A 144,179-nucleotide genomic window follows, 5' to 3' on the forward strand; every position below is an offset into this window, starting at 1 on the left:
GTCTTTGGCAGCAATTCAGCGGCGGCGGGTCCTTCCGCTCCAGGACCCGCCACCGAAGTGCCGCGTCTTCAGCGGCAATTCAGTGGCAGGGGCTCCCCTGCCGCCAAAAACCCCAGGCTGCCTGACTCCTCTGGGCGGCCCTGCTAGGAAGGACCTGAGTGTGCTAACATCTGTTGGAGCTGGCAATTTAGATATTAGCTCTATTCAACTGGTATCAGATTTCCTTCCGGCAGGGCCCAGTTGCACCCCTAAGTAGATTACTTGTTGTTGAACTAGCTGAGCTCTGGTTGAGTTTACTAGGAACCCTGCTGTTTTTAGAGTTCCTAGTATGTCATCTAGAGCTTTGATGTTGTCCTTTTTTATTTTGGTAGCTATCAGTATCTCATCTACAAAACTGACAATGTTGTCATTGTAGGAGGCGGTTTTCCATAATGCTGCTATGATGCGATGACACATAAACTTGGAGGATTGCGATTCCCTTGGAGAACTCTTGTAAAAGTGACTTCTTGTTCTTCATAGGAGAAGGCAAATTTATAGTAGCAGGAGGGATGGAATTGTATGGAGAAGAAGGCAGAAGAGATATCTAGGATGCTGTGTCAGCACGCACCTTCAATGATTAAATTCATCACCTCTGGAAATTTAGCATAAACAGGGGCCAACCAGGGTGTTACTTTGTTTAATCCTCTATCATCCACAATTAACCTCTAGGGGATTCCATTGGCCTTTCTGACTGGCTAAATAGAAGTGTTGCAGACACTTTGACAAAGCATTAGCACTTCTTGATTCAATAATGCCTCTGTTGTGGGTCAAATTCCCTCCTTCGCCTCTGCAGAATACCGGTATTGATGTATAGGCTTTGGATCAGGACCTTCTATCTTTATCAAGGCTTGAACCTTTCCACAGCTCAGTTTGTTAGGAGCAAACATCTCCTTATACTTGTTGGTAACTTGTTGGATTTCTGTCTCCCATACAGGAAGCTGCAATTCTTCTGGAGCCTTGACAGCACAGATGCGATGTTTTGCAGGGATTAGAATACTTGCTTCTCCACGTACTGCTCGAATTAACATTTTATTAGGTAAGTCAATAGTTATATTTAGCCATTGCAACAGATTTATTCCTAATATGCCTGTACCATCCGATTTTTGCAGTCCAAATGAGGCCTGTGTAGATAGAAATCCAATATGGCAAGTAACATCATAAGTAAAAGGAATGACGTTTCTTTACCATTATACGAGACCAAAGATTTCAGTTCCCTTACTGGCAAGTTCTTAGCTGTAGGACTTCCCTGGAGACATAACAATCTAGTGGAGGCCCCTGTATCCACCCAGCATTGTTTTTTCTATTTTTCCGAAGCTTCTCGTGATTTTAATTTTTACTGTAGGCCTACCCCACTCGTCATTAACTACAGGGGCTACCATACCAGGGACTTAGGAAGCTCGGCCTCCTCAGTAAGTACTGCTAGTGGAGACAGACTCTACAGTAGCGTCGGAACTTGGCCCTTCAGCTTTTTGCCCAGATTCATATTCAGCCAATTTTAGAAACATGTCCTCTGCTGACAGTCTCTTCTTATTTAGTTTGTCTGACACATGGCTCATACTGAGACAATCTTTTTAGCATAAGCTTTTTAAAAATCCTTATCTCATCTCCAGTTCCTCTGAACATAAAGTTCTTGTTGTCCTGGCATTTAGTATTGGGGGAACTTTGTCCTGTGTTGCTGCTTTTACCATTTGTTGTCTCCTTGCTGTTATATGCAGCTACCTTCCTTTCTACTGATATTCCTTGATGGGCCCTGTTGCTGGAGTTCAAAAATCTCCCGTGCTCTTGCTTCTAATATAGGTAGCTGAGTGTTGCGTATATCTATTGGACCCATAGCTAGCTGTATGCTGGGAGCTAAACCCTGCACATAAAGTTCTCTTAACTAGGGTGTATCGTAAGTGATTACCCCATTATGGTTCACCCTTAGTTTAGCCGGCCAGAATAACAATTTTTTCCTCAGAAAATATTTTTCTGGCCTTTCATCAACACTCCGCTTTTCTGAATATGCCTTGCCTATTACATTATCATGTGGATAAAGCAATCAAAATACACATGAATAGATAGTAGATGGTTCATTATTTGCATCCATTAATACATTATAAGGAAGAGCTGCAAAATCATCGTTAGGCATACATTCCCTTAGTATACATATCACATCATCTTGAGTCAAATGTGGTGTAACAGATAATTTTGCTAGCCAGTTAAGCACCATATCTCGGTTACAAGGCACCATGTGCTTTCCCATGGCTCAAGCCTGGTCTGGTGTGAGAACTTTACTTTCATGTTTTACCAAGGGGAGTTGCCCAGTGTTTTCAAATTGGGTAATTGTGGTCATCATAGGAGCCAATGGGCAGCCTTTCTGTGCAGCTTCCACCTCCTCCAGCTTGGAGGTGCAGAGGGTAGCTGCTCTTTCCCATACCAATTTTCTGGTGGATGTCCCTCACACCAATCCATTGTTAAGGCAGCCAGGGGGGTTATTATCAACTGCCTTCATTAACCCCTATGTTAGCTGCAATTGGTCTTGCAGTTGTTTGATGTGGCACTGACATGCCACATGGGAGGTGGGCCATTCCTGATTGTCAGCAGTCTCCTCAATTAGCTGTCTAACTGCTGCCTGAGATTACAGTAGCTCTTGTATTTTAACTTCTGCTTTTCTCTCAGCGGCTGCAGTTTTAGTGCTAAGGTCTCTTAGCTGCTGTTCAAGCTGAGCCACCTGTAACTTTACCGCAGGGATCGACAATCTTTGGCACGCGGCTTGCCAGGGTAAGGACCCTGGCGGGCCAGGCCAGTTTGTTTACCTGCCGCGTCCACAGGTTTGGCAGATAGTATCTCCCACTGGCCATGGTTTGCCGCTCCAGACCAATGGGGGCAGCGGGAAGCGGCGGCCAGCACATCTCTCTACCCGTGCCACTTCCTGCAGCCCCCATTGGCCTGGGACGGCAAACCATGGCCAGTGGGAGCCGCGATTGGCTGAACTTGTGGACACAGCTTTTACAGGGAAAGGCACTAATGGCACTGGATGAGGCAACCAGTAACTGATACCTGTTGGAGGGGCTCGGGCCTCCTCGAGACTCCTGGTCCACAATAACAGGATTTCAGTGGGGGTAAGATAAAATCCCACCCTTTGCCAAAGGAGGGGGAAAGGAGTCAACTGGTTCACTTGCCCTTCGGCGAAAACAATAATATCCCAGTAAGAACTCCCACCCCAAGTCTCAAGGACTGAAACTGCTGCTGTACCCAAATTAAAAATAAAATAGCCTAAGAAGACCCTAAGGAAATGGCTAATCCAGTCCCCAGAGCATCCTACTATGGGTCACCAGAAATGTTATCTCAAAGGGGAGCCAAGATAACTCTAATTGTGTAAGTGGGTGTAGGTAACAGAATATAAACAAGCCTCTTTTTCTCAGAAGAGCAGACTCACCCTCTGCCGTATCTGTCACTGGTGGACTGGTGCATATCTCCCTCCCTCTTCCCTTGTGTGGTGCACGAAAAATAAAGATTGACCAAAAATAAGGGTTAAAACAAACAAGTAAGTGTATTAGGGGATAAACTTACAGAAAAGGGAAGGGCCAAATGTAAATGAGCAGTAACTATATAACAAAAATGAACCAGTGACACAGCAGCTCTCCCTGTAAGCATGAAGCTCAGGCTGAAACTGAAACCGAACCCACCCTGGCATCCAAAAAAATATATAACCCCAATTAAGAAACCCTAATTATTTTGTCTCATTATAATCCTAGCACTTCAGTAGAGGTGGTGAAGTCCAGGACCTCTACTCCGTGGGTAATTGGAACCCATGAAGGAAGAGCACTAGAGAGCCCCTTGATGACTGTTGGGACTGAAGAAGCAGATCAAGAACCCTCTGGATGTTGATGTTCCCAGGAGCAGGACCGGTAAGGTGGAGTGCCTCTTCTTCTTTCTTCTCACCTCGGGAATGAATGGTATTCTGCAATGGTGCCATGAAGACCGGAACCATGTATACACAGTCACTGTGATGAACTGTTCCACCAGTCTGTGACTACAGTTCTTTTATAGAGGCTGTGGCAGGAAAACATGGTATGATCCTGGAAAAGGCAGAAAACAGTCGGAGGTGGTGTGGCCTTGGGATCACCCAGAGGCAGGAAAAACCAGTTCAATCCAATTACATCCAGGCCAGGCTGACAGTGCACAGAGGGGTCACAAGATCGAGTCACAAGATGACAGTTCAAACTCCATCTTGGATTGCAGCAATATCCTTAAAAACTGATTATTGGGTCTGATACATACATGTAACTCAATAAACCATGAACAATATAGCAGTTTATACTGGACAGGAGGGTCACACTCAGAGGCTTGCTATGTGAAAGGGGTCACCAGTAAAAAAGTTTGCGAACCACTGCTTTAGGAAGCTATCCAGTCTTTATTTAAAGACTTCAATTAATGGGTAATCTATCAAGTCCCTACGTGACATATTTCAATGGTTAATTATTCTCAGTGTAAAAAATGTGCACTTTATTTCTAATCTGAATTGGTCTAGCTTCACTTTCCAACCTCTGAATCTCCTCATTGTCTTCTGCTAGATTGTAGAGCCATCTACTAGATGAATCTCTTACCCATATAGATATTTGTATACCATGATGATTAAATGACCTCTTAAGCTTTTCTTGGATAAACTAAATATAACGAGTTTCTTAAGTCTCCCACTATAAGGTATGTTTTCCAGATCTAGAAACAGTCTGGTAGCTCTTTAGTGAACCCATTTTCAATCTAACTTTATCATTATGATACAGATTCTGGCTCCAACGTGCTGGGCATTGTACAAACATAGTAAAAGAAAGTCCCTGCCCTGAAGAACTTCCACTAATTAAAAGGATTAATAGGTGAATTTTGCATAAAATGGAAAGAAAGAATTTATTTAAAAATTCATTACAACACTCACCTTGGAATTCATCTGTTTATCAGTTTAACTGTTCTGCCTGTATGAAAGCACCATCCAAGTGCAGACACTATTTTATTGGATGGCAAATGTTGCTTGCTGCATGGGTGATTTTAGGTAAGCATAATATCTCAAATGATATAGTCTCTTGCCCAAAGAATTAAGAGCCTAAAATTAGCAATACAATTATATTTTTTTGTAGCTGTAAGGCTGGGGTGCACACAGTTCCTATGATTTCTAAATCCTAAATTTCACACACATAATCAAGAACGGGAGGAGTGGAAAGGTAAATTTTTACTATGCTGACTACGTTGAATTGGCCTGTGGACACACAAAACACAACTTTGAAAAGTTGAAAATCACATTAACAAAAAGTGATCTCATAAATAACACTTGAGATTATTGAAACTGAAATATTTTAAAATCTATTTTACATGTTATGATTCATGCTGTTTGTTTACTTTTTGCATCTCTCTCTACTCTCACAATGAAAAAAAAATCCAAAAAACCCATATAGTTATTTTAGGTCAGTGGTTCTCAAACTATTGTATTGGTGACCTCTTTCACATAGCAAGCCTCTGAATGCAACCTCCCCCCTTATAAACTAAAAACACTTTTTATATATTTAACACCACTATAAATGCTGGAGGCAAAGGGGGGTTTGGGGTGGAGGCTGACAGCTCATGACCCCCCCCCCATGAAATAACCTCGCGAAGAGGGGTCCCAACTCCCAGTTTGAGAACCTCTGTTTCAGATGGAGAAGAAGGAGATTGCTTTCAGTCAGTTTCACTTTCAGATGCTAATACCCCAAGCATGCTCCAGTGTTCAAGTTACAAACACTGCAAGAGAATATTTATTTATTTATTTATTGAATTTAAATAACTCTCTCTCCATTGGGATTTTTTTTTAAAAAAAAAAGGTGCTGTTAGTCTTTGGTTTGGAGACAAAGTTTGATCGGACCGTGTGCCTGGAAATATCTTCAGGCTGCTTACTTCCCTTATTTTTTTCCCCTCAAAGGAGAAGCTGGAAAAAAAATTAATTAAATTACTCCTGGATAAACTCGGGGCTGTACAAGATACATAATGAAGACTCTCCCTGTCACCGAGGGCTTTCATATTAAAAAAAGAAGAAGTAAGTATCGATCATTGTTACTAGTGTATTAATTATCATTATTAATATAAAGAAATAGAGGAAATAGAGGAACGTCCCTAAAACGAATGGCAGTAGCTTTAGCTCGGATCACTGCCCTTTAAACCATTGCAATAAGGCTAACAGTAGCACAGCACCCCCTCTAGCGCAGACCGCACCGCTTCGAGAAGAGCATGACACTGAGCAGCGGCTGCAGAGGCGCCCGAGAAAAATGATTCCAACGTGTGTTGGCAGGATGACGTTAAATTTCCGCGAAAATCCAGCATGCGTGTGCGGGCTGCAGCTGCACCGAGGGGCATCACTGCAGGGAGCGATTTCCACACGAGGCTGCACACAGAACCTTTCCAGAAACTGGTGTCATTTTTGCAAGGTGTTGGCATAAACATAATGCGTGTCTGTTTAAAAAAAAAAAAACCCTAACAGTGTTTGGTTTAATCATTTATGCTTTTTAACTGCCAAAACAGCTCATCAGAAGAAGAGAGAGTGTATGTGAAAAGTTTTTTGGGGAAGGGGGTGGTATTCAACATATGGCACTCGATTAATCTCTAAATTGAGACTGTTAAAACATCTGCTGTCTCCAAATGTTAAGCAGTTTTTTTTTTAAATAGGCTTATTAGGGAAGCGCCCCTGGGCATAAGGACAAAATTAAGAGACAACTTGTTTTTTGCTGCTTTATTCTGAAACTGCCCGATAACTCGCAAAGCAGTCGGGAAATGACAGGATTTTTCATGCAGCGCATAACTGCATCTACAACTCTCATCGCCACATACAGTCAACTCAAAAGCCTCTTTTATACCCTAATAGAGGAAAATGAGAACCTCGCCTGCTTTTTAACTGTAGCGTTTCAAAGAATAGAAGTCGGGAGTTGAAAACGATTACTTAAAAGAATAGTGCTTTTTAAGCGATTGTACTGGAATGAATTTGCACAACACCTCAGAAGGCAAAAACCACATCTCTGGTGCACGATTTGCATGGTTTTTATTTTTTAAAAAAATGAACAAAATGTTTACACAATTTTGAAATGCTCCATCATCACTTATTATTTAAAAATAAAAGTTGAATTAGCATACCTGGACTATAAACTGTGAGAGATGTATATACAATCGGGGAAATGATCACTTAGTTTATTCCCCTTGATGACTGGGGTTGTTGTAGGTGGAGATTCCTGCATATTGTCTCTCTGTTACAAGAATCCTGCTTTCTGACAACATAGTATTAATTTATATCCAATCCAACTAGAAATCTATCAACTTCTAAAGCTTAGAAACTTTTGTCCATTAGCTTTTGCCAATAGGATATTATATCACTCTCCCTTTTCCTTGAAAATAATAATAAATAATTACAATTACTGGCGTTTGGAGCTTATAAATTCACTAAGATTTGGGGGGAGTTCATTGACACAACGCACTCCCCATTTTACAGGAGCAGTCAGGCAATAGGAAGGGAAATGAATAGGGGAAGATAAAGTCTAAGAGCCTTTAATTGAGTAGCATAGATCTCAATTTATATGCATGGGTGAGGGATTCCCTCCTTCCTTTCCCCAAATGCCGTAATAAAATACAAAATTTGCAAAGTAGATACGTTTCCAGTGCTTTCTATTGCGGACTTTTACTGATAAGCTCCCAGACAATGACGTAATAAGACGCTAACAATGATTTACACCATAGTTCGTATGGCGCATGGATTTGAAATCACGTGTGATTTTTTGCTTTTTGGGAGGCAGGAGGTAGATGCCTTTTGATGAAAGATAATAGGAATAGTGTATACCTCATTATGATGGCTCCACTCATTAGCAAGTATCAAAGGTGCTGTAAAAAAGATTCAGATTGTCTTTTTGGTAGTTAAACAAACATTGCACATCACTGACTAAAATATCTACTCAGTTTGGGAAAGTTTTGTTTTTAAATGTGACTTTATTCCTCATGCAGCTAAACCGAGGCAGTTTCATCCTCAGTACATACTGTTTCGTTTTGAACTGCAATTTGAGGCTTGTGGGTGGGTGGGTTTTTTTGTTTGGTTTGGTTTTGGTTTTGGGGGTGATTGCTAATTTCCAATTAGCAATTTTGATCTTTGATTAATTTTTTTACAGTAGACCAGATACTGATTTTCCCCAGTTGATAAGGTCAGAAGGTTGTGTGTGTGTGTCTTCCCCCCTTCTTTCCCCCTCCTTGGTTTCTTTTGATGTAGTGAGGAATGCTTCTTCCTTAAAATATAATCTGCCCAGTAACAATCAGCGCGCAGCAGCAAAACCCCCAGAGCTATTGGCTATGCAAATAGAGGGAGGGGAAGCAGCTCCCCAAACTCTGAACTCACACTTAAAGTGATATTTTCTTTCCCTCCACTTCACCTTCATTTTACTGGCAGGACGGAAGGCGTGATTAGGAGGTATGCTAGCGACACACCCCTCTTTATTTTCTGCCTTGCCACCTTACTTTTCATGCAAACCCATCTTTAGGAACATAAAGTTCCTCTTCTCTGGTTCCAGCAAGGCTGCAACAGAGACTTAACAAACTTGACACACTTCACAAAATGCTGCCTTGCATAGGCTGGGAGGCACAGAGGAGAAACAATGAACTGAGGTGTGCTGTAAAAGGTTAAAAAACACCCAGAATAAAAGTTAAACTCCATGGTTCAAATAATAGATGCAAAAAAAGCAAGAGCATGAATGATCCTCATAGCAAATCAAGCATGATGGAAATCACATTTATGCCAAGTGCAATTTTTTAAAAATATACAGTATAAAGGGGAGCATTAAGAATAACTGATGCAGGAAAAAATGCAGCGCTGAAGGATGAAAGTCACAGAGCAAGTGTGGGACAAATCCGCCCTCCTGCTCCCCCACCCCCATTATATTTCCTAGAAAGCTATATCAGTGTGACCATGCGGTGCTAACACAGTTCTGGCTGTTAGTCAGAAATGCATCGACATATTCGAGGAAGTTGCATTGTGGCCACTGCTAGATCTCCCCAAACAGCAGCGTGAAAATACTGCAAAATATACAAGCATCAGAAAGCACACAGCCTTGGAATTTTCTTTTGTACGGTCTCTGTTTTGCCTTTAGTCTTTCTCTGGCAAGCAAAGTTTTCCTCCTGGTTGCAGGTCAGGGGCATTGGGGGCGGCGGGGGGTGGGGGGGTGGGGAGAAGAGGGGGACAGAATGTGTGTGTGGGGAAAGGGGTATCCGAAAGCTTCTGTTTAATCTGGAAGAAGCAGGAGGATCTCCAGTGAGCAAGGAAATATCATGGTCAACACACACAAAACTAGGCTCCTATTCGGTGAGCCACTCGGTTCTCTTCTTGCAATAAGCAATTAAAAAACTAAGAGAAAAAAAAAGGTATATGGATCCAGATTGCCCGGTGCAGCAGAAAGTCTGGAAAGATTTTGTTTGGTCGCTGTAACGAAGAAAAAGAGAAGCTGTCATTTTGTGTGTGCCCTATACAAGGGCCTCCTGGTTCCTTGTTAGCTTATAGAGGGGGAAAACAACGCGTTTGATGTTACATCTGACCAGCTGCTGTTCTCCATAATAACAAGCGAGAGAACTGCCTGCCCTAGTGAGTTGCGTCACTTTTGCTTCAACTTTAGGCTAGAAATCAAGAGAGCGAGAGAGAGGAGAGACAACTTTCAAGGAAGCAGGAGGGAGCTGGAAAGCCCTGCAGTCTGCCTCCCACCCACTCACCCCTCCTCCTTTGCCCCTTCCTTCCCCTCCTCCTCCCCCCAAAAAACTTTTCCATCCGAGAAAGAGGGAGATCTCTTTGGAAACATGGAGCTGCTCTGCTGCGAGGTGGATCCCATGCGGAGAGCTCTGCCCGACCCGAACTTGCTCTATGATGACCGCGTTTTGCACAATTTATTAACCATAGAAGAGAGGTATCTGCCCCAATGTTCCTATTTCAAATGCGTCCAGAAGGACATCCAGCCCTTTATGAGGAGGATGGTGGCGACCTGGATGTTGGAGGTTTGTATTAAATTGAGAGGCTGAGCTCCCCACCCCCCCGCCTCGGTCTGTCTCCCTTCTTTGCCCCTAGTTCTGGATTTTAGGGGGTTCCTTTGCACAGGGGTGGTGGCTGCAAGCTTTCCTGAGTTTGTTTTGTCCCTTCTGTTCTTGCAGCGTTTCCCCTCAGATCATGGTTTTTGCTAATTCATTCAGTGCTTTTCTTGTCGGGGTGGTGGGGAGGCAGAAGGGGATGTGAAATGATTGTGTCTCTGTCGTTTGAGTGTGAACCAGTGAAGAAAACTGCCCTTCCGGGGCTGCTGCTTTGCAAAGAGGGGTGCAAAATGGGGGCGAAGGAAAGTTGCAAAAGTCATTTGCAAAACAAGGACAAGAAAACCCTCCTCTTCCCCCAGGCTACTGGATCTGCTCGAAGTAGGCTTTTATGGCGAGAGGAGCTGCCCCAGAAGCCGTGCAAAAAACAAGGGGTGACCGACCCCCCCTGATTTTTGCCCAACAAGTATTTCTGTGCCCACGTATGCAGTGCTCAGGACGTGCCATTTTTCGCCATGTTGCTTTGCATGCAACTCTGCTTAGAAGCGCTGAGCCACCCCCACCCCAAAAAGAAGGGATCTGAAATGCACCCCCTTCTCACCACGGCTGGCCCCCAGCTTGAGGGGAGGCCGTTGGGGAGCCCGGTGAGCCAGGGAATCCCTCCCTCTCCCCAATACTTCCCCTGCAAGGGCGGCTGTGGGCCCTGAGCCCTCCAGGCTTTGCAGCCTTGCGCTGGCCCCCATCATTTCCCCTTAAGATCTCGCTTTGGGGGGACTCCTCCCCGCCCATGCCCCCCAGGCTGGGAAGCCCAGACCCTCCTCTTGGTTTTCATGTGAAATTTGCCCCTTTCCTCCCTGGGTTGGATTTTTGATCATTTTTTGAAACCATATTCTCCTGCTGAGGATCCAGGCTCTTCCCACCCCACCTCCCCCCCGTGCCGAATCGCGGGCCCAGGGCTGGGGGAACACCCCCCTGGGGAATTTTTACAATTGTCGGGAATGATAGGGGGGAGCCTGGGGATGCCATCGCTCCAAAAACAGGGGCCCACGGGGCGGTGTAGATATTTTTATTTATTTTTTGAAAATATGACGAAATCCAAAAAGAGCAAAAAAAAAAAAAAAAAAGAAGAAGAAAAAATTGGGTCGCAAAGTCTGAGGCGGCGGTTGCTGCTGCTGCTCGATGGGCTTTCGGCTCCCACACTGTGACTTAATTCATTTCTTACTGAATGAACCAAAGGAATGTGAAAGCCGATTGACAGCCTTCCCAGCCGCTCCAGAGATCGCTCCCTCCCCCCAATCTAGCTCCCCGCAAAAAAACAAAAACAAACAAAAATCATTTAGAACCATTGGTAAATTTCATGTGATCGCTCATTTTCTTGTCTCTCTCGCTTTCCTCCCCACCCCCATTCCTTGCCTGCAGGTCTGTGAAGAGCAGAAGTGCGAAGAAGAGGTTTTCCCCCTAGCCATGAATTATTTGGACAGATTTTTAGCTGTGGTGCCCACCAGAAAGTGCCATCTGCAGCTGCTGGGGGCAGTTTGCATGTTCTTGGCCTCCAAGCTGAAAGAGACAATCCCCCTCACTGCAGAGAAACTTTGCATATATACGGACAATTCCATCAAACCCCAAGAGCTGCTGGTAAGCAGCCCCACTCTACCTCCAGTGTGCCCCTCTCCCCCTCCACCATCAGTTCTTGTGCTGACAACCTCCCCCCTCCTTCCAGAGCCTAACAAATGATACATTTCCCTGCCCATTTGTATTTTTTTAAACAATATTTGAAAGTGTTAAAAGATTTTCATGCACTGATAGAAAGTGATCAAGATAAGTTTCCTGTATGAAAATAGCATGATTGTTTGAGGGGGAGATCTCCCCATTCATTTGGAATGTACTGTATATAATTGCCTAATATTTAATATTCTTGTCCTTTTCCTATTTATTTATTTAACACAAGGGTTAGCAAATGCCCTCAGAGATAATCTGAAGGTTTTGGTTACTGTTTTTGTTTTTTAAGCGATTTATACATAGTTAGCAGAAGGTCTCTTTTTGATAGCATGCACATACATATATGTACATGTGTTTAAATGGGCAAGAAACTTTCTGAGATGGGTTCTTTGTAAAGGTGCTTTCTTTCTGGAGCTCTGGTGCTGCACTGCCATCCAGTGTCAGACATGCACAATTGGAAATGACCTCATTTTTGAACCATTGCCAGAATCTCTTCTGTTTGTAGTTTCTTTTCTGCTTTCAGTTTTAAAGGAGCTGTCTGCAATATGAGGGACTTTTTAAAAAACCCATGTTATGTCACTCGGTTTTATTCAGGTTACGTGCCAAATAAAGTAAATATTCATGGAGGATTTTTATCACCCTTTGGAAAATTTGCTTTCAAACTTTTTTCACTATTGATGCAGTAAGTCTTGTTTCTAAATTTCTTTCATTTATGGTTGAATCCTGCTCTTGTTGAAGTCAATGGGAGTATTACCATTGACTCTAGTGAGAGTTGGATGAAGTGCTTCATACTGTGAAATTAACAAATTGCCGGTACAAGTGTTAAATTTATAACTTAGAAAATCATGGGTACCATTTGTGCCTTTTTTGTACATGTAGTTCCCAGTGTTAACTCCATAAGGTGAAATTTATCAAAATTCAGCTCTGTTAAGCGTAATTGTAAATAAGGGTCTCCTCAGTGAGGAGTTCAGGATCAGATCTTAAGGTGAGAGAGCTGACAAAAGTTACTTTTATTTAAATGATTTCTGATGAAATAATATTTGCAAAGCACTTTTAAGATATAAAGTATTATGTAAGTGCTAAGTATTATTAGTTTATAAGAGTGCAGATTTCAATCCAATAATTCTGTTCTCACAGATCCTAATTTGTAGAATCTGGCCCTGAATTCATACAAGTACTTCTTATGTGAAACACCCATTGAAGCCAGTGGACTTCCATCTGTGGAAAGGTTGCAAAATCAATCTAAAAGGAAGGGCCTTACCCCCAAAATGCTGCTGTGCTTAATATACTGTTAATAGTTCCATCAGTGGTACTACCTATGACAATAAACACTATGGCCTCAATTCAGGAAAGCGCTTAAGCACATGCTTAACTTGTTTTATTTCAGGGGGAGTTAAGCATGTGCTTAAAGTTAAACCCACATGCTTAAGTGCTTTGCTGAATAAAGATACTTTCCTGAATTGGGGCTTGTGTCTGGTAGTGTTAGAAAGATCATTCCTAATGAATATAATTGTCATTTTATTAAAATATTTTATGATTTTTCTTGAGAAATTATGCAGGCCTGGTTTCAGGTCATCATTATGGAAACATTTTAGTAGAAGATTTCCAGCTTTTGAAGGGTTCTATATTATTCTAATAGCAATGTTTCTGGTACAACTGTCATCTATTAAAGTAGGGTTCTACTCTGAAAAGTGACTGTAAAAATGCCATTGTGGGGTTCCATGTTTATTGTCTCTCACAGATGCCAGTTCAGATCTACTAAGTTCACAAGTAAAAAAGATATTTTTTTCCAGTTGCCAGCCCTGCAAACTCAACCTGGGCTCTGAGAGTGCTCCTGGCTTTCTGCAGGCTCATGCATCCTTGAGATTAAAGAGTCTATAAATGGAATGTAGTTAATAATTCTGATGATGCGTGAAGCGGAGTGGAATCCAGCTCCCTCTCTTTGATCTACGATGGCTCTGTAGGACTAATAGCAGTAAAATGTATGAAAAACTCATTTTAGAGACTAAAGGAAGGAAACATGGCTCTGACGGCACCCAAAGAGCAGATCTGTTGCATGAGAAGGTGCCATTTTTATATATAACTGCTTTTTGAAGTATAACCACACTTTAAGGGCCTGAACTGTCATTCCTTGTGCACCCAAAAGCTTCTTGTGACTTCTCGGGGAGTTCTGTGCGTGCAAAGAATGCAGGATTGGGTCCTATGTGGTACATTGTCAGATGTCTTACAGTCTTCTTCTTGGATGTGTCATATGCATTTCCCTTCTGCAAAACTTGCTGTGGCATACATGAAATACAGTTTGAAGCAAAGGACATCTCTAAAACAATTGGAGAGAAATACTGTGAAGGTAACTTTCCCAGTGGAAAAAGAATATGTATGTCTTACTTATTTTTTGTGCATAGTTATCCACTGGGCTTTAAATGGCTATAAATTAAGCACTCTAGCCATTTAAAATAAGTTACTAGGGAAGGACCACAGTGACCTTGGCAATATCTAATTGCAGGCTAAACTTTCTGGGTGGGCATTCAACACTGGATACAAAAAAAGTAAAATCTTGGCAGGAGCTGCCAGGCCTCATTATTTTCAGTATAGCTTGACATTTCCAGTGTTTAAAAAAAATGAAGGAAAAGCAAAGTCAACAACTTCAAAGCTTCAGAGGCATATTGAAAAAAGGTTTAAGCAAAACCAATTTAGCAGTGATATAATTACAATCAGTAAAATAAGTAAGCTTTTTGGTCTTTTTTGTCAATTTTGCCTATGATTTTTCTTTTTGTTTTCTTCCTTCAGGAGTGGGAGCTGGTGGTGCTGGGAAAGTTGAAGTGGAATCTTGCAGCAGTGACTCCACATGATTTCATTGAACACATTCTAAGAAAACTGCCTCTACCTACAGACAAGTTGCTTTTGATCCGGAAGCATGCACAGACATTTATTGCCCTTTGTGCCACAGGTAAGACAAGGTGTTTCGGGTCACTGCTTCCTGCTTTTAGTGGTCTTAGAAAGATAGATTGCAGCCTGTGATGATACAAAGGGCCCTGTCCTACATCCCTAGCTCACATAAGAAGGCCCATTGAAGCCGATGGGACTATTCACATAAGGGCTGCAGGATAAGGCTTTGAGATCGATCATATGTTTGCTAATGCAGAATTCTTGCACTGGAGAACAGCAATAATGAGTTAAATCATTGTGGCCTGATTGTAGCCATCTCTCATTGAAGTCAATGGAAATTTTGCCATTAACTTCAGTAGATGCTGGATCAGAACCTTTGATTGTTCTGCTTTATCTGTTCATTTTTTAATGGGTCATAAAGGTGGTTTCTGAGGACAGATATGGTACATCCAAAAATATCAGAAGCTGCGATGGAATGTTGACAGATTCTTTATGAAGTCTCGTGTTATCTGAATGTTTTCATATATTATAGGCACGTCATTCTTTAGTATCATAAGGAAAAAGATAAGTTGAGGAGAGCATTTTTTTGTTTTAAATTGCCAAATATGTATGTTACAATGACACTGCCAAGATAAAATATTATATGTAAACATATGTCTTATTTGTGATACCACTGGATTATGGAAGGAGAAGGAATGGAAACAACATCAAGTTTGCTTTGTGTCTGTGACACTTTTTAAAAAAAGCCAAACACTTTTTTTACTTTACTCCAAAGTTAACCAAGAAACTCAGCAGTCATTTTCACTTTGTGTTTAAGGACAGTCATATTTTCTGCTTCTTCTGTGTTTGGGTTTAACATACACCGTGGAAATGTTTAAATAATTAAATCTAATTTAGTCTTTACATTTATTTATTTAATTTTTCAACGTATTTTAATTTATGTAAAAATCCTTCTTTAAAAAATAAAACCTAGACATTGAGCCTTAAACTACTTAACAGTATCCCTATAAAATTCTGCATCATGCTGTTGTTGATTCACGTACAGTTGTTTACAATAGGTCTAATCATTAGTCCTTTGAGGAGGTGGCAGAATTACAGTTCACTGACAATCAGTCATGTTACAGGCAGAAATGTATGGCGCTTTTTGGAACAGGGACTATTTCTACCCATGAACTTGTGCAGCATGTAGCAGAGTAGAGTCTAGACTGGGGGGCTGAGGTGTTACCATAATATAAATAGTTATTATTATTTAATGGTATTTGAGAGTTGATAACTGTCTTTTATACAGTAGGCTAGTTTTCCTACTTGTGCAGATTTTAATCATAGAATATCAGGGTTGGAAGGGACCTCAGGAGGTCATCTAGTCCAACCCCCTGTTCAAAGCAGGACCAATGTCCAGACAGACTTTTACTCCTTTTAATCTTTAAATACTAATTTTATGGACTATATATATGCTTTAAATTTGATTAATTTTTTAACCATTGAGATTAACACACACATATCTAACGCGCGCGCACACACACACACGTGTGTCTACTCATATGTGACAGACCCATGGCTGACATTGTCAAATCTAGACTTCAGCTTTCCTTATGCTGTGTCTACATTGTGGGGACTATAGCAGCCTTGCTATATAGCAGTTATGCCGGTATATCCCCGTACTGTGGGTGCAGCCTACACTGGCAGAAGGGTTTTTCCATTGCTGTTGGAATGCCATCTCCCCAAGCGACAGTAGCTCGGTTGATGGAAGCATTCTTCCATTGATACCAGTGCATCTAAACCAGGGTCCGGTTGGCATTTTTCACACCCCTGAGCACTGTAGCTATGTCAGCTTCAGTTTTAAGTGTTCATGAGACCTAAGTCTCAACTAACAACTGCCCATCCCCTTTTTTTTTTTAAACACCTTTCTGACCTTCTTCCACGGCCATCAGACCCTTTTTTGGGGCAAGACTCCATTGAATTCAATGGGAGTATTGGTTTATGACTACAGGATCACTCTTGGTAATTTATCAGCCAGTTTTGGCCTAATGAACCCTTTCCTTCAGGATTTATCATTTGTAATGTATATACTGGCTTCACCTCTTCTAATGTAAGCATTAGGGGGTTAATCCTAACATCCCTGACTTCTTTTTTCTCCTGGAAGTTCTTGGTGTTTCACAGGCTCTCTTACCCATTCATCCAGACGTTACAACACCCTCGCTCTAGCTTTGATCTTGCTGTCAGAGATCAATCCTTTGACACTTCAAATTTTGGTCTTCTCAAACCAGCCTGTTCCTGCCTTTGCTTTGGTGCACTCATCCACCAAAGCAGAGGTTCTCCAGCTTTTTCATTCATCAGGCCACTTTGTGACAGAGAAATGACCCACCTCCCCTTCCAGGCTTCAGTCTCCAATTCTCTATTTCTCAAAATTATTCATACTGCAGATCTTTGGAGGGCCATCAACTGTAGTTTGTGAACCCGTGTCCCAAAGCATGGGTACCTCTCCATTCTCTCTCAATAATTTCTCTGTCTGTTGACTCCATTTCTATCAATATATATAACTCTATCCTTTACTCAGCCAGCGACCAGTTTGCACCTTCCTCCATCTTGTATCTCCTCCCACACTACCTGAGCTCTTTTGTACATGGATTCTGTTCATGAATTCAATTCCCTTGGCTTGAGGCTGAAGAGACAGCAGATCAGAGCTCCTTGTCCATGAGAAGATATGGAAAGCCCTGTGTATTGTATATAATCTAAGAGTCCGTGGATTGTCACTGATGGGGCTGGCTGTGGACAATGGAATATCTTCTTTTCTTCCCATCCCGTTCGCCACAATTTGTTTTGAGGAAATGATTGCATTCGCTTTTCAGGAATCAAAAAGGTGTATATAACCTCACTGCAGTTTCAAGATTGGGGGCCTCCTTCCCCCTTGATTTACTAGCAGTCTGGCATTGCTGTGTATATAATTATTTGTTTTACAGTAAATGCCACATTTTTGTTATAATTCCCCTTCTCCACTTCTCTCCTCAAAAGCATTATGGTTCTTGTCTGTGAAGAAAAGTCCCTTCTTGTTGGACTTCCTTCCAACTCCAGTCGTTGTCGCCTTTTCTTGCCCTTTCCTTCATAGCTATCATTAACCACTCCATCGTCACTTGATTTCTTTTCCCTTTCTCACACAAAACATCTTACTCAGTTCAGGTAAAATCTGCTCCTTTATATTGCCATTTGCCCTTTCTGAGCGCGGTGGCCTCCTCCAAGCTATGACCATTTCTCCCAGTACAACTTCCCTAGCCACTTTTTGCCTGGCTTTTGACTTTTTCCCACTACCAAAATTGACCCTCTGTGGGTGGTTAATGACCTTGCCATTGACCATGGATCTTTTCACTTCCTGTTTGACCCCAGTGCAGTTTTCTTTACTATCAATCACTTTCTCCTCTTGAGTGTCTCATGTAAGAAACTGGTGTCTCCTGCACTTTCTTCCTCTAATTTGAATCCTAGCTCTATAACTACTCCTTTTTCATTTCTGGTGAAACCTTTATATAAGAGGTTTTCAAGTTTTCTCCACCCGTGACCACCAAATGAGCTGTGATCTCTTGTCCTGTTCACAGTCCCATAATCCTTATTGTCAGCAAAGGGATTGGAATCACAGCAAGCAACCATTGCTAGTTTTGGATGGGAGTGCTGGGTGGACATCAGTAGAGTGTTAGATTGTGATAGGTGATTAGGGAATCACTTAGACATGATGGTCAGTGATGCAACACTATGCTCAGGGTGTCCCTAAGCCTCAGACTGCCGGATGCTGGGGTTGGACGACAAGGGATAGATCACTTGATAATTGCCCTGTTCTGTGCCTTCTCCTAAAAGCATCTGGCATTGGCCACTCTCAGAAGACAGGACACGGGGCTAGATCGATGGACAGCTGACCTGACCCAGTATAGCTGTTCTTATGGAGAGGAACTCTGCCCCCTTTGCTATCTAACTTTTCTCTCCTAGGGTTAAACAGTAATATTATAGATGACACCCATTTCTGTATTTCCCCTTAACTCAGTCCTTCATTTTCTTGACTCCCATCTATTTGTCTGTCTTGACTCTGGGGCCAGTTTCTGAAACCAGTTGCATGGACGTAAATCCAGAGTGTCTCCATGAAGTCTGTGTCATTATTCCTGATTTACGTGAGTGCAGCAGACATAAGAACACATCCCTCTGTTTGCTGCTAGCTGCCCCTTAACATCCTGCTACTGAATGATTTGAAAAACCAGAGCTCATCTTGAGCATAAAAAGCTCTCTTTGTTCCTCCTTTGTGACTCAGGTCACACCCTCTGTAACCTAGACCTTAGCCTGAAAATTGAGATAAGAAATCTCAGGGTCATCCCTGAGCCCAAACTTTCATTTCCCTTCCAAGTCTTTCTTGTCTTTAAATCTGCCTATCACCACCTCCTGAACACAGAGTTCATCTCTACCCTGACACTGCCTCTGCTTAAATCCTCTTCTGTCCCTTTATCACTTCCTGTCATGTCAATACTTTCCTTCTTCAGCGGTCCTTTACATTTTTATAGGTGCCAGATTGCTGTGTCCAGACACTCCCTCCACAGAGGGGAACCAGATCATTGCTTATCATTTCACCTTTGCGGGCTCCCTAGTTCAGTTTGGAATTGTTCTTTCACTTGCGTTGCCCTGCCTGCTTGGGGATGCCGCACTCCAAGCCACAGAATGACTCCTTGAGGAATAAGTAGATGCATTAGTTTTAGAGCTGTGTGCTGGACATCCCAGACTGCGGCTGGACAGAGGAACAGTCAGCATTTCGTTGACTTGAAATCTCCATTTGTTCCCCCTTCTTTCAGGTCTGTCAGAGTCCAGATTGCTGGCTCCCACCTTATGTTATGTTCGCCTATCAGAGGCAGGACATAACATTTATTCCAAGACCTCCAGGTAAACAGATATTTGGATGAAAGTGGAGGCGGCCAGACCAGGCTTTGGACATGCTGAATCATGAACCCCAGATCACAGTGAAGAGAACTTGGCTTGGTGGTTCTTTTGTGAGAGAGTAGTTTAAAGCTTGGAGGGCCACATCTGTGCCTCAGGATATGCCCTGGGCACCCCTGCTATGTTCAGTCTTCACCCATTCTTCCCTCTTTCTGCCTGTTTTGAGGGCCATTGTGCTCAACACTGTCCCTCCAAAAGAGAATACATGGTGCTATGCAGTAACTCTCAACAGCAGCCCGGATTTTCTAAAATCAGTGGAAAAAACAAAGATATAATAAATGCTTTGCTGCAGGTATTAATCTTTTGAAAAAAGCATACAGGGTGAAGTGGCCATGGTTACATGATTATTTCTGGTATAATGGGGCCTGAAAGAGGCATAGCCATACAGCGCTGTTGGGACACAAAAGAAGGGTTTTTGATAATTCAGGCGAAGGTGGCATATTGAGCAATATGTCAGGCTTCACAGCAAAACGAAGGCTCAATCCTGCTGCTGTAATGTTTTGCCACTGGCTTCACTGAGGCACAGGATCAGGCTCCAAATATGGTATAACTACATCTGAAGAATCAGATAAGAAGCAGCAGATAGAATATCACCACATATGGAATCCTTTCCCACTCCCCCCAACTGTAGCCAGCACTAACAGTGTTGCAATTGATTAAGAGTATACAGTAATGTTTTCATATCTTGGTCAATATAATTAATACAGAGGCATAGTGTGGCATTTAGGGGCAAATCCACTCCCTGCAGCCCCGAACCTGAGTTGCTGGACTTGTTACTGGGAAGATGCCTGGGGGGAAGTGAAGGACTGGATCCTTCTGCTGCAAACCCTTTGTACCAGACCCTCCACTGGCGTAAACTGGCATAATTCTGTTGACTTCAGTGAGTCTGCCGTGGCTTTCACCAATTACGGATCTGACTGTTAGATTTTTCATTTGTACGGGGTCCAACAGAAGGTCGGTCTCGATTCTTGATTCGGCTTCCTTACTGCTACCATAACACAATAAATAATATTAATCATCTGTATCACCTGGATCGATCAGTGTTCAGCTGTCATTAAGACTGCGCTGATCACAATACATCTGCCATTCTTCTCACATTAATAAGGAGAATAACTATCCACAAAACAGAGCTCATGCTCTCCTAAGCAGCACGTTCTATTAAGCTGCCATATAATACATGGTTATTTGGATCGTGTTAAACATACTTTTCCCCATTTATGTTCTATGAAAGGCGGTGCTACTAACTCCAAACATTAGTATTCAGGGTGCTTGAATATTCTGTCAGACTTTCCTTGGGGAGCGCTGATCAGAGCCATTATAGGGTCATATCTAATTTGTCTTATTCATGTGATCAGTGACTGAAGTCACTGGGACTCTTCAAGGCAAACAGAATTTGGTCTCTGTCCATCCTATCGACACATAGTATTGAAGCACTTAAATCAGTGTCATGTTTGCTTAATAGCCTTTTGTTTGGCCGTACCTGGTTCTAGTATGTTATTTCTAAAAAATGCTAAAAAATGGGCTGGTTTTGCTGTTTAAAAACAAAGCAGTTAACATGGAAAAAATAACTGCAATGTCTAGTAGAAACCAGAAAGCAAGAAATGTACTGACGAACACAGTAGAGTTCACAACATGTATGCATAATAAATAAAGCAATATACATACTATTCAGCTGAAGTTGGATCAGAACCTGGAACCATTAAACATACTATTTAGACTCCTCCTCTCGTTTCCTCCAAAATTCCTTTTTAAAATATTGGGCCACGTATGTCTCTGGGGTTACAGTATTGGCTGGGCAGAGTTTCATGATGGATTCATTTAGCCCATTTATGTTTTGGGGAGTAAATACAATTTTCAAAGTGTATAGATTGCTGACCTGATTCTGTAGTCCTGTTGTAGGTAAAACTTTCAGTGACTTCAGTGGGAATTCTGCCTACATCAAGACAGGAACTGCAGACTCTTCATTTGTAACACTGAGAAAAAATTCTTTATATGCTAGAAATGAACTCTACCTTATTAAAAAGCTGAAACCAGAACACTCACAAAAGGTAATTGTAAGTAGGTAGGGTTCCCACGTTGCTCCTGACACAATGTGCACGTATGTACTGGATATTGTTCAGACTTGCAGGATCTCTCTGTTCCAGCCCCTAGTTCCCTGTTGCTTCAGAGAAACTTTCAACCTTTCATTTTCCTAGGTTGGTAATGAGGTCCAAGGGGCCTGGATGGCAGTTGAGTCAGCAGAATAGCTCTGCATTCCTGATTCTGCAAGGTGCTGTGCTCTGATAGTTCCCACAAAAGTCAGTAGCATCTTGCAGGATCAGACTCATAGTTTTTAAAGGACTTGTGGAATAAGATGCTATATACATTGATTATAGATAGAATAGGACTCCATGTGGGTTTTGCCTGGGTGGGAATAGAAAGTGAAACCATTTCTGGTTTCTCATAATCTGCTGCTTTTCTTTGTACACCGCTACCTCGATATAACGCCACCCGATATAACACGAATTCAGATATAACGCCGTAAAGCAGTGCTCCGAGGGGGCAGGGCTGCATACTGCGCACTCCTGTGGAGCAAAGCAAGTTCCATATAACACAGTTTCACCTACAACGCGGTAAGATTTTTTGGCTCCCAAGGACAGCGTTATATCAAGGTAGAGGTGTACTTTTTTGCTATTCAGACATATTGTAGCGCTTCAAAATACTGCCCTTGCTGTCATTAAACCTCTTTTGTACTTTGCTTTGCAATCACATAAATCATTATGAAGATTTAGGGCCAAATTCTTCCCTTTGATGCATGTGCTAGATTCCCACTAGGTTCCATGAGAGCCACACCTACAGCTGACAGAAGAATTTGGCTCATAGCATTGACGTGGGTATCATACAGGGAGAGCTTTCATAGGATTCCCACTGCATGGCTATCGTCAGCATCTCGACCAAGCAATTAAAACATTACTGTATATTCTTCAGGCCAAATGTTGAAGTCCTTACTCCTTTTATTTTACCTTTTTTCCCCCAAGGAAGTACTATTGACTTGACCCCAATGGGCATTTTGCCTGGGTAAAAACTGAGTAAAGGATGTCAGGATTTGGCTCAGTATCATTTGTAGGAGGAGGAGGGAGGGGTGTAGTTGAAAATAACGTTGAACAAAAAGCTTGTTTTAAATCTCTTGATGGAACGTGAGGGGCTTGGAGGGCGGTCCTGCGTCCCTACAGATATGGTGCTTAATATTTATGTTTTGGTTGCACCTTGACAAACTTTTCACATAGTTATTGCTTTGCTTGAATATGGAAATATGTTAATTACAGCCTTTATTCTGCTGTCTGCTCCTTTCCTCAGCCTTTTCTATTCAACCCTCTAGGTGGCCCAGCACAATGTGGCTTCTTTTCTTTGAATGAGCTCTTTCCACACTAATAGGGTCCCGGTTGATGTGGAGAACCATGTGCACAAAATTGGTGCACCGCCCCCCATTCCTTTGTGGGCATGTCAGGTTAAATTCATATCAGCAGGAAGGTCACTGCCATGATTTTCAATAGCGCGAGATGAGGTGATGACTTCAGACAATGGCGCCACACTCTCCAGTTGGAGACACTTGCCTTACCAGTTGCAGTAGTTAATTAATATGCTAAAAATAGAAGCCAGTGATACAAATCGCTGCCTGCTGTACAACAAAGACTGGGCATGTGTAGCTTTGATAGCCAAGTTTATGGTGCTTGTTATGGAGGGAAGTTAGCGTAGAGCTAGAAGCAATGTAAGACTTTCTGGATGCTGAGCTTTAGTCGCTCTGGGCCTCTGGCCATTTGCGAGCTGTCTCATTTGCATTATGAATGACATTAAGGGAACTAACAAGGTTATTGGGCATAGAAATGTTCTCATGTGACCACACGTGGAAGCAGACCTACAGCAGTGCTAGTTGGCAGGGGCACTGTGGCTCTTTATTCAGCTTCCTAGGAGGAGAGTTTCTGGGAGTACATAACTCATAGATATAAAATAAACCATGAGAAGAATTACATTCAAATAACGTGACAGGCCTGATGTAAACCCCTAGGAGGCAAGGAAATTCAGAGTGAAAACTGGGATTCCACCCTTCACTTAGCCCATTGTACCTAAACATAGGGCACAGTATGTGTGATATCCCATGGTTGGAGGGCTCCTGCAATACCTACTATTGGCACTGCAGGGAGGGCGAGCGAAGGACAGAGTTTTGTTCTTAATTCTGAATCTCTGCTTCTCTGGGTACAAATCAGATGTCTAATGGTATTTAACTTGATTTTCAGGGAGAGGATTTGATTTCTTTGTTTATAGCAGTGTCTTCCTCAAAAAGGAGGAAAGGAGGGATACACTACATTATATACATCAGCTGCCTGCTATTTGTATAGGTAGTAATGACATAATTTGGTAATTTAAAAATTAGGACTAGATTCTTATCCTAGATTACACCAGTGTAAATCTAAGCTAACCCCACTGACTTCGGTGGAGTTACGCTGGATTTGCACTGATCTGCTTAATATCAGAATTTGTCCCGTGTTCTTTATCGTGTTTTAATATCCTCTTTCAGAGCCTGTTTAGGCTTAATTCTTCTCTCATTTACACTGGAATAAATCAGGAGCACCTCCAATGTACTCAATGGACTAGATCAGGGATCGGCAACTTTTCAGAAGTGGTGTGCCGAGTCTTCATTTATTCACTCTAATTTAAGGTTTCGCGTGCTGGTCATACATTTTAATGTTTTTTAGAAGGTCTCTCTCAACAAGTCTATATATTATATAACAAACTAGAGTTGTATTGTAAAATGAACAAGGTTTTCAAAATGTTTAAGAAGCTTCATTTAAAATTAAATTAAAATGTTGATCTTACGCCACCGACCCACCCAGCCCGCTGCTGGTCTGGGGTTCTGTTCACCTAGGCCGGCAGTGAGCTGAGTGGGGCCTGCAGCCGGGACGCCAGCTGGGAAGGGTCTGGCAGCCAGAACCCCAGACCGGCAGCGGGCTGTGCGGGGCCGGCAGCAGGGACCCCAGACCGGCTATGAGCTGAGCGGCTCAGCCCACTGCCACTCAGAGGTTCCATCCTCTGGAGTCCTGCCAGCCGGGATCCCGGCTGCCGGACCCGCTCAGCCCAGTGCCGGTCTGGGGTCCTGGCCCTGCCCACATACAGTGGGTACCGACCTTCTCCCTGGTTCTGGCCCATTCTCTTCCTCTCTCTGCACTAAGCTGAGAGTGGGAGTGGACCGAGCACGGGGCTGGGGGTGAAGAGTCTGGCCAGGAGCTAGAATGAAGGAGGGGGTTCAGGGTTGGGGCAGGAGGTTTGGGTGTGGGGGCACTTAACCTGGGCAGCTCCCATGTGGTGTGAGGGGTGCAGGTGAGAATGTGAGGAGGGGTGCAGGGGCTCCTGTTTGGTGCTCAGGGTGGGGGTGGGGATGTGCAGGGTGCATGGGATGTGGAGGGGCTGGGGATGTGGGAGGTGCAAGAGTAAGGGCAGAGGACTGTGGGCATGTGAGGGGGTTCAGGTGTCAAGGTAGGGGGCCTGGGTATGTGTGGGGGTGCCAGAGTCAGGTCTGGGGTCATGGCGGGGGTGAAGGAGTCAACAGAGGGCTGGGTGGTACAGGGCTCAGGGCAGGGGCCTGGGAGGGTGCGGGGGTGCAGGGCTCATGGCAGAGGGCTGGGTGTGTGTGTGGGGGGGGTCAGGGCTCAGGACAGAGGGCTGGGTGACTGCCCCTCCCAGAACTCCCAACCCACCCCGCTCCTTGTTCCAACTAACCCTGCTGGGACCCCACCCCCTATCTAAGCCTCCCTGCCCCTTATCCTCTGACTGTCCCCCTAGGGCCCTTCCCCCTACCTGTCCCCTGACTGCCCCAACCCTTATCCACACCTCTGCACCCAGACAGACCCCCTGGACTCCCATGCCTATCTAACCGCTCCTCGCCCCCTGACAGGATCCCCAGAACTCTGGACCCATCCAACCCCCCCGGCTCCCTGCCTGCCCTAACCCCTCTCCACACTCCTGCCTCCTGACAGGACCCCCAGAACTCCCGACTCATCTAACCTCCCCAGTTCCTTGTCTCCTGACCACTCCCTCCAGAGACCCCCCACACCCTAATTGCTCCCCCAGGACCCTCCTTGCTCCCTGTCCCCTGACTGCCCTGACCCCTATCCACCCTCACCCCCTAACAGACTCCGGGACTGCCATGCCCCATCCAACCCCCCCCGATCCCTGACTGCCCCCTCCAGAGACCACCCCCCCATCCAACCCACCCTGCTCCCTGTCCCTTGACTGCCCCCCCCCCCGGCCCCGGAGCCGGCCTCCTTACTATGAGGATCCTTGCTCATCTGGAGCCTTGCCGCAGCCACTGTCCCCTAGCGCGCAGCCCTGCTCCGCCCCGCCCCTCAGAGCGATGTGCGTGTGTGGCAGCAGGGCTCCGGATGAGCAGGGAGCGTCTTTCCCTCCCCACGGAGCCAAACGCTGCCCCGTGGGAGCGCCTAGCCCCGGCCCCCGGAGCGCTGCATGCGGGGCGGCTGGGCTCTAGGGGAAGGCGGGGGTGGGGGCAGCAGCTTGCTGCACTCAGCCCAGTGCTCCAGCCCGGGACTGCGGACCCGCTTGCCACGTCGGCAGGATTTTTAATGGCACGCAGAGTCCCAGCAGGCAGCCGCGTGCCATTAAAAATTGGCTTGCGTGCCATCTTTGGCACGCGTGCCATAGGTTGCCAACCCCTGGACTAGATCCTCAGCTGCTGTAAATCAGATCCATTGATTTCTGTGTTACACCACTGTAAATCCAGATTAAGCCACTGCAATCAGTGAGCATGCATCAGCTGGCCCCATGGAGCTTGATCAATGTAAAACCAGTACATATGAAAGGAGAATCAGGCCCATTGAGCCAGAGTCTGCCTTCACCTTTATAAATCCATTGAAGTCAATGGATGTACTGTAGATTTACACCTGTGTAAATGAGAGCAGACTTTCGGCACTAATTCTATCGTGTAAATATGGTTTTGCACACTTTTTTTTATTTTATAAACTTTTGTTATGTGCTCCCTGAACTGGGAGTGGGGCCTGGACAGTCACTCATGCACATAAATATTTACAATTTTTTTAAAACATCTGTTTACCTGATTTTTGGAGCCATTTCTGTTTTTAAATTGTATTTTGGGGCCCTGTAGCCCTTCTTTCACACACTTCTTCTTAGAAGATACCATATCTGCCCATAGTACAGCACTGTTATAGCATCAGTGGGCAAGTCCTGTGTTCCTGCAGTTGTGCCATCCATTTTTAAGCAGAACTCCCTGTTGAAGACAATAGGGAGTTCTGCTTGAAATTCAGTTGTATGTTACGGTCCTGAGGAAGGAGCTCAGGGTTAGATCCATTATGAATATGTGCATTTACAGTCCTTATAAGGAAGTAGCGTGCTAGACTCTGATCTCAGTTTCATTCGTATCATTCCATTTGCTTCAGTGGAGTCACTTCAGATATATGCTGGTACACCTAAGATATTGTGTCTAGCTCTGAAGACTTCAAGTCAGGAATCGGGTGCTATTCCTGGTCTCCAGTTGACTTACTGCATAACTGTGGGCAAATAATTTTATTTCTCAGTGCTTTAGCTTTGCCATCTGTAAAATGGGATAAAACAATAGTTACTTGCCACACAGGAGTTTTGTGAGACATAGGTCTCTAATGTTTGTAAAGTGTAAAGTGCACTGAGCTCCTAGGGGGAAAGTGCGGTGAGCTTTCTAGAACATACTTTGTGTGAAGTGGCTGGCCTTCAGATGACAGCTTCCCCTGCTCCGATGATCCTCTGTGTTCCAAATAGAGCCCTATGAGGAATCCATGTCATACCACCTCTCTTCCTCCTTCCTGAGGCCCCTCCTGTGTCACAGCCACCATCTTGCTGGCTGAGTATTCCAACCAGATTCCCAGTCCCTTCTGACCCAAGGGATTGCTGGTGAACAAATGATGCATTCCTCCCTGAGAAGAGCATGGTGTCACCACAGCTACTCCAGTCACAGCCAACTCAGTGTGTGAGGGACTGAGATAGGGAAACAAACCCAGAGGGCCAAATCCTCAGCTGATGTAAATGAGCATAGCTTCACTGAAGTCAATGGGGCCACACCCATTTACACAAGCTGAAGGTTTGGCCCAGAGCATGATATTTGCAGGGCTAGTCTATTTTTGTAAATAGGCTGACTATATTGACAAGGATCTGTTTCACACTGTGTACTAATTGGGTTTTGAGAGTACTCATGCTAAATAATAAAATAAAAGTTGATTGTAAACATGCAATACATTTTCTCCCCCCACCCACTTGTTTAAAAACTCTCCTCCAATCGCTGTGAATAAAAATCAGAAAAAAGAAGATTTTTGTTAAGTTACTGTTGAACTTGCAAACCAAGTTTCAGTTTGAGCGGCAGTTTGCAATCAAGATAAACTGGAAACAGGATTTTGTAAAGGCAATTTGGATATACCATTCACTCTATGAGTACTGAAAAAGCCTTAGAATGGTAACTTATAAAGGACAAAACAAATTGAGAGTGTGTTCTTTTGTTTCTTTCTGATATATAAAGAATTCTAAAAAGGATTTTAAAAAAATTTCTGCTTGTTTGTTAAAAGTATCAGGAATGTCAGTCTGGTCATCCCTGATTTTGTTAGATGGCTCATTGGAGATCTCAAATATGCATTATGGGCTTTCTCATTCCTTAATTTTAAAGGTGTGGCAGACTGGAGGGCAGAGAGGGAAGAGATATGATGAGTTTTAACAAAGACTTCTTTTCTCCAAAATGTTTACCACATGTTTGAGTTAAATATGTGTTAGTAGGGCTGTCGATTAATGGCAGTTAACTCACGTGATTAGCTCAAAAAATTAATCTCGATTTAAGAAATTAATTGCAATTAATTGCATTGTTAAACAATAGAATACCAATGGAAATGTATTAAATAGTTTGGATGTTTTTCTACATTTTCAATTATATCAATTTCAATTACAACACAGAATACAAGGTGATCAGTGCTCACTTTATATTATTTTTTATTACAAATATTTGCACCGTAAAAATGATAAACAAAAGAAATAGTATTTTTCAGTTCACCTCATACAAGTACTGTAGTGCAATCTCCTTATTATGAAATTGCAACTTACAAATGTAGTTTTTTTGTTACATAATTGTACTAAAAAACAAAACAATGTAAAACTTTAGAGCCTACAAGTCCAATCAGTCCTACTTCTTCTTCAGCCAATTGCTAAGAGAAACAAATTTGTTTACATTTACAGGAACTAATGCTGCCCACTTCTTAATTACAATGTCACCTGAAAGTGAGAACAGATGTTCGCATGGCACTGTTGTAGCTGGTGTTGCAAGATATTTACGTGCCAGATGCACTAAAGATTCATATGCCTCTTCATGTTTTAGTCATCATTCCAGAAGACATGTTTCCGTGCTGATGACGCTTGTTAAAAAAATAATGTGTTAATTAAATTTGTGGCTGAACTCCTAGGGGGAGAATTGTATGTCTCCTGCTGTTTTACCCGCATTCTGCCATATATTTCATGTTATAGCAGTCTCAGATGAAGACCCATCACATGTTGTTCATTTTAAGAACACTTTCACTGCAAATTTGACAGAATGAAAAGAGTATACCAATGTGAAATTTCTGAAGATAGCTCCAGCAGTTGACCCAAGGTTTAAGAATCTGAAGTGCCTTTCAAAATCTGAGCGGGATCAATTGTGGAGTATGCTTTCAGAAGTCTTAAAAAAACAACACTCTGATGTGGAAACTACAGAACCCAAACCACCAAAAAAGACTGACTCAAATGTTGAAAATGAACATGCATCGGGCTGCACTGCTTTGGATTGTTATTGAGCAGAACTCGTCATCAACATGGACACATGTCCTCTGGAATGGTGGTTGAAGCATGAAGAGACATATGAATCTTTAGTGCATCTGGCACGTAAATGTCTTGGGACGCCGGCTACAACAGTGCCATGCAAATGCTTGTTCTCACTTTCAGATGACATTGTAAACAAGAAGCAGGCAGCATTATTTTCCACAAATGTAAACAAACTTGTTTATCTGAGCGATTGGCTGAACAAGAAGTAGAACTGATTGGACTTGAAGGCGCTGAAGTTTTACTTTGTTTTATTTTTGAATGCAGTTTTTTTTTGTACATAATTCTACAAAATTAAGTTAAACTTTCATGATAAAGAGATTGCGCTACAGTACTTGTGTTAAGTGAATTGAAAAATACTATTTCTTTTTTTTACAGTGCAAATATTTGTAATAAAAATAAATCCAAAGTGAGCACTGTACAGTTCGTATTCTGTGTTGTAATTGAAATCAGTATGTTTTGAAAATGTAGAAAACATCAAATATATTTAAATAAATGGTATTTTATAATTGTTTAGCAGCACGATTCATCGCAATTAATCACAATTAATATTTTTGACAGCCCTATGTGTTAAATAAAACAAGCACAAATAGTCTTAACTAAAAACCTCTTCTCTCTCAACTGCTGAGGTTTCAGTTCCTTTTGATTTCATATTCCAACTAGCTCTTCAGTTATACATAGAATTCCAGGGTAGACGAGACCTGACTTGTTAATGTAAAAAACAAGCAGAAATCTCCCATTCCGTCTTTTTTAAAAAAGGGGGGAAGGAAGAACCATCTAAGCCTTCTTTTTCCATCATAAGTTCCTTTGGAAGATAGATTTTTTATTGGTAAATGTTGGGAAACGTCAGTTTCACCCCCCCCCCGAAAAATATTTCCATTGATAATAATCAAAATTTACAAATACGTATAGTAAAAAAAATGCTGCTTCCAAACTTTGATTTAAGGATCTTTATTTTGTATATTTGACCTGTGATGTTGACAGTTTGTGTTTTAATGGTTATAAAGCTTGAACTTTGCATGTCTATTGTCATTAAATAATTGTCTGACCTCCTCTCCCAAATAATTTCCTGCAACTGAAAATTTAAATAAATAGAAATTGGAGAAAAAATGAATAAAACTCATAATTGTGCATAACTGAAAATGTAACTTGATAAAAATAGAAGTGTTTAAAATACTGTTGAAATTATAAAAAAATAAAAATTGAATTCTGCCAAGCCTAATCACAAGGAAGGAAAAAAGGGCACAAATACAATTTCTTTTTCTTTTGCAGGTCACCTTTAAGCCTCATCTATCTGCATCTAGCTTCTCTGGCTCAGTCAGAGCAGAAAGGACTTCAGTATTTCTGGCTGGTAGTCTCTGTGTCTTACAGCTTTGCTGATCTGTGCTTGGAATAATTCTTGGGTCCGTTTCTGCAGATTTTAACTTCGCCATGTATCCACCATCAATGATAGCAACTGGAAGTGTGGGAGCAGCCATCTGTGGCCTTCAGCTTGATGATGGGGAAAGTTCACTGTCCGGTGACAGCCTAACAGAACTCCTGGCCAAGATCACAAACATAGATGTGGTAAGTGTCCTGAAAACATTGTTGTTTCTTTGCTGAGAAAGCTGTGGAAAATATGATCAACATAATTTGCTTGATCCTGCTAGCCCATGGGAGTTCCATAGGCAGAGGGCTTGCAGGACTGAGCTCATAGACACGGTTACAAAGCTTTGGAAATGGCCCCAAACTCTCATGGTCTGTGTACGCTGCAGTTAAAAACCTTCAGCTGGCCCATGCCAGGTGACTCGGACTAAGGGGCTGTTTAATTGTGGTGTTAGAGTCCTAGAGTTTAGGCTGCAGACCAAGCCCAAACATCTACATCGCAATTAAACGGTTCCTTATCCCAATCATAGAATCATAAACTTTAAGGTCAGAAGGGACCATTATGATCATCTAATCTGACCTCCTGCACAATGCAGGCCACAGAATCTCACCCACCCACTCCCATATCAAACCTGTGTCTGAGCCATTGAAGTCCTCAAATTATGGTTTAAAGACTTCAAGGTGCAGTGAATCCTCCAGCAAGTGACCTGTTCCCCACGCTGCAGAGGAAGGCGAAAAACCTCCAGGGCCTCTGTCAATCTTCCCTGGAAGAAAATTCCTTCCTGACCCCATATATGGCGATCAGCTAAACCCTGAGCATGTGGGCAAGACTCACCAGCCAGACACCCAGGAAAGAATTCTCTGTAGTAACTCAGAGAACATCCCATCACAGGCCATTGGGCATATTTACCGCTAATAGTCAGAGACCAATTTCTTGCCAAAATTAGGCTATCCCATCATACCATCCCCTCCATAAACTTATCAAGCTTAGTCTTTAAGCCAGATATGTCTTTTGCCCCCACTGCACCCCTTGGAAGGCTGTTCCAGAACTTCTCTCCTCTGGTGGTTAGAAACCTTCGTCTAATTTCAAGTCTAAACTTCCTGATGGCCAGTTTATATCCACTTTTTCTTGTGTCCACGTTGGTACTGAACTGAAATAATTCCTCTCCCTCCCTGATATTTATCCCTCTGATACATTTATTAAGAGCAATCATATCTCCCCTCAGCCTTCTTTTGGTTCAGCTAAACAAGCCCGAGTCATTTGGCATGGGCCAGCTACAGGTGTCTAACTGCAGTGTACACATACCCTAAGTCACACTCTACCTGGCTTTTCTGTGAATGCACAAGGGGTGTATTTATTGAAGAGAGGAAGTGGGTGCAACAAGGGGGCATCTGGCAGGCCCTGCTAGTGTCTTTTGGAATGCGTTGCCCCAAAGGGAGTAGGGGGAAGGCCTTGGACACGCCTCCCATCAACAATGGCCAGCAGAGCAGACCTGTCACAAAGGGGAGTGCACCCTACATCTTTATGAAGGGTGATGAAGTGAGCAGACAGAAGGCATTGGGTTTCCCTGAGATCCCCCCTGGAAATGAAAATTTCCATCTTCGACACCAGGGACCAATGCAAGACTGGTTAAATCTGGGCCTGTATTTGCAGTCCTTGGATGGTGCATCTGTTATTTTGACCCTTCATTGATGCACCTTTTTTAAAGGTCCCTGATTTAAAGTCTTCAGGCACTGTGTACAGTATATCCAGATAAAGAAATCAATTCTCTTTTTATTCCATTTACTATACATTCATTGAGGACACTTCTTAGGTTATGAGAAAGTTTTCTCAGAAATAACAGAGGAATCTGGCAGTTTTTTGATGGTCTATGTGAAATGAATTTGATGGTATCAGGTCAGTTTCCAAAACCCGACATTCTTGTTTGCAGTCTCAGCAGAGAGTTCAAACATTGTGAAGGGATCACTGAGAATGACCTACCCTGTTGCCCCTAGAGGTGGGTCTCACAAGTTCTTGGTTGAGTTATGCTGTGGGGGGGAGTTTCATTGCTGCTGTCCAAGGTGCACCCCGTCTGTGGATAAACATGGGACTTCCACCTCTAGGATTGTTAATCAATCGTGTTTCACCAGCACTCAAATGACAAGAAAATAGATGCTGGCTTCTGACAAGATGATGCTTTTCTACCATAAGCCCATCTGTTTACTGCATGCCATCCTAACATATTAACTATAAATTGTTGTGTTTCTTTTATCTTGCAAAAATAATATTCTGTGCATTTATTATATTTTTGGATGCATTACTGTCTAAGCCCTGCTATTTTTTCACCAGCAAATTTAAGTCTTTGCATTTCATTTCTGATTTCCAAGAATGGTCCAGTTTTGCAAAAAAAAAAGTTGGCAGAATTTTTTACATTTCCCCCCATGTCTCCTTGTTTTTAATGTGACATTCTGAATTTCTTTTAGTTGGAAACCACTTTGCACAGAAAAGAGGCAACATTTTGAATTTCACATGCTTTTAATGTGAAAGGAATCATGGTTGTGGAAATTTCACACACACTTTCTGGGTCTAGTAATGAAATGAAATGAAATTTTTTACAGAAAGTATTTGTTGCTTTTTGTACATCTCTGCTATGGACATGTGTAGGGCAAGAGACTGTGAGTGATATATAGCAATATGCAGCAGGATAATGCAGTAAGAGAAAATCACATTATTTAGGCTGCATGGCCTGGTAAAAGTGGAAGTTAATTATTGTATAGTGCTCCTTTAGCAATGGAGGACGCGTATAACCCTTATCATTTGTTGGAGGGACAAGGGGGGGATGAAGGGGCACACCGAGCCCTTGGCATGAGGGATGGGGTGCGGGAGTTGCAGGTGATGGTCTCTGAGGTAGAGGTGTATGGGAGGGTAGCACACAGGGAGCTTGTGGAGAGCGATGGAGGAACACAAGGAACCCCTGATATGTGCAGTGAGCTCAGCTTAAACAAGCTGCAACATGTGTACTGCTCTGGTAATAGTGCTGAAAAAAATAGTATCAGAAGGGAAATAAAACATCATGTTACCACAAACTGTAACTAATCGGGATTAGGATGACACCTTCATGGGGGATACATTATCCCATATCTACCTACTGTGGGGCTTTTTGTGGCTTCCCTCGAAGCATCTGGTAATGTTAGAGACAGGATATTGGACCATGGATCTGATCCCTGTTGCAATTCCTCCTGTGCTCTCTAAAAGGATTACAGTAATACTCTTCTACTTCTCCCAACTTTATTTGTAGTTGTATGCAGTGAGCATTTTTTAGGATTGGGATTAGGTCCTGTCTGTTTACATTTCCTGTCATGTCTTTGCTTATCTTTGCCATGGAGAAAGAAACATTTAAAAAGTTTAGGGGGAACTTGTCTAAGGAAGGCATCGGCTCCCATTGACATTCAATGGAAATTTGAGCACTTCACTGCTCTTTGTGCCTTTAAAAATTCCCCCAATCGTATTTTTGAAGTATTTTCTCTGGGAATAGAAACAAGTGCAGCTTAGTAGCCACCAAGCCCTATATCTTAGAACTGGAGTCTTCATTAGAGTTCAGAGCTTTTTCCCTGGTGACAGTCAGTGGAAGAGAGGCATCAGGCTGCAGCCTAAGCTGTCACAGGACTACATTTTCAGTATCACTGAACTCCATCTAGGCTCTGGATATTGTTTCCATAATAATGAGCATTCGTCAGAGAGGAGAAAGAGTCCCAGATATACTGCTGATGTGTCTGCAGGCCCTGGTAACGTTAGATGGGTTTGTTTTTGAGTGGCTCTGTTCTTTCTTCTCAATGAGTCCTGTGTTGGACAGTTGCTCATCTGCTGTACGGTTTCTCTAGCGCAGGATGCCATGGAAATCTTTCCATCATTCCTCTTGTTTAGCATGGATGGGAGGTTTGGGTTGCAGTGGAATCAGTATGCTGACAATATTCAGCTGTGTGTCTCCTTTTCATCTGTCCCAGACATTGCAGACCTAGCGTCTAGCCAAGATTGTGGCTTGGAGGATTGCTAGTTGGCTGAAGCTCATTCTGGATAGGACAGAAATGACACTAGTAGAATGGGAGAAATGTTGGTAGGAGAGTATAGAGGGGATATCTAGTCCGTAGATGGAGGAGCAATACTCACCATATAGAGGTTAGCAAGGTTTGCAGTTGTAGGGGTGCTGCAGAACCTTTAGCTGCTCCTGGATTCCTAGGTATTAGGAAAGAGCATGTTTTTCATTGTTGCAAGCAAAGAGATAGTGACCATTCCTCTATGATATAGCCCTTGCTACAGTAATCTATTCCTAGTCACCTCCAGATTGGTTATTGCAGTTCACTCTACCCTTGAAAAACAATCAGAGACCCCAACTAGTGCAGGCTACACTGTTGTATTATTTTTTATTTATTTCCAGATGCAATTCAAAGTATTGACATTTCACCTAGAACGCCCTGCTTGACTTGGGATCCTGGCTGCCTTAGAGAATGAATCTCCTCATGTGCTGTTTTGCTGGCTGGAGAAAGGGCACAGTGAAGTGTCTTTTTCTGTGGAGTTTCCTTTCCCCTTGTTCACACAGAGCCCAAATTAATTGATTTTCAGGGCATGTTGCAGGGTGTACCCAAGACCAAGCCTGAGAGGAAGGGGAAGGCTTCACTTTCTCTGGTGGCTTAGGGAGGTTCTATGCATCTTTTTCATTTGACATTGTCAATGTATGTTTTAATACATGTGGTTCCTACTGTAAATGGGGCTGGTAGGGCCACCTATTATTAAAGTTCCCTGACATTTCCTGTTATAAGACCCTATTTTTAATTGCTTGTAAAATTGCCAAACTTGAACTATTTGGGCTGAAATTTTCGATGCTCTGGACTGCTGCAGGCCAGGCCGGGTCCAAGTCCTGGCACCCGAACTGACAGCAGAGAGCTGTCTCTCCTGTGCTCTCAGTGACCACCCCCACTCCCCATTCTGGGCCCAGGCAGTATTATTGAAGAAGCTGCCTGATTCAAATGCAGAGGGGACAATAACCAGATTTGCAGAGGGTAGAGGAGTTTATTGGGACAAGGAGCCTGGTGGGGAGATTGGAACTGACTGGGACTGGGAGCTGGGGTAGGAGAAGACTGAAAATGGCTGGGCAGAGAGACTAGGACTATGAGCCAGGTGGGAAATTGGGACTGGGAACAGGGGGAGACTGAGACAAGGAGCTGGGGGTGGACTCCAAGATTGCATTGGGGGGGGACTGGAGGTCAGGGTGAGGGAGAGAGGATGAGGAGCCAGCAAGGAGGGAGCAGGGACTGATTGAGCAAGGAGACTGGGAACAAGGGGCTGGGAGATTGGTGGGTGGAACTGGGAATGGTTTTGATGGGAGACTGAGGGTGAGGGACAGACTGGGACTGAGAATCTGGAGGAGTGAGACTGGGACTTGGACGAGAAGCTCAAAGAGTGTCCAGGAGTGGAGAGTGGGACTGGTGAGGTGAGGAAAATGGGACTGGGATGAGAATCCATGGGTGAGGAAGAGATAGGATTGGGACATGTTGGAGGGGATGGGACAAAAGGAATCACACTTGCCTCTCCCCTGTCCATAAGGCCACTGACCCTGTCAAAGAAGGAAAGTAGGTTGATTTGGCATGATTTGTTCTTGACAAATCCATGCTGACTATTCCTTATATAACCCTGTTATCCCCTAGGCGTGTACAGATTGATTGATTGTTTAATAATTTCTTCTAATATCTTTCCAGGTATCAAACTTAGGCTGACTGGTCTATAGTTTTCTGGGTCCTCTTTATTCCCCTTTTTAAGATAGGTACTGTGTTTGCCCCTTCCCAGTCCTCTGAACTTCACCCATCCTCCATGTGTTCTCAAAGATAATTGCTAATGGTTCAGAGATTGCTTCAGCTAGTTCCTTAAGGACTCTAGAATGAATTTCATCAGGCTCTGACAATTTTGAGTATATTTAACTTATCTATTCCTCTTAACCCCTTCTTTCCTTATTCAGGCTTGCTTTCCTTCCCCCTTGATGTTAATATTTATTGTGTTAAATAACTGGTCACCATTAACCTTTTTAGTGAACACTGAAGCAAAATAAGCATTAAACACTTCAGCCTTCCTGATGTCATCAGTCACTAGCTTTCCTTCCTCACTAAGTAGAGGACCTACCATTTCCTTTATCTTTCTCTTGCTGCTAATGTATTTAAAGAACCTCTTATTGTTGCCTTCTATATCCCTTGCTAGGAGTAACTCATTTTGTGGCTTAGCCTTTCTGATTTTTCCCCTATATGCTTGTTGCTATTCTTTTGTACTCCTCCTTAGCAATTTATCCATGTTTCCACTTATTGTTGGATGCCTTTTTGATTTTCAGGTAAGTAAAGAGCTTCTAATGCAGCCATGTTGGCTTCTTCCTATTCATGTTTTTCCATTGCATTGGAATAATTGATGGTTGTGTCTTTAATAGTCTCTTTGAGAAACTTCTAACTTTCCTGCACTCCTTTATCCTTTAGATTTACTTCACATGGATCTTGCCTACTATTCTCTGAGTTTTTCTGCTTTTTTGAAGTCCCTTGTTCTTATTCTGCTTCTCCCACTTCTTCTTTTCCTTATAATCACGAAACTTATCATTTCATGATCACTTTCACCCAAATTGCTTTCCACCTTCAGATTTGCAACTAATTCCTCCCATTTTGTCAGAATCAAGTCCAAAATGGCTGTCTCTTTGATTACTTCCTCCACTTTATGAAACAAAAAGTTGTCCCCATACATTTCAGTAACTTGCTGGAAATGTTGTGTTTTACTGTATTACTTTTCCTGCAGATGTCTGATTGTTAAAGTCCCCCATTACTACCAGGTCTTGTGTTTTGGATATTTCTGTTATTTGTTATAGAAATGCCTCATCCATCTCTTCCTCTTTTGGTGATCTGTAGTAGGCCCCTACCAGGACCTCTTGCCTGTTTTTTCCCCTTTTATCTTTACTAAGAGACTTTCAACTGGTCTGTCTCTCACCTCCTTCTGGACCTCAGAACAAGTGTATATACTCTTGATGTATAATGCAATACTTTCTTTCTTTTTCCCAGGTGGGTATATTATGCAATATGATGGAATTTCTGGTGGTTTGTTTTTTTTTTTCAATTTGCTTTTTTACAACCCCAGCAACCTTAATTTGTGTCCCTTATGCATATGCATTATAATATAGACTTCAGTTACCAGTCCCAGCCTCTCCACCTTCCCTGACTCCTTTTCCCACTCTGCTCTTTCTCCCACCCACACTGCATGTAAATGTCAACTTCCTTCTGTGCACTGCCTGGATCCAGCAGGGGGCTCAGTAAGTGCATAGGACAGACAGGCTCACTGCTTTCACTTTAGATGAGGGGACCTGGACCCGGCACAGTTGCAGCAGCCCAGAGGTGCAGCTGCAGGGAAGGTCCTGTTCAGCCCCTGGCTGGAGCATGCTCAGTGTGGATGGACCCTGTGGGGAATTTAGCTGCTAAAAATCTAAGTCTCTACTGAGCATGTGCAAATGTTTTTGTTTCTTTTTTTACAAAAGGTTATAAATTGGCCTAATTTGGCTGGTCACACTCCTGACACAGAAGCCATCCTCTTACCAAATTGCCAGTCCCTATTCCAAAGCATCTGGTTGCTAAAGCTCTTCAAAGAAAACGTCCCTAGAGTTTTTGAATATGGGCAAAACAATGTATTTTTCCCTACCCTTATTCTCAGAAGTGCCTGAACTGTTTTGGCAGAAATTTTCCATACACCTAGCATGTCAATTTCAGACCAAACCATTAATGTCTGGCAAAGTTATAAGCAACTGAAAACAGAGTTTTATAATGGGAAGTGTCAGGCAACTGTAATAGGTGATTCTACCAGCTCTGCCTATAATGCGTATCTGTTACTGTAGAAAAAATATACTATCTCTGCATTGTTGAAGGGTTAGTATCAGGCTGCATTAGTAAAGGGTAAAGACTACTGTAATGTCCTGCAATGGGGCAGAGTTAAAATTGTACATACAACCATAGTTTGCTCTCCGTTCCAGATTTGTGATCACTTAAACCTGTAACTGTACTGTTACAATAACTTCAGCTTTTCTATGTGAACTGGCCTGTTTTTCAAGGGGGAGTGGAGAGAGGAGGGAAAAATTGAGGACTTTTAGGCTCCGGGAACATCATAGTATGGTAAAAGATCCTTCTTATATTGCAAGTTCTTTGAGGCAGAGATGGTCTTCCTGTTCTGTGTTTGTACAGCACCTAGCACAATGGGGTCCCGGTCCATGACTCTGGCTCCTAGGCACTACAATAATTTAAATATATAATAATAATTATTAATATCCTGGAGAGGTTACAGGCTCTGCAAATGAAAAGCTTCTCCCCTGCCAACCCAAGCAACAACCTTCAGAACCCTGAAGAGTACCTGAGGGGAGGGGAAGGAGGGAGCAGGCAGCAGAATTAGCACTAATCCCATTCATGTCCCCTGGGCAGCAGCTGCTGGGTTACGTTACCCTCTGAAAAGGTTAGCATGGGTCTCATCCTGGTGCAGTTAGCATCATTGCTGTGATGGTTAGTAAAATTGACTGTCTAATCCTCACTGAGGACTAGCAACCCTGAACATTTCAGACTTTAAAGTGCAGCCATTTCTGAGTTATGCATGAGTAGAGAAGCATCTTACAACGTTCTTAACAGGAAAAAAAGCATATTTTTTAACCCCTGCGTAACTCAGAAATTGCCGAAGGGATTTTGCTTTAGCTTTGAAAAAAAAAAAAGCACCATCTGAGATAAAGATGAAGAATTTCAGCTCCAGAGTTAGAAGTATGTGAAAACAGAAGGTTATAATGAGAGACTGATGTAGCCTTAACTATAACGAACTCTCCTAGGCTTCTGCTGAAGTATATGAGAATGCTTCCTGTTTACAAGGAAATAACTGTACCAGAGCTGCATAAACTCAAATGCCAAAATCAGTGGTCTTTACAATAACATAACTAAGAGCAGATTTTGGCATGTAGTGCTCTAATATTTTTTAATAGACGTTTCATTATGAATTAGGCCAAAATATGTTATTAATAAAGAGAATTTAGTTTAGACTCCTTCTATTTAAATAAATAAACCCTTCCTATGTGACTGTTTCTTTCTAAAACAGAGAGCCAGGTAGTGATGTACTGGTCTGCTGTAAATCTGGAGTAACTCCGTGGACTTGATGAGAGTTACTCTGGATTTTCACTGGCATAAGTGAGATCAGAACCTTGCCCAGTAGCTGTTACATTACATAGTGGTATATTATGCCAATATCATTCGATAACGATTGTTTGCTAAATAGTGGCTATACAAAATTTGGCAAAAAATAAAATGTGGTGTGAAGGAACTGTGACCCTCACACTCTATGAGGGAATAATTGAGCTGTGTGAGAGCTGGGCTTTATTACTCCTTCTGGCTACCAAAATAAATATTGGGACCTTATACTAATGAGAAGCTGAGAAGCCTGACAGTTTTATGGGTAGTGAAATTACCTTTGTGTGGTACATTTTAAGTGCTTTTTCCAAACAGAAGATAGTAGCTAGTGCCTAGTGCTTTCGCACAGCTGTATGTGATATTGTAAGGTTGTGGGCATCTACTGTGATCTCATTTTCTTCAATAGAGTAGGAATGTGTCTTCTGTTATTTGCTAAAGAGGTAACTGGTTGGGGAAAAGTTTAAAACCCCCCACCTCTATCGACATGAAGTTCACTGAGTGGTCTCTCTATCTCTCAATTGATCATTGCAGTGGAAGAATAAACAACTTGAAAAGATAGCGTTGCCAACTTTCCAATTTCTCAAAACCGGACAGTACAGCAAGAGTTGCAGGAACTTCTCCTCATCCTCTGTTCCTCCTCTTCCGCTAAGGCCCCACCCCTTGCGCCGCCTCATTCCCCAAGGCTCTGCCCCCACTCACTCCTTTCTCCCTTCTCCCCTGTCTCTTGCTGCTCTTCTCTCTTCCTCATCACTCGATCCTCTTCCCCACCCTCTCCATCCCTGAGCTGGGCTCCCTCTGCCCGTAAGGGGACTACTCACCTGCCGCCTGTGGAGCCAGGGCTAGGAGCTGCAAGCCTGATGTGGAGCCTGCCTGATTGCCCACAAGATGCAGGTAGAAGATGGCCCCAGCTGAGCAGGAGCTGGCGTGGGTTAATGACCTGGTGCTTTTCCCCTCCCTGCCCTGCTGCTCACCCTTAAGGCAGGTAATAAGTGGGAGGGCCATGGCCCTCTGGTCCCCCATGTCTGGTGAATCCTGCATTACATTGTGGTCAGAATTGCCTGGACCACTCATCTCCCCTCAGGGATCCTTCCCCCGCCCAGCGGTCAGCAAGGGGCCAGGCCCCACTCTCTTACGCCGGCAGCAGTTCCTCGAGGCCGACAGCAGCTGCCAAGCCAGCCCCACTCAGAGGCCAGGGTAAAGTGGAACCAAATGCACCTCCAGCTGAGGGACAAGCCAGCCCCTCCCCACATTCCCTGCTCCTGCCTGGCAGGTATTGCTCCGCCCTGGGCTCTGGCTCATCCCACCGGGCTGATCCTACTGGAGGTGGGGGAATTGACACTGCTGGGCCCGATCCTGTGGCACCCCTATTTGCACCCCTCCACCCCACTAGCTCCGTGCTGCCGCTCTCTCCCTGCCTTAGTTACGGCCTTGGAAAATTGCGGTAACAGGCATTTTGGTGTCTGGTGAATACTTCTGATCAGAGACTGTACAGGTCCCCTTAAAACCAGACTTTCTAGCCGAAAACCAGACACCTGGCAACCCTATGAAAAGATAGGAATTTTCATATTGGACCAGACCAACATTCCACCTACTGCAGCTTCCTGTCTCCAGCAGTACCAGATGCATCAGAGGAAAGGGCAAGAAACCCTATTGTGAACAGTTATGAACTATGAGAAAGGATGGCCCAGTGGTTAGGATGCTATACCTGGGATTCCCAAGTTCATTTCTTTGTTTCTGTGTGACGCTAGGCAAATCACTTAGGGTGGGATCTATGAAGGGACTTCGGTGTTGCAATGCTGAACATCACAGAGTTTAGAAAATCACAGGAACAATGCCGCGATCCGCAAAGCTGAGTTAAGCACCTCAGCTTCCAGTACAATGAATGGGGAGAGAGCTACAAAAGCCAGTATGCTACGTGGGAACTCACCTAAACTAGCCAACAGAAGATGTCAGCCAGAAGCAGGTGTGTCAAACCCCACCCCCTTGGGTATAGGGCCTATGTCTGGGCTGCAAAGAGTTGCCTAGCTCTGCTTAGCAATACTCGAATGGCAACCCCTGACTTGGAGTCAGGTGGCTTCAGCAACTAAACTGTGTTTCTTGTTGGAATGAGTTAGGCACCTGCCTTGCTCCACACAAAATGGCTGCCAGAGGAAGTAGTGCACACCTTACAACTTTTAGCCCAATGGTTAGAGAACTCCTCTGGGATGTGAGAGACGCAAGTTCAATTCTTCTTTCTCTGCTAGAGCAGGGGAAAGTATTTGAACAGAGGTCTGCCATTGCTCAGGCGAGTGCTCTGATCACTGAGCTATGGGATACTCTGGTATGGGTGTTTCTTCTGTCTGTCCTGTTGAAGCTATTTCATTGTGGCTAAATAACAAAAGAGTGATGGGAGGAGGGGGACTGTACCCAGGGTCTCTCACCTCCCAGCTGGGTGCTCTAACCACTAGGTTTCAGAATCATTCTCCCTTTCTGGTCCAATGACTTTTCCACAGTGGATAAATATTAAATAGCCATTAGGTGAGAGAGAGCGCATGAGAGAATAACTCTGTGGTCCAGTGGTTAGGGCACTCTCGTGAGAGGCATGGGTCCAGTTCCCCTGATCTTTCATTAGTTATACCCAATTGAAAGGCTTCCAACAGGAGAGACTGAGGGAGCCTCATATCAGAATATCCCATAGCTCAGTGGTTACAGCACTTTCCTGAGAGATGGGACACCTCGGTACAAATCATTTTTTCTCCCCCTCTGGTATTGAGGGGGGAATTGAATGTGAGCTAAAGATTATAAGGTGAGCATCTCTTCTTCTGGCCAGATTTTTGACTGGGATCTGATCTGGTATGCAGCCTCTGAGCATGCCTACAGGATCAGGCTCCACATGTGATGTAGGAAGACAAACACCTATCTTCACCTGATTTGTGAAGTACTCTGGGGCTTAGGTGGGGAGATGGGCATCTGGACTCTCAGAAGGCGTCAGCAGTGTACATGCCCAGAAGCTGAAACATAAGGGCTGAGGGAGCTTTACCCTGAAACGTAATCACCCAGTGAGTTTAGGTGACTGCAGGGTTTGGTGGGAGTTTTGTGGATAGCAGTGTAGCCAAAACTGGGACTTAGACACCTAAAACTGAGATTTAGGTGCCTAGGTACCTTTGTGGATCCCACCCTTACTATCTCTGTGCCTCAGTACCACCTATTGGGCAACCAGATTGTGGCCCCATTGTGGTTGGCTCTGTGCAGATATATAGGGCCAAATTTTCCATAGAGCTCAGCACTCAAAATTGGGCACTAGAATAAGTGGACCGATTTTCAGGAGCAATCAGCCTGTTGGGCGTAGGGTGGGTGCTGAGGACTTTTGAAAATCTGTCTATGAAGTGTCACTGTGGTAGTTGCTGGAAGCTGAGGACTTCTGAAACTCTAGCCTGATTGGTGGACTCTGAGCCCTTCAAAATATGGCTTTGATCTGTTTTGAAAATCTGGCCCATAGTAAATGACAACCTCTGCCGCAAATATTATAAATACTTTCTTCTTGCCCTTCCTAAAACATCCTATATTAAATCTGCTATGTATATTACTTTTCAGCCACAGAAATAATTCTGATATTATCTTCACACAGATCCTTTCAAATCTCTAGATCTAACTGAAGTTCAGAGTTGCCACATTCTAGAATTAAGTTTTTGTTGAACCACATTATAAAATCATGGAATATCCATTGGCAGTCTGTCTAGAATGGATAGCATTTGAGCACTGTTCCTAAGGCACACACATCATTTATTCCCTCTTTTGTAGAGTTTAGGGCCTGTGGTTTTGGAACCATGTAACAGGGCTTGCTGTGTCCTATCCTGCTTTATTTGTTGCAGGCTGCATTTTGTATGCAAGGAAACAACAGACAAAATAGCCTCAAAAGAAAGGAAGAATGAGATAGTTTCCTAAGTTGTCTTTGCCTGAGTTGGCAGCTGCTGTAGCTCATTCAGCTTTTTGTTCTCCAGTGAGTGCTGTGCGTGTGTAGTAACAATGGGGTGATGCAGTTACACTGTAGGCTAATAGTGGAGTTCCGTCAAGTCCATTCATAAATACAGAGAAGGATGCAGTGCTGTGAAAGCAAGCCAGCTTGCAGAGGAAGTAAGACCTCCAAGTAATGAGCTCTCCATCACAAACATAGCTGTCAGATCTCATGGACTGGTGATAGACTGCGATCATCTGGTTGGAGGCTTGCCCCGACCTGCACCACTGCAGATGTGTGACCTGTTCAAGTTGACAGAAGACACTGATAATGAGTAGCAAATTTTCCTCATTATATACACACATAGCCCTAGTTTAGCTTTGTAATGCAACACAAATATTGTAGGTTTTCTAGGAATCCCAATTATTATAGACTCTGACATTATTATTGCTATTGTTCTTGTTATGCACTTCTGTCATCTGAAGATCTCAAAGTATTTTACTACCATTAAAGGACCACTGCCAACTTGAAATCTCAATTCAGCTTTAAAAATGAGTTAATTTGAGGTGTGATATATGCCCCTGAATTCCTCCTGCCAATTTTTTTGGCTTTACATTTATGTTTTCCTAAAAAAATGTTTTCCCCTCGGTTGTGAAAGACCTCCCGAACAACAGGAGAAACAGCCTATCCTGGTATCAAAGGGTAGCCATGTTAGTCTGTATCCACAAAAACAACAAGGAATCCGGTGGCACCTTAAAGACTAACAATGCCTATCCTGGGGAAACATTTAACTAAATGTAAACACAGTGTTGTCAAATGAACTAAGAAAACTGAAAAATTAGAGGGGGAAAAAACTTGTTTTCCCTGATCCCTTTCAGTTACAGTCATCTTAGGCAGTCCTGGTAACACAGTAAGTAAACAAATTCTGACAGAAATGTGATTTTATTTACCATATTTAAGTATGATGATGTCCCTTAAATTAATTTACCTACACAACACCCCTGCGGGAGAGCAACATATTATTTTCCCTGTTTAGAGATGGGTAAACTGGGCTATACAAGCAAACTTTGTAGCCATAATTCATAACCAGTGAGAACAACAAAAGAAGCATTTTTCTATTTGTAAACTGAATCAATTTGGTCTGGAATCAATAAGACCCCAACAACATGAGACGTGGGATGGCATTTTCACATTGTCACTTTTCAGCTCTTGGTTCGTATAGACAGTAGTGTTGCAGAGTTAGGGGCCAGTGCACTGCAAATCAAGTCCCCAATTCAGGAAACCGTCCCTATGCTAATAGCACATGCACAAATTCCATACAGTTAATCATGTGCGTAAGTGCTTTCAGGAATTGGGGCCCAAATGGGACCAAGTGGGAATCCAGTGTCCTTTGTCCTTAGCAGTGTGGATCACAGGTTCTGTGCAGGAATTTATGCAAATCCTTATTCCTAAATGCATGAGTAGTTGCATTCCTGTGCTCTCAAAGCAAAATGTAAATAACAGGAGACCAGCACTGTTACAGCAATCACCCACTGCACCCCCTTACATTTGTTACATATCTCCTCTTACTTGAAAGAAGTACTTCTGTTTTCTTCTTCTGGTTTTTCTTTAAGTTTTTAAAAGAGGTCCTTTTCAGGAATGTTGCTTAAGAGAACCAGAGACGTTTGAATAGTCATCAGGTAGGCTAACAGTTCTCTTCTTTAAGTACCAGTAAACACTTAGGAAAAAAACACCTCTTTTTTTGCACAGAGATGTCCTGTGAATTTTTCAGTGTTTTCGGACTGCTGAATTTTATCACTCAGTAAAGCATCCAGACTTTGGATTTAAGCTTTTGAGCTTTGGCAGCAACTGTGAAGTAATGGTGTAAACAAAACGTGTGTAATTGTAGCTCAGTGGTGTCTTTTAGATCATTTAATTAAAAAAACTAAATAAAAAAACCCCACTCTAATATGTTGTTCTTCAGCTAGTTATCGTACAGGGCAAAAAATGTGGTTTGCTTACAGATGTGTGATTTGCAAGCAGCTCAAAAATAACATGGTTCATTTAATGCTAATGTAGATTCGCTACTAGCATCTTTGTTACTAGATTGTCTAAACCTGCTCTAAGCTCTAGATAAATTGTTTTATATTAGATTTCCAAAATATAGTGACACCTCTCTTAAGTGATCTCTCATAGTCCAAAATTATTTGCTTAGAAGAGGTTAAGTGGAGCAGAATTGTGTTCAAAGCATTTGCGGATATTTTGTGATGGTTTCTTGATGAAGAATGTTGCCTGGTGAGGATGGTGTTTAATAGGCTTTCAGTGTACCCAGATGAGAGTAAATAAAATGAGACTTTGTTACATCAATAGACGTACAGTTACTGGATTGTTTCTTAGACAGTGTTCCATAGCATGTCATCTACTTCCATTGAGCCTCTTTCATATTCCCAGATGTATTTACTTGCTTACTATTTGATGGGCAAACCTAAAAGGTTCTGAGTTTCAGATCAGTTTCCATAAGTTCAGATTCTTTTCTAAACCTCATCTTTGGTTAAAAAAAAACACAAAAAACAGGCTAGAAATCTTGCTGGACAAATGGCACAGAGGAGTTGGAAACAAACTGTAGATACTTTCATCAAGAGCTCAGTCCTGCAAAGTACTGAGATCCCTCAATTTGAAGTTAGTGGGCCCTAACGGCAGTAGGCATCTCCCAGAAGGTGCGCAGGACCTGGCAGAATTGGGTCCTAAGCTGCCAATAGAGATCCACGGTGGTTCAGTAGTGACTGAAAGTTCTTCTTCAAGTGCTTGCTTATGTCCATTCCATTGTAGGTGTATGTGCTTGCCACATGCACCGGTGCCGGAAGTTTTTCCTTCAGTGGTATCCATAGGGGACTGGCTCAGGTGCCCTCTGGAGTGGTGCACATATGTGCCGGTATAAGGGGCACTGCATCTCCCCCTTCCCTCAGTTCCTTCTTACCGCCAGTGACGGTGCTGGAACATCTCTTTGCTTCGGCAAGCTTTTCTATCTCTACTGTGTCTAGCAGTGAACTTGTTGTATATAGTTGTTTAAAGTTGTATAGATAATAGCTCCCTTAGTGTTAAGTTAGAAATAATTAGTTAGTCTCGTATGAGACTTAGCCTAGGGATGGGGCATGCCCTGGTCCCCAGGCTTCAAACCTTGTGACTCTTGCAGAAAACCTATACCAGTCAGTGATCCCCATAGAAGCTTCCTGAAGTGTTTAGGAGAAGCCCACATGAGCAACAAGTGTCACATTTGCATGAGCTTCAGGCCTCAGACCAAGAAGGAGCAGGACATTCATCTCTGAGAGCTCCTTATGGAGTCAGCCCTCCCTCTGGCCTCGGATCTGACGAGATCGGACTCTGCTCCAATGCACCGTGGCCTCTGACCGGCGCCGATCCCCATCCGCAATACTGGCTAAAAAGCAAAGAAAGGCCAGGAAGGGGCATTATCCTACGTCCTATAAAGGGAAGGAGAGAGACGGAGGAGAGCTAAGACCCACGTGGGGCAGGTCTTCACTCCAGACGGTGGCCAGGACCTGACTCCCATTGAGCAGTCAAGCCCACTTCAAGACCTGCCTGCCATGTGGGTAGCAGCAGAGGCACTCAGCACCTGGCATTTCTGTCCACACATGCATCCAACCTCGGTTGGGGAGCGTCTCTCGATATTCTGCAGACTCAGGGGTTATGGTCTCAAAAGGAGCTTGTGTTACAGATAAACATCAGAGAGCTCAGAGCCATCCGTCTGGCTTCCGTGTCTTCCTTCCCCAATTATCTGGTCGAGTGGTGCAGGTGTTGACGGACAGCACAGCCTCCATGTTCTATGTCAGCAGGCAGGGGCAGCTCAATCGTCGGCTCTGTGCCAGGAGGCCTCCATCTGTGAGACTTCTGCATTCAGCATGCAGTCCACCTGGAAGCCTCACACCTCCCCAGCGTATGGAACACGCTGGTGGATCGCCTCAGCAGGTCCTACTTCTCTCACCATGAGTGGTCCCTTCACTCTGAAGTTGTCAGAATGCTCCTCCAGAAGTGGGGAGCTCCTCGAGTGGACCTGTTTGCCACCAGAAAGAACAGGAAGTGCCATCAGTTCTGCTCGCTCCATAGCCTTGGCAGAGGCTCACTATCCGATGCCTTTTTCCTGTCTTGGTCAGGGGATGTACGCCTTCCTGCCAATTCCGTTCATCAGCAGAGTCCTCTCAGAAATCAAGAGGGACAAGGCACGGGTCATTATGATCACCCCAGCATGGCCTTGCCAGTATTGGTTTGGCATGCTCATGAACCCGGACATGGCAGCCCTGTGGCCACTTGCCAGCCACCCAGCCCTACTCTCGCAGGATCATGGTCAGCTCCTGCACCTAAACCTTACCTCTCTCCACCTCAGCTTGGATGCTGCGTGACTGAATCCAGAGGAACAAACCTGCTCTAGTCAGATACAGCAGGTTCTCTTAGGGAGCAGAAAACCCTTCACCAGAGCAACTTGCCTGGCAAAGTGGAAGCGTTTCTCTTGCTGGGTCGAAGCGGGATATCTCCCCGACCCAGTCATCTCTGCAGTCCATCCTGGATTACCTGCTTCACTTAAAGCACCAGGGCCTCGCCTCTCTTCGATCAAGGTGCACCTGGCAGCCATATTGGCCTTCCATCCTTGCATCCAGGATAGATCGATGTTCTCACATGAGATGTCTATCAGGTTCCTGAAAGGCCTTGAAAGACTCTTTCCACCGGTCTGGGACCCGGTTCCTCAATGGGACCTGAACCTGGTCGTCTCCAGGCTCACGGGTCTACCCTTTGAGCCTATGGCTTCTGGTTCCCTTTCCCACTTGTTGTGGAAGGTTGCATTCCTTGTAGCTGTTACTTCAGCGAGATGTGTCTCAGAGATTAAAGCCCTCACTTTGGAGCCTCCATACATGGCATTCTACAAGGACAAGGTCCGGCTGAGGTCCCATCCAGTCTTCCTGCCAAAGGTGGCGTCGCACTTCCATGACAACAAAGATATCTTCCTCATGGTGTTCTGTCCAAAGTCTCACATAACCAATGAGGAGAGGCGGCCGCACACTCTAGATGTTAGGTGCACCCTGGCTTTCTACCTGGAGCGCACAAAGCTCTTCCGCAGATCGACCCAGCTCTTTATCATGACAGCTAACAGGCTGAAGGGCCTTCCAGTGTCCTCTCAGAGGATATCAAATTGGATCACTACCTGCATCTGTACTTATTATGAGTTGATGCAGGCTGTGCCTCCACTGATTAGGGCTCAGGCATCTTTGGCTGCCTTCCTGGCATATGTCCCTATCCAGAACATGTGCAGGGTCAGACATGGACTTCGGTACACATGTTTACAATGCATTACACTATCACCCAGCAAGCTAGAGATGACACTGGATTTGGAAGAGCTGTGTTGCAATCAACACATCCATGAACTTCTACCCGCCTCTAGTGTTGTTGCTTGGGAGTCACCTACAATGGAATGGACATGAACAAGCACTTGAAGAAGAAAAGAAGGTTGTGATGGGTTGGATCGTGGAAACCCTCTTGGGGCTGCCAACTGATGTGCCAAGACTACTTCTGCCCCTGCTTTTCCTCCCAGCCTGGGACTCCAGCACCCTGTCTTGTTGAGCCAGACACACCAGTCTGCTCCAGCACAGACACAGGGCCTAAACCACATGCCCCAAAGCTGCAGACTTAACTGAAAGCAGCTTACAGAAGTGTTCCTGTCTTTAACACTCAGATACCCAACTCCCAATGGGGTCCAAACCCCAAATAAATCCATTTTACCCTTTATAAAGCTTATACAAGGTAAACTCATAAATTGTTCGCCCTCTATAACAATGATAGAGAGATATGCTCAGTTGTTTGCCCCCCTCAGGTATTAATACCTACTCTGGGTTAATTAATAAGTAAAAAGTGATTTTATTAAATACAGAAAGTAGGATTTCAGTGATTCTAAGTAGTAACAGACAGAACAAAGTGAATTACCAAGTAAAATAATATAAAACACGCAAATCTAAGTCTAATACAGTAATAAAATTGAATACAGATAAAATCTCACCCTCAGAGATGTTTCAATAAGTTTCTTTCACAGACTGGACACCTTCCTAGTCTGGGCACAATCCTTTCCCCTGGTACAGCCCTTGTTCTAGCTCAGGTAGTAGCTAGACGATTTCTCATGATGGCTGCCCCCTTTTCTCTGTTCCACCCATTTATATATCTTTTGCATAAAGCAGAAATCCTTTGTCCCTCTGGGTTCCCATCCCCCCTTTCTCAATGGAAAAGCACCAGGTTAAAGATGGATTCCAGTTCAAGTGACATGATCACATGTCACTGTAAGACTTCATTACTCACTTGCCAGCACACACATTTATAGGAAGGCTCACAAGTAAAACAGAGCCATCTAAACAATTCTCTTGGTTAATGGGAGCCATCAAGATTCCAAACCACCATTAATGGCCCACACTTCGCATAATTACAATAGGCCCTCAGAGTTATATTTTATATTTCTGGTTTCAGATACAAGACTGATACATTTGTACAAATAGGATGACCACACTCAGTAGATTATAAACTTTATAATGATACCTTACAAGAGACCTTTTGCATGAAGCATATTCCAGTTACATTATATTCATACTCATCAGCATACTTTCATAAAATCATATAGAGTGTAACGTCACAACAGTTACCTTTTGTAACTGTTGTTCTTCGAGATCTGTTGCTCATGTCCATTCCATGACTCACTCTCCTTCCTCTCTGTTGGCATTCCGGCAAGAGGGAACTGAGGGAGGTGGGAGCTGATGGCACCCCTTATACTGGCACATATGTGTGCTGCACCAGAGCTGGTCCTCTACAGTTACCACTGAGGGAAAAACTTCCGGCACCGGAGGATGTGGCAAGCACACACACCTACAATGGAATGGACATGAGCAACACATCTCAAAGAACACTGGTTACCAAAAGTAAGCATCTTTTCTTGCCACTGGCTGTTTGGTGGCCTATGTAAAAGGAATCTGGTGATCCCAGTCTAGTTCTTACTGAAGAACCCTGTCCCCAGAGGCAGTTGGTGCAGTATGTTAACATACTCACAGTAAGTGAGGCAAGAAGTAAGCGAGAAGATTTAAGGATAAAACTGTTTTCCTTATTCCCATAATGTTCCTTGTTCAGCATTAGACGAAAGTGTCTCTTGTGATTCTTTAAGGGCTAAGATGGTATTACTGCTTCCCATTCTGTTCTGTGGATAGAAGGCTGCAGCAAAAGGCCAGTGAAGTCAGTTGAAAGACTCCATCCACTGACTTCAATGGGCTTAGGATGAGGCCCAAAGAGAATCCCTAGGCGGGTGTATCATAACCTTAGTCCCAGATTTGGACCTTAGCGTCCAAAATATGGGGGTTAGCATGAAAACCTCCAAGCTTAGCTACCAGCTTGGACCTGGTACTTGCTGCCACCACCCAAAAAATTAGAGTGTTTTGGGGCACTCTGGTCCCCCTGAACAACCTTCCCTGGGGACCCCAAGACCCAAATCCCTTGAGTCTCACAACAAAGGGAAATAATCCTTTTTCCCTTCCCCCCTCCAGGTGCTCCTGGAGAGATACACAGACACAAGCTCTGTGAATCCAAACAGAGTGACTCCCCCTCTCCGTTCCCAGTCCTGGAAACAAAAGCACTTTCCTCTTCACCCAGAGGGAATGCAAAATCAGGCTAGCAAATCCAACACACACAGATCTCCCCCTGATTTCTTCCTCCCACCAATTCCCTGGTGAGTACAGACTCAATTTCCCTGAAGTAAAGAAAAACTCCAACAGGTTTTAAAAGAAAGCTTTATATAAAAAGAAAGAAAAATACATACAAATGGTCTCTCTGTATTAAGGTGACAAAATACAGGGTCAATTGCTTAAAAGAATATTGAATAAACAGCCTTATTCAAAAAGAATACAAATCAAAGCACTCCAGCACTTATATTCATGCAAATACCAAGAAAAGAAACCATATAACTTACTATCTGATCTCTTTGTCCTTACACTTAGAAACAGAAGATTAGAAAGCAAAAACTACTTCTCCAAAGCTCAGAGAAAGCAGGCAGACAGAAAACAAAGACTCAGACACAAAATTCCCTCCACCCAAAGTTGAAAAATCCGGTTTCCTGATTGGTCCTCTGGTCAGGTGCTTCAGGTGAAAGAGACATTAACCCTTAGCTATCTGTTTATGACAGGGTGGCTTGAGAGAGGACTTCAGGATCAGCCCTATATAAACTAGCTGCTAAAACAATAAAATTTTATTTGTGTTTTTCCTTTTTCAGCTTTTATTTTTCACTTTGGGCCTAACCTTGCAAGGTGCTGAGTACTTCCTGCACCTCCTTACCTCAGTGAAATCAATGAGAGTTGAGGGCACTCAATATCATGCAAGTTCAGGTCTGTACCAGCCTGTTCTAAAGCCCACTGAAATCAATCGCAAAATTCCATTGACTTCAGTGGTGCAAAGTTGGACCCTGTTTGCAGAGATGGATGGGAGGCTCACATACCAGATTGCCAGATGCAAACATCTTCATAACAGTCGTAGAAACATATTTAAGTTTAAAAAAGGAGAATATGGAAAAATCAGCAAGAACATGCATTAACTTGGTGCTGAAAAGTTAAAGAAATGAATCGCGTATAGTACCAGGTCTTTCCAAATGCTTAAACCCTATTTCTAGGTTATCATGCCTGGAAATTCAGAACCTGGACTTTCTATGTTAAATAACCCAAACTTGACATAGTGCAATATATTTCTCCTCCGGTTTGTTTTCTCCATGTGACTTTCTATCACTGTGCAAAGGTTATTTGCTGCTAAGCACAAAAGTTTATCTTTTTTTCCAAACATCAAAAAAAACCAAAACTGAAATAAGCTGCCCAAGAACTGTGACGTTTCACACAAAAAATTAAGTGTTCTTTTCTTCTGCACATGCTACGATGACAATAAAATTGTGGAATGGAAACTACCTGAACTATTTTAATAGTTTAAACTACTAGACCAGAAAGAAAAATGAGGAAGTTGATCCATGTGACACATGGCTTAACAACCCTTCTGAAAAAAACCAACCAAAACAAACGATAGAGTATTTGTCAGTAATGGTCACAATCACTACATCTTACAGTATAATTATTATACTATTCTGGACTATTCTGTAGTACGCTATAGTGTTGTTTTTAAAGGAAATTTCCCAACTTCTATTTTTTTATTTCTTTTTAATTTATAGAGCAGCGTTCCCTACCTCTGGGTTCTGTACATGGTAAAACTGCAACAGTAAAAAATAAAATCTAGAAATAAATTACATACAAACACAGCAAAGCAACACCAGACTTTGAGAAATGACACTCTGCATCATTGGAAGCCTGATTATTGACTCTGCTGAGTTGTTTTTAATTCTGTAGCCTGTAACTTTGGATAGGAGCAAAGTCCAAATTAAAGGGAGAAAGAAGTGGTAGTTCCACCCACAAACCAAGTCCACTTCCTTGATACACCAAGTATCAGTAAATTGTTGCAGATCTTCATAATATGTTCATTCTTTTCCTTTCTCCCATAATAGTTAACATCCCATCGCCATGAACAGTGGCAATTCACACTTCTCAGAGCTATTATTTCAGGCTCTGTGCACAGTCAGGCAGACAGTCCTTGCAGCGGTTAGCCTTCAGATTATGAACTTGAGTGTATCTTCTCAACCATAAGTGCCAGTGATTTAGAATGAGTTTCATTGGTATGCTCCAGTCAATTTTGCTGCCATAGCAATGCTAAGCAGCTGGATTCCAGTGGTGAATCTGGCCCTATTTTTTTTTTTTTAAGTAGACACTTTGTTTCTGCAACACAAGATGACAGCCTCCAAAATGAAGTCCCAGCTTGGTAAATTGCCGCTAGCCAGCCAGGTTCAACCCCAGGATATGTGCTTTATACATATGAATAAATAAAAATTACTGGTTTGATTAGTAAATTATATTGAAGTTGTTAGAACTTGACAGACAATATATTGATAGTTGTATCATACTATAGGTATTGTCTTACAGATTTCATTGATGAATTATTGTTAAAACCAATCTTCAATCTGAACACCATATCCAGAAACACAAACATCCACCTTATTGTGAGCCCCAGTAGAATATAAAAAGCCATGCACACACATAATAGTCCAGATTCTGACCTGAAATACCTTGTAGGCTTCAGCTATAAAATGAGGACTGAGGTACTGACCCACTTTTGTATTAAGTGCTTTGAGATTCTCAGGCCATGCCTACACTATAAAATTAAGTTGATGCACAGCCACCACAGTAATTACGTCAATTTTGCATGTCAACGCTATGCTCCCGGTGTTGGTGGTATACATCCTCACTAACAGCACTTGCATCAATGCTGAGAGCAGTGCACCAGGGGTAGCTATTCCACTGTGCATCTCATCACCATGTAGCACAGGGTGTTTTAGTGCATCATGGGAGCAAGTGAGTGGTGTGGGGGTGACTAGGAACATGGGTTCAACGTCCCATGATGCAGTTTTCTCCATCCCATTATTCCATGGCCATCTCTCTTAAAAAGCCCTGCAAACACGCACATCTGCCATCTTTGTGAGAAGCATGGATCCTGCACTGCTCTGCTCTTCAGTATTGTGATGAGCGTTACAACCACAACATGCCTGATCCTGAAGTATTTCCAGAGCCATGAGGCGGATTCCTTGCAAGCTGCCTTGCTGTGCTCCATGGAAAGAAACAATTCAAGGCTGTTGTTGGCAGTCACGGAGAAACTTCACACAGTGGACTGCCGGTTCTGGGCCCAAGAATCAAGTACTGACTGGTGGGATTGCATCATTATACAGTGGCTGTGGAACTTTTGGATGCCTAAGGCCATATTCCTGGAACTGTGTGTGGAGCTTGCCCCTACCTTGCAGTGCTGTGACACCAAATTGAGAGCTACACTCACAGTAGAGAAGCAAGTAGTGATTGGTGTGTGGAAGCTTTCAACACCAGATTGCTATTCATCAATCAGGAATCAATTTGGAGTTGAAAAATCCACCGTGGGGATTGTTCTGTTGCAAGTGTGCAGGGTCATTAATTGTGTCCTGTTACGAAGGACTGTGACTATAGGCAACGTGCAGGACATAGTGGATGGTTTTGCAATAATGGAGTTCCCTAACTGCAGTGGGGCAAGAGATGGCACGCATATCCCTATTTTTGCACCAGACCACCTTGCCATGGAGTACATCAACAGAAAGGGGTACTTTTCTATGGTATTGCAAGCACTGGTGGATCACTGGGGTCGTTTCACTGTCATCAACACGGACTGGTCAGGGAAGGTGCATGATGCACGCATCTTAAAGAACACAGGACTGTAGAGAAAGCTGTTAGCAGGGACTTTCTTTCCAAACCAGACAATTACCATTGGCATGTTGAAATGCCAATAGTAATCTTGGGACACCCAGCCTGCTCCCTACTCCCATGGCGTACATTAGTCAGCACGACCCCAACAGGGAGTGCTTCAGGCACAGACTCAGCAGGTGCAGAATGACAGTTGGATGTGCCTTTGGCCATTTGAATGGCTGCTGGCATTGTCTACTCAAAAGATTAGACCTCAGAGGAGAAAATATCCCTATGGTGTCTGCCTGCTGTCTGCTTCATAATATCTGTGAAGCAAAAAGGGGGGAGTGGTTTCTGCAGGAGTGGAGGTGGAATGGCTGTCTGCTGCTTTTGAGCAGCTAGATACGAGTGCTGTAAGAAGAGATCAGCAGAGGTCTATACAGCTCAGGGAGGCTTTGAAGGACCATTTTAACAATGAGCCACAGTAACATATGTTGCTGTAGTCTTCTGTGCCTTTTTTTCTGGCAACCCAGTATGACCATTGTAATGAGTGTTCTGTGTGTGGTAATACAACATTGCAAATGCACCTATTGCTATTATCTGTGGATGATGTCAGCCCCAGTCAGCATATCTTATGAACTAATAAAGATGGATTAAGTTTCCATAAATAGACTTTTATTCAGAACCCATACAAAGATAAGAACGGCCATACTGGGTCAGACCAATGGTCCATCCTGTCCAGTATCCTGTCTTCCGACAGTGGCCAATACCAGATACTTCAGAGGGAATGAACAGAACAAATCATCAAGTGATCCATCCCCTGACATCCATTCCCAGCTTCTGGCAACAGAGGCTCTGGACACTTCAAAGATGATTACATCCCTGCCATCCTGGCTAATAGCCGTTGATGGACCTATCATCCATGAACTTATCTAGCTCTTTTATTAACCCTGTTATCGTCTTGGCCTTCACAACATCCTCTGGCAAAGAGTTCCACAGGTTGATTGTGTGTTGTGTGAAGAAATACTTCCTTTAGTTTGTTTTAAACCTGTTGCTTATTAATTTAATTTGGTGATCCTTAGTTCTTGTGTTATGAGGAGTAAATAACACTTCCTTATTTACTTCCTCTACACCAGTCATGATTTTATAGATCTCTATCATATCTCTCCTTAGTCATCTCTTTTCCAAGCTGAAAAGTCTCAGTCTTATTAATCTCTCCTCATATGGAAGCTGTTCCATACCCGTAGACATTTTTGTTGACCTTTTCCAATTCCAATATATCTTTTTTGAGATGGGGCAACCAGATCTGCATACAATATTCAAGATGTGGTCGTACCATGGATTTATATAGAGGCAATATGATATTTTCTGTCGTCTCATCGGTCCCTTTCCTAATGAGTCCCAACGTTCAGTTTGCTTTTTTGACTGCTGCTGCACATTGAGTGAATGTTTTCAGAGAACTATTCACAGAGATTCCAAGATCCCTTTCTTGAGTGGTAACAGCTAATTTAGACCCCATCACTGTATATGTCTAGTTGGGATTATGTTTTCCAATGTGAATTACTTTGCATTTATCGGCATTGAATTTCATTTGCCATTTTGTTGCCCAGTCACCTAGTTTTATGAGACAAACATATTTAAAACTGAATGAAACTTTATAAATACATGGGAAAGAACCTCTGAAAGGGAGAGAAAAGTAATTTCCATTTCACAAACACACATACACTGACCTGTGAGAGACACAGTTGGTGTATGTGCCGCTGTGATTGTCTGTATTCTCCCTCAGGGTGGAGTGGTAGGAGTATTGCACTGGTCCCAGATGCAGGGTGGTCCCAGAATGCAGTTCTCTGTGGGCTGCAGGGGAAGGCTAGAATGGATCCATTGAGCCTGAAGGTCAGTCAGAGACTGCAGCATGTCTGTTTGCTCCCTGAGAAGTGTTATCATCTCTTGCTGCCTGTTTCTCCTGTCCTCACTGTCCCTGTCCATCGTGTCCTCGAACTTCATCCTCCAATATAAGAAGATAAAATAAAAAAAGAACAAGGTAAAAATCATTTAGAAAAGTTAGATGCCTGCAAGTCACCAGGACCTGATGAAATGCATCCTAGAATACTCAAGGAGCTAATAGAGGAGGTATCTGAGCCTCTAGCTATTATCTTTGGAAAATCATGGGAGATCGGAGAGATTCCAGAAGACTGGAAAAGGGCAAATATAGTCCCCATCTGTAAAAAGGGAAATAAAAACAACCCAGGAAACTACGGACCAGTTAGTTTAACTTCTGTGCCAGGGAAGATAATGGAGCAAGTAATTAAGGAAATCATCTGCAAACATTTGGAAGGTGGTAAGGGAATAGGGAATAGCTAGCATGGATTTTTAAAGAACAAATCATGTCAAACAAATCTGATAGTTTTCTTTGATAGGATAATGAGTCTTGTGGATAAGGGAGAAGCAGTGGATGTAGTATACCTAGACTTTAATAAGGCATTTGATACAGTCTCGCATGATATTCTTATCGATAAACTAGGCAAATACAATTTAGGTGGGGCTACTATAAGGTGGGTGCATAACTGGCTGGATAACCGTACTCAGAGAGTAGTTATTAATAGTTCCCAATCCTGCTGGAAAGATATAACAAGTGGGGTTCCGCAGGGGTCTGTTTTGGGACCAGCTCTGTTCGATATCTTCATCAATGACTTAGATATTGGCAGAGAAAGTATGCTTATTAAGTTTGCAGATGATACCAAACTGGGAGGGATTGCAACTGCTTTGGAGGACAGGGTCATAATTCAAAATGACCTGGACAAATTGGAGAAATGATCTGAGGTAAACAGAATGAAGTTTAACAAAGACAAATGCAAAGTGCTCTACCTAGGAAGGAACAATCAGTTTCACACATACAGACTGGGAAGAGACTGTCTAGGAAGGAGAACAGCAGAAGGGGATCTAGGGGTTATAGTGGACCACAAGCAAAATATGAGTCAACAATGTGATGCTGTTGCAAAAAAAGCAAACATGATTCTGGGATGCATTAACAGGTGTGTTGTAAACAAGACACGAGAAGTCATTCTTCCGCTTTACTCTGTGCTGGTTAGGCCTCAGCTGGAGTATTGTGTCCAGTTCTGGGCACCGCATTTCAAGAAGGATGTGGAGAAATTGGAGAGGGTCCAGAGAAGAGCAACAAGAATGATTAAAGGTCTAGAGAACACTACCTATGAAGGAAGGCTGAAAGAATTGGGTTTGTTTAGTTTGGAAAAGAAAAGACTGAGAGGGGACATGATAGCAGTTTTCAGGTATCTAAAAGGGTGTCATCAGGAGGAGGGAGAAAACTTGTTCACCTTAGCCTCTAAGGATAGAACAAGAAGCAATGGGCTTAAACTGCAGCAAGGGAGGTTTAGGTTGGACATTAGGAATAAGTTCCTAACTATCAGGGTGGTTGAACACTGGAATAAATTGCCTAGGGAGATTGTGGAATCTCCATCTCTGGAGATATTTAAGAGTAGGTTAGATAAATGTCTATCAGGGATGGTCTAGACAGTATTTGGTCCTGCCATGAGGGCAGGGGACTGGACTCAATGACCTCTTGAGATCCCTTTCAGTCCTAGAATCTATGAATCTATAAATAATCCAAGCCCTCTGCTCAGTATCTGAAGCTCCGAGGCTCTCAGGATCTCCTGGAACATGTCTCCCCTTCCTCCTCTTTCTCCTGTTCTGGCTGAGCCGCTCCACTGGTGTGGATGGAAAGACCCTCAAGGCCACTTTTGCAGCTGCAAAAGAAACAGTAGACAGAGATACTATTGTGAGTGCATTCACTCCTCTTGATCACACAAGTTACAAGCACTACATTCTCACTTCTGCTTGTGACTTTAGCTGATATCTCACTCCTGAGGATAACAGAGGCTGGAAGGGAACAACTGCACACATCCGGCTGCAGACCGAGTCTGTATGGTGCTAGCCTGTGTACTGCAGTGGTGCCTGCTGAAGTAATTGCTGAGTGTTGTGGGAAAGCATCCTACTGTGGCAGAAGTAATAATGCAGCCCTCCCCAGAAACCTTTGGCAGAGGATTGCATACTGCCTCCAGGAAAGCTTCCTTGAGATCTCTGTGGAGGATTCACAGGCCTTCAGTACACATAAACAAACTGTTCTGCAGGGCTCCCTCTGCCCAACTGTTGAGAAGCAGACAGCAACTCTACCTCTTGGTTATTTCACTACCTCTTGCGGTGTGACTAAAAAAGAGTAAATGACCAGATGTGTCCCTGCAATGTCAAAATAAACCACATACTTACCAGTGGTTCCTTCCCCTGCATCAGACTCACCAGCCTTGGACTGCTGGGACTTGCTCAACTGCTCAGGAGTCAAAATGAGGTCCTGACTTGCAGTGCCACTGGATCCCCTGGTCACCTGTCCCCCATTCTCCTCTTCACATAATACCAGGGTTGGAAGGGACCTCAGGAGGTCATCTAGTCCAACCCCTTCCTTGAAGCAGGACCAGTCCCCAGACCCCTAAATGGCCCCCTCAAGGACTGAACTCCAACCCTGTGTTTAGCAGGCCAATGCTCAAACCACTGAGCTATCCCTCCCCCCCTCTTCCTTGTCCAACATCTCATTCTCAGGGTTCACTGTGGTGGCCTGTGACTCCAACTCCCCTGAAGTATCCATGGGGCTCTTGGAGATGGTGGTTGGGTCACTTCCGAGAATGGCATGCAGCTCCTTGGAGAAGCGGTATGTCTGCAACTCTGCACCAGAGTGGCTGTTTGCCTCCCTTGCCTTCTGGTATGCCTGCCACAGCTCCTTGATTTTCACACGGCACTGCTGCGTGTCCCTTTTGTAGCTCTTCTCCCCCATGTTCATAGATGTTGACGTTTCTACGGCTGGATCGAAATTGTGCCTGCACAGCCTCTTCTCACCACAGACCCAGGAGATCCACCACCTCCTGTGTACGCCAGGCAGGAGCATGTTTGCTCTGTGGAGCTGGCATGGTCAGCTGGGCAGTTACTATGTGAGTTCTCCATGCCAAGCAAACAGAAAATGGATTTTAAAATTCACAAGGCTTTAAAAGGGGAGGAGCATGTACCTGTATACATGGCTGCTGAGCAGTGGAGTTCAAAACAGTGGCCAGTAAAGTCAACGTAAGTTATGCAGTGTCTACCTAAATGATACACCTCTTGTGGAGGTGGAGTTATTAGGTTGACGTAGTGGGTGAGTTACGTCGGGGGGAGCAACATTGTAGTGTGGACACTTACAGAGTAAAGCAGCTTATGTCAACCTAACTCTGTAGTGTAGACCAGGCCTCAAATGTAATTGTTACCTAGGAACCTCTTGATGCCAACTGGCAGAGGGCATAACAGGTGCATATGGGTTACAGGGATCCCAGAGTCTGGTATTTTTAGTTCACCCAAGAGTGTCTCATAGACTCATAGAGTTTAGGGTCAGAAGGGACCAATATGATCATGTAGTCTGACCTTCTGCACAAAGCAGGCCACAGAACCCTACCCATCCACTTCTATAACAATCCCCTAACCTATGTCTGAGTTATTGAAATCTTCAAATTGTGGTTTGAAGACCTCCGGCTGCAGAGAATCCACCAGCAAGTGACCCATGCCCCACACTGCAGAGGAAGGCGAAAAACCTCCAGGGCCTTTTCCAGTCTGCCCTGCAGGAAAATTCCTTCCCGACCCCAAATATGGCGATCAGCTAAACCCTGAGCATGTGGGCAAGACTCACCAGCCAGCACTCAGGAAAGAATTCTCTGCAGTAACTCAGATGCCATCCCATCTAACATCCCATCACAGACCACTGGGCATACTTACCTGCTGATGATCAAAGATCAGTTGCCAAAATTAAGCTATCCCATCATACCATCCCTTCCATAAACTTATCAAGCTTAGTCTTAAAGCCAGATATGTCTTTTCCCCACTACTCCCCTTGGAAGGCTGTTCCAGAACTTCACTCCTCTAATGGTTAGAAACCTTCGTCTAATTTCAAGTCTAAACTTCCTAGTGTCCAGATTATACCCATTTGTTCTTGTGTCTACATTGGTACTAAGCTTAAATAATTCCTCTCCCTCCCTAATATTAATCCCTCTGATATATTTATAAAGAGCAAGCATATCCCCCCTCAGCCTTCTTTTGGTTAGGCTAAACAAGCCAAGCTCTTTGAGTCTCCTTTCATAAGGCAGGTTTTCCATTCCTCGGGTCATCCTAGTAGCCCGTCTCTGAACCTGTTCCAGTTTGAATTCATCCTTCTTTAACATGGGAGACCAGAACTGCACACAATATTCCAGATGAGGTCTCACCAGCGCCTTATATAACGGTACTAACACCTCCTTATCTTTGCTGGAAATACCTCGCCTGATGCATCCTAAAACCGCATTAGCTTTTTTAACTGCCATATCACATTGGCGGCTCATAGTCATCCTGTGATCTACCAATACTCCAAGGTTCTTCTCCTCCTCTGTTGCTTCCAACTGATGTGTCCCCAATGTATAACTAAAATTCTTATTATTAATCCCTAAGTGCATGACCTTGCACTTTTCACTATTAAATTTCATCCTATTACTATTAGTTCAGTTTACAAGGTCATCCAGATCTTCCTGTATCATATCCCAGTCCTTCTCTGTGTTAGCAATACCTCCCAGCTTTGTGTCATCCGCAAACTTTATTAGCACATTCCCGCTTTTTGTGCCAAGGTCAGTAATAAAAAGATTAAATAAGATTGGTCCCAAAACTGATCCTTGAGGAACTCCACTAGTAACCTCCTTCCAGCCTGACAATTCACCCTTCAGTATGACCCGTTGGAGTCTCCCCTTTAACCAGTTCCTTATCCACTTTTCAATTTTCATATTGATCCCCATCTTTTCCAGTTTAACTAATAATTCCCCATGTGGAACCGTGTCAAATGCCTTACTAAAATTGAGGTAAATTAGATCTACTGCATTTCCTTTGTCTAAATAATCTGTCACCTTCTCAAAGAAGAAGATCAGATTGGTTTGGCATGATCTACCTTTAGTAAAACCATGTTGTAAATTGTCCCAATTACCACTGACCTCTATGTCCTTAACTACTTTCTCCTTCAAATTTTTTTCCAAGACCTTACATACTACAGATGTCAAACTAACAGGCCTATAGTTACTCAGATCACGTTTTTTCCCTTTCTTAAAGATAGGAACTATGTTAGCAATTCTCCAGTCATACGGTACAACCCCTGAGTTTACCAATTCATTAAAAATTCTTGCTAATCGGCTTGCAATTTCGTGTGCCAGTTCCTTTAATATTCTTGGATGAAGATTGTCCGGGCCCTCCGATTTTGTCCCATTAAGCTGTTCAAGTTTGGCTTCTACCTCAGATGTGGTAATATCCACCTCCATATCCTCATTCCCATTTGTCATCCTTCCATTATCCCTAAGCTCCTCATTAGCCTTATTAAAGACCGAGGCAAAGTATTTATTTAGATATTGGGCCATGCCTAGGTTATCCTTAACCTCCATTCCATCCTCAGTGTTTAGCGGTCTCACTTCTTCCTTCTTTGTTTTCTCCTCGTTTATATGGCTATAGAACCTTTTACTATTGGTTTTAATTCCCTTTGCAAGGTCCAACTCTACATGGCTTTTAGCCTTTCTCACTTTATCCCTACATGTTCTGACCTCACTAAGGTAGCTTTCCTTGCTAATCCCACCCTTCTTCCACTCCTTGTAGGCTTTCTGCTTTTTCTTAATCACCTCTCTGAGATGCTTGCTCACCCAGCTTGGTTTACAACTCCTGCCTATGGTTTTTTCCCTTTTCTTGGGATGCAGGCTTCTGATAGTTTCTGCAGCTGCGACTTAAAGTAATTCCAGGCCTCCTCCGCATTTAGATCTACAAGTTCTTCAGTCCAGTCCACTTCCCTAACTAATTTCCTTAATTCTTTAAAGTTAGCCCTTGAGAAGTCAAAAGCCCTAGTCCCAGATCTATTTTTGTTTATCCTTCCATCTAGTTTGAACTGAATTAGCTCATGATCACTCGAACCAAGGTTGTCCTCTACAACCATTTCTTCTATGAGGTCCTCACTACTCACCAAAACCAAATCTAAAATGGCATCCCCTCTTGTTGGTTCTTCAACTACTTGGTGAAGAAATCCATCAGCTATCACATCCAGAAAAATCTGAGCCCTATTATTCTTACTAGCACTTGTCTTCCAGTCTATGTCTGGGAAGTTAAAGTCTCCCATGATCACACAATTCCCATTAGTGTTTACTTCATTAAAAGCATTGAAGAGGTCTCTATCCATATCCAAATTAGATCCCGGCGGTCTGTAGCACACCCCAAGCACTATCTCAGGGGAGGCTCTAGTAGCTTTCTTTCCCAGTGTGAGTTTTGCCCAGACAGACTCTGTCTTATCCGTTCCATCACTTCTTATTTCTTTACAGTTTACCTCATCACTGATATACAGTGCTACTCCACCACCTTTGCCTTTATTTCTGTCTTTCCTAAACAGCACATAGCCTTCAATACCTGTTCTCCAGTCATGACTACTACTCCATTATATTTCTGTTATCCCTATAATATCCAGTTTCACTTCCTGCACCAGTAGCTCTAGTTCCTCCATTTTGTTACCTAGGCTCCTCGCATTAGTGTACAGACATCTTAATTTTTGCCATTTGTCATGTGAGACTCAAAGCCTGTGTCACCCTGGTCATCAGTATCACTGCGAAATGCACGTACAGAGGTTGTGTAAGGAGTTACGTATATACACTGAAAATTATTTCTTAAGGTCTGCATTAAGAGAGCGGTCACCAGCAACAGTGAAAAGCAGGTTTTCTTTCAGACAAGGACCATTTATCTGTCTGGTTGTTTACCTGTAAATTAAGTATTGTATGGTTCACAATAGGCCTCTACTCAAAAGTCTGAGCTGCGTGCTAATGAAGGATTGTGAAATCTTCAGAAAGGAAATTAACAAGAAGAGGGAAATAGCAGAAGTCAACTTGTTTAGGGGTAATACAATGAACTTTTGAAACTGTACCCAAAGTACAGATGAACCCCTAGATATTTGTTCAGTCTATAAGGACAAGCTGTCAGTGGGCATGATTTTAAGAGAAGGGATCTCCGCCAAACTGGTTGAAAATACTGGGGAAAGAACTTGGGGTATGATTTCTTGCAGGAGATAGACATTCCTTGTTAGTTAAAGTTTAGTTTTCAAAAAATGTGTTATGATTTTGTTTTATATGTAACCATTTGTTTCCAGTATTCTTACTCACTATCACTTGAATCCCTGTCCTTTGATAATAAACTTATTCTTGTTTTCACTATAAACACATCTAAATGCTGTGTGTTCAGCAGAGCTGTTTTCTAAGGTGTAACTAGTGAGCTGGGGTGTACAGTTTCTTTGGGAACGGTGAGCCTGGTAATTCTGGGAGAGTTCAGTGGATGAGGGGCTGGACACTACAGGGAATGCTCGGAGAACTTGGGGTTGGTGTGTGCCTGTTGCTAACCTGTACAGAGAGAGCAAGGCCTGTGGAGGCCTGGAGGGCAGTACTTCTGCTACCAGAAACTGGTGGCTACAGGGAGCTGATACACCGCAAGCACAAACAAAATTTCCTCACGCTAAGGGCAGGGTGTGGTGAGGTGCCACACAGCCCTGGGAAGTGTCATTTTAGGGCTCTGCATAAATTAAATGGATCATTATTTGTTTTTGCTATGAATTATTAAAAGATGTATAATATTATAAGAGTGGTTCTGAAACTGACTTAACTGGGTGAGGATTTTCAGGATTTATGTTAGATGCAAAACCCTGCAGTTATGTAGAGAATTGGGTTGTAAAGCACTGAGATTGGTACTTGGCTGTGCAAATGCCTGGTTTGTTTTCGAAAGACATTCTGGTTTGCAATTTTAGCCTTTAATGTTTTAAAAGCATACTGAGATCGTTGTATGAAATGTGCTTTATAAATGCATAGTTTCATGATATTATGCAAATGGATATCCGCACTCTTCCAGTTTTTTATTTCTGAGCCTGATCTGCACCATTTTGCCATAACTTCAATGGGAGCAGCAAAGAATCCTGTGGCACCTTATAGACTAACAGACGTTTTGGAGCATGAGCTTTCGTGAGTGAATACCCACTTGGTCAGATGCATGTAGTGGAAATTTCCAGGGGTAGGTATATATATGCAAGAAGCTAGAGATAACGAGGTTAGTTCAATCAGAGAGGATGAGGCCCTGTGTCAGGCCCTGTTTGAAGGAAGGTTAGCGTGGCTGGAAACTTTTATTTGGTGATAGGGAGATGTATACACTCAATGAAATCCTTCTGATGTAGGGGGTTCATCTGTGCTGGTAAACTCCTGTGTGATCGTGGGGCTCATCCCTTGATTACCTTGCACTTCTGTCAATCTAGCTGCAAAAACTGTTTGAAAACGAGATATTGTGTCTGATGATAGATTATATGCATTTGCTTAGGTCTTCTCCAGTGAACACAAGCACATCAGCAGCAGTTTATGGGAAAGGAAAACAGACCACAAACAGAAAACCAATTATGTTGCAACAAGCAGTTGCCAGAATATGCTATAATGGACTCACTGGACATTTTAACATAAGCCCAATCATTTTACTAAACAGTGGAACATGATATTACAGTTACTACTTCTTAAATACGTGAATATTGGTAATGGACCTAGAATGCACATGTGTTCTTGAGCATGGGATTTATTTGAATTTTTGAGGGTTTTTGGCAGCAATATATTTGGGACAAGAGGCCAAGTCCTCACCATTAAATGTTCAGTTCCCTGACTATAGAAAGCGTCCAACCATTTCCCAGCAAGATGAATAAAAGCAAAAGTTCTCACCTTAAAATAACTAGACAGATTTGTCATCACCAGCAGAACCATTAAAAACAAAACAATCAGTCCTCCTACACACCTCTTGCAAAAAAACCCAACAGAAATACCCCAACATCTAATGGCTGCAGCACTGGAAAAATCCAGATTTTTTGCTTCACCTCCCATCACCAATAAATCCAGGGTATTTAGTTACTTTTTCTCAGTGACATGTACAGTACTCCTTCACTTCAATCTTCCTGCTCCATGCTTAGCAAGCTAGGTATTCAAACTTCACATCTCTCCAAGAGCAGGAATCCAGTAGATTTCAGTCCCTTCCTTTCTGATATGAATGTAGCATGTATGCAGAGCATAAAGAGGGATAGACAGCACAATGCACCTCATACCAAAGAAGTTGGTAGGAGGTCTAATTTTAGGCCTGGCATAGGGTCACCAGTTTCGGTTGGACGTATTCCTGGAAGATTCATCACATGACACAATCTTTAATGATTAATCTTTAATTCCTGAAAACTCCAGGACAATCCTGGAGGCTTGGCAACCCTAGCCTTCCATCCTCAACAGGTCACCTTTTACAATAAGGCAGCAAAGTCTTTTGTAGATTTATGAAAACCAGAGAAAACGTTGTTTTGGTAATTAAGTGTCTTAATATGAGTAACTCCTGCTGGCATGGTTGCTACTTGACTTCTTAATACAGGGCTATGGGCAAGCCTTCTTGCTCTGGTATGGTGCACAGACAATGTGTACAAATACCTGTTGTTGGAGTGCAGTTAGCATTTTGAAACATGTCCATTCAATGACTGATCCAGTGTGCTGACAGTACATGTAGTCCAGTGGATAGGATACTAGACCATGAGTCAAGAGAGCAGCATTCTGTTCCTGGCATTGCCACTGACTCACTGTGTGGCCTAGTGCAGGTTGTATAGGCCAGCATCTTTAGACATGACTTCCCACTTTAGGCACTGCATTTTGGGAGCAGGAGAGGATGTCCAACTTGAGACTCTATCTTGAATTTCTAAGGTGCTGAGCACCCTCTGCTCCCATTGACTTAACTGGAGTTGTGGTTGCTCAGTGCATCTGAGTATTAGCTTAAATTGTTACTCATTGTTTGTGCCCACAATATACCTCTAATCTCCAGAGGACAACAGGTCTATACACTGAGTGTGGGTATGAATGCAGAGAGACAGAAATAAGGGTGTTTCATGAAAAGCACAGATGAAGACTTACATTCTGGTTAGTTGTTCTAAGGAAAACGGCCCCCAGGAAATTAAAAGGAGTATGCTGTGGAATGAATACACGATATACACTCTCCTTCTGAGGCTAAGGTACATCTTACAGGGCTGTCTCATAATCAGCACAATACAGAATGAATATATCTGTCATTAGGGGCATGTTACTATTTCAGACAAATTGCCATAAACTAGAGCAGCCTCTGGGGTTCCTCTAATTTATGATAAGGGCTACGCCAGGGGTAGGCAACCTATGGCACGTGTGCTGATTTTCAGTGGCACTCACACTGCCTGGGTCCTGGCCACCGGTTTGGGGGGCTCTGCATTTTAATGTAATTTTAAATGAAGCTTCTTAAACATTTTAAAAACCTTATTTACTTTACATACAACAAAAGTTTAGTTATATATTATAGACTTATAGAAAGAGACCTTCTAAAAATGTTAAAATGTATTACTGGCACGTGAAACCTTAAATGAGAGTGAATAAATGAATACGCGGCACACCACTTCTGAAAGGTTCCTGACCCTTGGGCTACAGTGATGCCGAAGAGCAGGCCAGATTCTGCATAGTGCAAAGGTGACTTAAAAGACATCGTTGTCCCCACTGCACTTCATGCAACATACAGCCTAGAATCTGGTCACTGAATTCTGTGCTAAGCTTTTCCAAAGTGACCTTGTGTAAACTCTTAGTTCCTCTTCTGTAAAATGGGGAGAATGGTAGTTGCCTGCCTCCTTAAGGTAGGGGTATGAGGCCTTGCTCAGTAATGACTGTGAAGTGCACAGGCTTATTAACACAAACAAGTGAAAGAGATGACACTAGAACTCATGGTTTCTCCCTTATGCCCAGCACACCTTCCCCCCAACGGAGCAAGTATTTTGAAACAGGAGGAAGAGTATTGGCACCTCAAGCCAAGGAGTATGTCATTTCCCCTCACTTTAATCTCTGCCTTCTCCTAGATTAAGGGCCTGCAGCAGCTGCTACTCCATCTGTTACATCTATAGTACATCCAGAGCTCTAGCTCTGTTCCTGAGGCATGTTTCAATGTAGTTGGTATATTAGGGGGCTCTCTGGGGCTTTTAGCAGCAAGGCTCTTATGGGCTGTACTGAGTATATATAAATGACAATTTTCAGAGGCTTATAACTTGGTTAAGCCTGGGTCTATGTTCATGGGGAGAGCATACAGCACCTGAACCCACACTTCTCCTAATCCAAATTGGAAGGTCCTACTCCAAATCCTGAAGGTGCTAGAGCTCTTCAGAGAAACCGCTGGGATTTTTTAAAATTAACTTATGTCAAACTACCTGCTTTCACTAGCCTCATTCTTGAAAATGGCTGAGCTGGTTTTGATTAAATTTTTCCAGATCAGGTCAGCCTGAGACAGAGAGTAAGCATGGAAAATTTCAGCCCGAGGGATAGAAGTTTGGCAAAGTTACAAGCAACTGAAACCAGTGGCTTATAATGGAAACTATTAGGCAACTTGAACTATGGGAATTGCCACTTTCTTCACCTATAGTTAAGTGTTTAATATCAGTCTCATCAATCTTTGTTGGGGCTTCCATCTCTGGAGCACAGAGCCATGGGTTAAAGAGGCACATAGCTATGCCAAACACAGAGAGGTAACAATCCACTCACTGCACATCACATGGGCATGACACTGCAGCACAGATTTCAAGTATTGAGTTGCTGTCTGCTAGTCATCTGACAATGGTATTGACCAACGTTATTCTTGATAAGGGAACAAACAGTTGATTCTGACTGTTAAGCTGGAAAATATGAAACCATCTTGGTCCAGTTATGCCTAGGCAATAGTGATGAACTAGCCTCTTGTTACTGATGCTCTAATGGTACCACCACGATCTGTACTTAGCTGACTGATGTTAGAACTGAGTAGTGACCTCCACGTCCTTAGTAAGTTTCTTGTTCATAATAGGACCAATGTCTCATCCAGTCCACTCTTCCTTGTATCTGATCAGCATAACAAACCATCCCCTTGTACTCTTTTGCCAGTATAGCTACATGTACAAATAATGTTTGGGAATGGTGCTCCACCATATAGACATGGTAGTTTCTTTGCAGAGAGAGGGTGTGACTTTACTGCTAGCACTGAGTCTCCAGGGTCCAACACAAAGTGGTATTCCTGACAGAGCATGAATTTTATCACCTGGAATAATCACACCAGCACAGATTGTATCAAACACATAAATGTCACCTATGGAGCGGACATGCTCAGACATGACTTATGTTTTCCCAGTCAGGCTGGGACAACAGATGTACATTGCAGGTCTGGGACGAAGCATACCTGTGCGCAGACTTCAAACTCCACTGGTTGCCACTATGTGTGTGAGAGTGAGGGGGCTTGCCAGATAGGCCCCTGTTTTGATCCGTTGTACTGCAGTACTTTGTTCTGTACCCGACTCGACCACTGACTCCATGTGTGACCTTATACAAATCACTTCACCTCTTTACCTCAGTTTCCAAGTCTGTGAAATGAGAATAATGATACTAATCCTCTGTATAAAGTGCTTTGAAGTCTATGGCAGAAGTAGTTTTCTAATAATACTACAGTATTACAAACACTTTGGGGATGGAGGTTTGTAACTCTGAAATGTTCAAATGAACAAAATGTTATGGTTGTACTTTCAAAAGTTTACAACTGAACACAAGCTGTACTCTTAAGACAGCTTTGAAAATTTACTGTGCAGTAGAAAAATGCTACTTTTAACCATCTTAATTTAAATGAAACAAGAACAGAAACAGTTTCCTTACTTTTTAAAATCTTTTTTTAAAACTTTCCCTTTATTTTTTAGTAGTTTACGTTTAACACAATACTGTACTGTATTTGTTTATTATGGGGATGGTGGTGGGGGTGTTTTTGTTTTTGTCTCTGCTGCGGCCTGATTGTGTACTTCCACTTCCAAACGAGGTGTGTGGTTGACTCGTCAGTTTGTAACTCTAGTGTTCGTAACTCTGAGGTTCTACTGTATTGTTAATTGTTGCTATTTTAATTTTGCCTGCACCCTAAATGCCTGTGCCATTTTCAGTGAGACATAAGTGTCCTAGCTTTGGCCTGCTCTTTCCCCTGTTGTTGGAATAATTTTGGTTGTTTGAATTTGAATTTGCTCCGTAAGTGGAAGATGGTCCTTGCAAACCGCTGACAATGGTCTTCGTGCTCTGTGTCTTGGATTGTCTGGTGGGTTGCTTCCCAGCTGTGTTTGTACTGTTTCTACCAGGGTTGTCTTTCATGAGGCCCAACTGTCAAGCAGTGTTTGGAGGCAGGATTACATTTTTGGGAGTCTGGGTACAGATTCTCTGAGCTTAGGGACATCTCCTTTTTACCCCTTCGTTGCTGACCCTTCTAAAGAAAATACTTCAGTGTTCTATAGTAACAGCCCACTTCATGGCAGTGCTGTAAGATGTAGTACCTTGGACAATTACAAAAACATTAGTTTTATTAAAGGCATGTTTCTTCTTGCACAGAGGGAATGCAGCAGCTACTACATAGCTACTACATGGCTAGGTATAGTCCTGCCTTTGGATTTATATCTGTCCTGCAGGAGATTGCCAATGAATATCATTGAGTTCCCGTTCCAAAAGGCACTTCTTTCTTGCAGGAAAGTTAGAATTTTAAGTTGCCAAGATTGTAACAAATGTGGTATTTGCTTTACTCCACCGAAAGGGCTGCATACGTGGGCTGCTTCTAGTGACATGCAGCCCGTTTCTCTTCATAGCACAATTCTAGGTTGAATGCATGATTTCCATTCATGTAGCCTCTGAACATCTTGGTTTTCCTCATATCTGCTTGTCTTGATGCTTTGATTGGCACAGTGGGAAAAGATTCACTAACAGATCATTTTGCTTCCTATTCTCTAGGACTTCCTTAAAGCCTGCCAAGAACAGATAGAGTCGGTGCTAGTAAGCAACCTTAGGCAAGTCCAGCAGCAGCAACAGCAAGGAAATCCTTCTAAGATGGTGGATGAACTGGACCAGGCCAGCACTCCCACAGATGTGAGAGACATCAACCTGTGAGGACGTCAGCCCAGACAGTCGTGCTTGCTCCCTCTGCTCCTCCCCTCCCCTTTTTTTTAGAATGAAATCTTTTTTTTTAATCTGCTCCCACATAAAATGTATTTAAAGCTCTTTTAGATACAAAACAAAACAAAAAAAGAAGTAATTTAAAAAAGCATTTGGTGCCTGTGATGTTCTACAGAAGGGAATCCCACGATATATTTGATAATTGCTGTTTGATTATGTATTGGTGATATTAAATGCTTATAAAAGCATAAAAAGTAGCTAGATAAATGTAAGCCTGCATTTGTGGGAACAAAGTAGAATATACTTTTCTGTGCGTGCATTATGACCTAGTGCATACACACCCTTTTTTAAACTTAAGAAAGGAATTGTGTGTGTTATGTTATGGCTTGACTAGATTGCAAAGCAATAGAATTAAGGGGTTAGGGCAAAGTGGGAAAAAATCCCTGAAGTGATTGAACCATTTTGGATGCAGAAGAGATTTGCTGATCTATCACCTCTGTTATTAGTCAGAACAGTTTGTTGGATTTCTGTATGTTAGTTTTGTTTACTCTTGCTGTCTGTGGTAGCTGCTACCTAAGAAAGAAGATGCTTTATTTTGCCAGCCGGAAGAGCAGGTGTTCCTTTCCCCCCACCACCACTGCTTCCTACTTTTCCTCCAGAAATGGTTCATTCTAAACACAGCAGCATCTTTGGCATAAAGCTGATCCTGCTACCCAGCAGTGGTCCAAGCCAAAGTATAGAATGCTTGCATTAAATGGCAGAAACATACAGATTAAAAATGACTTGCCAACAAATCAGACACCTCTGAACTTTGGATTCCTAGATGCAGTGGATCATCTGTGAAAAAGCATTATATTCATTCACAATGCTAATGCTACACATCAATGTTAACTTTTGGCAGCTCTTTAGTTTGGTGTAAAGGCAATTAAATGATGCTCTGCCCATCTTCCTTTTTAACATCCTCACTGTGTTAAAGAAGATGTGATTTCCTTTGATCCCCCCTCTCCCTCCAAAAAATACATTTTCCAGATGTTTATAACTTTACTGGTCCACAGTTAGCATTATTATAAACCATTTCATTCGAAAAGCACTTTGAAAATTGTTCCTAAGGGATAAATGAAATGGTTTATGACAATTGTGCTGAGCAAAAAAAAAAAAAAAAAAAAAAAGCAGCAATGCATATAGCTATTAATAGTCAATATTTTCCAATATCTGATGTACTTTGCTAGTTCTGGTGTTGCTGGAAATTCCAACACCTGCTTCGGATGACATTCCTGTCACAACATTCCGGATGAAAGTCTGACAATTCTGTGTATTGTTCAGTGTCAGAAGGATCTTAACACCACCTGCATGCTTATCTATGGACAATGAAAGAAAATTGCTGGTGCAAAAGATACAAATGGTAAACATCAAGGTGCGTGACTTTGATTTTTATTACAAAGGTGTATTCAGTGTACTTGAATTTATTTTTCCTGCTCCATCTGTAAAGAAGAGGCATTTAGATGGCAAAGGAGATGGGGCAATTTTTTTTTTTTTTTTGCACAATTGTATTAACAGATTGCAAATATACAGTTTGAAGCTGTTGGATGAAATGTTAATGTTTGCATTTTTTAAAGATGAAAATCCAGAAAGAACATGCTACTTTGAAGAATATTTTATGAATGGACTCTGCCATATTTGGCTAGATGAGGGTAGAAAATGGAGTAAGAATCTAAGGGGTTTATTTTGGTTTTTTTTGGTTTTTTTTTTTTTGCGCTGCTAAGAAGCTATGATTTGTTTCATTCTTATTCACATTAACAGTACTTAGCTGTATTGTTTCACTGAGTGTGCTGCTATTTTATAAACATTTTTATAATATATTATTTTACTGCTTAAATTTCAAATCCTGAAGTAGACGGTTAAGTGGAGATGAGTTCTTAGATTTACTGGAAATGCCCTGTACAGTTGTTTTCTAATAGCGTACTCATGATTTTTTTTTTATTTTATTTTATTTTATTTTTTCTGATCACATCCTGCAAAGACAGTATATTTACCTCAGGTTTACTGGACAAAAAAGGTTCCCATTTTCACAATACCTCACAACTTTACAGTTCTTTCCGCTGGGAGCCTCATGGAATGGTCAATGCAAAAGGCAGCCAAAGCCTGTGTTTTGGTGAGCAAAGCACAGTTGCTTCAGTTGTGTAGGGGAACAGTTGTAGACTGCAGGGACATTGGGCTCCCGTTTGGTCTTAGGTATCCGTTTCATAGTGGAAAAAATACATTAAACATGAGGATCTGTTCAGCAAAGATTTCTGCACAAATAGGTCTCGATCCTAGAAGCACTTAAGACCTGATTCTCCACTGTATGTCACCTTATGCAGTCATTTGTATTTGTGCAAAATGAGTGTCTTGTGGATATTAAAATGTTACCTCCAACATAAGTAGAAAATTCTGGTTTGAGAGCATTTTACACTTACTTTGCCCCAATGCAAATGATTACTTAAGGTGCTGGACAGTGAATATTGTACCTTTGCTACCTAGTGTAATGCTTTACTACCATAAGTAATCCCATAGGGCTAGATCGTGACTTTGTGGTTGTCTGCATTGTTACACTGCCCCTAGAGCAGTCCAGAAAACAGATTATGACCCCAGGTGTCACAGTCCCCTCCTGGTCTCCTCTCTACTTCAAAAAGGGAATAAACTGCACCAGGTCTATACTCAGTGCAGCGTATGCATCACAGTGCACCAGTGCAGCCACATGGCTGGCCACACTGAGGGTGGGTGAGCCAAGGCTCTACCCCTTTCCACCAACCTGTGTAGAGAGGGGGCTGTCCAGCAGTGTGGTGCCTGCTTCCTTGCCCACGATGCTGCCTGTCATACTGCTAGTTAGTCATGCCATGATTTGGCATAGAGAAATCAATGGTCCTACTTGTGGTAGTAAGCACTCTGCTCAGTAGTGTTAGTGGAATCAGGCCCTTAATTTGCAGTGGATTTAGAAATAATCAGCCCATTACTTTTGTAATCCTCAAAGGGAGTTTTCCCTGAGTATGGACTACAGGATTAGGCCCAACAGTCTTCTTTCAGTGGCTGGGTATCAAAAGACAAAACAAATGGTCTTAAAGTAATACTGCCAGGCTTTTTGAGCCCCAGATTTTACATGCTTGTAACACTGCATATTATAACAAAAACCACCTTTTTGTTAGGGCTATGTTAAGTATTCTCAGTGAGAACCGAAAACATAGGTCCAATTCCCACAAATTCCTTTGGATGGCACTCCATGCAGTTTCAGCTGTCTCTGTCCATGCAAAGGTGTTTGCAGCATCAGGCCCTGAGATACAGTAGTTGAGATTTTGTATTTTGTTTCAGTTTTCTGAAATCAGTCCAATTTTGCAAAACAGCCAAAGTCCTGCAAAATGTTAGGTATTTTTCTTAAAAAGATAGAGCAAGTGACAACAGTAAAATTTACACTCTAAAATGGCCATATAATTAAACGGAAACCTTGACATTTTCCAAATTGTGGAATTTTGTTCTTACAAAAATAAACATTTTCACATTAAAAACATGACATTTAGCAGTTCTGGTACAAAAAACTTGTATTATGAAAAAAAACATGGAAAGTGAGATTATGGAGCCACAAAATAACTTCTTTTTCGTGGCAAAATTATGCCCCCCCCCCCCAAACTCTGCACAGCCCTCCTCCTTGTAAGATCTTACTGTGACATATGGTACCTTTCATATAGGTGTATACCAAAGTGATTTATGGACTGGACAAAATTCTGTGCTAACTTGTGCCCCTGAAAACACCCTTTAGTGGAGCTGTACATGTATAAGTTGGTGTAGTATTTGGCCACTGTGTTTATGGAGATCACTTCACCTACTTCTGGTCTGGAACACAGCGGTCATGTGCCATCAGCACTAAACAACTGTTTGTAGAATTGAAACTGCAAGGAGAATGTAGGCCAGGAGAATGGAAGGTAATTACCCACACTGAAATTTGGCCAGGACAGCAGGGTTAAGAATTGTGAAAAATACCATAGGACTTTTAACAACCACAATGGTCAGGACTTTGGTTTTCATTTCATTCAAAAAACAGCACTTTCCCAAGCACAGTTCCTTCTACCACCGTGCTAGGCATTGACTCGCTATGGCCTCAGAAGGAAGAGTGTGCTGTCTGCTGAATCACTAGCACCATTTCCTGCAGTACATACATTTTCCTTGGAAAGTTCATCATTAAGGTCTCTCTCCTGCAATCAGATCTCTGCAGGCAGTCTCTTGCACCCGTGTGGAGCCTTATAGACTTCTGTGGAACTCAGTGCAGGCATAGTGAAATTCACCATGTCCTGAAGAGCTAACTGCCATTCGGTACCCCTGTGTACGGCAGAGGGGGGTCTTCACATTATCTTGAAACAGGCCAGCTTGGAGAGAGTTCTGGGGATGGGAAAGTGAATACACAGATTCGTTTCCAAAAAGGGATGTGGAGAAGCTACATAGGAGCTTTTGATCTGTCAGTAGATCAGAGATGAATTTAATTCCCCTCACTCCATGTGTGCGCCCTGCATATAGCACGATTACTCAGGCATTATGCAGTAATGGGTGAATTTCACCCTAAAGAACCTGGTAGATTGTAATCAGAGCCTTATCCTGCAAACACCGATGCATGTGAGAACTTCATCCATATGAGTACTCTCATTGACAAAGGGACTACTATAAAATTAGTCAAGTGTATATGTGTTTGTTGAATCAAGTCCTCGTATTACGACCTAAGGTTTGGTTTTTGTTTGTACCTTAGTATACCTTTTAAAACTGGCTCTGAGCATGATATAGTTAAATAATGTAGTTCTTTATTTTGTATAAAGCCGACACATAAAAAGAACAGTTGGAGCCCGCATGCACAATTTATTTCATAGGGTCTACACTGTGTGCAGTCATTTTTAACAAATACATTTGATGCTGCAGGGGTGTAGTAAAAAATAAACAATTACTATATGGTTAGAATCAAGAGGGCATTTACTATTATAATACACAGCACTCAAAGTATGTAAAATCTGGGTCCTAACAACTTGACAATATCACTTAAAATGAAAACTATTGTATGTTTTGCACAATTTTCATTTCAAACTGAGGACAAGAAAGACAAAATTGGTTTTTTTGGGTTTGGTTGGTTTTTTTTGGTCTGGCATCAAAAAGTGCTATCTCAAAGCACCAGTGTGTAATTTTTTTCAAACAACCCACTTTGAAAAAAGTGCCTTGCAGATTGTACCTTCCCAGATCTTTGATATAGTATGGCAAATATTTGTCATTTTTAGTGGAATATTTGGTTTATCTATCCATTTTCTACCTTAGGTACTTATATGGTCCCCATCACTATAGTATCTGAGTGCCTCACAATCTTTGATGTATACATGCTCCTAATATCCCGGTGAGGTAGGGAAGTGCTGTTATCCCAACCTAATGCTGCTGGTCTTTGCTTGAATAATTGGACAGCTCAAAAGTTCCCAGCAACTCACCCAGCCACTGGATTTTTTCCACTATGTGTATTACCATGTTATCATGTACCTCAGAAATCACTCTCAGTTGCACAGTATCTGTTCTCAAACTTTTTTTTTTTTTTGCTTTAATGAGTGTGATGCCATATCAAGTCAAAGTTATCCTCTCACAATGTGCTCTTTAAGAGGTGTGGATGTTTATATGGTCAGGGGATGCTAGAGAGTGCGGTAGTAGACATGATCAGTGTAAACAAAAAGTATTTAGAAAGTATGTGAGATTGTTTTTTGATGGATAAGATTCTGATAAAGTGTAGTCTCGATTACCTTTTAAAAGGTCGTCTCTGTTCAGTGTTAAGTCATTTTTATTAATAACCTGCTGTTTTGACTAGTTTAAAGATGGTTTTAAGAAATGTGTTTTGACGGGATTAGGTATGCTGTATGGACAATAAACTCACCTTGACCTGAACTGCCTGTCCTGTTTTTAGTCATTCAGCATGAAAATCCTGTAAAAAGAGGTGCATTTCTAGAGCCCAGTACTCTTTTCATAAATTGTTCTCCACAGCAAAGCAACTTATGTAGGTAAGCTGTACATGTAAAATGCCTCCCCATATTCAACCGAGTGTCCTGATAAAATAGACGTACTTTAAAAGTTAGCTTGTTGATTAAGATTTACAGCCACATTCTGGTATGTTTCTTTCATGGAAAGCTCCTGTAGTATTTGGTAGAGGTAAAAACAGTTAAAAAAAAGTGGGTTTTAAGAGTTCTTTGGGGTCTACAGAAATGTGTCTAAAAATGTATGTAATTTATTGGAGAAAGAAATCCTTTCTGTATGTTTTCCAAACCAGCCTATAGAATTCTATCTATAGCAGTTTATTTAATTCTCTATTCATTTCTATAGGATGTTTTTAAAAAACCAAAAAACCTACAGAAAAATTAAGTTTTATTGGACTTTGCCATAAGTGTTGTGCAAAACTTGGAAGAAAAAAAAGACTTTGTGTTGGACAAAGACATGGAGAGTTTGAGGAGAAATGGGCTTCCATGCAACAAATCTATTTCAGACTTCGGGCAGGAGAAGCGATCACAACCTTCTGAGGTTCCACCACCTCCTTCACACATGTACAGGGTTTTAAGCTCATGGATACATACTGTAAGCTGACCATTCCTTCCCATTCACTTGCGTGGCGTGACCGCAGTGCCCCTTCTCCCCCACTCCACAGTGCCGTATAAAGAGACACTGCAAAGACTTCATGATCTCTGTGTGGCCTTTACAATGCCTGTTCAGTAAAAACAGCAGGCCAAATCATCTGCTGGCATACCTTCATTGACTTCACTAGAGTTACACCTACTAATAGCAGGAGTGAATTCCGCTCAGCATTTCAGGTCTTGTGTGCCCATGAGGAGGACCAAGATTCACTACTAAATGAGGAACCACTTGTGATGGGATCCCTGGGGTACAGCCTGGAACTGTGGGCCCCCTTAACTCTCCAACTTGGGCTATATCACACAGTGCTTTGCCAGTGACAAGCAGCAAACCCTTCCAGGTGCTGTTATCACTCAGCCACCAGCATTCAGAGGCATGCCCAGCTAAATTGAATGAATGCTCTCCAAGCCACTCATGAACTATACACAGGGAAACAAATCTCCCAAGCTCCCAGTCTCGCACCCCAGAAATATACCATCTTACATTGCTCAAGATGTTCCTTGAACAATGCAAGCTCATTAATTAGCTTGCGACTTTGTCTAAGGAAAGTTGACATGCACCAGCCTTTGTAATCTGAGCAGATTCCCCAAGCACTTTAGACAAACTCACTGGTAAAGATAAAACATTAAATTAATTTTATTAACTACAGAAAGATAGATTTTAAGTGATTATAAGTGGTAGGCAGATCAGAGGTAGTTACCTTAGGAAAATAAAAAGTAAACACGCATTCTAAATCCTAACCTTTTAGACTAAGCAAGAGTTGAATCAAACAGCTTTTTTCACCCCACTGGATGTTGCAGGTAGGTTACAGTTCTTAATACACAGGCAGAATTTCCTTCTCAGCCTGGGACCCGTCTCAGTTCAAAGACTTTGTCTTCCCAGTGTTCTTGTTGCCTTCAGCATAGGTGTGGGAGGAGAAAGATAATCTCATGATGTCACTGCACCTTATTTTATACTCTCAATCCATGTCCCTGGAAAGATTCATGTCCTGGTGGGCCTTGCTGAGTCACAGAGTGGAGCAATCCTCATTGTGTAGTGCACAACTGTCGCTTAGGCCTTGTCTACACTACAAAGATTTGTCTGCAAAAGTTATGCCACTTTAATTAAAGCACTTTAATTAAAACCGCTCTTGCATGTCTACACTATGCTCCTCATGTCGGTGGAGTGCATCCACACTAGCAGCTCTTGCATCAACACAGAGCAGTGCACTGTGGGTAACTATTCCACAATGCAAATAGCTTCAGGGTGCTTTGGGAAGGGTTTGCAATGCCTCATGGGGAATGTATAGTGTCACATGATGCAAGTTTCTCGAGAGTGGGAGGGGGGGATGGGACACCAGGCTGACCGACCTATCCTGAGACATCAGCCCCTGGCTCTGCTCTGCACAGCAGAGGCATCTGCAGAGGCGTCTTTTACTGACAAAACTTTTTAGTATAGAGAAGGCCTTACTAAATTGTAGATCTCTTGTTTACAATTTCCCTGCTGGTCATGGATTTTTTAACATCTGCCTGGGTGTGAGTCACCTCCTTTGTTGTCACCAGAGAACTAGTAGTGGGGGACTTCCAAATTCACAACATATTTCCACAACCATATAGCAACATCTCATAATTTCATATTACACAAATGATATACACATTTTGACAGGACAATGAGTTTCAGCAGATCATGACCTTTCATATGGTATCTTACGTGGCATGCTTTGTTAGAAATATCACAACTATATACGAATGATGAATATGGGGGTTACAGGGTGCTTCTTTGAGGTACAGTGTGGGAGAAAAGAAAAACATGGGCCTGATCATACCCCACCTATAGGGAGCTGTTAAGTCCATAGTCTTCTCCCTTACCTCCCACGTCCCCAGTGAGTTTCCTCTGCATTCTTCCACTCCGTGTGGAAATACCAATGCAGAGAAAAAGTGAAGTGTGGCTCATAAACAGTGTGGATACTCAAAGATCTATCTATATCTGTGATCCCACTCCTTCGCAGAATTGCCCTACCGGATTTAACACTTCCAGGGGCTTCCTTGGCTGTGTCTGCTCCAAGGACCTCACTTAAAGGACTGCATGGAGGAGGACTGCAGAAGTGTGACAGAGCCTCTGGCTGTATCACATTTCTAGGGGCGTCTGCTGGGCATGGAAGGATTGGGGAAGAAAGGACATGCATTCACTTGCCTTGCTCCCTAATCCTCCAACTCTTCTCTTGCTTGTTCCATTCCTTTCTTGGAGTGCCCACTGCCTTCCTCAATCCACAGTATGGATACTGAGGGGAAGGGATAATCAGAGGCAGCTGAACCACCACTTCCATGCTGGAAGTGGGAGGTCCACACAGATCAGAGACAATCTGGTCCTTACAGTTGTGAAGAAAACCTTCCAAGAATGAGCCAATTTTAAGCTGATGTATTGATATCTTAGAAACAATAGCTCTGAGACAAGTGTGAATTCCCCCATTATTCTTGGTAGGATGTTAAACCTACAGCATAACAATGACAGATAAAGCCCTTCTTTATATTTATTCGTATTATAATAGTGCCTAGAGGTGCCAACCAAAATCAGGACCTCACTGTGTTGGACATTGTAGAGCTCCCTAGTTGAATGCACCAATTGTGCAAAGATTTACGCACAGGCTTAACTTTACATATGTGAGTAATCGCACTCTGTCAGTGGGACTTCTCACATGTAAAGCACTTATGTAAATCACTGTGGGATTGGAGCCTAAACAGACAACACAGACAGAAGGGGGAAAAGGAAGTATTTTTAGTTCCTCTGCTGTTAAATGGGGATGAGACATGGAGAGATTTAGGCCCTGATCATGGTGTTGGGTCTAAACTTTTGGTGAACTTTGGGGAGCCAAAACACACCCAGACTGACTGTCTCTGCATAATCCTTCCTGAGCCCTTTTGAACAAAGCACTGACCTGCAAACTACTCATGACACCCCCTTTCCCTAGTAGCCATTAGCCTTTATCTCTATGCATTTACTTGTTAACTTGCTTTTCCTGTAAAATCTTGATTAATTATGCATGACCATTATCTTTTGTTAATCACTTTGTTTACTTCTGTGTATAAATATTGATGCTCACCCCTAATAAAGGGGCCACACTTAATCTAAAGCTTTTTAGAGCTAAGGATAGTGTGAGCCCGTTGATCAACGCATTGGTGTCTGGTCTCTGACAGAATTGTGTGCCCCATACCAACTCCGCACGAACTCGGGTGCTGGAGAGGTGAGTGAGGACTTGCTTTATTACCTAACAATTTGGGGGCTCGTCCGGGATTCCTTCTGGTGCGGTACCTCTGTCCAGTGGTCAGACCACTCATATATGAATTGGCAAGGCGCCACAGGAGATTTCTCCCAGCCAATTCAATATTGAGGGGTCGTGTATTGGACAGCAGGGTAAACGCCAGTTGGAGGGCTCCTGTCAGACACCATGGGTCAAGGGACTAGCGTGCCTCTTGAGAGTCCGTTGGGGATTGTAAATAAGTTATGGAACGAAGGAAAACTCCCAGTACAGACAGGAATGTCTAGGAAGAAGTTGTACACACTATGTGTAAGGAATTGGACTGGGTATACCGCGGTATTGGCCGACCCGAAGATGAGGTGGCCTTCGTATGGCTCTTTCGAACAGGCTGCCTTAAGAGGAGTAAAGAGCCAGATCGAAAAAGACCATCCGGGACAGTTATGTTACTGGTTTTGTTGGGACACAGCAGCAGAGCTGTGGAAATCTTTAAAAATTATGGCAGTCAGGTACTCTCCCGAGAGTGAACCCCCTCCAGGTTATTTCAATGAAGGGTGTAAACCACGGCGTGTTTTGACTCGTCAGCTGGTCCCCTCTGCACCTGCCCCTATTCCTCCGCAGGGGGACTCTCTCCATGTAGCAGAGGGGAATCTGCAGAATCCCAGATTGGAATTTCTGCAGAAGGATGAGGAGGAAATGGAGGGGCAAACCTCGGGAGGAGTAGTTACTAGGCTAATGTCCAAACAGATACAGCAGGGTGCATGCCCCCCCCCCCCCGAGGATAGCCCAGAGGATGTCCCCGTCAAATCTCTTGCGAGTAATAAAAGTATAGTTAGAGAGATGCCTTTACAGCTGCACCACCAGCTCAGCCCATTCCCCAGGCCTGGATCAACTACGGGAAACAGCAGCAGCCGCAGCAAACTCAGCCTCCTCAATGACGGTACCCCGGGGCGAAGACAAACAATGTGATGGTCTTATTTCCTTAATGTCTTTAGCCGGCTCCTTTCTCACTTTCTCCCCTCCCAGCAAAGAGCCTCGTTTAACCCTTTCAGTCCAGGGACTGCCTGTCTCTTTCCTCATTGATACTGGGGCTACTTTCTCTCTTTTAAATCATGCCCCCTCTCCCTGGCTATCCTCTGAGGTTAAAATTGCGACTGGGGTGGAGGGCAACCCACAGTCTCTGGGACTCACTTTGCCTTTGAATGATTATTTATGCTGATAAATGTTTTCCTCACCGTTTTCTTTTTTCCCCAGCTTGTCCGATCCCTTTGATGGGCCGGGATTTACTCTGTAAGCTTGAGGCTACTTTAACCTGCACTCCTGAAGGGGTAGGATTATTGATGACAGTGTTAGGAGATTCGGCCCCTACTCAGGGTAATTGGGAAACACCCCCCTCTCTCTCCCCTGACCTCACTGACTTGCCTTCAACCCTCTGGGGAATTTCTGACACTGATGTTGGCCTGCTCCTTTCGGCAGAGCCCGTAAGGATTCAGGTGAAGCCTTCCTTAACCCCCCCGTCAGTCCCTCAATACCCCCTGTCGCTGGAAGCCCGGGAGGGCATCCGCCCCATTATCGAGGGATTCATTGCACAAAAGCTAGTCCGCCCTCAGTGCACTCCCTGTAACACCCCTATACTGCCTGTCAAAAAGCCTCCTAAAAAGGACGGAGACCCTGTTCGTTGGCGCTTTGTACAGGATCTACAAGTTGTTAATCAGTATGTGGTCCCTCTTCATGCAGTAGTTCCTGACCCAGCTACTATCATCAGCCAAATCCCCTGGGATGCTGAGTGGTTCACTGTTATTGACTTAAAATCAGCTTTTTTCAGCATTCCTGTGCACCCAGACTCTCAGTATCTCTTTGGTTTCACCTGGGAGGGACAAAGTTATGTCTGGCAACGACTTCCTCAAGGCTACAGAGACAGCCCCACGATTTTCAGCCAGTGCCTCCGCCACGACTTGGAAGGTTTCACCAGTCCGCAGGGATCCACATTGGTCCTATACGTAGATGACATCCTATTAGGTAATCGCGAAGAAGCTGCCCTCCGCATCGATGGTAAGGCACTTTTATTATACCTACACACCAGAGGCCACAAGGTAGACCCTAAAAAGATTCAGTGGGTCTCACAAAAGGTCCGATATCTGGGCTTCCTGTTAACCCCAGAGGGAAGACAGATGGACCCAGCCCGCATAAAGACTATTCAAAACTGCCCTCTACCGAACACCAAGAAACAACTTCGAGGTTTCTTAGGATTAATTGGCTTCTGTTGCCCCTGGTTGCCGTCCTGCGGGGAGTTAAGCAAACCGCTCCACCGACTCACTGCTAACCTTGCTCCTGACCCTTTGCAGTGGTCCCCGGACACTATTCAAGCCTTTCAGTTACTCAAGGACAGTGTGGCCTCCTCCATGTCTCTCCGCCCCCCCAATTACAGCAAACCCTTTCACCTTTTTGTCCACGAGGGGCGGAATTGCTAGTGGTGTCCTTACCCAGCTGAGCGGGCCCCACCATTTCCCGCTTGCTTTTTACTCTCAGCAAATCGACCCTGTCGCTCAGGGAACCCCATCCTGCACCCGGACTCTGGCAGCAGCTGCCCTGCTGATCACAAAGGCAAAGAGCCTAACCCTGGGTCATTTTACCACGGTTTGGACCTCTCATGCCTTGTCAGCCCTTCTGCGTAGGGGCACAACCCAAGTCTTTTCGGCCCATCATCAGCAACAGCTAGAGGCCGAACTCTTAGAAGACACTAACCTAATTTTTGAAAGGTGTGGACCCCTTAATCCAGCTACCTTGCTTCCTGACCTGCCAGTCCTCCAGAATCAGCACGACTGTGTGGAAGTAGTTTACAGCATCTTACAGATAAGAGACAACCTGTTTGACGTGCCACTGGACAACCCCGATTGCATCCTCTTCTCGGACGGAAGCTCCTTCTATGTTGATGGCAAGCGTTTCACTGGTTATGCTGTCACCTCTGAATGGGACATTCAAGAGGCCGCCTCACTGCCAGGCAACTGGGGAGCCCAAGCCGCTGAACTCTATGCCCTGGCCCGAGCTTGCCAGTTGGCCGCTGGTAAGACCGTTACCATTTTTACTGATAGCAAATATGCTTTTGGAGTTGTGCATTGTCATATCCACCTCTGGAAGTTTCGAGGTTTCCAGACAGCTGCCGGTAAACCCATTCAGCACCTCCCCCTCATCCACAAGCTTTTGGACGCCCTCCAAAAACCCTCTGTCCTGGCTGTAGTTCACTGCCGGGCCCATACTAAAGATAGTAGCCCCGTTACCCGTGGGAATGCCCTGGCTGACGCCTCCGCTAAGAAGGCTGCCACCTTACCTTTAGCCATGCCCACATTGGCTATTGCAGCCTCCTCCTTTACTCCACCGCACCCCGTACCAGTATCCGCTGCTGAACTACAATCGTGGGAGAGCCTCGGGGCCACTCTGGTCAAAGGGACCTGGCTTATGCCAGATGGCCGAGCCTGCCTCCCTCGCTCCACATACCCCGTGGCAGTTCGCTGGCACCATGATAAAGGGGGTCACTACGGCACGCACGCCCTCGTGAACACCATCGCTCGCTTTTGGTATGCTCCAGGCATTCAACCCTATTGCCTATCAATAGTGAAAGCATGCAGCACATGTCAGCGTAATGGACCTGCTCCACCTCTTAACAAAATTAAGGGTGGAAAACCTCCGCCTGCTGCTCCATTTCAACATCTTCAAATTGACTTTGCAGATATGCCAAAGGCTTTTGGGAAAAAGCACCTCCTTGTTTTGGTTTGCCCTCTGACTTCCTGGGTCGAAGCTTTTCCTACTGCTAATTGTACTGCTGCCACAGTGGCGAAGATTCTCCTTAGAGACATTGTACCCCGTTTTGGCATCCCTCTTGTGCTCGACTCAGATCGCGGACCTCACTTTACTGGTCATGTCCTTGGCCGTTTAGAACAAGGACTGGGCATTTCACACTCCTTTCATACACCCTACCACCCCCAGTCTAGCGGGAAAGTTAAGCGTATAAATAGGGAACTTAAGTTTACATTGGCTAAATACTGTCAGGAAACAGGATTAAAGTGGCCTCAGGTACTTCCCTTGGTCCTGTTTCACCTTCGTACTCGCCCAACCCGCGCATTGGGATTATCCCCCTTTGAACTGCTCTATGGACAACCCCCTTTCAAAGGCGGGGCGCTACCACGTGCTGATGTTTCACTATTGGGAGGGGATCATTTAACCGCGTGTCAGTTTCTCTCCCTACAGGCTTGCCTCCGTACCCTTTGGAAAGCCTCGCAGTTTTCCCAGACCGTGCCGCTGGAGGAACAGATCCACCCGTTCCAACCAGGGGACTTCGTCTGGGCCAAACAGTTCGTTCGTGACGACACCCTCCAGCCAAGGTTTACTGGACCCCACCAGGTTCTTTTAACAACCCAGACTGCAGTGTTCCTGGAAGGACGCAAATCTTGGATCCACCACTCCCATGTCAAGCCAGCCGTAGTGGACCACAGTGACGGACCAGCAGCTCTTGTCACCACTGAGGACACTGCCTTCGACCAGTGGACCAGCTTACCTCTCTCAGACATTAGACTTAAATTGACTCGAAAAAAATGAGAGGACCCTTTATTCTCACAACTGTATGTTTTTTTATGCTTTTTTAGTTTATTTTCTGCTTATGAAGAATGCTGTGTTTTTGTAAATGACACCTACTCTGACACTTTTCAACGTACCAAACACCTAAGGGAAATGGCTAAAAACTACTCCTCTGGCCAGCCACCTTATGATTGGTGGGGAGCCTTATGAAATTGGCTGCCCGGATTTGGGTGGGTTAAAAAAACTCTTGGTGGGTGTTGTTGGGGCCATAGTAGTCCTTATAATACTGTGTTGCTGTATTCAGTGTGTCCCCTCCCTCATAAACTCATGTAAGTCAGTTTATTCTTTTCCCACTTCAGCTAAAAGCCTTACTCTCTTCGAATTGGGCGGCCCTTGAGATCTTGAAATAGGGTGTAGCTTTTTGATTAATAGTTATCTCAAAGCTACAAATGGAGGAATGTTGGGTCTAAACTTTTGGTGAACTTTGGGGAGCCAAAACACACCCAGACTGACTGTCTCTGCATAATCCTTCCTGAGCCCTTTTGAACAAAGCACTGACCTGCAAACTACTCATGACACCCCCTTTCCCTAGTAGCCATTAGCCTTTATCTCTATGCATTTACTTGTTAACTTGCTTTTCCTGTAAAATCTTGATTAATTATGCATGACCATTATCTTTTGTTAATCACTTTGTTTACTTCTGTGTATAAATATTGATGCTCACCCCTAATAAAGGGGCCACACTTAATCTAAAGCTTTTTAGAGCTAAGGATAGTGTGAGCCCGTTGATCAACGCATTGGTGTCTGGTCTCTGACAGAATTGTGTGCCCCATACCAACTCCGCACGAACTCGGGTGCTGGAGAGGTGAGTGAGGACTTGCTTTATTACCTAACAATGGAGAGGCAATTCTGCACCCATGTGAAGTCACCTGCAGGACTGCTCCTTAAATTATTAACTGGAGCACATTGGTACTACAGCTGTACAAGGTTATACCAGTTTGCTCTGCTCTGTTTCACAAATCAAAGCAGGCCACCTGGCATCAAGGAAGTGGGGAAATAGGCTATGCTCCAATTCCCTAGCCCCAGAATACAGAAGCTACTGAACCAATTGCCCTAGTTAAGAGAAACTAACTCAAGGATTTGGGTGTCCCTTGAGACCTAGAGAAGCCTGGATGTATTGTATTTATCTTATATTGCCATAATATGTTTCTAAAAATGATTTCCTCGCTTTTCTTTACATCATATTGAGTTTATGGAGGGACAGATGAGGGTTCTTCAAATATAGCTCACATTTTAGCTGTATGTAGCTCAAGACACTCAGAATCAGAAATGTAGGACTGGAAGGGACCACAGTAGGACATCTAGTTCAGACTCCTGCACTCAAATAGGACTAAATATTATCTAGACCATCCCTGACAGATGTTTGTCTAACATGTTCTTTAAAACCTTAAACAACAGAAATTCCAACAGAAATCCTCCCTACGTAATTTGTTCTAGTGCTCACCTACCCTCACAAATAGGAAATTTTTTGTAATGTTTAACCTAAATTTCCCTTTCTTCAATTTAAGCCCATTATCACCCTCCTTTTTATAACAATCTTGTACTTACTTGAAGACTGTAATCATGTCCCCCTCAGTCTTCTCTTTTATAGACTAAAAAAACTGAATGTTTTCAATCTTTCCTCGTAGGTCACGTTTTCTAGACCTATACTCATTTTTGTTGTTCTCCTGTAGACCATCTCCAATTTGTCCACATCTTTCCTAAACTGTGGTGCCCAGAAATGGGCACAATACTCCACTTGAGGTCTTATCAGTGCTGAGTAGAGTGGAAGAATTACTTCTTGTGTCTAGTGTACAACACTCCTGATATACAATCCAGAATGATGTTTGCTTTTTTTTGCAAGTGTTATATTGTTGACTCATATTTAGTTTGTGATCCACTGTAACCCCTAGATCCTTTTCTACAGTACTTCTTCCTTGGCAGTCATTTCCCATTTTGTATTTGTGCAATTGGTTATTCCTTCCTAAGTTTAGTACTTTGCATTTGTCTTGTTGAATTTCATGCTTTTTATTTCAGATTGTTTCTCCAGTTTGTCAAGATCATTTGAATTCTCATTCTGTCCTTGAAAGCACAGCAACCCCTCCCATCTTGGTGTCGTCTGCAAACTTTATAAGTGTACTCTCTATGTCATTATCCAAATCATTTATGAAGATATTGAGTAGAATTGGACCCAGGACAGATCCCTGTGGGACCCTACTCCATATGCCCTTCCATCTTGACTGAAGCATTGATAACTATTCTCTGAGTATGGTTTTCCAATTAGTTGGATCCACTTTACAATGTGTTGGTTTAGGCTACATGTCCATAGTTTGCTTAATTAAGGCATGATATAGCCCATCTCCTGCTCCCCCGATCCACAAGCTTGTTACCCTATCAAAGGATATTAGGTTGGTTCTTGACAAATCCATGTTAACTGTTACTTATAACCTTATTTTCTTCCAGGTGTTTACAGACTTGACTGATTATTTGCTTCATTCTTTCCAGGTACCAAAGTTAAGCTGACTGGTCTATAATTCCTTGAGTTGTCCTTATTCCCCTTTTTCTAGCTAGCTACTATATTTGCCCTTTTCCAGTCTTCTGGGATCTCCTGTCCTCCACAAGTTCTCAAAGATAATAGCTAAGAGCTCAGAGATCTCTTCAGCAAGTTCCTTATGTATTCGAGGATTTATTTTGTTAGGCCCTGCCGACTTGAACACATCTAACTTGTCTAAGGCCTTGTCTACACTGCCACTTTACAGCACTGAAACTTTCTCGCTCAGGGCTGTGAAAGTGTGATGTTTCAGTGCTCTAAAGTGACAGTGTAGATAATGCACCAGTGCTGGGAGCCGCAATCCCAGCACTGGTAGCTACTCCCCTCGTGGGGGTGGCTTTTTTACAGTGCTAGGAGACCTCACTTTCTCCATCTTCTGTAATAAAAAGTGGTCTCCAATGGATTCCAAGAACTTGCTGGATAATCTGTGCCCTGCTGTATTATTTTCCTAATGGATGTCTGGGTAATTGAAGTGCCCTATCACCACCAAGTCCTGTGCTTTGGATGATTTTGTTATTTAAAAGAAGTTTCATCCACCTTTCTGGTTAGGTGGTCGATAGTAGAACTGTACCATGACATCACCCTTGTTTTTTAACCCTTTTATCCTTACCCAGAAAACGACGAAGAGTCCTGTGGCACCTTATAGACTAACAGATGTATTGGAGCATGAGCGTTCGTGGGTGAATACCCACTTTGTCAGACGCATGCAGACTAACACAGCTACCCCTCTGATCCTTATCCAGAGACTTTCAACTGGTCTGCCTCCCACTTCTATCTTGACATCAGGGCAAGTGTATACATCTTGATATGCTAGAAAACGCTGCATCCTTTCCCCTCTGCCTGTTCTTCCTTAAGAACCTGTATCCTTCTATACCAGCACTCCAGTCATGTGAATTATCCTACCAAGTCTCTGTGATGCCAGTTATACCATAATTGTGATTATTCATTAGTATATCCAGTTCTTCCTGTTTGTTCCCCAGACTGCTGGCATTAGTATACAAACATCTAAGATGTTCATTAAATGTCCATATTCCCTCTTGTCTCTTTTTGTCCATGATGCGATTGCCTATCTTCCCCCCTGATTCTGATCCTTCATCCAGATCTCCATGTTCTGAACTTATCCGTGGGCTTTTGTCTCCTTCCCCATCCAGCCTATTTTAAAACCCACCTCACCAGGTTAGCCAGTCTCTATCTGAAGATATTCTTTCCCTTCTTTCAGAAGTAGACCCCATCTCTGTTCAGCAGGCCTTCTCAGAACAGCATCCCATAGTTGATGGTATTTTTCTAAACAGAATAGAATTGTAATTCATATTGGTTAGTTTTAACACTGGTGACTTTTTACAGGAAACAGAAAAAAATAACCCTCCAGTGTCATACTGATGATAGACTGACGTTGAAGAAACCTAAATTTTCATGGGCTAAAACCCACTTCATCAGATTTTAGCCCACAAAAGCATATGCCCAAATACATTTATTAGTCTATAAGGTGCCACAAGGACTCCTCATTGTTTTTGCTGATACAGACTAACAGAGCTACCACTGTGAAACCTGAAGTTGAAAAGATTCTGTGCATATTTCATTGTAAGCCACTAGGTGGTAGTAGTAGACTCAGTCACAGCTACTACCTAATTCAGATTGTGAGGAAGAGAAAAGAGAAAAAACCTAAATCCGCTGTAGTAGTAAATATTGTAATTATAATGTGTGGAAAAGTGACACACCAAGTTGTGACGCTTTGGGGTTTAACCTAGACCAGCAAGGGGTTGTGTCACTCCCTGCCCTGCAACTCTGGATGCCTTCAATGTTGTGCTGCTCTGGCTCACAGCCTGGACACCAACAGCCAGCCTTACAAGCATGCAGGTATCATCACCCTGACTTCCACTGCCCAGTTACTTTTTACAGAGGGACTCCAACATACTCCCAGTCCTGAATTTCCCCAGAAATTTCTGCCAGTGTGACAATCTGCGCGGGTTCCCAGAACTGTGAATTACTTTGTTCTTCCTTGCAACCTCAGCAAGCAATTGTTTTTGCTACTGCTAAACTGTGTGACAACTCACTGACACACCAGCTTGTCTGCTTTGCCAGCCAACTCTTCAGGGCTCTACAAGTCCAAACCTTGCTTTGCAGGTAACAAATAGTGAACCCAAACTCACAAGTTCCCAAGAGGCACCCCTGCAGTGCCCAGCCCTCTCCACGAGCACTCGCAGAAGTTAGTAATTTCATTGCTCCTGTAATTTCATTGCAAATTGACGAACTCTTATTTCAATCACAGCATTGAATTAGTTTGTAGTAAAAGTAAAACAAGTTTATTAAACAAAAAGTCATAGTTTTAAGTGATTAGAGGCACAGGGAATAAAGTCAGAAAGGGTTACAAGCAAAAAAAAAGTAAAAATACACTTCTAAAACTAAAGCCTAATTTTAGCAAGCTACAATCTCGACTAGGCAGGTTTCTCACCTATATTCAGTTCCAAGAGATTTCTACCCCCTTAGTTGAAGAACCATTCTGTGATTTAAAGCGCTCTGATCCCTTGAATCCCTCAAATGATAGACAACTATGGGGTTCTCTTCCATTCTTTTTATAGTCCAGCAAACCTCTAAAATGTATTCCTTGACAAGTACGCCCAGACAAAGCATCTCTCTCCTGCTGGAGTGGAGACCCCATGATGTTTTCTCCACTGCTGATTAGTTTGATATCTTTGTTTATCTTATATGTAAATTTACTTTCATTGTCTCCGTCTAATGACCAGGCTAGTCAGACAAGCAAATACACATTCCTTTATCTAGGGCAGACTGGGCTTATGCTTTGCTTACCAAACACATTTTAAGAACATAATTCAAGCAAATACTTATAACTCTTTGTATACATCCTGTACATAAAATCTCACAAGAATATTACTGATCAGTGAGTAGTTAGTTTTCCAATAGTCCAGGCCAGCTTTTGGGTGTATCATGATAACAGTGTTAGGTGTAGTGATTTTGTCAGGCCCTACAAGAGTTGCTGACACAGGGTAGCAAACTACCAATGGGTTTCTGTGTCACGCAAGCTAATAAGGAAAGTTGTTGAGTTTTTTTAACATAAGATACTAAATCAAACTAATTAAAAAATTAGGAGGTGTCCCTTGTTCACTTAGAATATTTTTTCAAGCTCTTAATATGTAGATGGCCTTTGTTCCCACACTTTCATAAAATCCTTGGGGAAATACTGCCCTTTGCTTCTAAGCATAAACCGTTCCCAGCTGAATAAAGAATAAGAAAAAAGAATAATTTTCATTACTAAATGAATCACAGACATTATAAAAGACTTACAAAATCTCATGATCCAGCCATTAAGGAAAATGAAGGACTGTTCCCTATCATAGTTTCCAATGCTCTGTCCAGTTACCAGTGGTTTTAAATAGCAATGGGGTTTCAACTACCTTCCTACATGTCTAATCGATTTCACATTTACAAAATGTTTCAGATATTTGTCTTAAATATCATTTTCTCAGTTGCATCCCATTATTCCTAACTAAAGCTCCATGGATTACCATAAACAATTTCCCCCCCTTCTTTGTTTTATACACCCTTCAGATACATATCAGCTGTTATCATATTCTACCCCATAGTTATCATTTGGCTAAAATCCCATATTTAGTTTACTCAGAAGTCAATTATTCCAGCCTCTTCATAATTTTTGTTGGCAGAGCTTTCTCTTTGCTGAGTGAACGTTTTATGCTCTAGGAATTATTTTGGGGAAGTCCTATAGTCTGTGCAATACAGGTCAAACTAGATGATCACAGTGTTCCCTTTTGGCCTTAGAATCTGTGAATCAATACATGCAATCAGCATTTATTTTGTCTCTTTGTGTTGGTTTTTTTGCAGTTCATTAATAAAAGGTGATGCCCTGACAATATTGGAGAAAAAATCCCTCTGTTTATCCACAGAACAGGTTCAGCATAAGCAACAACAGTGCAAGCTTCAATATACGCTGTCCTCCCACCTATGTGCCTCAACTGGGACCCAAAGAGACAACCTCTTGGCAAGAAAATAGAGTTTGCGGTTTATTTAGCTCTTGTCCTTGGCTGCTAGTTTGTTTGTCATCTTTACTACAAATAAATGACCTGGCCCTGCAAGCTTCAGTGTATGGAGCATCAATTGACATGCATGGGAACTGTGCAAATAGAGGTATGCACCCTTTGTTACATCTAATGGATTTTGCCTTCTAAGCCCCACTCCTCCTGTTTCACAAAAATGATAATAGTTATTGAGCAAAGGTGGCCCAAAGAGTTCTACAAATTGGCCAGTAACCTACCTCACCTTCAGTACAGAGAAGACAGCCCCCAAAGGCAATGGATGCTGAAACATAATATCCCATCTAGATCCAAGCAGCCAAGCTGCACTGAATAATAACATTTATATTCTCCACAGGCCTATTGAAGTGGAGAGTGGAAACAATCTGCCCCATTTTATGGATAATAGGCACAGCCATTGGGCTTCTGTCACACAATGCTAATGTGACACCATTGGTTAGTTCTTTGTAATTTCTGTTCACTTTCACTTAAATACAATTTGTCTGTCACAGCTATTGACCTGGCCAAGGCTCTCTCCCCTCCAAGGTTTCCAGTGTCACTTCTGAGCATAATATTGTTGACTCACAATTTTATCTTGAGTTTTATGTAATTTGGCATATTCATGAAAGACTCATGTCCTGAAGACGTCTGATTACCTGAAAATCTCCGTTTTCATTTAAGAAAATGGTTGTGAAGAAAAGTTTGAAAACATGAACCCTGAAGTCTCAAAAAGCATTGGACAAATAAAAAGAAATCAGAATGTATTATTTTTAAACCCTTAATTTTTGAGCCAATTTCATAATTTCTGGATTCTGATTTATATTTTTTAATACTAAGGGTAGACAATATTAGGCATGTAATTATTTTACACACACCCTAAGCTAAATATTCAGAAAGTAAAGATCTCTTGCAGTCTCAAAAACATACTTGTACGTCTGATAACTAAAGCATCAGTGATGGTGTGATGACCCGTGATGCAGCTGTGGTCAACTTCAGACTATGTCACATATCCTTGACAAGTGCCCACTGACATATTTCAATGGCAGGCTACCGGCTCTCCATCTGACTGATGATGCCATCAAATGGCTGAGCACTCTGTGCATATGCTAATATAGGGGTAGGCAACCTATGGCACGCGTACTGATTTTCAGTGGCACTCACACTGCCTGGGTCTTGGCCACCGGTTCGGGGGGGCTCTGCATTTTAATGTAATTTTAAATGAAGCTTCTTAAACATTTTAAAAACCTTATTTACTTTACATACAACAATAGTTTAGTTATATATTATAGACTTGTAGAAAGAGCCCTTCTAAAACCATTAAAATGTATTACTGGCACACGAAACCTTCTATTAGAGTGAATAAATGAAGACTCGGCACAGCACTTCTGAAAGGTTGCCGACGCCTGGGCTAATATACACGCCTGAGAAATGGTCACTTGGGAAAGCCGTGTGTGCAACTGTGCTCCTAGGCACCTGCTTGTGACTGTTTTTTGAGTTTTCGCACATGCAACAATTCGTTGTCCAATGAGCGTTCGTTCATGCACCACCAAGTGTTTATGCACATTCAAATGAGTTTTGCATTAAGCATACACAAGTTGGGGGTGATTCACTTGCATACGAAAACTAAACGTGTTTCCATGGTCAAACGGGTTTCCACAAATATTAGTGAGCTCGTTTTCCATGGGGTAAATGAGTAGGTGGGTGGTTTTTTTCATACACCAAGGAGTGCTTGCTACACACAGGGTCGTTTTGACAGTTGGCAACAGGTGTGTGACGCCTAAGGCTGGGCTCGAGCCTGCGGCCTTTGATAACCACCGAGCTGCCACGCGTGACACAGACCAGCAGCAGGGACGGTTTGACCCCGCCCCCGCCGTGGCGAACGACAGTTTCCAGGCTCACAGGCACCGCCTACTGCGGCAGCAGCGTCAACGTCCACCTGCCCGCGCCCGCGCCCTCACTCCCACCCCCGGCAGTGCACGCGCGCACGCGCTCGTCCTCCTGGGGGCTCTACGCCTGCTCGGAAACTCATCAAACCGGCGCGCGAGCGGCACGGAGAAGGAGACGTTTTATTGGTGGAGCCGTTTAAAGGGAACTGTGACGTCAGTCAGCGTGAGCGCCAGTAGGCGAGCGAGGGGTGGGCGTTGCAGTGTAAGGAGGCGGGGGCAAGAAGCCGGCTGGAGGAGGCGCGCGGAGGCTGTTTCCTCACCGCATCATGGTTCGGTTCGCCTTGACCATCGTCCGGCAGTGAGTGGAGGGGGGCGGGGTGAGAGCCCGGAGGTGAATCCCCCCCCCCCGGGCGGTGCGAGGCTGGCATCCTGCTGGGGCCGCTGCCGCCCGCAGGTCCCAGGGCTCCGGCTCGGACCCTGGAGGCGCCGCGCCCCTCCCCTTGGCAGGGCGGCTGCACCTCCCCCCACCCCCGCGCTGGGGCCCGGGGGACACGCTGCGGTGGGGGGAGAAGAGGCCCGGGCCCGTAGCGGGGGTTGAGGGCCTCAGGCCCCGAGTCTGGCCATGAACCGGCTCCGCCCCTCACCGCTGCGTCCTGCTGGCCGGCGTCTGGCGGAGCTCACGGCCGGGCTGCCTGCAGCGCCCTGCCAGAAGGGAGCTTCCGGCCTCTTCCCTCCGTCCCTCGCCAACGCTGCGCTGCGGCCTCCCGGCAGGAGGCGACCGAGCATTTGAGTCGGCAGAGCGGAGCTGGGAGTCCCGGGGATGCCCCAGTGTGTGTGACTGGCTGTGGGGATGGAAACGGAGTCTTGTTCAGCACCTAAAACTTAGATCGTTCCAGCCGCTTCTCTCGGCAGGGCTGTGAAAGCCCTTTGGTGTGACCAGACAGCAAGTGTGAAAAATCAGGACGGGAGTGGGGGGTAATAGGAGCCTATATAAGAAAAAGACCCCAAAATCGGGACAACCGGACCCCTAGTATAGGTGCAGCTGGGTCAGTGGAAGAATTCATCTGTTAACCTACCTACAGAAAATCCCCTTCCCATGCTCCTGGGGGAATTCTGTGCTGAAAAATTAAGAATTCTGTGCAGAATATTTTAAAATTCTGCAAATTTTGTCAAAATAACACTATATAATCACATGGGTTTCCATTATTTGGTAATTTGTTTCAAAATGTCTGCAACAATACAGACACACACAAAGTTTCCTCTGGGAGTAGAGAGTTGAAGAAACCCCTATGATAACCCAGTTCCTGTTTCTCAGCCCTCTTCCTCACAGAGCCCAACCCTAGGGCCTTCCGGGGCCCAGACTCTCCCCAGCCATGGCCCCTCCCAGCCCAGATACTCTCAACCCACCAGGTGCCAGCTGTGCCCTCCACCCCAAGACATTCATACACCCTCCTCTACAGAGCCCAAATATCCAGAGGAAGAAACTGCTTGATGCTGGGTCTCAGGCTTGCACTGGGTTTCCTGTGGACCGCTGCCTCCTTCCTTCAGGGTGTGCTGGGAACCCTCCAGGCTCCCCTCCCCCCACATATTCTGTTTGCGTGCTGTGCTCTGCCAGGTATAGGGAGAGACATCCGACATCTCTGCAGCCCTTTTTTTTTTTTTTTTTGGGGTCGGGGTGAGAGGAAATTCTGCATGCACAACCTTAATTTCTGCAAAATTATGTAGTGGTGCAGAATTTCCTCAGGAATTCACACCTGTGCCACTGTAGCAATTGTTGTGTAGATGTATCCTGAGTCGCACCTTGTTTAGGTATTAGCTTTGCCTCACTAGTGTGAGTGGATGTTCCCTCATCCATTAGTTTCTGCAGTAGTCATTGTTAGCATCGTAGTTACCCGTTACAAAGATTCCCAGACATAATAGCTTTGGATGCATGCACACTTTTTAAGATACCATTGGGTTTACCCATTCTTTACCCCTTTCCTCCCTTTATTTACAGGAAATAAACATTTGATAACGTTCAGTGACAATTTTGTACCATCTCAGTGGACTCCTGGAAAGTGCCAGAAACCCCAAGTCCATGCTTCTGTGCCCTAAGGATACTTGACCCTGAATCTGGCAGTCTGCTCGTATCTTTAGATTTCAGCTAATGTCCAAACACTTTGCCTCTTTCTTTCTCCACCACTCTCTGAGGAGGGAATTCAAAATGATTAATTTCTTCAGAGGAGACTATACAGAATTTCTTTTCTGGCTGGGGATCAAGATACCTTTGAAGTCTCCTTTTGTACTATAAAGTGGTACTTTATTTAATTTCTGTCCTCAAATGATTTCTCTATATTTAATAAACACTGTTTGGAGCTGCTTCTTTTGAGGATAAGCAAAATTTTGGAATCTTGATTCTTGCTGTTTCTGTAGTGTCACATCCATTCTTCAATGGAATGCTCCCAAGAACATATTACTACTTTCAGTAACTTTGTGCTGAAGGGTGGGCAGAAGATCCTTCATGCTGACCTAAATGTGAGTGAGCTAGTAAGGATGTTAGGCCAACTACCTCTGCCTATCAAAAACTAAAACTTGTTAGTTACTTATTTTAGGGACTTTTTGAATCACTTGATATTCTTATCTTAATATTGTTTGGAGGCAATTTCTATTTCTGGCCTTAATAGTTACAGTGCTATTTCTGTCTTTGGTAGGGACAACTATTAAGGAATTGAAAGTGTGGTATTTCTTGTACTGTTGCTTGTTACACTTTTTGCAAAGCTCAAATATGGACACGTGCAATACTGAGGTATTCGGGTGGATTCTTACCTTCCCACTGTTAGAGGTGGGATGTGAAAAATTACAGCTTCTGGTAGTTGTCATATAGTTATTAGGGAGCTTTTTACATCCTATTCACCAGTGAACTGAGGGGAATGTTTTCAAATAGGAATTAATTCAGGGAAGTCCTTTGGCCTTGTTATACAGGAGGTGAGACTTGATGATCACAGTGATCCCTTCTGGCTTTATAATCTCTGACTTTGAAGATAATGACGTTTCATCTGTTCATGAGATATAACTATTAATCCCCATAAAGTCTAAACATGTTTGAGTGCTAGGGAAGTTTCCAGCTGTCTTGTGCTTCAAGGGTAGGATTCTCAGTAAACTATATCTTTAGAGAAGTGCATAGGTAATTCCCTTCTCCATCTTTTTTCCTTTCTAAATACCTGAGAAAGTGCATTATTTAAGAAATGTGAAGCTTACACTGAGAGGCACTTAAATCAGAAAATGAACATTTTTCAAACCCCAATAGAGAGCTTTTATTCTCCAACTATAAGGTAACAGTATAGCAACATAGCAGTGAAACAATTATCATTGTCTCTCTCTTTCTTAAACTGTATTCTGAGAGATGCCTTTTATGTCCTAGTTGAGACTTCTTTGTTCTTAAAATTAATTTATGGCTAGAGCCCCTGTGCCCAAACTTTGCCCAGTTGAAGATGGCATTGGTGACTTGCTGGGGTCTGAGAGCTATGTCTAATTACCATAAAATTGAACATATTGTATATATGTCCCTAACTCTTTCATTAAGTCTTGAACTTTAACAAATATAGTAGGCATTTGCAGTATAAGTCTATAATAATAGACCCTTCCATCTACACAAACTTAGGTGCGGTTATTAGCTAACCCCTAAACTCCAGGCCAAAAGTAAGAAAAAATACATGCATTAAGGACAGAATGCCTGTTTAAAGATGTTACCTTCTCTAGCACTTTGCTAAAGTTTTCATAAGTTTTAGCAATTTTGACATCCTTTTTTTCGGGGTGGGGGGGTTCTTTCCTTTACAAACTACTCTGATTGAATCAAATGTACATTATTTTATAATTCTAAAGAGTTATGTTTTTGAGTTTTTCCTGATAACTTCTGTTTTATTCCGGACTTAAAACTTAACAAAAGTTGCTACAGAAGGGACTGAAATGCAGATGTCTGCCTTTCTGTATTTACAACATATCAAGAATAAAATGTTGTGATACAGAAAGATGATGTGCAGTGGTTTCATATAACATTCACATAACCATTTTGGAATTAAACCTAACATAATTATTTGTTATAATACATTTTGTGACACCTCTGTGGTAACATTCTAGGAAATACTTGTTGATAATTTTGCATCTGAAAAATATTGTTAGAACTAAACATTTGAAATTATTCTTCTGTGTTTTGGTAACCCATTAAGATAAAGACTGATTATATCAGTGATTTTTGATGTTGCATAATGGGCACTGTTGCATGTGAGGCTAGTTAAGGCTATTTATAGACCAGCTTGGTTGGTCATAAGACCTACCTCTTGCCAAAAATACTCTGACTTGGCAGTGATGGAGAGTTCATTTAGTAATAAGATAGTACTGTGGAATGTTAAAACAAGCACTGACATCATTGACTTCTTCAAAACATATAGCTTTAGCTTTTTCTTTCAGTCACAGTGGATCTCTGTGAACAGACTTCTGTATAATATGAATAGTGTACTGTCTAGTAGGCATGTTTGTGGAGAAATCAAAATCAAATTTCAGCTCCATACCCCTGATTCAGATGTTAAAAGGCTATTGTCAAACAAAATATTTGTAAATACTGGGGGGAAAGTAATTTTTGTTTACTTTGCATAATATGCTTGCACAGTGCAACCCAAATGTGGATTTTAATTATTTTCCTCTGGTTTGAATTATTCCTGTTTTTCCTTTAAAAATCTAAATCCACTGATTTGGTGATCCAGCTGTTGTCTTCCCTTTTTGGTCAGTAGGAAAATACACCAGATTGAAACCACTGTTCTCTTTAGAAAATCTGAAATATTATGGTGGAATTTTCAAAAGTACTCTGCATTGGTCTGACTTTGCTCCCATGGACTTCGGTGGGAACAGATTTAGGTTGATTTTGAGCATGTTTGAAAATCCCATCCTCGCTGTCTACTTGGCAGTCTTATTGTATGTGCTGTTGTGGGGGATTCTCACTGTCTTGTAGTATTGACTATATTTTATTAGAATGATTGTCTTGTGAATCAGATGCCCTCCTTTTTAGAATCGCATACACTCTGTGGCAATTTCAACAGTTTTTTTATGTGGAAAGTATTTATGTGCAATTTATTGAGGAGAAATAGCCAACCTTATGTGACCAGCCATCTGTCTAGATCATTTTGAGAATCTGTTATAGCATTGACAATAGTTCTTTGTTTGGAAAGTCAGCATTTTCTTTGGCCTTAATCCTGCAAATGATGAGGCATGTGTCATTTTACTCATGTGATGGACCCATTGAAGTCAATATGCTTAAGTGGTGTTGTCTGGAGGGGGAGCTTTTTTTGTACCTATCTCTTTATTTTAAAAAATGTCCAGTGATCTAAGTAAAAATATAGAATTAGGAGAATGGAAAGACTTAATCTGTCCCTCTGCCAAAACAAGATTACCCATAAAATACTCAAAAGCATTTTCCAGTATATATTTAAGTGGTCAAAGCAGGATTCCTTCTGCTCCACTTATCGGGAAAGTGTTGTTGTTGATGTTTTAGGACTTGGAATAAGAGCATCCACACACTTGCTTCAAATTCACAACCTACCTTATTCTGGATTAATTTTCATGTGTAGACAAGTCCTTTTATTTTCCTTTCTTTAATCCTATTTATGTCCCTCCACTTTTTGTACCCCTAAATTATTTTCCTTCTTTGCTTTTCATACTTTTAAATTTATTGTTATGTTTTGTGTAGGCTCATTTTCAAAGCATAGGCATCTGATTGGAAAAAAATGCAGTGGTGTGCATTTTCCATAAAATCACTATTTTAGGATGGAGATAGGAGGAAACTGAAATGTAGATAATGTTTTAATAGATAACTAAATAGTGCTGAGTTAACTATGAAATTAAGCAACTACATTTACCTTGATTCCAAAGAAGCTTATTCTTAATGAACACTGAAGGAGTTATTGGAACTAATTATTTTAAAAAGTTTCTGAAATGTTACTGTGAGAGTTTTAAGCACATCTTACTGAAAAAGATATTGTACTTTACAGCAATGTGTTCCCCTTATTGTAGTACTGAGCCGATGCGGTGTTTATGTCTACTATCCAAATGTTTTTACATTTTGACTAACATTATTTTTAGACCAGGTTCTTCTTTGTCTGAAATATTTCTATCTTTCAGTGGAGAAACAAGATACAACAAAGACAAGATACTTCAAGGTTAGTGACAATCCTACTATGACCATTAGATTGTTAGAGATTAAATAATTACATATACCTCTGCAAGAGAGCAGCCTATGGTTAACTGAAATGTTACCAGTATCTGGATGGATAAAAACAGATGACTTAAATATTTAAATTTTTTTTAATTAAGTACATGTTTCTTTTTAAAAAGAAACATTTGAAATTATGACAATATTATGACAAGGCCTATGGATAATTTAAACAATTTTAATATATACTAAATTTTAAAAAAATACAAACAGTATATATTTGAAGCCCAAGTTTTAATGGAAGTCAAACCACTGAACTAGTGGCAGTAACTGTTTAAGCATCTGTAACAGTACTATCTGTTGCAGGTGCAGTGAGAATATTTTCTTTTCATTTTATTTATTTCAGTTCAGTTACTTATTGGTTCTTTCAAAGCTGAGAAACTGGGGGTTGAAAAAAGCAGAAAAGCTTGTTATCCTCTCCCAGTCTATGAATAAAAATGAGATGTGAGAGGATGAGCTCTCCTTGTTCTAAAGTTTTAAAGGGCATCCTGATGAGAAACAATCAGTTCAATTCACTAACTATAGATAATAAGTCCTTTATAAAATCATTTAGTTTTCAAATGCAAAACATGTTTTGATCAACTTATTATATATGTATCCAGTGGTTTAACTAAAACAAAAACCTGTTTTTATGCATTTTTAATTGAATTCTAATGTGCACCCAAATGCAGGTTGAGGCAAATCCGGCATTAAAAAAGAATGAATCATCTAGTAAATGTCATTCACAATTTTCCAGCATAGTAAAATGAATGTACAAATTAAATTTATTTTAAGCCATGTAATTACTTAAATGAATTTGTATAAATACATTGTATCCTCCTGGTTGGCAAAAAGTACTAAAATTAGTATAAAGACTATACTGAGTTGCAAATCAACATGTTCTAATGGTTGCTAATCAGTGAGAATCAGCCTTAGGAAAATAAACTACAAATGCAAAATGAGATTAAAATCCTTGATTTAAGTCAAGGTTTTGTGCTCATTTTAAATCATGAATAAACTCAGATTTAAATTACAGTGATTTAAATCAGTCAAACCTGATCACTGCATCCAAGTTAACTTGTCAGTTTGTTTGTTTATACCAGATAATGTGTATGGTAAGAGACCTATCTCTTAGGTTAGGATTGTGCCTTGATAACTTGTACCAACTTTGAACTATCAGCGTTCAATAGAGTTCATATGCCTCCAAAATGTCTAAGACTGTAATAGAGATGGTAATGTCCAGGACATTAGATAATGTGTTCATTTCTTTTTAATTGAGTCATGGAGAGACTACATTGTTTAAGTAGAAAAAAAAAACATTCTGCTTTAGAATAATAGTAATGTGATTATAGGCAGAGCTGGTAGCAAGGGTATCTAAGGATGCCTAGCGCTTCCCATCATAAGAGTTGCTTGTAACTCAGTTGCTTAAACTTTGCCAGACTTCAGCCATTCATGCTGAAATTTTCCATGCTAGGTGTCTCTCTCAGGCTAATTTTTTTTAAGAGTTTCTGGCAATATGACTATACCGTTCATCAGAAAACTGAGGAGAGGAAAGCATTGTTTTGCTTATATTAAACATTTTTATGACTGTTTGCTGAGAAGCTCTCTTACCTCCATGCTTTGGCGCAAGAGGCTTGAAATTTGGTAAGAGAATCAAATTTTGCCAGGAATATGCCTATTTGCCAAAGTTGGGAGGTTTTTTTTGCCCCATGGCAACACCAAGTTATGAGCTTTTGTGAAAAAATCAGTTTGCGTGTGCTCAGAGACTTGTTAGCTTGGCAGCTACATTCTTTGAATATTCTAACTGTACTGAGCATACTGCAGTCCAAGGCTGCATGGGGCTGAGCAAGGCTCCCTGTAGTTGCTGCTTCTGACTGCTGTGGTGCCAGGCACTGAGAGTAGGAAAACTCTCTTTTGCTGGGTGCTTCACTGTAGGCATTCAGGCACAGTGAAGGAGGTAGTAGCCTGATTGGAAAGCAGAAACAACTAAATCCAGACAGTGCAAGGGATGTATTGGTGGAGAGGGTAGATTGAGGTAAGAAGCCTGGGAGCGGGAGGGGGGAAATGACTGACATTCTGAGATGAGATTTGCGGGGGAGGGGCAGTTAGGAAGACAGATTACTGAGCAAGGAGAGAGACTCGGATGAGAAGGGTGGTGAGAAATGGGAGCTGGGCTGGAGAAGACTGAGACTAGGATATGGAGTTTAGAGGGAGAGACTGGGGCTCGGATGAGGAGCCCAGAGGGGTGAATACTGGGACTGGCTAGGCAAGGAACTGTAGGGTCGGGGATGTTGAATAAAGGTTGTGTAGTGACGGAGGCTGTTTTCTGTAGGACCCCTGCCTTGTTTGTTGCACAAGATGAAAGGTGTATAGTAAATGAGGAGGGCAATTGCAGAAAGAGACAGGATGGTTTTATGGCTAAGGCAGTTGTATGCTATCCTGGAGAAGGGGATCCTGTCTCTGGTCAGAGATCTTACGTGATGCTAGATAAGTCACCTAAACCAAACTTTTCAGCAGTGGCCATTAACTTTGTGCATTCAGATAGTCAGAAACACAGACTGAGACCCTGAGGTCTGATTTTTAGAAGTGTTGAAGCCTCACAGTTGCAACTGAATTCAATGGAAGTTGTGCTTTGAGCGCACAAAGAACTATATAATGGTAACAACTCTGAAAAGCCAGGCCCTAGGCATCTTATATTGGACATCCAAAATTAGTGGATACTTTTGATCTTAATCTCTGTGCTTTGGCTCCACATCTGTAAAACGGGGATATAATACCCTGTTGCCTCACAGGAGTGTTGTGAAAATAAACTGTTTGTGAAACACTTAGAAATGAGAAATGATCATTGTAGGCAAACCCATGAAGAAATGAATAATTTTATATTCAGAGAAGGGTTTGAATAGCGTACAGTAAATTTCGCATAGAACTACATGTTGACCAATGAGTATAAAACAAGCTATTCTACAGCTGCTTAGTAAGTGAGCACTGTTCGTTCTGTGCACTCTGAGGAAGGGGTTGGTGGAAAAAATAGAGTAAGTTCACGATCACATACTATGATGATGCGTGCATATAAGGGGACCTGAATTAGGCTTGTGCTGGCAACCTTAATTCTGGCATTTCTTTACTTCTGAATGTTTTACTTTGCAACTATGAAGTTCTTGTAACATATCTTGTGGTATATAATATAAATATAATTGTGACTGTTCTTCAGATTCATATTCTTAGTAAGAACTTTATCTTAAGTTGCTCGCAAAAATTTGCTGACAAGATGACTTTCATAGATACACCTCTACCCTGATATAACGTGACCCGATATAACACAAATTCGGATATAACGCGGTAAAGCAGTGCTCCGGGGGGCAGGGCTGCATGCTCCTGTGGTTCAAAGCAAGTTTGATATAATGTGGTAAGATTTTTTGGCTCCCAAGGACAGCGTTATATCGGGGTAGAGGTGTATTTGATGGAAAAGAAACAGCAAACCAGCTGAGGCACTATCTAATAGCACATTGATTGTCTCCAGCCACATCTGTACGTTGCTGTTTAGACTACCTCTTTTTACTGTTCAGTAGTTTTAAATTGGATACTGGATATTACCACTTTGTTATTTGGTCTCCTTCCCACATGCAACTAAAGAGAATCTTTTAATATTTAAAACCTATAGCTGTGGCCATAACTAGGCTTTGCAGGGTTCACTTTAAATCGATGGAGGTTGGTAAACATCCATTTTTAGCTGACGCTGAAATTGATGGGGAAAAATTCCATTGGCAGTAGTTGAGGCACATATCTTGTGCCTGCAGGAATCTGGTGTTACTGGCCCTGCTGCAATGCAGGGAGCCCACTGCAGCCCTGCTGTCACAGGAGCAAGAGAGCGGGATCATGACAGCAGGGTTGCAGAGGGCTCCCTGTGCTGTGGCAGGGCCAGTGACACGGATCCCTGCAGGCACAAGGTGTGGGGAAGGCTGTGGTCCTGGCGAGGCAGAGCAGAGACCCCTAGCAAGGGCTTTGAGGAGGAGGAAGAGCCCTTGGCTGCGGGGAAGGCCACCCTGCTGCTGAATGGCTCCTGCCCAAGGACTGAGCCATTCAGTAGTGTTGTGGTCTGCCCCTCATGCCCCTGGCTGGGGATGTGTCTGCTCCACCAGGCCAGGACCACAGCCTCCACCTGCCCCTTGCACCTGTAGGGATCTGGTGTCATCGGCCATGTGGAGAGCCCTTTGCAGCTCCACTGTCATGGCCCCACTCACTCACCAGCCAGGAGTGCAGGAGCTGTCCCTGGACAGGAACCGTTCAGCAGTTAGATGGTCTGTCCTTCAGCCAGAGTCGTCTTCTCCTCCTCCTTGCAGCCCTGGTTGGGGGTGGAGTGAGAGTCTGCTCTGTTGTGCCAAGACTGCAGTCTCCTCCACATCTTACACCCTGATGTCTTAAGCCCCTTGGCTGCACAGAGAGCCCCCTGCAGCCCCACTGTCAGCACCATCCTGTCCCCATCCTACTCCCACTTAACTTACTGCAACTTTAAAAATTAAAATCAAAATTGATAATTATCAAAATTGCAAAAAAAAAAAGACAATCATAAGCTCTCACTTGACCAAATACAGGCATACTGATATTTAGAAACCAAATTGCAATCCCTTTTGGTCCTATTGTCTGTGTTGCCACTGAAGGCATAGAGGATGAAATCTTGGTGGATTTCTTTTGTGCGAGAACCACCTCTGCAGCATTGTTTTCCACTTATTCTGATCTGACAGGAAAGACACATACCCTGACCTCTGGACCCCAAATGCCATTTTCAAGTAAGAGTGTGGACCTGGGAGAAGGACATGAGGCTTGGGGTTGTTGGAAATGCTACTCCCCATCGCATCGTAAATTCCATCCTTAGATCATTCTGGTCATCTTAACACACCTATTGGCTACCTTCCTCAGATATGGAACCTCTTCTTACTTCTGCTCTTCCTCAAGAGGGATTTCTGGTGTCAGAAGAGTGGGAGACAGCAGGGAAAGTATAATGTATTTACAGAATATACACAGGAAAACAGAACTTTGAATAATCTTTTTTTAATGGTGTGTGTGGATGGGGAATCAAACTATCTTGGCTTTGTCTTGAGAACATTCTGGCCTAAACTTTTAAAAATAGCTCCCGATTATGGATGCCAAGGGACTCAAATTCACTAGTCACTCTTGAAAAATCAAGCTTCTGCATATGTTTTTTTACTTTGATATATGTACGCTAACGTTTTTGTTTTGTAATTTAAATACTGTACCAATAATCACTTACCAATAATCATTCAATGTGTTCCTAGAGTTACTATTGTTCTTTCCCATTTAGTTTGCATGATGATTGAATTCTGAGTTTCACAGTAAAGGGAAATGGGACAGGGATTGTACTCATGTTTGCTTGGCACTCCGATCCTGAATGGATTTGCTGAATGCAACTGCATTACATATAATTAATAATAAATTAATTAAAATTCAAATGTTAAATTGGGAAAATTTTATTTTTCAGGACAAGGTGTGGATGAACCCCTTTCTGCAACTGGTTTCAGACAAGCAGATGCTGCTGGTATATTTCTCAGTAATGTAAAGTTTACTCATGTCTTCTCAAGTGACCTCCTTCGAGCGAAGCAGGCAAGTACTTTTTCAGGCAATTGAAAGTAAATCTAAATCTCAGTATTTTGGGATGCTGAGGCAAAATAATGCAGTGGCAATTTTGAAGGAGGGGGTAAGTTTGGAACTAAAAAGTTTTATGTAGAAGGTGAGCTCTTCTCCAAAGAGTGAATGAAGCTTAAAAGAATCTACTGAGTTAACATACATCAGCCATGACTTGCATCTTCCATGCACGTTGTACATTAGGGGTCTAGTGTATTTTTTTCAATATACATAACCGTGGAATGCTGCTGCATAAGTTCCTCTCAGATAGTGGTAATAGGAACTCAAGAGAATCTGGCTATGATGATGGTGGATGTTTAAGGAAAATTTCTTTTATATGACGACTAACAGTTGACATTGCCAATAGTAACTCATTATGTTTTTAATTAACTGAGAGACACCATAAGCGAAAAGTCCAGGGGCAATGGCTGCCGCTATGTGGGAACTTCTGAGATCTTTTTTTCTTAATTCTGAAAAATACTCTAAGAAGTGGCTTGCATTTAAAAACTACATCAGTTTTTTAGCTTAATGGTGACACTTCCATCTTTACTATGTATGATTAATAAAGGATATTCAACCCAATAACAAAATGGTGAAAGAGGAGAGGTTAGAAGCAGGAAACAGAAGTTTACAAAATATACAGTACCTAGATAATTTGAAGGTATTAAGACAGTAGGACCCAACAAAATTCAATTTTTAACTCTCTCTAATGGATTTATTAGAGATAGTATCCATAGCGCCCTAGACAGATAACAAAATTTATGTCCACAGTATAAGTCGGTATCCATGGAGCTGCAGGGCTGTACCAGGAATCTCAGCGGCAAAAGCAGCAGCACGTCGGGCCGGCACTCCCAGGAGCCAGCACCCCACGTCGGCAGCTGTCCATGGTTGTACTAATGTGTGCAAATGGCTCGCATGCTCCCAGATAGGAGACTTAGACCTCTGCATGGAAGAGACTCCTGTCCGGGAGCATGCGAGCTGCTTGCACACACTAGCATAAGTAGGGACAGCTGCCAGTGAGCCTGATGCCTGCCCCAATAGGCAGGGCTGAGGGGTGGTGCAGTCACACTGGGGGAGCTGCCAACACAGGGTGCTGGCTCCTGGGAGCGGTGGCCTGACATGCTGCTGCTTTTACCACTGAGGTTCCCCGGTAAAGCCCATAGAGCTCTGTGGATACCGATTTATATCCATGGATATCTGCATCTGTGGATATAAATTTTTTGTCTGTGCAGGGCTCTAAGTATCCAAGCCACTGCCAGGTGTCTTTGAGAATTATGGAGAATGGATTGAATTCCCAAGTGACTGGTAATAGGCTAATATACATTAGTACCTATTTAAGGAGGAACAGAAGGGGGGACGTTTTTAGTCTGACAAGCTTAACTTTAATACCTGGTTGCTTCACAAGACTGGGACAAATATTTTTTTTTTGTCCGTGTGTGTGTCGGGGGATTCTGGGTGACCTCTCTGTGGAGCTCTAGCACTCCTATCCTTTGAAATTTAGCAGGAGGTGGCCTTTATTCCAGGGTGTACCTATGGCCATCCTAGTGAAAATCTGCCCAAATTTGGCCAAGTTATAAGCCTGTGACAGGATGCACATGTGCTATCCCTATGCAGTAACTGAACATGCTCCAGCCTTAGGGCTACAGGGGCAAAGCTGGACTTTCCCTGCAATGGCTGCTCTGAGCTGTGGGAGGCCATGGTGGGGCCAGGCACTGGAAGTGAGAGCAGGGAACCTGTTTTCAGTGCCCTCTCCCCCAACTTGCTGGCACCCAGGCAGCATAGAGGAGGAAGCAGTCTGATTTAAATGCGAAGAAGACAAAAGCCAGATCATCGAGGAGGGAAAAAGTAGATTGGGACAAGAAGTCTTGTAAGACTGGAATTGAAGGGGGCCCAGAGAGAGAAATTTGGGACTATAAAGGAAGGGAGGCAATGATTGAGCCAATGGGGAAGGGGAAGGACAGACTGGAAGAGGAACTGGAAATGGGAGGTTAGAACTGAGAGCTGGTTGATGGATGGGAGTGAAACTGGATAGACTGAGGCTGGGACTAGGAACCAGTCAATGGGGAGCAGGAGGAACATGGACAGGGAGATGGGAGACATCTGACAAAGGACCTGGGTACAAGGGAAGAACTGGGCCAGACTGGGAGTGGTGGGGGAAAGATTGAGAATTGGAAAGTGAGCCCGGAAGTGGAGGAGGGGATTAGGACAAGGAGATGGGTGGGAAAGAGGCAGGTATGAATTGGAGGCAACAGACAGAAGTCTGTGTCCACTAGAGCATATTCCCTATCTGAATCTGAAATTAAACCCAACATTCTTGAGTCTCTCCATTTCTCTGCTGCCAGCAGTTATCTGTGAAACACACTGACAGTGTGTCTTATACCCCTTAGAGCTGGTCCACACAGTGGATGACAACCTAATGCTATCAGTTACACAGTTAGCTAAGGTGGCAGCAGCCTGTGTGGTGGGTCTTAAGGTTCCAACCCTGCTGATGAATAATGTAGATGTCAGTATGCCACGATGGAATTTTTTTTTCCGTTTGTTTTTTTTAAAAACGTAGGAAACTACTGTTACATATTCTTTTATACTCATAGTGCTAAAGTCAAACACTCAAAAAATTAGGAAATGCCAGAATTAAGGCTTCCTTTGCAACCCTAATCTGGCTCCCTTGTGCATGTGCATTATGATACAGTCTTTAATTACATAATCACATACTGTGTATTCCACAGAACCCCACCTCATTTGGTGCACAATGCAGGATAGCCTGCTTAGAAGGTGTGTCCTGAAAGAGGCATGGGATTTCTGGAAGAGAAGAGTGTCTCATGGTCCTGGTAGTTGAATACTGTCTTAGAGAACTGGATTTCATCCCTACTTCTGCCACAGAGTACCTATGTGATGCTAATCAAATCATTTAAGATAAACTTTTTGTTGGTGATTGCTAATTGCGTATTCCTCGTCTCCTGAATTGAGGGTCTTGGGTCTGATTTTCTGGAGTGCTGATCACTCTCAGCTGCAGCTGAATTCAGTGGTAAAAATGGGGATAAAACCACCCCCTCATCTTGCAGGTTTTGTTAAAATAAATGTTCGTGAAGAATTCAAGTATTGTAGAGATGAGTGCCATGGAAAAGCCCATGAGGAAATTAATAATTCTGTCTTCACACCAGGGCATGAATAATGTGCAGTAAATAAGGCATGGGCCACATATTGAACACTAATAAGCAACTGTTCAATATTGTTTTATCATTGAACACTGTCCATATTATGCACTGAATGAAGAGGAGGTCCCATGGAAAAAAAATGCAATAATGTAATTAAAGACTATATCATCATGCAGATGCACAGGCAGCCTTAATTCAGGCATTTTTTAACTTCTGAGTGCTTAACTTTGCAATCTTCATATATTGGTTAGGTCATGTATAATGTTTGCTTTGCTTGGTACATAACAACTTTGGGTATGTCCACACTACCCGCTGGATGGATGGGTAGCGATCAATCTGTCAGGGGATCGATTTATCGCATCTCGTCTAGACGCAATAAATCGATCTGAGAAAGCGCTCCCGTTGACTCCGGAACTCCACCAGGGCAAGAGGCGGAAGCAGAGTCCACGGGAGAGCCGCGGCCGTCGATCCCCGCACCGTGAGGACGGGAGGTAAGTCGAAATAAGATACATCAACTTCAGCTACTCTATTCCTGTAGCTGAAGTTGCGTATCTTACATCGACCCCTCGCCCTCCCCCAGTGTAGACCAGCCCTTAGTATTATAAGCATCTACTGCTGTATGGCAGAACCTGTCTAAATCACTTAACCACCTCCTTCCTGACAATTAATGGGCCCCCCCCTTTTTTCCCTCCCGAGGAACATTTTAACATCGAAAAATGGTGTTTTTATATGATGATGTACATTGATTTTTTTCAGACTGCATCCACAATTATAGGAAAGAATAAGTTTTGCAAAGATATTGTAATACAGTATGATGCAAGACTTCGAGAGAGGGTAAGTGCCAAGTTACTAGTTCCTGTCTTTAAATTGAATAATTTGTAAATGTAACTTACTACTTACGATACAAATATTTTATATTTCTCATTGATCTGAATGCTTAGATAGCTTGGTAATTCATCCTTTGTAATTATGAAAGTTGCAGTTCTGTCATTAGGTATACGAAGACTTTCATTTTCTTCAGTGATTTCTGCAGTCGTACTAGGCAGAATTTGACTTTAAGTCTAACTTTTATAATCATCTGCAGACTTTTTTACTTACCCAATTAATCTTTATTATTTTTGTCCACACAAATGCATAATTGTACCTCTTGTGTGAGTTTAACTATAACTTTAACTGAATAAACTGAGTCTGGGACATGTTTTAACCTAGGTTATGGCTGTTAGTGTTAACAGGAAGTGTACTCAAGTTGTCATAGTACTGGTATTTTCAGCTTAATTTTAAAAGATGTTAAAAGAAGGAAAAAACTGTAGCATTTCCTCACTTCCTCCTCTCTTTCTTCTTCCTTGAAGAATCAGGAAGGCTTTTGTTCCCTAAATGGCTGCAATGTAGTCATGTTCCAGAGGCAGCATTCTTCAAATACACAATACACGTACCAGTTGTTCTGGTGATAAACCCTACTGGAGAGAAGGGATGAGAGGAAGGAGGAAGATTTAAAGGATTTTTTTAAAGGGCTTTGTAAAATATCTTTCTTTTCAGAAGTTTCAGAGCCCTGATTGCTTTGCTTTTGTGAATTCTTTCATGGACACTTTTGAGCCTTTCTGCCTCAGCTGAAGGGAGTAAGAGATTGAGTACCTTTTGTTGCTAGCAAACAGCGTCAATTCTGAGTATAGGAATTAATTAGAGAAGAGTTGTTATAGTAAGTAATGGAGACTTGCATATTGAAATCACTGTAGTGATTATGTACGTAGAGTGCAGGGATTTGTATAACTGAGGGAAGGATTATACCCTTGTGCATTCTTTCAAAATATATAGCGTCCCCTGCCTGTTTTCTCAAAATAGTAAGCAGTACTACAGCAATTTCACCATCATAGTGCCTAGTAACATAGAACTAACCTTTCACTTGAATACATTATCTGTTCTCACTTACTGTGATATAGTGTGGGGATGTGGTGGTGTTGCATTCCACCTTAGGGGTGGATGAATTGGTTACTGTATTGTTTGTAAAGACCTTCAGGATGAAAGATGCTCTATAAATATAAGGTGTATAATACAATGTGTATTATAAACTGAATGTCTATATGTAACATCCACTAAAAATTATAAAGATTACTTTTACAATGTGACGTTTGGTCTGTTTCACTGTAAAACCAGGGAGTATGTACTTGGCATTCTATCTGCATTTTCTGCTGTGAATTTAGCATTTGAGGCTTATAACCTCAGCCAAATAATAATTAACACATGGTTACAAGTTCTTAGGGTCAGAGAACTAAAAATATATATATTACAGTACTTATTTTTCCTATCTTAAAAAAAAAACAAAATCTCACCCAAACTAACCTGTCCATATCTGTGAAATATAGCCTTTTTTTTGATGTTCCAAGAGTATTTTTAACAGCTAAAGTGCTCATATTTAGAAAAATCCCAATAACCAGTTTTCAAAATTGATGTTTATTCAGTGAATTATGGGAGAGATTTCAAAGGCACAGCGGATAGTTGGGTGACCATTTCCCATTTGGTCTTTAGAAAATGTCCCTGTATGTTGAGTATCTCTTAGCTGCAGCAGAATCCCAATGTTTTCTGTTTGGACTTTGAAGGTTTACATTACAAACAGGTCATTACGTAGGTCATTATAACCTTTACATTATAACATTACATAGGTCATTATAACCTTTACTGGGATTTTGTGTACCAAGAATGGTAGAAAAATTCTGGTACAGAGATCAAGAACAGCCCAAGATAAATATCAGATAGCTGCTAATGTTTGAAACATTCACTCTTTCATTAAATTGGAAATGCAAGATTACTTTAAAATGACTTATTTGGAGAAACTAACAGTAAATGAAATAGCAGAAATACAGACCTCTTCAGACTTTTGGTGTGGAGTGAGAGTGCTGTTCATCCTGTTGCCTATGTTAAAAGGGAAACAGGTTTGAGTTTGAATTTGTATGACTGAATTTTTCTTAATATTTAGTAAATCTTTTTCTATAAATGGTCTTTTCTAGAAATATGGGATTGCTGAAGGAAGGCCATTGAGTGATTTAAAGGCAATGGCAAACGCTGCTGGAGAGCAATGTCCTTCGTTTACACCATCTGGAGGAGAAACACTAGATGAGGTATGGTATTACCACTCATTTGTTCAGGCCCTATTTTCCATGCTAGCGCAGACACCTCTGTATTGTTAATGAAAGAATACAATTCTTACTCCTGGGGAATTCTGTGCCACTGCGCATGCGCAGAATTTATGTCCTCTGCTGATTTATTTGCTTCCCTGCAGAAAAATGGCTTTCTGACAGGGAAGCCACAAAAGTGGTCATGCAGCCCTCGCCAGCAATATGTTTTGGGTGCCCAGGGCAGCCAGCAGAGAGGTAAATCACTGTGGGGCAGGAGGTGGGACTGGAGAAGACCCTACTGGTGGTTCCCACTCTGTGCCGAGCTCAGCTGCTAGTCTAGGCTGGGCCAGGGATGACGGGACTTCCTCTTCCCCTGCATGGCATCCAGGGCTGAGTCAGACCCACCTTCAGATTTCTTCCCTGGCTGCAGGAAGCTCCACAAACTTCCTGCACCCATTGCTCCTCAGCTGCAGGGGGAGGGATCCCTGAACGGGGAGCTGCTCCCCCATCTGCCCTACTCCCATGCGTCCAGATCCCCTCATACCCAGACCCTCCTGCTGAGCCTCACCGCCTTCACAGAGACTCCCCAATGAGCCCCACAACCCTAACAAGCCACCAGCACCCAGATTCCCCACTCCTCTAGCATCTGGACCTCCCCCCCCCCACTAAGGGCCCCCCTGCAAAGTCCCATTACCATTGCACCCAGAACCCCCCCACAAGCTCCTGTGCATCCAGATCCCCCCCACCTGGATCCCCCACTGAGCCACCCACACCCAGATTGCCCCACACAGAACCCTCTCAACCCATACCTGAATCACCCCACATTAAGCCCCTCTATAGTTGGATCCTGCCTTGCTGAGCCTTCCTCCCACACCTGGTATTGAGGGGGCCCTGGGGTGTTTCTGGGGCAGGCCTGGTCCTTGTGGGGTTGGATGCAGCCTCACTGCTGAGTCTGTGTCCCAGGGAGGGCGGTGGGGAGTTGCACAGTGATCTCCCACCTCTGTGCAGCCAGTGGCCTGTGCTTCCCAATGCCAGGCTGGAGCCTCTACATTTATTTGACACATAAAACTTGCAGAATTTTAAAATATTATGCACAAATTTTAATTCTTTTGGCACAGAATGCCTTCAGGAGTAAATTATTCTATTGCAAGCTTAGCTCAACCAGAGGTGTCTTTCGTCAGTTCCATTCTGCAGTGTTCCCTTTTAATAGAATGGATTTAAATACTGCCCTTCTGTTCTCCTTTACTCTTGATATGTTTATTTGGAATCATCATGCTGATAGCTGTCAGCTGGCTACATGTGAATTTAAAAAGCTTTGCATCCCAAATGATTAGCACAGAAACCTGTTGAGCTCAAAGTTGACTTTCGGTTTGGTACCTTTAGTGTGTACAGTGTGTGGTTGGGTTTGTGTTTTTTGTTTTTAATCCTGTTTTCTATCCTATTCGGGTGGTTACATCATCCTGAAACAACTAGACCTGATGGCAGTGGCAATTGATTTGGGATTTTTTCCCCCTAAATCTAAAATTAGCCCATGGATAGCTTTATGATAAATCAGTCTATTACCCTAATGAAAATGAGAAATTACCTTCACCGTCAGCCTCCTTGGATTTAGAGGCTGAGAACTAATAATTATCTCCACGTTTAGTACTTTGACCTGCTACTGTAATTACCATGTGGAAGCTTGTTTACCTTTCTCTGATATGGCTACTTATGTTTTCTAGTCAGTCTTTATGGGTTATGTTACTTAGTGCCAATTGTTCTACAAAACATATGAAATTATGAAGCCAGTAAAAAGCAAACAGTAAATTCACTGGACAGAGTTATTGTAGTCATCACAAATGTAATCTTTTTTCCTAACACTTTAGGTAAGGACACGTGCAAAGAATTTCTTTGAATTTCTGTGCCAACTTTCTATTGAAGAAGAGTGTCAGAAAGAACAAGCTGTTCTGGGTATGGCAGGCAATGGCTTGGAAACATTAGAAGGAAAACCAGTTTTCCCTTTGAGAAACCACTGCTGTGGACTTGAACTTAATTCTGATACTGACAAAGATACAAAAATGTTAAATCCCAATATATTGGTGGTGAGTCATGGGGCATACATGAGAAACTGGTTTGGTTATTTTGTTTTGGATCTGAAATGCACTTTACCATCAGCTTTAAAAAAGTCTCAGTTATCTTCTGTGAGTCCTAATACTGGAGTGAGTCACTTCATTATAAACCTTGGAAATGGAGATGTGATTAAACCTGAAATCAGTTGTATTTGTCTTAATCGAGACGATCATTTAGCAGATGTGAATACTGAAAATGTGTAGCTCAAACAATTAAAATGTTAGCAATATTAAATGTATTATGTAGCATTTTTAGTCTTAAGTTATTTACGCATGAGAAATAATTTATTTTTAAAAATACCCTTAATTAGCAAATAAGTCTTGACTAAGTTCAAGTTCTATTTGGAAAATTGGTCTTAATAGTTAGTTGGGTTGACTTGAATTCAGTTATTGGCACTATACTGTAAGATTCTGAAGAATTGTAATAATCTGTTTTACAATAATATACACAATATAGATGACCTTAGCACTTGATAGTAATTCAGTATTGTAAAAAAATCCTAAAATTTATATTCTTTATGAACAGGAACTTAAAAAGATATTACTGTTCAGGACTTATGGATCCCTGTTGCTGTAGTGTGGTTGGTTTTTTTTATTTAATATCTTTTTACCATTCTACCCAAAATGTTATGGATATCATCAGCTGTTTTTGAAAAAGTATTACATGGCAAAAAGTTTAGAAATACTGTAACTAAGGAAGTTAATTTTTTCTCCAACCTACTGTGCTGTAACTTTATATATTTAAGTTGGTTTTTATAAATGTAAATGTCTTCCTATTTTAATATAATATTATAACCTAGTAGAGGGAGCATTGTCTAGTGGGAAGAGCATGGAACAGTAGGTGTTTGGGGAAGACCTGGCTCTGTCACTGACTAGCTGTGAGAACCTGGGCAAGTCTCTTAATCTTGCCGTGCCTCAGCTTTCCCATCTGCAAAAATGGGGATGATGAAACTTACCTCACAGGTGTGTGGTGAGGATTCAGGTTATTTAAACATTTTTGAGATCCTCTGCTGTAAATCCTTGTACAAATGCGGAGTGTTGATTGTTTAAAACTGTTAGTAGGGTGTGGAGCCCTAACTTGCGCATTGCCAGAATGATGACCTCTGTCCTGAAAAGCAATTCTTGCACATGGAACGTTGTGTCCAACTAGAGTCCCAGTGATTTAAATGGGACTCTCATGAGTGGTTACATTTGCAGGGTCTAGGCTTCTGTAAGCAGTCAATGAGTGCTTATGGTTACTGGTAATACTGTATTTTCTTCCACCTTTTGGGGTGTCTGTAGTATTCACATGTATGAGCGCACATGTAATGACCTCTATATATGTTGTAGTAAAACTATTCTCACAATTTGCATATCTTAAAAGATTGTAAATAAAATCATTAAAGCCCTATGTGTAGAATTTCTTGGATTTTCAGTATGCCATGTGTCATGCTTAAGGTTTATTTTTGATACTTATTCTACAAGGCTAAGTACAAATCCTGTATCTTCTTGTATTGGAACTATTAGAGGGTGTTCTCTCGGATTGACTGTATAACTGCAAAATGGAGCTACTTTCTAACATGTTAGTCAGTTGTCTTTTAAAAGGGCCTGTATATGTCAAAGTTCTTTACCAATTAACACCTAGGCATTACCATAGAATTTTATTTAATGTTGCAATACTTAAAATTGAAGCTGCTTACAACTTTAACTTTTTGGGCTGAAACTTTCAAAGGTGGGGGTCTGCCTCAGTCTAATCTTTTTTTGAAGTTTCATCTAAACTAGATTCAGCCATTTCAACAAATAAAATTAAAGGAAAATACATTGTTTTGCCTGTATCTTTTCTAATTCTTACAACTGCATCATTGAAGTTCTCATGCACCCTTGCTTTGAAGTAGAGACTTGAACCTTTATGGGTGGAGGAGGTTACCCTGATGTCAAGGGTGTCTCTTGCTGTCTCTATGAAAATCCTCCCAAATTTGGCTAAGTTATAACTTTGGAGGGGAGGGAGGGGGGAGAATAGCAATCTGCACATGCTAAGTAATAAGTTTGTTAGAGGCTGGCAGCTAAATTCTCCAAAGATTCTGTGTGCGCTGCATGTGTTTCATCTCCACAGAGCTCCGCTGAGCAGACCAGACAGCCATGTGTCATCCCCACAGAGTGACTGAGCATTCTCCATCCCAGGGATGAGTGGGGCTCTGTGCTTTAGCTTCTACTGGCTGTTAAGGGCTGCTGTGGTAATGAGCATGGAGATGGTCTCTTCTGTGCTTTCAATGGTGCTCCTTGTGGTACCCAGGTTGCACTGAGAAAGGAGGAGGTTGGGATAGAACCAAGTGGAGTGGAAGACTCAGACTAAAGGGGATAAGGGTGGAATGGAACGTGAGCAGAAAGGTCTCTATCCACAAGAGTGCAATCTCTTCCAGAACCTGGAACTGAACCCAGGGTTCTTGAGTGTGAACATTACTTTGTTGTCTAGCAAATAGCTGTGAAACCTATTGACAAAAATTTCTTCCCAGGCTACTGTTGATCTGCATAGAGGATATAATGGCTACATTACTCAACTAGTAGAAATCTGTGCTGTGGGCTAGAACCTTGCAGATGACCCAGCTGGGGTGTCAGTATGATTCCAAATGATAGGAAAAATTGTTTTTAATTTTATTAAAAACTTTAAATTACATTTTAAAAAAATCCATCTTAAAAATCCATTCATACAAAGACAGTTACCCAAAAATAGGTAATTCCAGACTCAAACTTGTCTGTGCTATCAATTTACCCCCCTTGATTTCATGCTAGCATAATGCATATACAATTAAAGACTGTCTTTCCACAGGTGCTTGCCTCATTCAGTGAATGGGATGAATGGTGCTCAGGGAATGAATTGGAATCCTAGAATATCAGGGTTGGAAGGGACTTCAGGAGGTCATCTAGTCCAACCGCCTGCTCAAAGCAGGACCAATCCCCAGACAGATTTTCACCCCTGTTTCCTAAATGGCTCCCTTAAGGATTGAACTCACTACCCTGGGTTTAGTAGGCCAATGCTCTAACCACTGAGCTATCATTCTTCCCCCGACTGTATAGTGAATGAAGCTGTTTTCTGTAGGACTTCTGCCTTATGTGGAGGGTATATCATAAAAGGCAGATAGCGAAAGGATGAGGAAGGATGGGCATTTGAATGCTATACTGGAGTATTGGATTCTGTCTCTGCCACAGAATTTTTGTGTAATGCTGGGCAAGTCACTTAAACCAAAGCTTTTCACAGATGGCCACTGTGGGATGCTTTTATAGGTGCCCACATTGACACCTGGAGCTGGGTGTATAACTAATTCTTCTTGTTCTGAATACTTGTTCTCATTGATTCCACATTAGGTGTGTGTGTGCCGTGTGCACTGTTGCAAGAGATTTTTCCCTCAGTGGTATCCATCAGGCCAGTTCTGGCGCCCTCTGGTGCCACACACTCATGCACTGGCATAAGGCGTGCCGCTGGCAATGCACCCTTTCAGGCCTGGTCTACACTGGGGGAGAAGGGAAATCGGTCTAAATCAACACCCACTGGATCAAACGCTGCCCGTCGATCCTGAGGGTAATGTAGACAAGCCCTCAGTTCCTTCTTACTGCCCGTGACAGTTGGTGGAACTACCCCTCTTCGGCCAGGCTTCTTCTCGATGGTTTTTGGACTCTGATTCATAGTTTGTTAATTTAAGTATAATTTTAGTGTAAGTGTAAACAGTCCCTATCATCAAGGGACTCTTTGCCCCAGGGGCCAGGCATGCGTTGGGCATCAATCCTTGTGCCTCCTGTGGCAAACCTATCCCTGGGCAACCCACGCTCCAGCTGCTTGAAGTGCTTGCGAGAAATTCATGTGAGGGACAAGTGCCAGATTTGTCAGGACTTTAGACCCTGCACAAAAAAGGATAGAGAAACAGGACTATCCTGATGTAAGCTGCTGTCTGATCAACTTCAGAGCCATGCCGCTCCGATTCTGTACTGAGCACTTCAGCCTCAGTGCAAAGCACTACTTCAGCGCCGTGCTCTTCCCGGTGTCATTCACTAGCTCCCGTGCCAAGGAAGAAGTACAAAAAGCTTCACACTGACAGAGGGCGCTCACCGATGCAGAAGGACAAGTATGGGGAAGGCAGTGGAGAGCTACCACTGATCCAAGTTGGCAAGAGCAAATGGACACATGCCCATTTTTGCCAAAAACGTCGGGATGGCAAGGACAGGGGACTGTCCCAGCCGAAACAGGACATATGGTTACCCTGTCTCAGTTCCTTCTTGCTGGTTAACTCTGACAGAGGGGTAGGAGGGTGGGTCGTGGCATAGATATGAACAACACATCTCAAACAACAACAGTTACGGAAAAATAGTAACTTTTTTCATTGTGCTAGCAGTTCTAGGGGGAAAAAAAGCTTGAATTAAAAGTGAATTTTGGAGGGATTTTTCTAGTGAAAGAAAAAAATTGTTTGGAGAAGTCATATTTTTAACAAAATCAAAGTAAGTAAAGGGCTGCATTCACAACATACAGCTGCTGGGGAGCAATAGGAGGTGCTGATGGGTGCCACTGCCATCTTTACAGTCTTTAGCGCAGTGGTTAGGGCACTCACCTAAGATGTGAGAGCCCCTGATTTGTATCTCCTGCTGAAGCTGTTCCTCTTATAAAACAACTGAATAGTTATTGGGCCAGAGAGAGAGTGACTCTAGTGTAGTGGTTTGGACCTCGATGAGTACTTGCCTCAGTTCGCCCTGCTCTATCCAGAACCTGATACCTGTTCATCAGCAATGGTAACCTCCCCATCTTCCTAGGAATATCGATTAAGCACTTAAATTTGTCTTAACTCTTTTTAATCTACATCTTCCTTTTGCACCATGTATGAGCCAATTCTTCACAAGCTAATTTACACTGTATTCCCCTGGAGGCTGGATTAATGTATTAACCATTTATTGATAACTACAAAACCAGTCAGTGTCATGGTGACTGTTGTATTAAAATGTAGATTGACAGGCTGTCTATATACAATATTTCATACAAAAATTCATGAATTTTTTTGTTTTGTTTTTGTTTTTGGAGAGGAAAACTAGTATAGAAGAAAGAGAGGGAAGTTCTATATGAAGTCCAAAACAGGTGACTATAATATACTGTTTCAAAGCGTTTGTGAACACTAGATTGGTGTTAGTTGCTAGGGAAAGCAGAAATGTTTAGCACCAGGGAGAGTTTACTCTTGTTTTAAGTGGTGGTTATCTTTACTGGTAGCCACATATCAAGAGAATTTCTTTCTTGTTGGTGCTTTAAATAGGTTGAGCTTTTCCATGTCCTATATTTTGTCAGCCACCAGCTGACAATAGGTCTTTTTTTTTTTTTCTTCCAGCATGTTGTGTTGATATGTTTTGATGCCACAAGTAACAGAGTGATCAGTTTGCCACTTCTTACAGGTAAGGTTTTATCAAATGGAAGCCCCAAGCAGAAACCATCTGTATCCCACAGAAGTCATTGTAACCTTTGTTAAACATATTTCCAAACACTGTGGACTCTTGTACATTCTTCCCAAATATAAAAGGATCCTGGTTCCCCACAATCTGGCCAGTAGCTACCAGATGCAGGTGAAGAAATTGGATGGTTTATGGGATCATTTGCTTCACAGCAATTTTCTTAGATTATTTCAGAACAGATTAAAGAACTTGTAGCTCTTTGCCAAATATCCTACTGCTTTATTTGGTAAATCCCTTTCCATAAGCATCTGACTTTTCTTCTTTGTCAATATACTTTATCTTCCCTTAAATATCTATGGAACTGCTATCTAAATACCTACAGTGTCTGGCTGAATGTTTACAATTGGAGAATTTTGCCTACTGTGTTTATCTGTTAGTGGATTGGGAGAGTAGGCTATAGTCAGTGTTGGATTGCGAGAAAATGGGAGGGGGGAAATTATGGTATTAAATCTGTCTCATACTCAACACTCATTAGGTGATCTAATTGCCTTATGTTCCTTGGTATTGGCACAATATCCTGTAGTAAGATCTCAACTGCCATTGCCTCTTTTCTGTCCAAACCTAAGCTTTCCCAATAGTACAGCTGAAACGCTATTAAGAATATTAATTGAGATACCAAATAAAATTTCACCAGACTCAAGAATGCCAAGGGTTCTTGAGTATTGCTACTTAGTCTATGTGGCTATTGTCACAAATGAATTTATTTATAAAAATGTACCAACTAAGTGTCTGATCCTACTACTTATTCCCGAAAGCAATTCTTACAGAGGTAGTCTCTGACTAATCTCATGCCAGTAAGAATAAGAATTGCTTATGAGAGTAAGAGTTACAGGATCAAGCTCCAGTTTAGCAAAAACAGTGTTCATCTGATGGTAGGCAGCTATACATACATTTCCCGGACTGATTTTTATCTGGCTAGTCCATGGACATATTAATGGTATATTAAACATCAAGTTTATGCTTACAAATTTGTTTACTCAAACAGGAGCTATGTTGTTTTAGCCGATCAGGTATTGCTTTCCTCCACTAGAGATGCAGCTACTGCTGAGTGCTGGTTGGTGCCCTCTATCCTTACTCTCAGCTGCCCTCTTTCTCCTTCCTCCACTTTAGACTACAGTGGCAGTAGCTCCATGGACAAGAAGATGATCAGAGCTGTCCGACAAATACTACAGGTGCTTACAAGCTATGTTCATGAGATGCACAGTGAATTTTTGCATGGTATAAGGAGACAGGTGATCAGTATTGCATGGAGAAGTGACAGCAGGACTGGCATATGATAGGACGAGTAGGAAGTAGTGGAGATTAGCAAATCTTGGCCCTGCAGTGTTTTCAGTTGCTACAGTCCAGATCTCCATGGGTTAAAAAGTTGGACAAATCCAACCCAGATTGTAGAAAGGAGTGGGAGAGTGAGGGAGGATATATGCTAAGTGTGGGAGGGAAGGCAGTCAGGGTTGCAGATGACATCTAATTACTCCTGCAGCCATACTTGGACTACAGTTGAAAGGAATGTAAGCATTTTATTGTATATGAAGGGACAGGCCATAGCTTCCCAGGTGACTACCTTCCATACTATGGCCCTTATCCTGCAAACATCCACACATGCAAATAGCTTTACTTATGTGACTAGTCCCTTTGTCTTCATCGGGATTAAATGTGCATAAAGTTGAGCATGTTTATATGTATTTGCTGAATCAGGTCCAAGGAGAAGAAAGCAACTAGTGGATACAGCTTCAGCTGGTAGTAATGCCTATTAGTAAGGTTGCCTGAAACGTCCTATTATAAGACCTTGTTTTCAGTTGATTATAACTTTGCCAAACTTTACCTGTTCATGTAGAAATTTCCCATGCTGGGTGTCTGCCTCAGGCTGATTATTTTTTTCAGCAGAAACAGTCCTTCAGCAGTTTCTGAGAACAAGAGTAGGGAAAATATGTTGTCTTGCCCAGGTTTTAAAAAAAAAAAACACAAACCTTTCTGAGATGCTTTAGTGCCACCATGCTTTGGAATGGGGACTTGAAATTTGGCAGTGAGAGTAGGGGCACTGTCAGGGATGTGCCTTTTGCTATCTGCCCAAATTTGGCCAAGTTATTAGTCTTTGAAAAATTGTGGTGCCACACATGCTCAGTAGAGATTTGCTAGAGCTGCACAACTACATTCCCAGGAGATTGTGTGCATTGGGCATGCTCCAACCAGGAGCTGCAGGGGCCTGAGCAGGATTTTCCTTACAGCTGCAGCTCTGGGCTGCCATGAGCTGGCCTGGGCACCAGAATTGAGTGCAGGTACCCTGTTTCACCGGTGCTTTGAATGCCCACCCCTGCTAGTGCCTGGGTTGTCTGGAGAAGGAATCCACCTGATTAAAAGCAGGGGAGACAAGAATCCACCTGGATGAGGGAGGTGGCAAAAGTTGTTAGAAAAGGTGTTTTATCCATGATAGCATGAAGGCTTCCATGATAGACCCCAGACTGTGGCCTAGCAGAATTGGTGACAGTTTCTGTTAGACCTATTTTCAACCTGGCACATCTGGGGAGTCTCCCCCACCCCATTGCTTGAAAACATTTCTCGCCACATCCGGGTGAAGAGACCACTCATGACTGTAGAAAAACTTGCTGAGGCAATCTGCCAGTTCCTTTTGTGCTCCCAGAAGGTACTAGGCCTCGAGATTGAGTGAGTGGGCTATGCAAAATTTCCACAGTTAAATCACTTCCTGACAAAGGCGGGAAGAGCAAGCTCCTCCCTCCCTGTTGAGATAAAACATGGCAGCAGTGTTGTCCATGAAAACAAATGTCTGCTCGTAATGTGCAGTAGGAAGGCCTGACAAGCCAGGAGAATTTCTCTGAAATCTCTGTAAAAGCAGCAAAGAATCCTGTGGCACCTTATAGACTAACAGACGTTTTGGAGCATGAGCTTTCGTGGGTGAATACCCACTTCCTCAGATGCATGCATCTGAGGAAGTGGGTATTCACCCACGAAAGCTCATGCTCCAAAACGTCTGTTAGTCTATAAGGTGCCACAGGATTCTTTGCTGCTTTTACAGATTCAGACTAACATGGCTACCCTCTGATATCTGAGATCTCTGACATTGATGTGGAGGGAGTTCTTCTGAAGACCCAAGTCTTCAGTTTTGAGAGGCCCTAGGTGGGCTCCCCACCCTAGCGATGACATGTCTGAGATCAGAGTCATTGATGGTAGAGGCTGAATGAAGGGAAATGGGTCCATCTACCAATTGATGGAGACCAGGACCTGAGAAGGCACCGTCAGTACAGAGTCCAGATGGTGTCAATTTGGTGAGCAGACTGAAGGGCCCTGAGGCGCAGCCTTGCTTGCTGCACTACATATGTGCATGAGGCCATGTGGTCTAAAAACCTCAGACAAGTTCTGACTGTTGTTGATGGATGGCCCTTGAGGTGTGTTATTAGGGGCGTGATTATCTAAAACTGACCCTTTGGTAAGTAGGCTCTGGCTTGAGTGGAGTTGAACACAGCTCCAATAAACTCTATCCTCTGCATTGGAGTGAAGGTAGATATTTTTTTTCAGCTTCTATCAGGAGCCCTAGGGCCATGAACGTTGACTGGATGAGCCGAATTCTACCCAAGCCCTGTATTGGCCCTTGATTAGCCAGTTGGCTAGATAAGGGTAGACCTGTAACCCTAGTCTTCTCAGAAAGGCCACTACAGCCATACATTTTGTAAAGACCTGCAGGGCTGCAGACAGGCCAGTTGGTAGTGTGCATGGTCCATGATGAATCTGAGGAACTTTCTCTGACGTTGGAATATTGATATGTGGAAATAAGCGTCTCTTAAATTGAGGGCGGCGTATCAGTCCCCAGGATCCAGGGAAGGAATAATGGATACCAGGGTGACCATGTGAAAATTTACTTTCTTGAGGATAGCTGTTGAGGTGGTGTAGGTCTAGAATTGGTCTGAGGTCCCTCTTGGCTTTTGGGGTTAGGAAATAACAGGAGTAGAACCCCTTCCCTCTTAAATTCTGTGGAACCTCTTCCACAGTCCCACCCAAAGAAGAAATTGAAACTTCTGAGCCAAAAGTTCTTCATAAAAGGGGTCCCTGAAGAGGAACAGGGAGGGAGAGTGTGAAGGAGGGTGTACCTCACTTCCACTGTGCCCAACACTCGACATTCCATAGTGACACGGGGCCATGTACTAAGTGGGAGAGGCAATTTGAAAACAAGGAGGAAACAGGGTCTGTCGTCATGGGAACTAGTATGGCTGTCTCAACCAGCCCATCAAAAGGTCTGCTTAGAGCCCCTTGGCTGTCTGGGTGGGGCAGGCATTGGTGCTGAAGTAGAAGGGGGGGTGGTCTATGCCTAAACCCCCTGTCTCTTTTTCTCTGCAGATCCCGATGGACAGGCAGGGCAGAGAACTGAATGTGCTGTTGAGGTCTGTAATGCTTCCTTAAAGTCGCTGTTGTGTAAACCAAGGGACTTAGGAATCACCCTAGAGTCCTTTAACCTATGAAGCTTTGCATCAATCTGCTCTCAGAAGAGCAAAGCTCCTTCAAAGGGTATGTCCTGAATGGTTTGCTGGACCTCCTGCAAGAGTCCCAAGGACTGCAACCATGAACTCCAGTGTGTGGCTACTGCCAAATCAGCCGCATCCAACACAGCTTACAGCGAGGCCCTCACTACTGACTTGCAATTCTGAGCTGTAACCCCCTAGTAGAATACACTTTTCTAGCAAATAAGTTCAACATCTTGGAGTCCTTTGCTATTGGCGTTGCACCCTGATAACCCTGCCTTTCTCTTTCATTGGCCGTGGATACCACCAAGGATTCCAGGGGAGAGGGGATGAATTTGAACAATAACTCATAACCCTGGGCAGGAACAAAGTACTTCATTCAGACCTTTTTGATATGGGGGAGGAGGGAAAAGAAAAGGGGGGGGGTCTGTCATCAGGCTTTAACAGGGTCCATAATGGCCTCATTGAGGGGCAGGGCTACTTTTGCTGGTCCTGCAGCAGCTAAAATATCAACCAAGATGTGGGAGTACTCTCTTACTACCTCCATCTATATGCCTAGATTTAAGGCCACCCTTTTTAGCAGTTCTTAGAGTGCCTTATAGTCAACCAGGGGAGGCGACACATCCACTCCTGAAACAGCCTTGTAAGGGGAGGAGGAGGACACCAGCACCAGCTGCGGACATTCTTCCTCCTGTTGGGCTGGCTCTTGAAGTTCTGTGCCGGGCTTAATACCAGAGTCCAGATCAGCTGCTGCCAGATGGGGCATTGGTGCTCTGCATTGTGGTGCCACTAAATAGAAGCACCTAGAGTAAACTCCTGAAATTGGGAAAACCCCTAGAGGTTCCAAAAGGGCCACTGAGCAGACATAGGTCCCCTGTGGCAACTTGACCATGCACTCAATGGAATCCCTGTGCCTCGGTCCATGTAAGTATAGGAGAGTCCTGGGGAGTGGCAGGAACAATTCCTCGGGCGAGAGGAATAAGATCCAACCTCTAACTCAGAAGATGAAGAGTCTCTGTCCGGTGACCACGAAGGTGCGGTTCCCACCAGTACTGGAGACAAGTGCTGTGGTGAAGATGCCTGCACTGTGGCCATCATAACTGGTTTTCCTTTTGATGGTACCGAAGGGCCTAGTGCTGAAGATGGCCTGAAGCAACAGGCTCCATCCTGCCCAACGGCACCAATAGCACCAATTCTTGTACTGACGGAGATACTAGTACTAACTGCACTAGAAGGTCTCTGGCCACAGCAAACGCCTCCAGCATGGTCGGCACCAAGATAGCATTGGTACTGTGCTGTAACACAGATGGTTCATCCGATATTGGATTCAACAGTGCCTGCGTAGGTATTAACTTCTGCAGTACTGAAGCAAAGGAGTGGCCTGACTTAGGTTGCACTCTACTCTGGTCCCTATGCCTGGCCATCTTTGGTGCCGGAGATCAACTCTCAGCCAGTTATTTCATGTGCCTTTTCCTAAGTATTGAGGATGGTGAAGGGTGCTGAGACTCTAGTACAGTAGAAGGAGCACTCCTTGCTGACACCGAGACACTCTGGGCCATGTGACACTGGCCTGGCTCACCGGGAAATCTTAGTGCCACCTCCATGAACAAAAACTTCAGCCTGGCCTCCAAGTCCTTTTTTGTGCAAGGCTTAAAGTCCCTGCAGATCCGACCATGGTCCCCAACATGAGCTTCTCCCAGGCACTTTAGGCAATTTCAGTGTGGGTCACTCAGGGGCATAGCCTTATTGCAGGAGGCATAGGGCTTGAAGCCTCGTGACTGAGGCATGCTTCAGCACTGGATATTGAATGAAAACTCCGCTAACTCTCTAAGTTTAAAACTTTCTCTAAAACTGAGTAAACATACTAAAACTATGTACAGATCTGTAACCATGAAAACCATTGAGAGAGAGCTTGCCAAAGCAAGAATAGCAGTTCCAGTGACCATCAAGGGCAGTAAGAAGGAACTGAGGGGGCGTGGGGTTGGCTGGGGTCTTTCTACTGGCACTATGAGCATGCAGTGCCAGAGGGCGCTCAAGCCACCCCAACAGGTATCACTGAGGGAAAAAATTCTGGCAGCTGTGTTAGGTGTGTGCATGTACCGAGAGTGGAATGCACATGTGCAATCATGCAAAGAAGAACCTCCATTTCCAGGCTCTGAACCTATTTCCCCAGTACCTACAGGGTCAGCTCCCCTAGTCAGAAGAGGCAGACACTCATTGGACTCCAAAATTAGTGCTTATGTGTCACAGCTCAGAGACATTCAGCAGCCCCAGTGAAATGTCCATCTACCATGGTACCAGCTGCAGTCTAAGCATGGCCCATGTCAGAAGAATGCATAGCCCAGACTTGGTTGGGGTCCAGTGCCATATCAGTGACCTTTCTGGAACCCTTGAGCTTTCCCTCCTTATTCTAGATCATCCCCACTCATGTCACATCCCACTTCTTTAGCAGCACTTTGCAAGCACCAAAGTCAACCCATTCTTGGTTCCAGGCCCAGTTGCATGCGTGAGGCTGTTAGCTTTCAGGAGTCACCCCTGGAGGACCTGGAAGAGATTCAGCCTCACTAACCCTTGGCTTCCTCTTCTCCATTCCTCACTGAGGTGGTGATAGAGGCTGTGGCTCCACTTCTTGATGATTACAAAGTCCATCAAGAGTTGTTGAAGGGGTTGGCTGTGGCTCTGGCTATCCAACCAGAGAAGTAGCGGGTAGTCTTGAGATTGAGTGCACAATTTTTTTACACTTAGGAAAAGTGTAAGTAGTTCTTGTCTCTAGGCTGTGCCTCCCTGGGGATGTTACTCACCTTAAGGGTTCAGCAGAAGAAGCTCACTGGGGGTGAAATTCACTTCTGTGCAGAGAGTCAGCACAAGTCCTGTGCCCCCCTTAAATCTTCAAAATAGGGCTTAAGTGGGACTGCATAGACCTTTTGGCTAGACCTGAGCACAGGGCCATTTCACCCTGAGCAATGAATCCAGAAAGATGAAAAAACTGAGGCCTAAATACAACTAATATTTTTACAATTTCTTGTTGTGTAAAAATAGCTCTACGCTCTTCCAAAACCAATCACTTCTTACCTAGCTTTGCCCAGCCCAGTCCCAGACTCTTGTTTGGAAGACAAGGCAAGGTGGAATAGTTCATAGGACTCAGGAAGAATCCTTCTCAGAGGGTCATAACTGCTGGCCACAGGGTTTTTTGTACCATCCTCTGTATCATCTGATTCTGGCCACTGTCAGAGACAAGATACTGGATTAGATGAGGACTACTGGTCTGATTCAATATGGCAATTCCTATCTTCCTATATTGTGAGTACACCAATTAACACAAGCCAGTAAATTTAGCCCTCTCTATGCTATCTAATGCTACAGCCCATCTGTGCCTTTAGAATGTTCCTATCCTCCCAGTCTCTGAGTGCTATAGTCGACATTCCAACCTGGTCTCATGCTTCACAGGCAAATGCACCAGACTTGTAAAAATAAAGCTTCATTCATCCGTGTGGGAATCATGAGAATTTAAGTGAAACAGGTGCAGAAGATACTCTGTCTTGCTGTTTCAGCATAAATCATCCATGTCGGCCCCTTCCCTCCTCACATAAGCAGGGACTTTCCATGAGGGTCCATTATCTCCAAAAAAGGAGATCAGAGACATTCAGCAATCAGGCTGAAAATCTATATATTTTTAAAGTTCTCTAATGTGCAAGATATGGGAATCTATGAAGGAAGAACTGGATGGGGCAGCTGGCTGCAAACAAAGTTGATGGAGAGGGAAGAACAGACGAAAGAGTGGTTGCTTGGATCAGCACAATGTTTGGTAACTGTTTAGCGGATGTGTAGGTGTCTGGGTGTTAGGTAGGGGCAGGGGGGCTGCCGATTTCTCATTGTGCCTAAGGCAGTGAAGAGCCAATGCTACCAAGTAGCAGCCAATTTTCTAACAATCTTCAGAGCATCCCTCCTCAGGAAAAATCTGTGGTGAGAGGTTGGGGCAGAATTCAATGAAGTTCACTTTGCAGAAATCCACTGGCTCTGAGTTTCATGTATGCACTATCACTACTGTTAAGTATTGCTGTACATGGCAAAGTAAAGGATAAGCTAGGTCTGGCTTGTTGATTAAGGACCTGAAGCTGCAAGGCGTCCTTCACCTATTGAAATCAAAGGGAGTTCTATGTACGGGTGGCTTGCAGAATCATGACCCGAGTGATGCAGACAATGAAGTGGCTTGCATTTGGCATGGGACAAAGTCCAACAACAAACAGAAGAATGCCTATTCCCTGAAGCTGCCTCCTTAGGCTGTGACTTTATGGCAGTGATAATTAAATGTGATGATGCTGAAGAAGACAATGTCACTGGAAGGGCAGATGCTAAATGAGGTGGAAAGATAAACTGAGGAGTCAGACATCTGTGATTTCAAAACCCGGTGAAGGTGATAGAAGCAGCCCAGTATATTTCACTGTGTTGCAAATGTCTGACATATTTATTAGTTGCAAAACTGCAGTTTTGATCCTGTCCTCCTTACTCAGGCAAAACTGTCACTCACATCTCAGCTCAAAATACCAACTTTCCCCAATTTATTTTCCCAAGACTTGCATCTTGTTTCAATACAAAACTGAAAGTTGGCCCAGGTTCCTTCCCATACTTGCTATCTACCTAGGAATTTACACTACGGTAGCTCAGCAGTTAGGCCTAGGATCACACACTAGTATTTTCACTCAAATATTGGTCACTAGTCTTTAGAGAAGCCAGGGTACCAGAGGCATGTGTGGATAAGTGCTCCTTCCCTGGACTTGAACTGGAGCCTGAGTGGAGACAGAAGCTCTTCCCATTGGTTACCTATATCAAAGGCCCTTCCATCAGCTGCAGCAAGAGCCTATATGGCCTTCCACTCTTGATGTTACATACGTGTGTCTTCATTCTGCCCTCTATGCCCTATGTGTTGTCATGCCTGGCTTGTGCCCTTCTGCTTCTTCCCTTCTTCCATTTTCCTTCCAGTTGCTTGCACCCTTCCCTTACCACCACCTCCTCCTCCTTGCTCCCGTCCTGCCCAAACCCCTCTTTGTATCATGTGCACCTATCCCCGTTTTCTATCATACAAATGCAACTTAAAATACCATTAAACCTTTAATGAAAAATCCCCCACAGCCAGAAAACACAGCCTTCGGCAGAACCTCAAGTCATCAAATTATCTTCTCTTTGTGTCTCTCATCCCTTCCACGCCCTTCCACTCTCTCTGGGTTTTGCCTTCCTTTGTCCTGATTTATATGGTAGAGACTGGAGCCATCCATTCCAGGGACTCTCCCCTGCTTCACTCCTTGTGTCGCCATTTACACCTGTGTAATGTGCATGTAAAATGCTAGCAATTCCAAATTCTCCAATCTTCCACACTGGTGTTATTATTTACACTTGCTTTACTCAGGCATGAATGATGACCCAAAGTGCAAGGCAGGGGAAAATTAGGCCCTACTTGCCTTGGAAGCACCTAATGTACTTTTGGGTGTGTAACAGGATGGAGTGCCCTGTGGGCTGCAGAGTCTGGAGCTACGCTAATCTGATTGCACAATGAGCGCCACCTGAGGGGAATCAGGAACATTCCCCATAAAGAGCCAAAAGTGACTCCAATGATTAGAATGAGAGGCAGGTTTGAGTGGTGATAAAGGCCAGCTGGTGAAAGGGCTGGAGAGAGACCCTGGCAAGAGGAGGGAAAGGTCAGAGCGTAAGGAAAGCTCTTCAGGCAGGAAGGCCTGGGAGAGAACCTGATTAAACAGGGAAGAGACAGAGACCCAGAGGAGAACTTAAGAGGCTGGGCAGGTAGTGGCCTAGGGATAATTGCATCACAGGGAAAAGAGCAGACTTAGCTGTTGAGTACAAGGCCCTGGGCCGAAATCCAGCGTAGGGGTTATTAACCCTAGCAAGGGAGCTTCAGGCTGAGCTGAAGACAGGCTGAAGAAGAGCCTCAGAGCAGAGGAAGGATTTTTTTAGTTTATATTTAAAGACATTTTGGGGACTTTCAGGTTAGGCAATTGACTCCGGAAGGGGTGGACTTAAGATGGTGACCCGACCAAAGGACTGAGGCTCTGTAAGAACTGGAGGAGCAACTGTCAGTAGGGGACACTAGTCTAGCGAGAGAGCTGCTACTCCATGCCTGGCCATGAGGAGGTACTTAGTGGTGAGTGATCTCTTTTACAGGGTGCTATGGAATAACAAGGAACAATATAGGAAGTAGGGTTGCCAACTTTCTAATAGCACAAAACTGAACACCCCTGCCCTGCCCCGCACCTTCCCCAAGGCCCTGCCTTTTCTCCCAGGCCCCACCCCCGCTTGCTCCATCCCCCGTCCCTCCATCACTCACTCACCCCCACCCTCATTTTCATGGAGCTGGGGCAGAGGGTAGGGGTGCAGGGGGGGGAATGGACTCCGGCTGGGAGTGAGGGCTCTGCAGTGGGCCCAGGGATGAGGAGTTTGGGGTGCAGGAGAGAGCTTCAGGCTGGGACAGGGGGGTGGGGTGCATGGGGGGCTGAGGGATCCATCTGGGGGTGTGGGCTGTGGAGTGGGGCTGAGGATGAGGGGTTTGGGATATAGGAGGGGGCTCTGGGCTGGGGCACGGGGGTAGGGTGTTGGGTGCTGTGGGAGGGGACTCCAGGCTGGGGCATGGGGTTGAGATGTGGGAGAGGGTTTGGGGTGCAAGGTCCCAGTGGCGCTTACCACATCTCCCAGGAGGCGGGTGCCAGGCCCCTGCAATCTCTAGACACATGGGTAGCCAGGGAGGCTCTGTGCGCTGCACTCGCCCCAAGGGCCAGCTCTGTAGCTCCCATTGACCGGGAATTGTGACCAATGAGAGCTGCAGAAGCAGGCAGGGAGGCTCCACATGCTGCCCTCATGCCTGCAGGTACCACACCCACAGCACAGCCAATGGGAGCTGTGGAGCCAACCCTTGGGGCGGGGACAGCACATGGAGCCTCCCTGGCTGCCCATGCGTTTAGAGGCTGCAGGGACCTGGCACCCACTTCCAGGAGCCGCACCAAGCTAGGACAGGCAGGGAACCTGCCTTAGCCCCAGTCCCCCGCTGTGCAGCCAATTGGACTTCTAGTGGGCTGATCGGCAGTGCTGAATGGAGCCGCTAGGTTCCCTTTTCGACCAGACATTCTGGCTGAAAACCGTATGCCTGGCAACCCTAAGAAGGAACCTGTGAATGAACCTGGGCTATTTCAAGCTTGTAATGAGAACCCAGACCAGATGAGTTTGACCTGATTTGTGTCTACAGAACAAAAATGTATGTAAGCCATACATGTAAGACATAGGCTGGTGGTGGTGTTGAGTTGGTAACTTCAGGTATATGCACTCTATGTATATAATTAGCATGTAGCTACTCATGTACAGCTAACATGAAAATGGCCCCTTTCACATATCAGAGCTCACTTGTATAAACTATGTCTTAAGAGGGGTGTGATGTACATGAAAGTCAAAAGAAGCATTATTCAGATGCATTAAACAAACTAGGCCTGATTTTCCTCTCCCATTATTCTCTCCTTTGAAGTCATAGTCATGCGTGAAAAGAAAATCTGTAAAATCAAACTCACATAGCAATATTGTAACAAATTTTATTGTTATGGGGATCTCAGGAAGCAACAGTGAACAGTCTGAACAATTCCATGTAGGAGGGTGTCAGAGACTTAGATGATAGCTGTGCTAAGTTTTTCTATGAGCAACTTCACAGCTGGGCTTTGCTGTGAGCTGGAATGGCTAGTGGAAAGCAAGTGTAAAATACAGAATCAACAATTGATTCTATGAAGGTGGACTAGTGAATGTAAGACTGAGAGCATGAGGCCAAAAAGAAATTTGAGACCCTTTTGTGTGATTAGTTTTGGGAGGGGAATATGGACAGAGATAATAGAGGAAAAGAACTTTACAGACCCAGCTGTGGAGGGGATCACATGAAAAGTTGACAGGCAGATTGTAATGTGCTGGCTGATGTTTATGTGCAACCCTGCCCTCTGCTGGACAGACTCAATCTTGTGAAGTATTTGTGTTTCTAGTCCCATTAGAGGCTATGCAGTAGGGCAGTGGTTCTCAAACTTTTTGTATTGGTGACCTCGTTCACACAGCAAGCCTCTGAGTGAAACCCTTGCCTGCCCCCTATAAATTACAAACACACTTTTTTATCTTTAACACTATTTTAAATGCAAAATTTATATTGTTTAAAATGAATTTACCTTTTCTCACCACTTTTAAATTAAGACTAGAACACATTTTAATCAAATTATTGTTAAAAATAACTTTTTTCTGCTTATAAATAGTTACTGTTAAGTAGAATTTAATTATTGTCAAGTATTAAAATAAATCATTGCAGCCAGAAAAAAATCAGTGAGATGGATGATGCTGTTCATTTGGCACAAGAAGTTTTATTCTTGGCCTTGTGTTAGAAAGGGTGCATCTGATGATGTCCTTCACATCAAGCTGGTTTCAGGATTTCATCTTTATTGTGGGAAGGCTGAAGAACCCACTCTTGCATTTATGGGTAGTGGGAAATAGCAGAAGGACTTTCTGAGCCATTTCAGACACTTACAACTGAACACCGGAGCTAGTTTGGAGGCAGCTGTGTGAGTTTTGCTTTTGCTCCATCATTGATCATGTTGACAAACTGTTCCTGTACATGAATATCTTCAGCAGGTAACTGCTCAGCTGTCACACTGAAAGGATTCTTTACCGGAGAATGAAGTGTTTCTGGTAGCACTGGGAAATAGTGTGAGAGCTCTTAATGAAGGGTTCTCTGATGTTCACTGATAGCTGAATTGAGAGCACTATCAATGTTGACTTCCTCCTCTCCGCTGAATGAGGAAAGTGTTGGAAACATGCCATATCTGTGTCCAACTTACAGCACCACAGATCCAACTTCAATTGGAAGGTTCTGATTTTATTAGGACTATCAGTGCTAAATGCTAAATGTTTTCCCTGAAGTGACAGGTTGAGGTCATTAAGCCTATCAAAGATCAAGCAGAGAAGCTATTTTCTTGTCACTGAACTTTTTGTTAAGCTCTTGTTTCTCTTTTTGCAGGAAAAACTCTATCTCTTCACGAAGTATAAAAACACACTTGAGTGCACATCCCCTAGAAAGCCATTAGTGTGGAAAAGCAGAACTTTGTATTCACGATCCATTTTGTTGCAGAGCACTCGAAAGAGACTATTCATAACATATGCCTTAATGAAGTTCACTGCTCGTATAACAGCATCTACTACATCATTAAGGTACATTGACAATGTACTTTACAGTTAGGACTTGATGATGGATTCCACAATGAGTGACAATCACATTAGGTGACACACACTTTACCTTCTTCTGAAAGCCAGACCGTGCACCCATCATGGTTGGAGCACCATCAGTACATATATCACAAACATTTTTCCACTTAATGCCATTGCTTTTGAAAAAGGCATTCATCTTATTGAAAATGTTCTGTGCTGTTATGGTTGTTTTTAAGTTGTTCACAGAATAAGAATTCATCCTTAACATCCCCGGCATTAACGTACTGTATGAACTATCAATTGTGCACAGTTAGTAACATCAGTAGTTTCATCAAGTTGCTGGCTGAACATGCTAAAAGCAGAATGTTTAACTTCATGCACAGCTTGTTCTTTGATATCTTCAGACATCTCACATATCCTGCATTTCACAGTATCATTCAACATAGAAAACATATTAAGCTTTTTGGCAGTATCATTGCCAAACATAAGCGACACAATATCTTTGCAAGCTGGCAGAACACGCTTCTCACCTATCATATGTGGGTTCTTGGCATGAGTGATTCGTAGAGACACAACATAAGAGGTTTCCACAGCTGAGGACATTTGCTGTCAGAAACTTCCACCTGCATGAAGCCTGGCTTTCTTGGCCATTTCTTCTCTACGTTTGAAAAAATCCACGTTTTGATTTTTATGCTCAGGATGTCTAGTTTCAAGATGTCGCTGCAGTTTGCATGGTTTCATTGGTTCAGCAGACAAAACTTCGCAGCAAATGATGCATTGTGGATTTTCAATAACTGAGGTAATGATGCTGGTAAAACTAGGTTTAATGTAAGATTCAAGGTACTTTAGCTTTTTAGCAATAGAGGTGGCCATTATTTTCAGGAGAAAATATGCACCTGTGTGTCTGACTGTTACATTATAAATTACGTTATCTCCCCCCAATCTCAGTGTTCTGATTAGTTGCGTTTAATGTATCTCTTCAGCTGCTGAACAATCAAGCCCTCTTGTATTGTCTCAGTCCCAGGGTCGGCCTTAGGGAAAATGGCACTCTGGGTGAACTTCTATTTTGGAGTCCTTTGGAGGCAGAGCAGGGCTGGGGTGGAGCTGGGCAGGCTGAACTGAGGCTGACAGCATGGAACCCCCATGTAATCACCTTGCGACCCCCTGAGGGGTCACAACCCCCAGTTTGAGAACCCCGGCACTAGTGTAAACCCTTTGTCACTGAGAACTAATGGAATTTCTCCTGGTAGCTCAAGTGATGGAGGTTTGTCTGTTTTGGAGAGAAAGTTCTTTAGTTCTCCATCCTATTTTGTGTGTGTGCGCGCACTTTGGCTGTTTGACTATCATGCCTTGCCAGAACACCTATTACTGCACAAATATGCCCACAAACAGTTACTGCAGTGGCTTCTCATCTGAATCACTTACCGTGCGATTCTCAGCCCCTCAAAAGGAGGGATTTATTGCAGATTCCCTATCTTGGTGACAGAATGCTCTCTCTGCAAAATACTCAGTGGTTGGAAGGCAGATAAGTTTTCCCTTCTCTTGCCAAGCCAAACCAACTGAAAAATGTGTCTGGCACTATTAGGTATATGAGATAGTTAAATGCTCCCCAGCCCCTCAGCCCTCTATAGCTATCTGTCAGCAGTGTAGGCCTAATCATTTTGTTGCCATAGGTAAGCTGCTGTACAGGTGTGTGGAATATTGTGTGTGTCCGCTTCCTATATTTGCCAATTGATAGAGTTAGCTTAATGCCAAGATATTTAAAATCTATTAAGTAGTGTGTTTTTATTAAACATTTAATACAGTATATTCCCTGTTTTCCTTCCATTTTTTTCTCCTTTGCTCTATTCTCTTCTCCCCTTGGGTCTTGCCTGCTTTCTCTCTCACTTTCACCAGGGATCACTTTCTTTATTCCCATACCTGTCACTTATGCCATCTGCAATCTTTGCACTCCGTAACAAACTTGCTCTTCCACTCTGTCCCATTCTCTTCTGCTTAACGCTCCATCTCGCCTGCTCACTCCTATTGAATAGTGCAGCAGAGCTGGGTGACGTGATTCAGAATCACTGGGCATCCCTGGGTCTATGTGACTGCTGTTGTCCAGGAATCTCCCCTAACCCATCAATTCCAGTGGAAGGGTGAAGGGTTCTCCTCTGCACAAACCAGGGGAAGTGGGAAGCAGCTGGGTGTTTTTTCCGACCCCACCTCCCAGTCAGCGGGGGAGTAGCAGTGAATTACTAGGTCTCTATAGTTGTTCTAAACCTACATGAAGAAATTTGTCAGATGTTTCCCCAAGTAAGCTGAGGGATCTGGGTAGCTGCCAGAGGCTCGTGTTCACATTCTGATGGATTTAAAGTCATTTTTGAAGTAGAAAAAGGCAGGGGAAAATAACCTTAAAACTGCAGAACATACAGAAAACCCTCCATCTCATCCCAGAGCCTCAGCTTAGCTGGAAAATTGCCCCTGAAAGTGTTATCCTTTGTCTCCATGGCTCCTTTTTATGGCCCCTCACCCATATGGCTGCTTCCTTCCTTATTACCCCTCCACTTCCTCCCTCTCTCTCCTCCCTCCCCTCCGTGGCTGCTTCCCCTTCTGCCTCATTTCCCCTCCCTGCCCCATGGCTCCTTCACTCTCCACTCCTGGCTTCTTCACTTTTCTGGCATATGCCTCTGCTTTTGAGTGCCTCCAGTTTTTGGATGCTTGGCCTGAGACACTGAGGGCCAGACTTTCTGAGGGGCTGAGCACTGCAGCTCTCATTGACATCTGCTGGAGGTGTGGGCGCTCTGTGCGTTCAGAAAGCTGAGGGGAAAAAAGAAGTTGTTCACCAAGGCAACACTATTTAATCAACCAAAGTATCCAGAGTTTACTGCCAACAATATGAATTTCAGTAGACTACATTTAAGAAGGGGTGGGGAAGCAAATGCCAGCAAACTAGTGATGTCTTCCCTTTGCCCTTCTAGAATCCTTCCTAGGTGATTGTTGCTAGTATTCGTGGAGACCTAGGGGTACATCTACACTACAAGATTATTCCAATTTTACATAAACCGGTTTTGTAAAACAGATTGTATAAAATCGAGTGCACGCGGCCACACAAAGCACAATAATTCGGCCGTGTGCGTCCATGTACCGAGGCTAGCATCGATTTCTGGAGCGTTGCACTGTGGGTAGCTATCCTATAGTTTCCGCAGTCTCCCCGCCCATTGGAATTCTGGGTTGAGATCCCAATGCATGATGGGGCAAAAACAGTGTCGCGGGTGATTCTGAGTAAATGTCGTCACTCATTTCTTCCTCCGTGAAAGCAACGGCAGACAATCATTTCGTGCCCTTTTTCCCTGGATTGCCCTGGCAGACGCCATAGCATGGCAACCATGGAGCCTGTTTTGCCTTTTGTCACTGTCACCATATGTGTACTGGATGCTGCTGACAGAGACGGTACTGCAGCGCTACACAGCAGCATTCATTTGCCTTTGCAAGGTAGCAGAGACGGTTACCATTCCTATTGTACCGTCTGCCATGCCATTGTAAATTGGCAATGAGATGACGGTTATCAGTTGTTCTGTACCGTCTGCTGCTGTCATGGGTGCTCCTGGCTGGCCTTTGTTGAGGTCGGCCAGGGGCACAAAGACAAAAATGGGAATGACTCCCCCAGGTCATTCCCTCCTTTATGTTTTATCTAAAAATAGAGTCAGTCCTGCCTAGAATATGGGGCAAGTGTACTAGAGAACCAGTGTACCAGAGAACCAGAGAGCACAGCTGCTCCGTGTCAGATCCCGCAGAAATGATGAGCTGCATGCCATTCTAGGGAGTGCCCCTGCAACAACCCCACCCGTTGCTTCCCTCCTCTCCCAACCCTCCTGGGCTACCGTTGCAGTGTCCCCTCATTTGTGTGATGAAGTAATTAAAGAATGCAGGAATAAGAAACACTGACTTTTTAGTAAGATTAAATGAGAGGGAGGCAGCCCTCAGTTGCTATGATGAAGACGGTTACCAGCCGTTCTGTGCCATCTGCCAGGAATGATCGAGAGTCATTCCTATTTTTACCGAGGCGCCCTTGGCTGACCTCACTGAGGCCAGCCTGGAGCACTCACAGGATGATGAGGACCCTATCAGTCATTTTGTACTGTACCATCTGCCGGAGGGGAGGGGAGAGGATGCTGCTGTTCAGTGCCGCAGCACCGCGTCTACCAACAGCATGCAATAGACATACGGTGATGTTGAAAAAAGTCAAGAAACAATTTTTTTCCTTTTTCTTTCCCGAGGGGATGTGTGTGAATTGACGAGATATACCCTGAACCACCCCGGACAATGTGTTTGACCCTACAGGCATTGGGAACTCAGCCAAGAATGCAAATGCTTTTTGGAGACTGCGGGGACTGTGGGATAGCTGGAGTCCTCAGTACCCCCTCCCTCTCTCCATGAGCATCCATTTGATTCTTTGGCTTTCTGTTACGCTTGTCACGCAGCACTGTGTTGCGTCCTGCTGTGGCCTCTATCTATCATAGCCTGGAGATTTTTTTCAAATGCTTTGTCATTTCGTCTTCTGTAACGTCGCTGTGATAGAACAGATTTGTCTCCCCATACAGCGATCAGATCCAGTATCTCCTGTATGGTCCATGCTGGAGCTCTTTTTTGATTTGGGACTGCATCGCCACCCGTGCTGATCAGAGCTCCATGCTGGGCAAACAGGAAATGAAATTCAAAAGTTCACGGGGCTTTTCCTGTCTACCTGGCCAGTGCATCCGAGTTCAGATTGCTGTCCAGAGCGGTCACAATGGTGCACTGTGGGATACTGCCTGGAGGCCAATACCATCGATTTGCGGCCACACTAAACCTAATCCGACATGGCAATACTGATTTCAGCGCTACTCCTCTCATTGGGGAGGAGTACAGAAACCGGTTTAAAGAGCCCTTTATATCGATATAAAGGGCCTCGTTGTGTGGACAGATACAGGGTTAAATCAGTTTAACACTGCTAAATTTGGTTTAAACGTGTAGAGTAAACCAGGCCTGAGTCTCTCTTGCCCTGCACCTTGTGTACTCACTTACACCAGTGCAGAGTGGATGGATAGCAGTCATGCTGACTTGGTAACATTTTACAGCCACTTTGCACTGGTATAAATGCCTGTGCAAGATACAGGGCAATGGAGAACCAGGAGGAATAAGCTGTTCGTCTCCAAGCAGACTGCTGGCAAACTGACACCATCTCTCCTGCTTTTCTGCTCCTTCCAATTTAGCAAGTAATCAAGGAACTTGGGAAAGTGAACACAAGAACTTTGTTAATTTCTCCTTTTAATTTTTCCATTCAATAATGCAAGGTGGCAAGAAGCCAGCACCCAGGGGCAGATGGAAAGGATGCCCTAGTGGCTGGGGAGCTAAGCTGAGACCCAAGTTCAATGTCCAGCTATGCTGTATGCTTCCTGTGTGACCCTGGATATGTCACTTTGTCTCTGTGCCTCAGTTCCTCATCTGTAAAATGGGGATCATAGCACTGCTCTGCCTCACTGTGGTGTTGTGAGGATACAAACATTTCAGATTGTCAGGCACTCAGATACTGTGCTAATGAGGACTCAATAAGATCTAAAATAAATAGTTTCCCCTGTTGATTTGTATCACAGACGAGTGTAGAAGTGTGTGCCTCACAGCTAGACTCTGACTTTTTTGCCCTTTCCCATGTTCCTTTCAGTAGGACATGAGCTCTGTGCTAACTGTTCAGCTCAAGCTATTTTATTGGCAGATGTTACCCATAAATGTCATGGGCTTGATACTCCCATTTGTTGCTCCAATTTGCACACCATCTCCACACCTAATAGAGTTAAATGTACTCTTCATTTAATAAAGAACAAAGTAGGCCCGGCTCTACCCCATCTTGCTATTTGAATACTATACATAACTCTTAAAATTCCATTCTGTAACTAGCTGTTTACAAACAGACACATCTAAGACAAAATAGCTGCGTGGTCTTAAACTACATTTCCCAGAATACCTCTGGTCTAGGGTCAGGGGTCACACCCCCTTCTCAGGGATAAAGGCTTCAGTCTAACATGTGCATTACTTTACAGGGGATGCCTGTTGCAAGGAGAGCACCTGAGGCAGCAGCATAGTTCCAGCTCTCACTGATCGTTCTATGGCATAATCAGACATACAGTTCCCTTTGACAACATCATGCTAAAGTAGCTCTTTGATGATCTGCCCATAGTTTGGGTTACTCCATAGAAATAACTCCTTTCATAACACCTCACCAATCCATAAAAGTACAGGCTTTTCAAGTATCTCTCCATGTTCAGTGTATTCCCGGCCTCAGATTAAGATCTATAAGTTTCACATCACACCAAAACAAGAGAGAGAAATTGCTGACCAGGGAAAGGAAAAAAATAAAACCACACCTGTCCATTTCTCTGTCCTTCTCTTGGGCTCTCACTCCAGCTACCTCTTCCAGGCTTTAGTTCCCCAGCCCATGAGAGACTGTCTCTCTTTTTTTAATCAGGGGGTGAGTGGCAGGAGCAGTTACATAAGTGCTGCAACGCTGCAGCTCTAGCAGTTTTCTCTCCTGTCCATGCACTGTACCTATCACTTGGTGTGCAGAGTGTAAGCTGGGGATGTGGGGGTGGGAAGGAGCAGCGGGAAGGTGCACTTTAGGTCCAAAGACTGCCTGCCTTTTTGGAGCTCCCTGCTAGCTCTTGGCTGGGTTGCTTGAGGCAGGGCCAAGGAGACTGAGACAGCCTTATGGACAATCTGGCCCTGGGATCATCTCAGAGGAGGGTATGTGGGTTATTGAATCTCCATGAGCTGTTATCAATGCTTGGCTATTCTGTAAAGAATTACAATGGGTTTTATGATGTGGATACATATCCCATGGGAACTGGGCTAGGAACTCCCAATTCATTTCACGTAGGCCAGTGGTAGCAAGAGTGAGACCTGAGATCAGGGGAGCTGGAACAATTTGTATAGTGGGGATGCTGAGAGCCATTGAACCAAACTGTAAACCCTGTATGTGATGGAAACCACTTCAAGCCAGGGGGTGCTGCACCCCTAGTTCTCGCACCTATGCTTGAGGTGTTTGGATCCGTGGCTATTGCATGTATGGCAGCTGCTACGTATAGATTTGTTTATCCCTTGGGAAACATACCTCTGATTCTTATGAAAGCAGAAGTCTGAAGAAAAGGCAATAGCTGTCATTTGAGAAAAAAGGTTTATTGGAATTTTTGTAAAAGGAAACCGTTTTTGAATACATTATAAATATTTTGCCACGTGTGTAACTGTTCAAATAAATAAATAAATACTGCAATATAAACAAGTAGTTTCTTCTTAAAAGCTGGTGATGGCCAGCACCTCCTTCAAACAACAAACTGTCAAATCCCACTTCAGTTCTGTATGGTTAAATATATGCTTTGATGTAAAAGCCATTCTACGTTTCATGACCATTGGTGGAGAATAATTTATTAAAACAACCCCTTTTTTCTCCATCCCAAATAACACCCCACCATTTCTTGTGTGTATGGTTCTAGTGTAGCATTACACAAGGGTGGAGTCCTGCAGCCCTTACTTACATGAGTCCTTACACTCATTAACTCAAGTCCTGGAGACTCCCTTGTAGTCATTGGAGCTAAGACAATTTACACAGCTAAACATCTGCCCCATTAAGTTCAGCAGGATTACTCATGTGACTATGGGCTGCAGTATCTGCCTTTAATTTAGATTATGGACCTCATTCTCTCCTCATGTATGCTGGTTTAATCAGGAGTAACTCCATTAAAGCAAATGGGATTACATTGATATAAGAGGAGAACTGGGCCCTATGAGAATATACATTTATTCTTAATGCTCAGCTTTAAATCCAGCATAAATCACTAAGGGCGAATGATTTTTTCCTTTTGGCTCTCGCAAGTGTTTGTTCCACTTTAAGGTTCTGGAAAAGCACCAATGTGCACGTAGTCTTTGTCTCATAACTACTATTGCAGTCCAGAGTTCTCTGGGAGCAAAGTCCAATCAGAAAGGTACAGGAATCAAGTGGAATTATTAAAAAGATAATATATAAATAGTCATACCTGACCATTGTACAGACAGCATGGGAGAGAGTCCTGCTAAAACTTAGATGGTAAGAACCTCTCCAACATCCTTTTAGACTTGAGTTTACCTTTTAAAGCTAAATTATATTTATAGTGGATTTAAAGAATTGTCCTAGTCTTGGTACACTGGACCTGATTCTGCTCTCATGTCACTGGTCTAAATCTGGAGTAATTCCACTGAAATCAGTAGACTTACACAGAGGTAAAACTATTGAGAGAACAGAAACAGGCCCAATGTCCATTCCAGCTCAAACTTTGATGGTAAAGGTATGTAAGAAAGAGAAAGCTAATTTAAAAGACAGCAGCGGGACAGATCCTGTGCTCATTTGTAAATCCAGAGCAATTCCACTGAAAGCAGTGGTCCTGATTCTGATACCACTTGACTGGTGTAACTCCATTGCTTCAGTGGAGTTAAATTCTGTTTCTCACAGTTGTGATTTCAGAATCAGGCCTGCTATACCTTATAGATGTCCCTATAGTCTAGACTATTATACAGTTATTAGGATGTCAAAGGGCTATTAAATGCATTTAATAAATATAGTATGCAGATAAATCTGCATCTGGAGGAGAAAATGCACAAATAAAAACACATTAAACATCCATTACATTAGACTCTTCTGCAGAGCACTTTGGGCCTGATTCTGATCTCTCTCTGGTGTAAATCAGGAGTAATTCCAAAGCAGTCACATGGACTTAAAACCCATGTAAGTGAGATCAGAATCAGGTCCAGTAAGAATGATGAGATGGGAAAATAGCTATATGTAGACACTGGGCCAGATCCTCACTGATGCAAACTGGTTTAGCTCTGTTGAAGTCAGTGGAGCTATACCAAAGATCTGACCTTTAATCTATAATGAAAAGCACTGCACTGCAGTTCCTCTCAAGCAAAGGCCCTTCCAAAGCCAGAAAACAAGCTTCTGATGATGAGCACTAGCAAGATTGCTGATCTTTTGAGGACTCCATTCTGATTTCCTTATACCTCATTTCTGAAGTGTTCATTGTGGCTGGAGTAGCAACAGGAAAACAAAGCGAGGCTTGGAGTCAATGTTCTTATCTCATGGATTCCTTTAAATTTAAAGATGCAGGGTCAGATTCATCCCTGCTATAAGAGTCAGTTTATTTATATCATGGATTAATCTGGCCTGAGAAACTTCCTGAAACACTCCTGTATTTTAGCAGGTAGTGCTATGGTTTGTTCCACATATGTCTGCACATTCGGTGCTAGTGACTTGATTCTGCCTGATGGAAGACACTTAGATGCAGGATCAGTCTGTCATTCCCTCATCTGCATAGGTAGCCATTTGAGTCAGGAAAGAGAACGCTGCCTGCTGGAGTTGAGTTCTTTCCTACCGCATGTCTAGGCAGGCTTCCCCATGTTAGAATTCTGATAAAATAAGAACTGTCTTGAACCATCATCCATACCCAGAGCCCAGCCTTTTTGGAGGCTTGAACACCTGTTTCAATTTTTTTCTTCCATATATTCATTACTCTGCTCTTGAGTCTTTCAGGGCGCACAGCTGAACTTCCACATTAATTTTAGAGCTTTTCTGCTTTAACTATACTTGTGGAGTACCAGACAATCTCATCATGAAAGATGAGTTTTCCAGCCCAGAAGGCCCAAGACGATTATGATAAAATTCAGACAGACCATCCAGACTTTACCTAGATCTAATCAACCCCCTGATCATTTTGAGGTGTGTTCATCTTGAATTTACTAGCTACAGATTTTGGTGCAGCCACATCTTAACTAAAGATGAGTAAAACTCAAGGTGGGTGGATGTGCAAGCCCAATGAGCAAGCATATCCATAATGTATACTGACCGCTCTGATCTAGAATTAGGCTGGCTTTTGTTCTTAGTACTTGGAGCTCTTAAGAAGAATGTATAAAGAAACACAGGGCTATGTAGGGACTTCACTGCTATCATTCTAGAGCACCTCATGATCACTCAGAATATCATGGAGACAGCAGGGATAGAACTCAGGTCCTCCTATTCCTAAAACACCAACTCTGACAATTCCAGCTAGAAGAGACTCTCCATTAGCTATTAGCATTCTGGGGCCTATGACACACAGATGGGCAGCTGGGATTCTTTTTAACAGAAGTCTTTGGTGTGCTAAGCTGTCCAACGCAGTATTATCACAATTTGTTATTTCTGGTATTTCCGATTTCTTTCTGAGTTGGAAATTCTAAGAATATAACTCTTCTCTCTGTATTTGTGCACTTCTGTTCTGACACCTGGTTGTATAGTATAGAGGGAGCTATGAACAAAACCTCAAAGTAATTTCAGTTTGGGTTTAGTTTGAGCCAGTTCTTATTGTATCCCTACTAGTATGACAGTTATTAAGACCAAAT

General features: G+C 43.1%; 2 protein-coding genes across 7 annotated transcripts; both read left to right on the top strand.

The window, feature by feature from the left end:
- The first annotated feature begins 9,013 nt into the window (after window positions 1–9,013).
- On the top strand, window positions 9,014–92,547 carry CCND2 (cyclin D2). 5 transcript variants are annotated; one of them, XM_050966348.1, is made up of 9 exons: window positions 9,014–10,053; window positions 11,500–11,715; window positions 14,587–14,746; window positions 30,935–31,083; window positions 71,217–72,792; window positions 77,329–77,422; window positions 77,742–77,990; window positions 87,925–90,644; window positions 92,297–92,547. In XM_050966348.1, exons 1-5 carry the CDS (start codon window positions 9,859–9,861, stop codon window positions 71,370–71,372), a joined length of 876 nt encoding a protein of 291 aa, XP_050822305.1. In that variant the 5' UTR covers window positions 9,014–9,858; the 3' UTR covers window positions 71,373–72,792; window positions 77,329–77,422; window positions 77,742–77,990; window positions 87,925–90,644; window positions 92,297–92,547. The 5 variants fall into 5 exon arrangements, with proteins under 5 accessions (XP_050822305.1, XP_050822295.1, XP_050822286.1 ...); XM_050966338.1 differs by having other exon boundaries at window positions 87,925–88,392; XM_050966329.1 differs by having other exon boundaries at window positions 87,925–92,547.
- Window positions 92,548–94,594: 2,047 nt separating this feature from the next.
- On the top strand, window positions 94,595–133,697 carry TIGAR (TP53 induced glycolysis regulatory phosphatase). Of its 2 annotated transcripts, XM_050966454.1 has the most exons (7): window positions 94,595–94,728; window positions 100,521–100,558; window positions 106,088–106,209; window positions 110,142–110,219; window positions 112,388–112,498; window positions 119,943–120,006; window positions 133,573–133,697. In XM_050966454.1, the coding sequence occupies exons 1-7, from the start codon at window positions 94,697–94,699 to the stop codon at window positions 133,599–133,601; spliced, it is 474 nt and encodes a 157-aa protein (XP_050822411.1). In that variant the 5' UTR covers window positions 94,595–94,696; the 3' UTR covers window positions 133,602–133,697. The 2 variants fall into 2 exon arrangements, with proteins under 2 accessions (XP_050822411.1, XP_050822401.1); XM_050966444.1 differs by lacking the exons at window positions 119,943–120,006; window positions 133,573–133,697 and adding an exon at window positions 114,361–115,991 and having other exon boundaries at window positions 94,601–94,728.
- The last annotated feature ends 10,482 nt before the right edge of the window (window positions 133,698–144,179 follow it).

Source organism: Gopherus flavomarginatus, chromosome 1 (genome assembly GCF_025201925.1).
Source record: "Gopherus flavomarginatus isolate rGopFla2 chromosome 1, rGopFla2.mat.asm, whole genome shotgun sequence".
In the NCBI taxonomy this organism is placed as follows: Eukaryota; Metazoa; Chordata; order Testudines; family Testudinidae; genus Gopherus; species Gopherus flavomarginatus.

Coding starts and splice junctions, on each gene's coding strand:
- TIGAR (XM_050966444.1), top strand. CDS start 94,697: ATGGTTCGGTTCGCCTTGACCATCGTCCGGCA. Junction 94,729..100,520: donor GCCTTGACCATCGTCCGGCA/GTGAGTGGAGGG, acceptor TCTATCTTTCAG/TGGAGAAACAAGATACAACA. Junction 106,210..110,141: donor ACCTCCTTCGAGCGAAGCAG/GCAAGTACTTTT, acceptor GATTTTTTTCAG/ACTGCATCCACAATTATAGG.
- CCND2 (XM_050966329.1), top strand. CDS start 9,859: ATGGAGCTGCTCTGCTGCGAGGTGGATCCCATGCGGAGAGCTCTGCCC. Junction 11,716..14,586: donor TCAAACCCCAAGAGCTGCTG/GTAAGCAGCCCC, acceptor TTCTTCCTTCAG/GAGTGGGAGCTGGTGGTGCT. Junction 31,084..71,216: donor AGATCACAAACATAGATGTG/GTAAGTGTCCTG, acceptor CCTATTCTCTAG/GACTTCCTTAAAGCCTGCCA.